Below are 121,896 nucleotides of genomic sequence, written 5' to 3'. Positions count from 1 at the left end.
AGACATAGCACCTTTTAAGAAAGTAATTCTGTTTTCAGAATAATGTCAGCCTAAAATAAGGATGAGTATAGCATCTATCTGGACAACATACAGTTTAGGAAGTGCACATTAAAAAATTCCCCTAAATGTAATTCAGGCTAAGAAGCCAGTTGATAATGGTTAGTACATAAATCACAGTAGCTCATAGTTTGGCAATTAAAAAGAGTGGCTTATTGTAAGGACTCTTTTAATAACCTATTGTCACAGAGCTCAGTTTAACTTTAATAGCAACATTAGGTGATCACATATTTTATTTATGGATCATTTGAAGAATTTGTTATGCAGATATTCTGATTAGTGGGCTATTGGACCATTAGCCAAATAAATCTAAAGGTAGTAAAACTCACAGGAAGATAAATGACTTTCTTTTCCTTGTTCTTTTCAGCCAATTCAGGCTAATTTAGGCCTTTCACAGAATAGTGATAATGAAGGATTTGTTCTCAGCAGTGCTATGGCAGGTGATTTGCATTTGAAAGTTTGACACATTTATGGGCCTTTGATCTTTTCCCTCCAGTGATTGTAGCCCTGGTTGGACACCTACATGCAGTTTTACCAGGTGGAAGATCTAGGAGCAAAAGCAGCTCTGAGAGTCTCTCTGAAGAGGTACACTAGAATATATAAGTATACAATTTGTGTTCTGTTGCTGAATTTGAGTGGCCTTTATATAACGCAAGACAAAATACATTTGAACTTCTTTCATTAGAGTTTCTTTTAAGTTAGAGAAAGTCCTCATGGGAGATTTTAATGGAATACAGGGTCTGATGTAAAGGCCACTGAGCTGTAAAGGTTGGCTTCTTCTGTAGGTTTGAATTCATTGTTGAAATGGAACTTCTCACTGTAGGACACTTCAAGAATTTTGGCACCAAGTGAACTTGAGAAAAGACTGTGACAGCCATGGAGTCATTTCTTAAATATTATTTAAATCTTTGCTTTGTTATTAAAAAAAAAAAACAAAACCAAACCCCAACAACAACAAAAACCAAACAAAAACCCCAAAACCAAACAAATAAAAAAAAACCCAAAAAACACACACACAAAAAGAAAAAAAAAAAAAACCCACAAGAAAACCGGTGAAAAGACAGAAAAAAATTAACTCCCTGGGCAGAAGAGCTATCTTTGGGCTAGAAGAGAGAGCCTTGAAAAAAAATCAGGGTGTTACTGACACCATGAACATGTATGAGCAAAATCAAGCATATAATCTAAAATATATAAAGGATGTTCTTAATGTTTACTGTTTGATCCCAAAATAAGTAAGGAGTCACAGGATTCAGGAGGATCATAGCTGAACTTTTGAAGCAGGACTATTGTATCGCTCATGATTGTCTAAAATTCAATATCACCGGCTGATTTCTCTGCTGGATGATAATGGCTAATTCCAGGTCTGTGAGACAGGGGCTCATTTCATTCTTATCTCAGACTTGGTTCCTAAGGTAAGCTGGGTTTACTAATTAAAAAATACCTGCATGAGTTTCCTTCCTGTGCCATGAACAAATGATATTTCTCCCAAGTGACCTTTTCCTCTGAAAGAAGACAAGGCTTGCTAGGTTCCTTGGAGGAGGACAGCCTGTCTGATCTCAGGAAAACCAAGGACCGAGGTGTCTGGCCAAATAGCTGCCTTCAGGCTGTACGTTCTATGTGGGACCACCCCGGAATACTCAGCCTTTTTAAAGCTATGTAATGAGTATTGATTAGCCATTGTCTGAGGTATAGTGAAAGTAGTGGGGGACTATGTAAATGTTAGCTTACTTTATATGCACATTAATAGTGGGTTGGTTTTTTTTCTTCCCTCTCTTTTAAAAGATGCTCCTTCAAGCTAAGAGTTAACCTCACCCTGAATGTACTTGAAATTTCGGTTCCTGGTACATTTTGTTCTTCAAAAGAGAGCACTATCTATCTGTGTTTCTCTGCTTTCAACTCATCACAGAGTATGTCAGATGTCAGATAAGAGCAGGAGACTGATGAATGTGCATCCCAGCCTGACAGGGCAGGTCAATGTCAGGAAAATGGAAGTTTCGTTTTTTTTTTTTTTAACTACAATCCATTTGCCAGTATTTACTTTAGAAATCACTTCTCTGGGGGCTCAACTGGTTTAAAGCCATATTACCTGGAGAATTTAGATTTAATTGTTTTCTGATCCTGTCTCCATTTTCTACAGTATTTTGTAATAGTGCAGCATCACGAGCTTTAAGTTGACCACTGTGGTGGGCATCACGTAGAAAAATCTCGCAGAGAGGTGATCGCTCCCCTGACAGAGCCTGTAATCAGGGAGAGATGTGGGGGAGCAGGAGCAGAAGATGGGGGTCTCTACGATCATGCATGTCAGCAGCAGGGCTGAGAACAGGACATCTGTGTCCTGATTTCCCATTCATGTGACTGTGCTACTTCTCCGGGCAGCACTTTACTGTTCTCCCTGGTTTGCAACAAACTGGACCCTAAAAGAGCAGAATTTTAGCCAGGACCAGCTGCCCTCACGATTTGCATACCCACTGTTGTAAGATCTACCTGCTTATTCAGGCATGCACTGATTTTACACATACCAATTACCCTTAACTGAGCAGGAACGTAGGCAGGGCGCAAACCAGATGTCTGTGCCTCATCAGAGTGACGGGGTGGCCAGCAGCATACAGTTAAATGGGCTCTCAGAGTGAAGGCAAGCTAACAATTTGATTAGTAATCCCTTTTCCCCCACTAGTTTTACATTTTTACCTTCTCTTTGTTTGACCTCATAGATTTATAAGCTTGACTTACTGTCCCATACCTAAGTTTTCCTGGTAGGAGTTTAGGTTTTTTTGCTCTCGTGTGTTTCAAAAATAGAAATGAAAATAATAGAAGAGTTGTCTAAACAACAGTGGCCTTAAGTAAATGACTTCTTGCAACTTTACAACCTTCACTGAGCCCCCATCTATAACTATATACTGTAACTATACTGTAACTATTTATTTGATAACCTGTGCCGTGCTTTGGACTTCCTGAAAAGCTTGTTTCAAGTGGATAATTAAATGTTTCCTACTTCTAACATGAACTTTATCCATGCAACTGAGCAGACAGAGATGTATGATTTATACGGGCAGGGAATGTTAAAAAAGGCATCATGTTCTACTGCCAGTATCAAGAAGCACAAAAAAAGAATGAGAAAGAGGCTGAAAATCAAATAGATGAAGCCTTAAAAAAAAAGGAAAAGAAAATATAGGGAAAGAGTAAAAGAAATAATGTTTAGTCATAGATGGGACAAGCTAGAGGTAGAAAAATTGAGAGGCAGTGGAAAAGCTGATCATGAGACAAAGAAAGAGACCAGGGTCTTCAGCGGTGGAGAATAGAGTCCTCTGCGCCATGTCCTTGTCACCCAAACACAACTGTCCAAAATACAACTAGGCAGGAAAAATATCGGTGACTTGTATCACCAGAAGTACAGTGGGAAACCTACAAATGAATCATGGAAAAGTCAAAGGCTTGTAAGACTCAGAACCTGATATGCTCATTGTCTCTTTCTTCCACTGTGAATCTCGGTGAAGAGTTTGGTTGCTCTCCTTTCCGCTCTCCCGTCAGGTAGCTGCAGGCAGCAGTAAGGTCTCCCCTGAGCCTTCTCGTCTCCAGACGGGACAGACCCACCTCTCTGGACCTCTTTCTGTACACGATGTCTGCCAGCCCCCTGGCCAGCTTGGTGACCCTTCTCTGGACTTGCTCCAGCCTGTCAACCCACCAGGTTCCCCAGGTCTTTTTCGGAGAAGCTGCCTCCTGGCCAGGCACCCCAAGCCTGTGCTGCTGCGTGGGATGATCCCACCCGGCGCAGGGGTTCGCATTTGCTTTCCTTGCACCTCCCAAAGCTGCTCCCGGATCATTTCTGCAGCCTATCCGGGTCCCTCTGAATGGCAGCTCTGCCCTGCCATATATTAACCACTTCCCCTTGATTTCATATAATCTGAAAACCTGCTGTATGTGCAAAGTTTACCTGTAAAAAATTGGGAACTATTTCACTCAAAGGTATTAATGGGATTGTTAGAACAGGGAGTTTAATTTGTTAGGCAAAATTCATGGAAGCATTCAGAGCAAATGCAAAAAAAACCCAAACCCAAACTTAATATGCCATTCATGTTCATCAGTAGACTGAAGGACAGACTTGTTTTTTGTGGGATTGAATGTGATTAAAATTAAGATTTAGCAACTTGCCAAGAAATTTATGATTGCAATTTAAAATCAATGGTCCTCACCCGCGGGTTAACCACGTGCTTGTGAAAGGTGGCTTGAACAGGCATGCTGCACTTTATTTCAGAATGTGAAATATGTAAGAGCTAAATAAAATTTGTAATCGAACACTTGTATGTTGTCTCTTACCCAGAATATTGATCCATTTTATAATTATTAAACTGAACTGCAGGCTGTGCCCAGAGCATGACTTCATTTAGCACCGAGATGAAACATGGTTTCTATTAGCAGCACGCAGCAATTCCGCACATCAGTGCTAGGACACGGAGGAGGAAGAGACGAGTAGATACTGATGAGGAGGTTTGCTGGATGAAAAGGAACAGCCTGAGCTGAAACGTAATCACGGCAATTGAAAAATAGCTCCCTTCACAAACACCCAGCTTCAGCTATGCAGCCCAGCTCGAAATAGTCACAACTGAGATTTAAAGCAATTTGCCTGGCTATTGGAATTTCTTGTAAGATTTACCTAGTTTTGGAAAATTCATCATGCTGCAAAATGAACCATGTAGAGCACAAGGCACGAAAGACCACTGTAATGGCAGGAAAGCAAGAGTACAAACCTTGAACTTCCTCTGAGACCCTTAGGTGCTGTCTCAGTTTTTTTAAAAAGCCCTGTAAAACCACTAGCACACACGGCAAAAGCAATCATCAAGCTGTTCATGGGGAGAGTAAAAGAAACACTTGGAGATAAACTATATGGTACTGTATCATTTATTAGATTTCAATGTATGCTTTTGGGTAGAAAAGGAGGCATTGCTGATGATCTTGAAATATTTGCAGCAGGTAGCCCTCCACCTCTCCCATGAAAAACTGAAAACCATCAACTTCATTACAGTAGACAAAATTTGTTTGAAACCAAATGTGAAAGCTGCTACAATGAAGCTGCAGTAAATGATAATGGAGTTCTCCTACTGAAACAGCTTCTATTAATGTTATAATATCTGTTACTTTTCATTTTCTGAGCAAAATGAACCTCGTTAGGCTCTCATTCCACCCCCAGCTTTGCCCTTTCCTTCTGGCTGAAGTAGCGAGTAGACATTAAAGACCAACCACATAGTCGAACCTCCTTTCAACTTCTGTTAACAGGGGTATTAAAAAGACATTCCTAAATATCAGCTGAAAACCACTAGGTAATAAACTCCCTACTTAAAAGGTGGGTAGGTGTAAATTCCACACATAGGCCTTTTCATCTGGGAAGCCAGTTGCTTGGAGATCAGATGTTTTAAATGAATTGCGGAGCTGATGTCACTTGTCAGTCGATGGAGACTGCCACTATTTAGAGGATCAAATACTCACATTTGAGGATGTGAAGCAAATAGAGAGGTCCTGATCCTGCCAGGGCAATGCCAGAGAGATGCTTGTCAGTATGCAAAGCCCCGGTGAAATCAATGATACTTACTTGTTTGTTTCTTCTCCACGAGCAGGCTCTTAGTTTGGCATTTTGGAGTTACGTCCTTGAGAACATTAAAGGTTTTAAATGTTTATGGTAGGATTTTTTAACAACACTAGAACTAGCCCATTTCTGGTCTTAATACAAAGGAAGACATTTTCTCTTGTGTTAGCCACAGGTTTGTTTGGCCAAAGGTAGTAATAACAATTAGACATCCAATTTACACGTGGTTTTCAATTGATTATAGTAAGGGTTGTGAGCTGCCTTTCACAGGGCTGAACCCAGGATCAGTCTTGGTTCACTTGCTGCCTTCTTTCCCTCTGGGAATTGTAGCTGGATGTTCTTCCATATTCTTTGGCATATTGACCTAAAAAAAAAAAAAAGGTCTGTATTTATTGACCAGTTTTCTTACCTAGAAGTCTTATTTATTTCAGTCGAGATAGGACACAGATTAAACCATCTTCCACATGTAGAAAAAAAAGCTCGAAGCGCACTCATTTGAAAAGAATGCATCTATCGGAATTGAGGGAAAGCCTTAAAAAGGAGAGAAGCATCGTCTGGTGGCTAATGTGACTCTGGATAACAAATGTGGTGGATCCTTTCCTTCCTTTATTGCCAGCTTGGGTGTAAACCGAGGTGTTCAACGCGATTTTTCAGAAGTGTTGAACACCTGCTGCGTCTGCTGAAGTTAGTGAGACCTGCAGCTCCTCGCTCCACGTTTTATATACAGGCGATTGACCCCTCGTCCGCGCCTCTCCAAAGCAGGATGGTGACAGCCACCTCCGCAGCGAGTGGGCGGAGGAGCAGCTAATGCTTGGGAAACCTCTTGTTAAGTAAGAGGTGAAGTGACGTTAAAAGCTTTTGGGGGACAGATATTTTTTCATGGTACAAACTGCAAGATGAGGCTTTGTTGTCCAAGCGCTCTACAAGGATATTAGTATGATCTGCTTCTTGTCAATAAAATAAGACTGGACTTCTGTCCTAATTGGAAAGGAGGCTGACTATTATGGGATTAGTGCTGTTGAAACACATTTATCCATTTTTACTCTGTTTCAGCTTGCATTTTTCCCATCTGATATGATTTTTTACTTATTGTTATGTCTGCTTCTCCTACCAAACTCACAGGTTGGTGAAAATATTTTCTAGAAAAAAAATGTAGATCAGTCCTTAAATAACCATACACAAAAAATGCATTTATCTACCATACTTGTTATTGACAGCAATTATCTGGACTTATTTTTAATTTAAAACCTGAATCAGACACATATGGAAGCTCTAAAAAGTTTCTGTTCCATGGATGTTTGGGGTTTTAAAATGACAAAACTTTTGCTCCTTCCATGCATTCACGCTTCTCCTCCCTTCTGTAATGAATTCAGAAATACGAGCAGGGAACCTTTCATTTTAAAGGACCTGAAGATTGAGATGTTAGCCTTTATATTGCAGAATAAATTACTGAACTGAAAATCAAAAATATCAGTCAAGCAGAAAATGCCTTATCATTTTTTAAGTGTCAGTTTGTATTTTACTAGTGTTAGCCTCATATCTCACTACCCTTCAATGTTTTGACGTTACCGACAGACAAAAAAAGGAATTCCTAAAATTTGCGAGAGGTAGAATAAAATAAAGATTGCAAAGACTTTTTTTTTTTTTCCCCCTGGATTTACCTTCTAGGAAGGTGCCACCTGAAAGACTAGACTTCCTTAGGTCTTCATCAAACAGTCATAGGGCATAGAAAAATAACCATCCTGCAGCCATGCCATCCTCTGGATGGTACTTTTTTTTAAAACAAGACTGTGAACTGTTCTACCATTTCCAGTAATTTTTGCCTGTATAATTGTCCCTACTTTGCAAGATAATTTCCTACCTGAGGATTCTCATACTTGTGGGTGGAAACATAGTGCTATCCAAAACTAACTAATCCACGAACAGCTAAGAAGTGCCATGAGACTGTTGACTTACATAGGCTATGGATCATACAGGGACTGTGGAGAGAGACCTCACGTAACTTCTCAGTTTGGCCAACACTGAGGCACACTTCATGCGAGTACGTTTTGGGAACCTGGGGGCTGTGGGTGCAAATGGGAGGTTATTTCTCAAAACTGAAAAACACAACTGCAAGGCAGTTTTTGAGTATGATCATTAACCCTGTATTATTTATAAGCTTATAAATTCAGTGATTTTTTCATGCAACCAGAGCAGTTGTCCACATATTCTAATATCCTGCCTTGGTCGCTCTAAACTCTAAAGATATAAGAAAAGATATAGCTATTGCTATAATTTGCATTACTCTTCCCTGCCTAATCTCATCCCAATTCCTATGTATAAGAATACAGAGATGAAATCTGACTGTGTTCACCTGTCATTTATAGCAATGATATCTTGGACATACACAAAATCTTTTCCCCGCTGGGGTCTGAGCAACACTTTCTATGATTTACCCATAGATTAGAGATATAAATTAACTGACAGCATGCATTGTTTATAGTCAGCAAAGTGACTTGTTGAAATTTTTGCTCCTAAATTTGACTGCATTTAATTATAATTTGATTCCAAAATCAAAACTGCTGAGCAGAACAATTTTTATATATATATGCTCAATATGTGTATTTTTAATATATTTATACACGCACACATATATTTGCAAGCTCCTTTTTCTTGGCACACCCTGATAGAAATTCTTCCTCTTCCACCTCCCCCTCCTGATTTTTGTCTATTTGTTGACTTTTAATTGTTGTGTTTATCAAAAAAAGGGAACGACATAAGATAAGAGCAGGGTCCATGTCAAATGGAAAAGGCACTATAAACACAAATATGGGGAGCAAAATAAAAATGAAACTCATTCAGTTCACTGAAGTCGCAGCAAATATGTCGTTCATATTGTCTTAATTTTAATTTGTAGTTGATTTTGTGATTCTTAGGACTGTTTCAGCTCATTTTCCTTAAAGAAGGAGTAAAGGAGAGCTCGGAATACGATTGGGTAACCATAAATCCCAAAGCAATCCTGACTGTGGTGAACTCGGTGCCCCGAGTTTCTGTGTGGGGTAGATGCCATCGTGGCCAAACTGTCTCATGCTAAAATCCTTCACTTTCTGTTTGTTTCTTATTCATCTCAGCATAAAATCAGTGAGTCTCCCACAAGCAGCTTCCTGATGTTTTGATCTCAAACCCACAAAAATTCAGAAGAGCATTTCTAATGACTATGATGAGTATTGGGTTGTTGTTTTGGTTTGGGGGGGGGGGTGTTTGTTGTTTTTTTTGTTTTTTTTTCTGGGTGGCTGTACTGAGGGTTTCACAGCCAGGAAGAAATGGCGTGGTCCAGAAAGCTTAGCTTGCTTCAGCTCTGTGCTGTTCATTCCCCCTCTTTTCAGAGCAGATTATGGTGCACACAGAGGTTGTTACAAAGAAGGAATCTCTAAAATAAATCCTACTTTTCTTTTTCCTCCAGGTTGGCACTCTTTCTCCCCCTCTTGCATTATATATTAGATTTTGCTTCTATTATGGGCCGATACGAACTCACGGCTCGCAGCCAAGCTGCTCAGTAGAACTGCAGAACTCAGAAGTTTTGGACAGTTTTCCTGGCTCTCCTAATGATTTGCTGTGTGATTTTGGGCAAGTTACTCCTTGCCTCTGCTTATCCCTTTCCCCAGAGTAATAGAGACCATTAATCACCACTGTAAGCTGTTCTGAAGCCTAGAGATGAAAAGTGCTCATTATTAATGATATTAATTTATAGGATATACATTTTCACTCGAACTGCCTAACGTATAACTTCACTGTTGCATTGAGTCAGGGCTGGAAAAGGGGTTTTTTGGCAAAAGAATGGATTCCTAGAGGTAGAAAATTTTACAGAAGCAGCTTCTAGTCTTCTCTTACACGCATATAACCTGTATATTACTTTGAATTAAGTTTCTATCTATAACATTTGTCTGGGCCCAAAGTTTATACACTGTGTATTGTATTTCCTAGACTTTTTTTTTTTAATTACATTTTCCTATTTCTTTTTTTAAATGGGACTTTGCCTTTGTTTACAATTACCGATTTCCTTTTTTATTTCCCAGTCATGGTTTAAAACAGCAAATGAATCTACAGACTGCAGGTTGCAAACCAAAGCAATACAGAGAGAAGTTGCAATCTCATGAGAAGAGAAATCCACAGAGCCGTAACGCACACAAAACCTAACAAACAGTTTTTGACTTTCACAATTAAGATGCAGATAATGAGAAACTACTTCAGCAGCAGTCAGCACGGATCAAATCATCACTGCTGTAGTGCCATCGCCTTCAGTTACACAGAAATAAAGGCTCAATGGCTTAAATTCAGGGTTTGTGTTAGCAGTCGTTGTCTTTAAATTCTACATCTGTAAATTGTTTTTTAAAATGGTCAATTTTCTTTTTCCTCTCTCACCACTTATCCCCCTAGCGCAATGTTAAACGTGGATGCGCAGTCTTAATTGGTTTAGTTGCAAGAAGATAATCTTTTTTTCCTCCTTTCTTGCTGTTGCCTGTTAGCTTAAAGGCTTTTTAGCTGAAGGTTGATAATTATCACTGAGAAGAAACTAGCACATCAGGAGTTCATTTTCCATCTTAGCACTTGTGGCGCTCCTTTGAACTCCTCTCGCCAAACCCGCGTTCCCACTCTGTCACTTTCCTCCCTCCATCATAAAAAGGTCTCGGCAGCCGGCGGCTGCAGCCTTTGCTGGCGGGCAGAGGGCATTGCTTCTCCCGAGCGCTGCTCCAGCATGGATAAATTGCACGAGACGTTGATAAACATGGAAGACGCTTTGGGTTCAGAGCACTCCGTCTGCTTATCGTCCTGGGACTGGAAAAGTGCTGCCGGGTCTTTCGAGCTGCATCCCGTCTCGTCTCCACACAGCTTATCCCCGACGCCCTCCTTCGAATCCTATTCCTCGTCCCCTTGTCCGCCGGCGGCGGAGACCCCCTATGGCAGCAGCGGCGGCAGCCTGGTGGGCTACAGCCTGGTGGACTTCCCCCCCGCCTACCTGCCCAGCCCCGGGCAGGCTCGGCTGCCCAAGGGCACCAAGGTGAGGATGTCCGCCCAGCGCAGGAGGAAGGCCAGCGAGAGGGAGAAGCTGCGGATGAGGACCCTAGCCGACGCGCTCCACACCCTGCGCAACTACCTGCCCCCCATCTACAGCCAGAGGGGACAGCCCCTCACCAAAATACAAACCCTGAAGTACACCATCAAGTACATCAGCGAACTGACGGAGCTCCTCAACAGCGTCAAGCGGGCGTAGACCCCACCTGGAACACACGCCCCAGCACACTCAGGGTCTTTATAAACAAAAAAAACCCAGCAAAATTTCTTCCTCGCCAGAGTATGGTGGCACGGGGTGCGAGAGGAAGACGGAGCGAGGGAGGGAGAGGAGGGCTGCTGTTGTACGTAGGACACGATGCTGGAAGGTGATGTAGGATTGCCTCAAAACCTGAGCTGCAGGTTGCTGAGACAGAAGTCTTGCTCTTTGCTTTTTTATGTCTTTTTTTTTTTTTTTTAATAAGCTTCTGAGAAATATTAAACCTAGTCTGATACAAAAGTAAAAAAGAAAAGCCAACTGATCTTCCTAGGATTTTACATTATCACTGTTCTGACTGATCTGGTGTTTAATAAGGACAATAGGTTTTAAACTGAAATTTAAAAAAGTAAATGACAACACTATAGGAATACTAAATGTATTGATTTGTAGGCACTTTAAATATTAGGATAAGGAAGAACATGTATAGTTAGTTCAAGTATTGTCTATTTATCCATGTTTCCACTGTACCTAAAAGTCAAGAAACTAAATAATAGTGAGATCATCTTTGCTCGTAAACAAATAAATATCAGTGTCATAGTCTGCATCTTGTATTATATATCTGACTGATAGATAAGTAAAATCTAACAATGATCGCTAAATATTGGAAATGAAATATAAGCAAAGTGACATTTTGTATAGGTAAATTGCTGTTAATCTTATTAATATATACAGAAACATAAAATAATTCTGTATTTAATGTATAAAACCTCCTGGCTTCAATGTCTGATTAATTATGGAAGACATTTTTACATCAAATTGCTAGAACAAATAAGATTAGATTGAATTATCTTTCTCCTCTTCCTTCTCTCTGACATAAAATAAATTGATTCAGGTATCAAAAAGATCAAAGTTTTGTCTTCAAGGTGTACTAAAACCTGGGAGGGCTCTAGTAACCATAACATCTCCTTACGAAAAGCTGTCAGATCAGCTGTTTCCTACAGGCAGTACCAGTCCTGCAAAACACATGCATGAAACCCTCCAAAACCCAAACAAATGAAGACATAGTCTTAATCTTTAATTACTTTGACTTTCATCTGACAGGTATCACACGAGTCTCACCACACCACAAAAAAAACCCGGTTGCTTTCTAAATCTCATTGCAGACTGATTCATGAGACTTGGCTCTGAGGCCAGCAACGTACCCAGGGCTGAGTAGTGGGGAGCTAATTAGGTTAGATTAACCTTTTCTCCATGGACAAACGTAAGGCATGAAGAGAGCAGCAGCCAGGAGGTAACAGGCTTGTCTCAGCAAGATGGATAGATCAGCATGTCTGCGTGGGGCAGATGGTTTAGGTTTGTGGATACAGCCTGTAGCAGAGCACTGCAAAGCTAAAACTTTATTGCATCCTTCTCTTCTATTTCTTTCCCTCTTTCTCTTTGTTTGGGATGAAATACAGTTGTCTCTGTACTTTTTTTTTCTCCAAGGCTCAGCCTAAGCTGACTCAGTGCTCTTCTCACACAGTCTGTGCACACTGGAGCAATCAGTGTGAAATCCATCGGTGTCTCAAAAAAGCAGCTACATTTAAAGTTATGCAGGTAGCACTGTCACTCAAGATGTAACCGCATTTAAGCATATTCCATGTACTTTGGTTTTGTTTTAACCCACATTAGAGTTCTCACAAGCTTTAGGGTAAAATAACTTTTTAAAGCCCTATAAAATTGTCAAACTAGAGAAAATTTTATGCACATACAAGATGGCAGCACTAACATCAGCATAGCATTCCTCAGTATAAGCCTGTGCCACTGGTCCAGATCCGAGGAGGTAAAGAGCCTCATAGACAAGGTCAGTCTGGATTACATTTTGAATTTGGTCCTCACAACGTTCAAGGGAGTGAAACTGTATGTTGCCCATGGGATCTTGCACAGAACCACAAGCAAGCTTGATCCTGAGTCTTTTCTCAAAGACTCTCATTGTTGCTGTAAAGGGGCACCTGCTCACTACCGCTGGCAACCCACTAGCAGATGCACAAGAAAATAGTCCTGCTATTGGGATGTTGATTAAAGACTGTCACTATTCACAAGTATACCGGTTTGATAAATTAGGAAGATTTTTAACCTTGTTCCTCAAATCTTCCACACCTGAAACCACAGGTAATGACTATGTTTTTTAGGTCTTTAGCTAAGGAAGCGTACAGGGTCATGGTTAAAGCAGAGGAACAAGGAATTGGAAGGATCCACTTTTATTGCTAGTTTATCTATGACCTTGGCTGGTCATCCAGCATTGCTGCCTCAGTTTACCCATGTACAAATAAAGACACTGATAGCTAATGGCTTCAGAAGGCTGCTGCTCATAGACAAAGGTAAGTAATGCTGTCTGCAGAAAGAGTGGCCCAGCAGGAGGTACCCTGTAGATTTGAGAAGTGGCTGAGGGGCAGCTGAAGGCCCTGAAAGCACAGGGCTATAGCTTGTTAGGTGCCCGTAGATTTCCTCTCTGCCTCCCTGCGAGTCCAACATGGAGCAACAGCTCTAAGTAACCACAGAGGCAAAGCTTTCAGTTTCAGAAGGACACTTTAGTGCTTCTCTGACAGTGAACTAGACCTTACCTGTGCACGCTCTTGGCCCAGAAGCCCAGGGGCCACTGCCTTGCCTTTAAATACTTTGACCTCCAGCATGATGTGGCCACATCTAAGCTGACCTCAGGGAACAGGCCTTGGTCTGCCCTAAATCACCCCCTGTGCTGCAATAGGACCAAAGCCCGTGTCCAAGATGAGTTTGGTTTCCTAGAACACGTGGAACTCTCACCCTGTTTAATTTGTGGGTACTGACAGACCTGTCCCCTTTCAGGGGCTCTCTCCTTGCACATGCACATGAGGGAGGAAAAAGTGACTGAAGTGACAGAGATGTACAAGCAGGAAGCATAGGTAGGTTCAGTGCCTGCCTGTGATCCAGATCTCCTGGGATCTACCAGGTTTGTTTCTCTCCCTCTGGAAAGAAATGAATTCTTGCTCTGCCTGACATAGAACATGTCTCTAAATTCCTCCCTTTGTAATTCTTACCCTTGGCATAGACATTTCACTGATCCAGAGGAAATAGTCCAAATTCTATTCATGATGGTATGAGTACTGCTGATAATAATGTTGGATTTTATTTTTTTTTTAAATAAAATGGAACACAGTCCAGGTTCCACCCCTTTTGCCTTTCCTATACCCTTTTGAATTTAGGATATTTAATTCCTATGAAAGAGACCAGTTCCCCCACTTGAGGGTATGAAATCTAGCCATCTAAAGTCCATAAAGATTTATTGAATTCCAATAGCAACACCATAATAATCTATAGAATTGAGGCAAAAAGTGAAGAATTTTCTCTTAATATGTTAAAAATCTACACGGAAGATAAAGCTAAAGTAGTAGTCCCGTAATCACTGGAAGTCCATGGCTGAGGAATTAAATTACATCCTGCCTAAGGGACAGGATTTACTACACTAAAGAGACAGAGATACAGGAGAGTAAACTGAGGTTAGTCCTAGACAATGAAATCAACTCTTCTTGTCTCAAGTTCTCCCCCTTTTCCAGGTTACTACATCACCGAAATTCCTCACTGATGTGGAGAGCCGAACACAGGAACTAAAGAAACCATCACAACAGTTTTCTCCTGCATTCACAAGTTTCTCACACAAGAAAGTAGTACATGAAGTAGTACTCCATGAGTCATACCAGTCATAAAGCTGAAAGGGCAGCAGCTATGTTCTTCATCCTTTATTTAATATTTGAACACTTAAGATTAATTGATTGAAATGTATTTTAGAATCTCAGGAAAAGGCTTGAGATACAACAAGGTTTCTGAACTACTAGTCCTTCACTCTTAGTGTATTGGTGAGATGATTATACCATCCTGCTGCTCCCAGAACTGGTTACTGCACACAACAAGTAGATATTTTGCCTTTTAACAAGTGGTCCCAGACCACAACAAACCCACACTTTGCACTGGGCCAGAAAAAAAAAAAAAAAAAGTGAGGCAGGCTGAAGGCAAAAGAAAAGATGTGTGAGGGGCATCAAATCATAGGTGAGGTAGCTGGACGCCACCAGCTCCTTTTCTGAAGAGCTCTTTATGTTCGGGGCTGTCCCACCCTGGGTGAATTGCTGAGGGCAGACCAGATATGATCCTGGAGACAAAATCCTTAAAAGTTCAGAAGTCAGAGAAAAAGAAGGTTCCTTTTTCCTTGCACCCATCCTAAGCCTTTTATTAGGGAAGAACAAGGCAGGGCAGAGCAGGCGGTTACATACAATGGACTTTATACAAAGTTAACTCCTTCGGTGCCATCAGCCAGGCAGCTGGTGCTGCTGGAAGGAGGAGTTGCTGCTGTCACCACTATGAGAATAGGCTCTGGGTTTCCGCTCATACCTCAGAGACCAGAAGGCTCTTCTGGTGGGGCTGGAAGTATATGATGCTGCTTTAATTAGCAGAAGGCACACCTTAGAAAGGAGGAAGCACAGTAGGTAGGATATTAACCTAGGGTTCAGAAGATTTGTACAGCTTCACACTCCAGGGCAGGCTTTCCACCTGAATTCAGGACAGTGACAACTTCACTACCCACCCTGTAAAAAGGGTGCAGCAGTGTGTTGCCTGCCAGCAGCAGTAATACCTAGATAAACACCCTGAAGATGGCAAGGGGGCCAAATTCACTCTTGGTGGGAAAAGTACATTGGAGAGAATATTCCCCAGTGGGTAAAGGATAACATGTGGAAGAAGCTCCCCAGGCAAGCCCCAGCTCTGTGAGCAGCAGAGCTCACCCCCCGCACCCAAAGCGGAGGGGAGCCCAGGGCCACCCACCCACACACATGCAGCACTTTGAAATTCTATGCTGAGGAGCACCATGTAGGTGCCAAGAGGTTTTATGGTTACACATTTGGGCTGCACGTAGGTGTGCTTGGGGGAAGGAAGCCTCCTGCAAAAGGGCTTCAGCCAGTTCCTTGGGACAGCTGCTTATCTGGTAGCTGCCATAGCTCCAACCACTGCCTAGGAATGCTGGGGCCATCCCTCCAGCTCTGCCTGGTAGTAGCTAAAAAACAAAACAAAAGATACCCACCCACAACTCCCCCCCCAAAAAAAAAAAAAACAACCAACCCCAAGTTAAAAAAAGAAAAACAAAACCACAAGAATATACATAGACTCCAGCTTCTAAGGAGCTAGTATCTGACTGACTTGTACTCCCCAACTTATCTGCCATACAACCACAAATGCTATTATTGCATTTATCAGATGGGAAACTCAGTTGTGGAGAGAAGTCCCAGCTCCTAATGAAGCAGCTTGGTTTTAATAGCTATAGAAGTTAGGTCCATCTGAACCCCTTCCCTGAGCAAGCTCCTGACTTGCTTCTTTACACAGCAACGTGAGCCTAGGCTTGCTCTCATCAGTACGCCAAGTACTGTAAGGAGACTGATCCAGCTTACCTCTGCTTTAAAGCATTTCTTTCAGAGCACATGTCTGTCTGGGATTTGGGAATCTAGGAAGCACTGTGTTTAGATGTTTCTGGACTCACACACACAAATGGAAACAGCATTTATGTGGGAATAACTGGCTGAAGACTCAAATAGACTCATGGCAGAAGCCAAAACTTGAACCAAAGCTTCACAAATCATTAGGTTGTCAGAATATATCTTCTTCTGGATAGGGGTGCATAGCATTTACTGAGAACACTGAAATTTAAAACAAAAAGCAAAGTCATACCAAAAGAGAAAGTTAATTGGGCCAGAAACTAAGTCCAAATTTTCTTAATTTTTCAGTATTTAGTTAATGGTATGTTGCAGCTGCTTTAAATCACCAAAGCAGCACACAGTTTTAAAATAGTAGCCATGTCACTGATTACAGACTATAGTAAAAACAAGAGCTCTGCGCTTCTATCAGTGACCAGATATAATGAGGCTTCTTGTAGCACTGACTTACCATCATTTATTTGAAGTGGAAATAACTGTCTGCAGTACATTTCCATTATTGTTCCTATATTCTTATAAAAAGAAATCGCAACAGACTTCTCTTTTCCCTTAGACTTTTATCATTCACCTGTTGAAATTGCAGAAGTCATTAAGCATAAACAAAGAAGATTGATCTCCTTTCAACTTGTGTTAACAGGGATATAAAAATAACATCCCAAATACCAGAGGGAAAAGCATGTGGTCATAAAATATCCACTTAAAAGCCAAAGAGGTGTTGATTCAACACTTGAAGAGGATTTTTTTTTTCTTGGTTTTTTATATATATATATAAAACCAGGAAGGCAGTTCCTGAATTTTGGTATAAACAGACACCTCTGAGGTGGTGAGAGTATTACTGTCATATCATCTTTAAAAGATTTTGCTGATATTCAAATGGATTTTTGTGTGTCTCATGCTGTTGAAAATCTGACAAGAAGCTTTATATAAGTTCTAGTCTAACCATGGAGGGCAATCTCTGAATTTTCCAAAATATCAAAAACATAAAAAGACCATCTATTAACACTTCTATTTTACAAAATAGCACTAAGAAGGGTTTTTAGAAAAGTTAACAGTAGAGCCACCATTTACCTAGGCATCATCTTGCTTTTCAACAACTCTTAAACCCTTGTCAGCAGACAGAGAATCTCAAGATATTGACTGATCTTATGGAAAGAAATGAAAATGCGTTAGGCAAGAGATCGTAAATACCACATTTCTATTCTTAAGCGATGATGTCCTCAAGTCTCTGTTTGAAGAAAGAAATCAGAAACCCAGGAAGCCACAATTGAGTCGACAGTGCTGAAATAGGCTGGCCAGCCTCACGATGCTTGGTTCTCACAGTAATTTCCCCCCAGCTGTAAGAGGGGAGGGGGCTCCAGCTGCCCAAGGCAGCCCACGCTGTGCTCGCAGAGCACTGCCATGGCAGATGGAAGTGGCCCCTCACCTATCTGGAGAAAGCACTGCATACCAGTCTTATTTCTTGGGAGACAATCAGCACAGTTTAAGACACATGAGGAAATAACCATGCCACTTAAAGCACCCATACTTATGTTCTGTTCAGTGTGAAACATTATAGGTGTGTCCTTTGATTTCTCAATAGATTGCACCCACAAACTGAGGAATAGCTGGTACTTAACCCACTGGGTTATCGGAGGGGAAAGCACTAACTACAAAGTCACTGTCCTGTCAAGTCTCCTGTCAGGCTTATATGTTCTGCATTTTTCCTTTTATTCCCATGCTGACACACTTACATCTGATTCCTCAATATCACAGCTCCATGGCTTTAGTCTTCACTTACCGCAAGAGTAACAAAATAAGACTCCTTTAGCACAGTAGCCTCCCCTGTTGGAAAACAGTCTTGATGCACAGCTAGGGACTTGACATGTCCCTCATCACGAAGCCCACACATTTTTCCAGAAATGACAGTAAAAGACGTCTACCACAGATGTGCTTAGCAGACAACTAGAAGACAGACAAGACTTACAAACATGAGCTTGTAATTATAGCACAAACTGTTTAATGGGATCTCTGTACAGATATTGTAGCAACAGAGCCACAATCTTTTAGACACCATGCTTTTTCACAAAGTGCAAATAGATTCACAAAGTGGTTTCTTGCTCAAGCTAGGCTTCACAGAAATTCCCTGTAATATAATTCTATTTAATATAAAGTTTAAAAAGCAGACACCCATTATTGTATCTTTAGCCCTAAGGGATAATGATCCATGCTAAGCAACAGCTTTCCTTAGAACAGGAAAATAGAATATCGAATCTAAACTGTTTTCACATCACTGTTCAGATGCAAAGAAGAAACCAAGAATTTTTCTTCCTGTTAAAAAAAAAAAAAGACAGGATAATCTGACAGGGGCTTCTAAGCATCATGTTCTCTATTAAGGAAGAATCCTTAACACTCTGGATAGAGTCTGTGTATTATTAGTACTACTACAAGTCTTCATGAAAAGCTTTTTCATTTAGGCTGACAGCTTACTTGGCTAAGCAGAGTCACCGTGGCTACCTGTGAGCCATTTCCCCCAACTAGGAAAGGCAACTTGACATTGCAGAGCCACAACGCTCCTGTGAGATCCACAGTTTACAGCATTTCTGTCAATAGCTACTACAGGTTCAAGCATGTTCATCCCCCTCTTCCTTTGAAAAACACTTTCTCTTACTGACATTTAGCTCCCTGCAATGCTTTGTTCATGCTGAAGCCTTAAAAAAGTTTAAAGTGATTTACAATTGACTCCACACCTATTGTCACCTTCCTCCCCCTACCCCAAAACAGACACTTCCAACTGCAGAGTAACTAGACGCAAGGTTTGGACATGTTAACTGAGCAGACTATCAGATGCAAACCACACAAAATACTGAGTTCGACACTGTAGAGGAATGTAGAGAGCAACACGCTAATTTGATTTGGACAAAGATGCATCCATACTGGTTGGCTTCTACTGAGAAAAAGGGTCAGCTATGAACATATTTTCCCAGTAGATACTTTTGAGATGTCTTTACTTGTAAGTCTGGGCAGGCTGTGCTTTCTTAGGCCACCTAACTGCAACTTCATAAAACCAAACAGTTCTTGCTTAGTCTCTGTCAAAAAAATCAGTGTATTTACCTACAGGGAGGAGAGAGACATACAGAAGTCTGTTATGTTACAACAGCATTGTGCTTGGTATTTCAGTAGTATAATTTAAGATTGACACCAACCTCTGCTAGTTGTTTTCCTTCCTAACAAGGACTGCTCCAGACGATGCTTGTCCATGTGGATGTGGTTCTGCACTGCGGTCTAGTGAGACATTTCAGCTTTTAATTTTCTGTACAGCACACCTTGGGACTGAGTCTATCATCTGACACAGGTCCTGAGAGCACGTGCCATATTACTGAGCAAAAAGTCACAAGTGATTTGAGAAGTGCCTGTTTTCTTACCAAGTCTGTGTTTCCCAGGATTACATCTCCTTGGACAAAGAAAGTCTGAAGGCTGTTGCAGAGTGCTGCAGATCACCACACTGCAGTGGAAATACAGCTGCAAGACAAGAATATTTATGTGTAGGGTAGTCTTATTAAGCAAATATCTGGTATGCGTACTGACCCCACAGGGGATGAACTGAACACTTGAGTAGCTATATTTACTATTCTTACAGTGCTCTGCCTTCAAAGAGGTGACCAATAGCTCCAGGCAGCACCTGGCCAGCTGAGATCTTCCACAACATTTGCTGCATGCACCGTGCCAGGCTCACCCATCGGGGCTGCCAACAGCACACAACAAGCCAGAGAGATATCTCACCTGCTCCTGTGACAGTGTTGTGCCTTGTACAAAGGTGAACATCCTCACTTCAAATCTCTTTAGATGCTGAGGTAATTTTACTCTGAGACTATAGTTAACTTCATGGAAAACTGTTCTGTAGGAGTCCTCATTGTTTTCACACCTTTTTGGTAAAGCGAAAGAAAACATATTTGATTTAAAACTTCATCATTTCAACCACATCTTTAAACAAATCAAGGGGATGGACTATGGAGGAACTTCCCCCTCTGTTTTCCTTGGGCCATAGGGATATGGGTAGAGCCTGGCCCACTCATAGTCCTTGCCTTTGGCCACAGTCAGGGTTGCTTCTTGTTCTTTCTTTCCAGCTGGAAGCTGTTAGCTACAAGAACTTCTGGCCACCTCCATGACCTGCTTCCACCAGAAGGCATACCCACTGTGCTGACACCAACATGCACTCCATAGCCTAGCAGCAATTGCTCATCAGGACAAAACAATGCACCCAAGCTGACTTCTGTTCTCTTCCCCTTTCCTTCTATGTACTGTAAGGGGCCTTGTGCTGAACAGTTACCAAATACAGGAGGGAAGCCATCCTTACCCGTTTATAAGGATGGGCCACTGTGGAAGACTGTCCAGGCTTTGGGAGTTTGTAGCCCAACAATCATCCAGGTTTATTTCCAGTCTTGCATCTTTAGGCTGAAGCAGTTCAACTTCAAAATACAGTGCCTCCCTCAGGTATTTTACCACAGGATATTCTGATTCCTGATAGGGGTCTGAATAGGATTTCTCTAGAAGAGAGCATCGATGTTAGAGTTTCCTTTTCGCAGAGCAAGTATTCATGAACTCTGCTTCACTCTTCTTTCCACCACTGTTTACTCTGGCACAGTAATGATAAAATCTGGGAGAACATATGGATGCCAGCAAATGGGGATAGCATGTTAGAAAAATAAAGAACTGGTAATGAAAGTAAGATCTGAACCATATTCCTTGACTCTGAGCATCCAGAAGAGAGCCATTTTTCCTTCTGCAAAAACCCATTGGAACAAGATGCTCATTCAAAACTGTCTCTAGAAAGATACTTTAAAAAATGATAGAAATGCATCAAAGCCACTCCAGTCAGGGTGAGTGTTTTGTTCAGGCTTCAGTTAGCCCTTTCTGCCAGCATAAAGTGTAGTATACATTTTACAGCAGCATTACATGGAGCTTCCTTCCCTAATACAGGTTATGATTATTTCAGTCAGTGCTAACTCTGCTTAGCAACACTTAGGGAGTTGATAGAGGAGAGAAACTGGTATTGCACCCACTACACAAAATTTTTAGCATGCCCAGACCAAGCAGGAAAGCCACACTTGTGTCAGTCATGATGCAAGTGTGTTTGATCCACTATAGACCCTTGACCATTTGTATTGCATTTTGGAATGGAAAACCTCTGTTAGAGGCCTTAAGGAAGTTTCCACTTCATCCTTGGAGATATTCAAAAGTCATCTGGACATGGTCCTGGGCAACTTGCTCTAGGTGGCCCTGCTTGAGCACAGGGGATAGACAAGATGACTTTCAGAGGTCCCTTCCCACCTCAACCATTCTGTGAAGTCTAATCATAAATGTTACCTTTGAAAAGCTTCAGTGAAAGAGCAAGAGTGCCAAACCCTGGTTTAATACTGGGTGGTGGGTTGTTCTTAGATTCATATCTGACATCAACAGTTTGCTTGATTGCATACGAGCATGCAAATTTCAGTCTGAGGAAAGAAGTTTAACATTAAGTTTTAGAAATCAAAACACCTTGGACAACCTTATTCTAGGGAATGACACTTACTGGTATACTGGTGTATTATTGCCAGGTCTGAAATAGAGTACATCATTTTCATATGTCATAGTTGAGCTATTGACCTGAAAGATACACATCATTACAAACAGGAAAGTTACATTAGAGTTGGTTTTGACACAATATCCACATGCTTTCACTTGGCTGACAGATTGCCCTAAGCACAGTATGCTTAGGAATGGCCAAAAATTACTGGCCAACAGCCTTATACCTCCTGAACCAAAGCTGACGATGACAGCTATGCTATAGTCAAGAAGAAACAGATTATTAGCTAACAACACCTCGAACATGACCCAAGACCCCAGAAAGGAGTGCATTGGGTCTAAGAGATCAGTTGTTTCTGTTCACGTAATCAGTGTCTAGCATAAGATGCAACACTCACAGAAGCAAGCTACTTTTGTGGTGACAAATTTGAGCATGATCTGATCTTTTGTTATTTCGTCTGTTTTCTATTTATGTAGTATGCAGGTGACAGGAACAGGACCAACGCCAGTCTTGGGCCGGGTAGTTATTAGCAACACTTAATCAGCTTTTGCAAGGCATATGAGTATATATCAACAGTGTAAACTCACGTTCAAGTCCATTACTAAGAAATTCAGAGGTGGCAAACTGAAAGCTAGTTTCAGAAAGCACCTCTGGCCTTTGTTTTTCCCAAATAAGAACTTCTGCCTAACTGAATCCTCAGAAAAGCAGTATAGATATACTGCTTATCAAAAAGTCACCCGTGACCTTCTTGCAGCTTCTGCTCAACTCTGAGCCTCTGCCAGTTTGAGGAATAACCCTATCTTAATGCAGAGTAAACTTCACATGACTAAGCCCATACCTTTCTACTTGTTCCACAGGTGTTCACACTGAACTTGAAGGTTGCAGTCTTCTCTGTCACTAGACTGGGCTTGCACTGTCTGTCCCTCAAGACAAGCAGGCTGGTGTCCAGGTCTGCAACTCCTACCAATTTCACTGCAGTAACAACCACAGTACCATTGGGCAGGCATTCTGAAAAATAAAATAGTTTTCCATACAAATCAGGACTCAAGCCCCTTTATTCTGTAGCCTAGCACAACAAAGAGGTCCTGCGTGGATTTGCTAGCAAGTGTTTTGGCAGCTCAGGAGGATTAAGTTTTGAGCAAGGCTTTCTTCAGTACTAACACCTGATTTTCTTCAGTCTAGCTGCCAGTAGACTCTGCACAACATGGGTGAAGTCTGTGATTACACTTACTTTTTTTCCTCCCAGAAGGTGTCACTCCTTCCAAAGGGTTTTTTCTAGCCAAGATATTCAATACATTCAATCCAGATGCGTAGCTTTGGAATGACTAATTTATAAGCTGACTCCCCCTACCCCTAATCTCCCCCTCCCAAAAAACCCAAAACAACAAAAACACCAAAACCCACCCAACCAAAACAAAAAAATGACCCATCTAAAATAAAAACTCAAAACCAACCCCAAAACTCCTTTAAGGGCTTTATGCTTTTGGAGATGTGAGGGGAAGTAGTTTCCCACCTCCTTCCTCCTTTCCTATACTAGACAGGATAGTCACTCCAATCTGTAATTTGACTTGCCTTGTAGCATATTACTTTGTAGGAAATCTGACAGGTAGATAAGGTATCAAACAAGTATAAACTCTAGAAACATTTCAGACCACGTGAACTTGCATGACTTAGTTATGCAACTCAAAAAGCATTAACAGCTTATCCCCAATGTGTTATTACGTATGAGTTCTGAAGGTGAAAATCTGCAGGAAACTGAGAAATCCCTTCTATTAGCCAAGGTGATGCCATCCTTCAAGGTTAAGTGTAGTGATGCCTTTATTCCAGAGACATGAAAATCCTAGAGATGACAATCACAGGTTAAACAAAAGAATAAAGACACACTGTTCAACTAAAGTATTCAAAAACTAAGAGTGGGCTATCACAAACCAAAGGTAATGGTGCTTGATCAAAGTCAAATTGACAGGAGATTTTTTTTTATCTAGAAGCCAACACAAAGAGCTTTTTCAGTCATTTTGCAATACAAACTCTGTTGCATGTACAATTGCCATTAAAGATAGCTCAGCCTTAAAATCCTTGCAGAATGTTTTTTTTTTTTCTTGACAACTTCTGCCAACATTAACCAAGGGGAATTAAAGTGCTCTAATGGCAGAAAATAGTCCTCTATTAATCCTTTGAAGCCTATATCAAAGGGAAGCTTTGTTTCACCTTCAAGAACATAAGGTTTATATCTCACAGGTAGAGCATACCTTTTAATTGCTACATGCTGGCATCCTTACCTCATAGCGCACATGGGAAGAGAGAAAAGGGACAGAGATTGCCAAGTGAGTGCCATTGTCCTTCAGGCTGTAATTGTACTTCTGCACAGCCTCTGGGGTCAGGTGCCAGTCTGAGATGAAGGGTAGCCAGTTTTGGTCCACATTCCCATGAATAATAATGAGATGAAAGTTCCTCCCATCACAAAATCCTCTTGCCTTGGGCAGTACTGTAACACAGTCAAGAGTCAGCGAGCACGCTAGCTGCCATCAGAGTTTAATAGGGCTGATGGTATCCCCAGCTGAAATTAGCCTGGTTAACAGCTGAGGTCACAGCCAGGTTGATACAGTTTTGCTCATTTCACTAGTTTACCTGCATCTTTAACAGCCGACACTGTTGTGACTGGGATAGCGAAGGTCTCACTTGTTGGATGGGTTATGAATGCAAGCGTGACATTCAGGGTGTATGCTCTCATGTCTGCTCTCAAGTACTAGAAAAACCATATTTAGCAATAATAATCACCAAGTGATATAATTTCTATACCATGGTATGCTGCAGTGTCATAGTACGCACCTCTTTCTTAACACTTGGTGCATCAAATGGGACTTGTATTATGTAGGCTTTGCTTCCATTAGCATATCTGACCCTGTACGTTAGATATCCATGCTGAACAGCTTCAGGTACAGCAACAGTTGCCCCCTCAATGGTTAAGTTCACAAGCTCTACATCTGGGAGGAATGTTCCCACTGTCACATTCATTATCCTTGCACTCAGATTAGAGTCTGGAAAGGAACACAAAACATTAAGCTCTTATCAGTAGCAAAGCCTTCAGTAATTTCAACATTAAGCTACTTACTGTTGGTTATAGCAAGTTCTGCTTGTTCAAATGGTGTTTCTATTTCCTTGATGATAGTATGTTTGGTTAGTCCCCATTTGTTATCTTCCCACTGATGTTCCAAGAACAGGTTGATGGTATATTTTGTCCCATGCTGTCCATTGCTCACAGAAGTCTAGAATTTCAAATCAATACCCTTTAGTATAACAAGATTTTACATTAAAGTTAAAGTTGCATTTTAACATCTCAGGGTCCAGCTAGAGCTACAGCTCCAAACAATTGTCCTTCTCAGCTGTGTGTCCCTGCTTTTATACTGGGAAAGAAATCTGCAAAAGGACACCATCTGTGAGGAATCATGAACTTTTAAGTGGCACTTGCTGCATCACTATTATGGGCTCTATTTTTGCCCAAGAGTTTAGATTATCTCTGAAGACTTTCTTTTGAAAATTGTCCTTCACTCCCAAGTTTCAAAACAGCAGGGGCACTACTTCACCAGTGAAAGGGCTTCTGAAACTTTCTTGCAAGTTCAATTGCTACATTTGCCCAGAATTCAGTTCCCTCCAAGATTTAGATGTATAGTTTCAGCCCATCCCAATATCTTATGGTCTGATGGACAAATGGGTTCTTCCCATTCTCTTAAATGGTCTGTGTAAGATACGACAGAACCTACGCATGCTTTACAGTCCAGTTAGGACTGTCTTCAAGAAATATGATGTCAAGACTAAAGGGCAAAAGCTCTGTGTTAACCTGAGAAAGGAGACAAATCAATACTTCTGTGTAGGATTCTGTCCATCTGTGCTTGTAAGAACAGAAATTCTTCAAAGTGGTGCTTAGATCTATATTTGGTCAAGGCTTTGGGTATTTTTAATATATCCTTTCTTTCCCTTCACTCCTATCCTTTGTTTGGAAGGAACAGGATGAATAATTTATTCCTCTCCAGAAAAAAAAAAAGAGAAAGAACAAAGTCTGTTGCCTGCCACCTAACAGAAGTCACTAACCTTGTAATAGCCACCTTCTGCACCTATTGGTATCTTCATTGTAATTGCATTTAAGTCATTCAATAACTCGTATTTCCTGGAAGCCATTTCTTTGGCAGAGAGTTTGTGTAGATCCACACCAGCTTCAACAAGCACATCCTTAAAGCTAGTTGCTCCAGCAGAGAGCGGTTGAATATATTTTGGAACAGTCCAGATGATTGTTTCGTTAGCATAGTCCACACCATCTTAGGAACAAGACATGAAAGCTGTCAGCTCATTAGTCCAGTTGTAAGTCGGTCCCTGTACATTTAAGCATTGGAGTCAGGTACCGCATTTCTCACCTACAGGACACGCCACAGCGGTATCCACCATCAGGATCATCCATCGCTGTTTGTAAAATACACTTGATCTTACTGCATAAAAGGTAACTCCTTGATCCTGTAGGAAGAGATCTGGTTAGACCTGCATGTCCTGGCAGCTTGCTGTTATCCCAAACGTGGGATCGTTTACCCAATGTGCAGTACGCCAATATACCACAGAGCAGAGGTATTTTATTTATTTCATATTGTGCAGAGATGGGCCACCTTTCCCTTTCCCCTAGTTACTGCCAATTTTTGTTGACTTCAGGCCTCTCTGGCAATCACCCAGCTCTCGGCACCTTCTGGGGCAGGATGTTTCCTTTTTATCCGTTTTTCAGCTCTCCTTCAAGGATACTTTTAGCAAAGCATGCTTTTTATCAGTCCTTCGGCTCTTCTTCAAAGGTATAGTCATTAACAAAGCAAGGTAGTACATTTAACCCTAATTTAAACAGTGCCTAAGCACTAACCCAAACACATTTCTGTCCCTGTAAAGTGGAAAATTCTACTTTATAGATATTGTTGCTGGACCAGAATGACTATACCAACCTTGACCAGCTGAATTTGTGCAGCAGTGTATGGTATTCGCAGCAGAACCCTGGTGTCTGTTGTGTTGAGTCCGTAGCCTGCACTCCACACATTGCTCACAAGCAGAGCCTTTTTTTCTTCTGGTTGATGAAACACTACTTGCCATATTGAGGCTTCTCCTGTTTTTGCCTACCCAGACAAATTCATTAACAGTTTAAATATTCTGTTCAAAGTAACTTCTTATTTACTACATTGAATGATTTATCGTATTGAATTGCCCAGCAGTTTTGTTGCCTTATTCTAAATACTGCTTGTGGGATACCTCCTCCAGCTTTCCCTTGTTCAGCCACCCATATACACAGAACTTTCCATAGCAAGAGCACTGGAGATTAAGTGCACTACTGCATTAGAAATACAGGGTCCAAGAAGAAAAAAGCCTATCCACACTTCACTCCTGGGTCAGTTTTTGTTGCACAGTCTCTTTCCTGGGAAAGACTTGATTTCTAGGCTCTTTGAGAAATCAGTTTCCATTTCTTCCTTGGAGACATGGCCTACACCTGTCTGTATTTCTAACAGAAAATGTCTATGCTAAAACCACTTGGTACAGAAGTTCTGCCCTTTTTGAAATGGTATTTTATACTGTGTGAACATAGAATAGAAGGATGGTTATACTAGAAGTAGCATTAGTTCTTTCTAGTAAGAAAACTTGTAGTTTTACCTCTGGAAAGACAAGAGTCCAGTCCTCAGGTTCATCTTGAATGAATTCTTTTACAGTCTGTGGAACCTCCCTCCTGACTGAAACCTGAAGGGAAAGAGCCACTGTAAGGGGTTTGCTCGTGGCACTTGTAGAGTGTTGGAGACAAAGAAACAAGTCTTTTTCAGTACTTTCAGAAAAATATAAGATTGAGAAGGGAGAAAAGTATTTCCTAAAGGGGATTATGTTTACTCCCTTTTCAAGTAAAAAAATATAGCATATACCACCATCATACATGGTACATTATCTATATTCCACTTGATTTCAGCTTTCTATTTTTTCCGTATCTTCCCATTTCTACTTTTAGTTAAAACCAGAAATTTGTTCTTGACTCCCATGTCCTCTTCAAAAAGGAGTCTTTCCCCCATCTGCATTTCTCCCCAGCAAATTCAGTAGAAAAACCTTCCTTCAGAAAGTATACATTTCTGTTATCATCTCAAAGAGATTTGTTGAGGCAACATTCAGTGAGTTCAATCCATTAGCTCAACCTTTGGAATACTATTTCACAACTTTAGTGGCTATTAATGCTGGCTAGTAGGCTATATAAGCATAATATAAATGAATGACTAAACTCAAGACACCACATGCTGTGCATTCACTAGTGAGCTGTTCATGGTGGGACATTCCAATTCTGTTTCCAATACACATTCTTAGCATCTAATCAGCTTCTAAAGAGAGCATCTTCCAGTACTTGCCTTGCCTTACTTTAAGTACCTTCCCATAAGTACTTCCAGTACTTACCTCCATGTAGTTACTTTCACATACTAACTCTCTTGGACTCCATGGGCCGTAATGGCAACTTGCACTTTTCAGGTGAGTTGCAGCATTTTTCATATCAGGAGTACGTGATGCTTTGATTTCTATAGTTACTGTGAACACATCTTTCTGCATGAACACAGGGAACACTTGCTTGTTAGACTGATTTTCCCCTAGTCAGGCACCACCTACCCTTGTGACCTGAAAGTAGCTTGCAAAACCCACCCAACCAGCCCCCGCACAGAAGAGTAACTCCATACCAAAGCAATATTACTTTCTACTTGATTAACTAGATAGGCTATATGCACATAGGCGTATAGCTACATAGCAGCACAAATACTCTGGGGAGCAGCTCCAACCTTTGACATAACTCCAGTCAGGTAGAAAGGTGCCCCCTAAAATATAGCTGATCTCGTGTTTTGTGATATAGTATCAGTGAGCAAGCAACACAAGCAGCCAAAGCTTTTATATTAGCGTGTCTCCGACACTAGATACTAGACCAGAGTGCAACACAGTTGCCAGACAGAATTCCCTATTCTTACAGAATCATAGAATGGTTTAGGTTGGAAGGGACCTCAAAGATCACCTAGTTCCAGCCCCCCTGCCATGGGCAGGGACACCCTCCACTAGACCAGGTTGCCCAAAGCCTCATCCAGCCTGGTCTTAAACACTTCCAGGGATGGGGCATCCACAACCTCTCTGGGCAACCTGTTCCAGTGCCTCGCCACTCTAACAATAAAGAATTTCTTCCTAACATCTAATCTAAATCGACCCTCCTTCAGCTTAAACCCATTACCCCTTGTCCTGTCACTACACTCCCTGATAAACAGTCCCTCACCATCTTTCCTGTAGGCCCCTTCAGGTACTGGAAGGCTGCTATAAGGTCTCCCTGGAGCCTTCTCTTCTCCAGGCTGAACAACCCCAACTCTCTCAGCCTGTCCTCATAGGAGAGGTGCTCCAGCCCTCTGATCAGCTTTGTACTGGGCCCCCCAGAGCTGGATGCAGTACTCCAGGTGGGGTCTCAAGAGCAGAGTAGAGGGGCAGGATCACCTCCCTTGACTTGCTGGTCACACCTCTTTATCCAAGGGAAAGCAGTTGCCCTTCAAGGGCTTACATGCAACATGCTTCTTCATGTGTCCTACAGCAAAGCACAGGTGAACATTCAAATATCAATACCATGGAATACTCTCAGACCTCTGGATACATTCAGAGAGAATTAAATAATTTTCTGCTAATAGATGTTCAAGACATTATGACACCTCAATTAATGCCTATCGATGATTTGGTAATCTTTCACATAAAGGTCATATACAGCAGCACTGGAGTCAAAATTCCTACAATAGACTCACCTCTAAGCGAGAATGGCAGCTTAGTGCAGAAGCACGAAACTCAATGGTACTCCGATTGCTGTAGGTTACTGTATAGCCGCACTGTGATGCCATGGTCTCATCTAGCTCCCAAGCTATGCCGGATTGATCTATGGGTAATTAGTGAAGGCAGTATGAATGAGTACAATTCCTGCTCTGCAAACTCCCTGAGCAACCTGCCCTTGCCCCAGGGTTCAGCTGAGCCTGCTCTAAAATGGCCCCGCTGCATGCCCTGGGCTCAGACACAGGAGAGAATTGCAAAGTGATGAAAAAGAGCTGCAACAAAGTCTATGGAAAGTAAGAACGGTAAAATTACAGACAGACTGGGACAGCAGCTCAAGGACTGAAGGTGAAAACAACAACAAAGTCACCAACATGGAAAGATATTAAATCCTAAAGGAGCAGGAGCTCCAGTAAGCACAGAACAGTCAGGTCAGTGTCAAAGTGGTCAGTATTGAGAGATGATGACAACCTAGAAATATCAGGAGTCTGATCTGTGGCTGGCACAGACCCATGTTTCTCTCTGATGCCTGTTTGGCCAGAGTCTCTTCAGGGGTCTTACCAGAATGAAGAGGGCACTAAGGCTTAGCTTGGATTTTTTTAGGCTACAAAAATGTCTTTGTGTTTTAGGTTTGTTCCCCCCCACCCCCCCCCAAAAAAAAATTGCTTTATGCTTTCAAGCTGTACATATCTGTGTCTTTATGTATGGATGAAGACTCCTCAACAAAGAGCATACATTAAATGGGTTTTTACACAAGTTTACCATTCTAGAAAGATGAATGTCATGAATGTCATGTCTAGTTAGACAGCTAACTAGCATAAAATGTAAACTCAGCCTTGCACTAGCTCTCTAAGCATATAATCTTACACCTGATGATGTTTGTAGCCCAAAAGTTATCTGCCCTTCCAGACCACTCCGTGGTGCTTTTCACTCAAATGTGCCACTTGTTGATTACTAAGCCCATCACCAGAGGCCCAGCTAATTTTTCTTCATTAAGAATTCATATGCCTCCACCAGGTCCCTTAGCTGTAAGCAAAAAAGGTGGAAAGCCACTAACGTAAAATCAGTAATGCAGTGCCAGCTTCAACTAGTGAATTTTCAGAATAGCGTGTGCTGTTTCTGGGGAGCATTTTTACCAGGAGAGAAACTACCTAGAAACTACCATGTGCATTTCAGTTTGATAGCCATGCTTAGACTTGACATTGCTAAGTTATCACACAAGTCTACAGGACAGGTTATACAGAAATAAAGGAAGCGTTTTGCTTTACTTACAATGAGGTCCAGCCTACTAAGCTCTATGATCTTAGAATAATCCAGGGAATTCTAGTATAAGAGGACCTCAGAGATTTTAAACATTTCACCATCCATAATTCCCTCTCCAAGATCTTATACATCAACTTACCAACAACAGAGAAAGATAAGTATTTGTCCTCAAAATATTCTGCAGTCAGTGTTATACGCAAAAGGTTCCCCAAGCACTCCAAACTCATGGGTCCTGTGTGGAACGTATTGAAAGGCTAGTAAGTAGGGGATTAAAGGTAACATACAAACAGAATTTTGTTACTTCCCAGATTGCTTTATAAGGCAGCATTGCAACAGTCATATTCCAACGCCTCTGGTCAGGAGGCATTAGAGGGCTTTTTTTCCAACCAACAATCCTTTAAAGAGAAAAGCCAGCCTTGACATTAGTATTCCAGTAGTAGCTGTGTCTGATAGCATTGCCAGCTACTATCTGCAACATCCAGTCATGGAAACAGGATTTTGGAACAGGGTCAAAAAAGTACTAAATTGGCTGCTCCAATCTGAACACCCTGAATGGAATAAAATAGAACAAGAGTCTCCCCACCTTCCTGAAAAAAATCCCCAAATTCAAAGAACCAACCAACCAAGACACCCCAAACCAACCACAAAAACCTCAAAAGCCACACACACCTATTCACAAGAGGAGCAAAGTCTGGGTGGGGAGCAGCCACATCTGCCTACCCTCTTCTCCTGCCCAAGTACCAGTACCAGCAGCCAGATGGCTCATGCTGGAAAAGGACCACACAGGAGCAAAGAGTACAGCTTGAGAAACTCAAATCCCAAATTATCACCACAGCGTAAATCAGACTATAAACCTGCATAAACCAAACCTCTCAGAGGCAGGAAGCAGGTACAAACCATTCAAAATGTAGGACTATAGACCAGAGAAAACTTTTCATTTGACATATATTTCTAATAAATTGGGATTGTTGTTTCAAATACAAGTTTCTATTGCATAGTGAGCTAATGCCGACTAGACCTTTTATAGCAACAGTGCATTTGAAGGGCTGAGAGGATCCTTTTTTCACAGAGAGTTCAGCACTCTTAAGTTAACCAAAGATGCAACTCCCATGTCAGAGCTGGTCATACCAGGGAACATCAGAGAGATGCTAGTGAACATGACCTTATTCTGCCCATATTCCAAGCTACTAACTTAATGCAGTGCAGAACCTATACAATTGCTCCAAGCTGGATAAAGCCTCCTCCAGTATTTTTTACTTTGGTAGGCATGTTTATACAGCATCTGCAGTGAGTAGGGCAGGCAGTCCTAGAACCAGCTCTCTATATCTGCTGTTCCAGGACCAGCTCTGTTTTGTAAGGAAGAAGTTAACACAGACACCAGTTCTGGTTAAGAAAGCTGTTTCTTCTTAGGCAAAGCACTGATATCTCCACAGTATTTAAAAGACCTTACAATATGTAAGGTCAATAACTAGGCTCAAGAAAACAAGAACAATATAATCCCTATTAAATCATCAGTGCTTGTTACCAGAGTGAGGAAAAATAGAAACAGTCAGTTAATACAATGGCACATAAACCTAAAGAGTAGCTGTGAGTACATATCAGTAGACACATCTATGCTTGGAGTTTCTCAGAAAAAAACATGCAAGTGTGGCTCCCTAAGAGCTTCAGACTCCTCTGAAACACACACATAAAGACAGATATCACCTGTGAAAAAGCCTGGAAATTGTTATGTGAAAGCAGTTTACAGCAGCATTACCTGGTCTCTCTTGGGTCCATATTTTGGAGATTAATATCCCTATTAATAACAACCTGTAAGAAAAGACAGGGATTAGCAGCAGCTTCAGCTGTAACAACATCATGCTAACAGACTTATGTGCTCAGAAAGTTCTAGTCTGGATATTATTAAACTAAACTAATCTTAGACTTAGAGCTACAGGTCTAGACTAGGAAATTGCAAAACAGAATTCCCTTGGTTACTACTAGAAAGTTAGGGAAGGTAAATCAGAGAAATTAATATATTTAACATCTTCCATAAGAGTATTTATGGTTAGCAGCCATGAAGCTCTCACCTCTGAACCAGGCCCAACTCCATTGTGCATTTGCTCAGCCTCTACTTGTATTGCTTTTTCCTTTGTAGTCACACACAAACAAAAATCTCCTTCATCAGCTTTGCATAGAAATCTCAGTGCCTTAGGTCAAATAGAAAGGCTGACACCTTTATACTGATGAAACTCAGCCATTTACCCTTCTAATTATGAACATATGATTCATGTCACCTGTTCATTTGCTCTACTGATTAAATCTGCTCCTACTGTGATGGTTGCCAGCTCCTAACTATCAGGTTGTAACTGGTGCTGTTCTGGTAAAGCATGTGGCAATTCATTGTTTCAGAATTACTTCTCTTCACCTTGTCTCCTCTATGGAGGATTTTGCATAGCCTTCCCTGGACAGCTGAAGTCTGCCAGAGGCAAATGTGTAACCTGCAGCTTTAATTGGTATAACAAAAGAGGAAAGAAACTGTTGATCTTTAAGGTAAGTGGTCAAAACTAACAGTAAGAGAGAACCCAGCTGGAGACCAATGGGTGTCACAAAGCAAATGAAGAATTCTCTCTCTGGATGAGCTGTGGGCTACCTAGACCAGAAATCACCCCCAAATTTGGGGAAAATTAACCCCAAAACTGTGGAGTAGTGGATCTGACCACAAACAAATTGGAGGAAAGGACTCTGCTTTTGCTGCGTGCGGAAGAAAGAGAAGTTATACCTGCAGCCCTGGATCTGGATCTGTGGTGGCTTTCCACTGTCACCAGTGTGGGTGCACTCTGGTCACCGTTAGGTGATGGATGGGAGCGAGATGTCCCTGGGGCTACTGAGCTGAGCTGCTGATGGTCAGAAGGTTGCCAGGTCACTTACTGTGCAAAGTGGTCGCTGTGATGTCTGTTCACACTTTCTGTAAGTGTTGAGCACTGTTTGTGTATAATTATAGCAATATCAGTAGCATAATCAATAACAGCTGCAATGTTGTTTTATTACTGTATGTAATAATGGATGCTAGAATTCAGTATTCCTTGCCTTGGTCATCATTCAATTCAGCTGTCAGTCACCCTGTGCAAATACATCCTTAACTCTCACAGCCATAGTTCCCCTGTGGCAATGATAATTTTTCCTCTTTCATGGCTAAAAGATTGCTTTCATTTCCCCATTTTCTTTGTGAACCCACGTGTTTTCTAGCAACTTTGCAGGACATACGGATTATTGTGTATGTCAACATATGCCATTCTTCTGTTTGAAACACCTTTCCCAAGAGGCAAGCTTGGCAGTGTTTCCTAACGAGCGGTCAGAATTGCCTGCATCCCTCTCTCTATATATATTTCATATCTAGACTTACCTTATATTGGGGATCTTTTTGTCCTAGGCTTATGCCTGTACCATTGGGGGTTTGCTCCTTCCTCTGCACACGTGAAGGCTGCAGGAGCAGCAGAGCTGGAGGATTTATTTGTAATTAACACCGATGTCCTCGAGAGGGAGCCTGAGATTCTCCTACCGGGCTGCTCAGCCGGTCCCTCCAGCCCGCGGCACCTTCCCGAGCGCCCAGCCTGTGCAACGACATTTATTCCGACTTTGTTCTTAAACCTAACGAAGATTACACAGGGTCCTTTTAGACAGACACATGTATTTATGCCGCTTATCGCGGCTAACCTTACTGCACCACCCGCACATCTTCAAGAGTATCAAAAAATTAAGTGAATGTAGAAACCAAAGTTTCCCATGCTTTAAGATGCTGGGTTTACCCCAGAAACAAGTGTTATCCCCAACTGGTTTGTGCTGCTGTTGTTTCCTTCTGAAGTTCCCTATATAATAAATTTTTAACTTTACAGGGAACTTTTCCTGAGAAGCACTATCTACCAAGGATACTATATACATAGTGTATTATTATAATAAATAAAACCATGAGCAGGCAGTCACAGCTTAAATATTGGATAGCACGTTCCTGTTTATTACTGTTGGAGTGGAGACCATTTGAATTATGGCTTTATTTCACAGTGCAGCGTGGTTTTTATAATATTACAAAAAAGGTTATTACATTTTTTCAGAACTTGATTTTAGGTACCACCAGGGAAGTGCCTGAGATTTCCTCTAGCTTGTACCAACTCCACTTAACATTTAAAGCAGATCTGCACTGTTGACAAGCCAAGCATCAAGGCTGCTCACACTTTTCCACCCTAAACAGACTCTAGCCATGTTTCCATTAATCCTTCAACCTGCCAATACTCACATGCAGGCTGAGCTTATGGGGCAAAGTGGCTTCCTGGAGGTGTCTCATTCACTTCTTGCAGTTTAAACAGGATCATGATGACTAGCAACCATATACTGGAATGGGAGGAGAATTGCAGTGGTCCCGCTACAACTCAGCCTTATCACAGTAGTACTGAAAGCATTACCCATCTAGTTTACCCACACAGTCACTGTTTGTTTGTTTGTTTCCTTCTTTTTTTATCAATCAACTGTAGATTAATTCCTAGACACATTTATGTTTCTGGGATGTTGTGGGTTTTTTAATTTTTTTTTTTTATTTTATTTGGGGTTTTTTGTTTGGTTGGTTGGGTTTTTTTTAATATGTAGCACATGTTGTCTGGGACCATAATTATGATTCTAGGCAATACAATAACACAAATAAATCTGAGATTATTTATGTCCAGTCAAACCTAAATTACCAGCTGACTTAACTAAAAAGCAAGAAGAAGTCTTGTCTGTCAGAAATTTAATGTCTAAAGAATACTGAAATCTAAAATGCTTTACTCAAACTCTATGGCCAAAATATCCAAGATATTAGACAAAATTTTCCTTCTGGGCCTTTTGTCAGTATTGGGAGAAGAAGAGGATGATGTAGTATTACGCACACTTGCAGGGCTAACTACTATGTGGAAGCACGTGCTGGTATCAGCATATCCTAGTGTTACCAGCCTTTCAGCTGGTAGCTGATAATTCTCCCACAGCAAGCAGTGACTGGGCAATAGGGTCAGGTCATGTAGTGCCATGACCCTTAGATGAAGGAAAAAAGGAGGTCTGCACAATCCAATAAGGCTATCTGTTAAGCATACCTTGAAAGCTATTTTGACTGCATGAAAAAATGCATGACAAATTAAAGTCAAATCATAGTTCCTCTAGGATTAGGTAATAGCTAATTCTATGCTAATACGAATAATAAAACCAAGAGAAATTTTGCAAGGTCACCTTTATAAAGTGACCCTTGTAAAATGTCCACAAGGAAATGCATTACTCATTTTCTTCACAGGGTTGCAATGCAGAATAATAGATATTCAATCAACTACTCTATCTGTCTCACTCTGTTTCCTCCTCCTCCCATGAATCTGTTCCTAGACAGTGTGTTTATATGCTAGCCTAATTCAAATACTTTCCATGTGAAAAAAAACAGGAAGACAGAAAGCACAGTTCATCTGTAAGTGATATCTGCAAGAGCAGACACATTAGATAGAACAAGACCATTAACTAAAACTCAGCAACTTATGCTGGGCTGTCTCTGCTGCAAGATGTGCCTCCTCTGGGGATGCGAATGATTTCCTAAATCATCACTGACTTGATTTTCAGTTAGCCACAGTCCTGCTACGGGAGTACAGTAGAGCTAAGATCCCCAGAGTGTCAGGAAACCATCTGTCTCAGAGTTATGGGTGGTTTTCTTTGGGCTCTCCCATCAGCATACCTCAGGGGCAGTAGGTATGCTGATTGTCAGCTGACGATTCACAGATTAAACGGGACCAGCACATTTAAAAGAACAAATGTCCCTAGTTAAAGCTTTACAAGGCATGCTATGTTAGTCCTTTCTTCTCTGAAGAGGGTACAGTAGAACATTTGAAACAAGGCTCCCCCCAAGAGTGTTGATCACGACCGTATTTTCTTGTGAAGTGCATCGTGTTTGTACACAGAGCATGCATGAAGCCATGCCTTCACCCCACCTTCTCCTCACTCGTGCTTTCCGAGTGTCATCTCATTCAACATGGTAGTGTAAGAGCAGTGGATGCCCTCCCCTGAACCGGGACCATAACCTTTGGAGTTATGCACAATATCTCCTAAAATTGAGAATACCATTCTCAAAGTTTGTCTGCATCAGTAAAACTGAGCCAAATGAAGTGAAAGAGTTACACCAGGAAGTAATTTGGCCCTTGAAGTCCAGTTAGAATTTGAGAATAGGAATTTATGTGCGGTGGAGAACAGTCTGTGGAAATGTCTGGAACCAAATGCAAAGCAATTTAGATTACTGTGATAGCACAAAAGCGCTTTGTGTAGACAATTTAAGACATCTGCCCATGGTCCAGACATCTGTGTGCAATGAATACCATTTTTGAGCTAGCTCTTCATTTATCATTCAGTGATGTCCATTAGTAATTGCTGCCCCCGTACAACCCTGTCTTTGTCTATATGTAGTTATATATGGTTACTTGACAACTGTAATAAACAAGGAAAGAATTACTTGTTCTTAAATTGAAAATACAATCTGTGATCTAGTTCTATTTCAAATATAGACAAACACATTTTGCTCTTCCCTCCCATTCTCTCTCTTTGTCTGTATTTGAAGATGCTATTGCACATTTATATCCCTCAAAGTAATGGACACATAAAGCAGCTCCTGTCATGCAGATGGGTTGTGCAGATATAATCCTTTTGTATTTTTAGCTCATCTTCAGTTTCAATCCTCCTGTGATGCTGAAGAACCTGAAACACTTATGCCTATGCTCAGAAGCCAGGCTTCTCTTCAGATACAGTTTTCTTTTCTTTGGTAACTTCCATTAGTTCTCTGGATTTATACTCACTATTTCACTGATTTGGAATCCTATCTTTTCTCTATTTATGTAAAGTCTTTGAGATCTTGCAATGTCATTTACTTATCTAATAAGTAAGTCTTTGGTGCTGTAAGAAGGAAGGAAATTTTCTTTGGTGCAAGTTCATGCTCCAGTACTAATTAGACATTGTAGCAACAGGGACAGCAAGTGAAAACAGTGTGTCATCTTCAGCAAATAAACAGATTTGTTCGGTCTGTTGAAGTAATTCCACACCGTGTCTTATTATCAGTCAAAATGAAGCAATATAGAACCAAGGGAATAGTAATCTTCTCAGAGTATCTTTACAAAATTTAACTTGTAAGTCTAACTGTAATTTATTTAAATACAGTTTTATACTTCTTTATTGCAGTCTCTAAGGTTTAATGCTGCAGTCTTCAATGAACAACAATCTGATCCTCTCTGATTTCAGTGAGCTTCAGATTAAGCTCTCAAAGTTTGGAGGATGAGGTTGTCTCCATTCCCAGCACATTATAAACAGTGAAAAACTTTTTTTTTTAACTGATTGATTGATTTCAAAATGTGGAAGTGTATTCAATTGCATCTGTGTTTATCTGCATTGCTCTGCTGATAGAGCTCCATATTGCCTGTGGGGAAGAAGAGAACTTTAAATTCGGATGACACGTCTCCTCTCCCCAGAACTGGCAGCCATCCAGCGTTAGGTTAAAGGTCTCACAGCACTTTTCACAATGATTAGGGGGCAACTCTGGCTTTTTGCCAGATTTCCTTCTTCTGTGGAAACAGATTCTAACCATAAAGAGCCAAATGATGAATGACCTTTATGGAGGACCATGGAAGATGTGGATAAGAACTGGGAATATCTTCACCTTGTGCGATGGATTGTTTAAGGAACCAGTCAGTCTCTTGTACGTGGAGACTACCCTCTCAATGAGGCTAGAGAGGCAAAGCAAAATGGGCTTAATCTCCAATTCGTCTCCACAGCAGTCTGTGAAAAAGACTATGCTAAAGAAAAGCCATGTTTGCTCTTCCAAACTCCCCTTCCATTTTCCCCCTTCTTCATCTTGAGCAATGAGACAAGACACGAGTCATTGCACTGAATTAGAACATTATACTGAGATTGGGGCAGTCTGCCTCAGATTTGCTATGTGATTTTGGAAGTATTGTTAAACACCACTATCTATGTCCCCCGTTTAAAGACAGGGTTAATAATATTTCAAGTACTGTTAGGCAAGATACAAAAAAATTTGTGAACTGCTCATACACTGCAGAATATGTGTACCAAAAAAGTCATATAAGTATGGAAGACCACTTGTACTTTACTGTAGCTGCATTATTTTAAACAATTAATCCAGATTTACACTGCCTTTGGGTAACTACAGGGAAACTTGGGCCTAGATTAAGTATTTTACAGGGAAGGAAGAAGTTTGTGGCATAAAGAGATACTGCTCACATCTTTTCTTTGTTTCATATACTCCTATTGATTCCACCACTAATGTCATTGAACATTCATCAGTTCCAGTCAAAAAAATAGCATTATGTCCTGGTAACAAGTTTGACATTTGTCTTACTCCCAAATAGAGATAAAGAGCAGAAATAATGAAATACTAAGCAGAAGAGAAAGTTCAGAAGGACTGAACTTCAGCCTGGAAAGAAGAAGAATTCAGGAGAAATTCAGTCTGGAAAAAACTAGGGGCTTTGCTTCGGCTTGCTTTCATGTTGAGCTGAAATCTCTTGTTCTGTAATATCATTTGGAGATTATAGACTAAATGTCTTATCTCACTGCTCACCACAGTAGGTCAAATTCACCTGCCAGACTTCCCCATCCACAACACACTCTGGTGTCTCGATGGCTAACAGTCTGTCCCACATCCTGGCAGGTGCTGCACAGCAAGAGGCTCTGGACCATGGAGAAGAACGAGATACTCAGCAACCAAACCACAGCTTCCATGAGGTATTATGGTAGCTGATGACAGCATGCCAATACTAATAATTTCAGAGTTACATGGACACATAGTAGTTTGGCAGTAAGTCATGGTAAGTTTTAATATATATACTGATGTCATCCTGCTGAAAGGGATTACTCTACAGTAATTACAATTACAATTGAAAGAGTCAGGAGGATGCTGAAATCCCAGGATTGGATGAGGGGTGTGGAAGTCACCTTTACTCAACACTAATCAGAACAGCGATGAGCCATTCAGGCACAACAACATACCCTCTCTGAATGTCATTTTGATTTGACCTTGACTTGTATGTTAAGTTTTGCTTCTTAATTTCACTTTTCTGATAAAAAACACTTATTGATTAAGATTTCAGAATTTAAGTCTAATGAAAAAAATTCATAATTTGACCCTTACTGATTTCACATGAAAGCTCAGTATTTTCTACTGAAAATGCGAACAATTCTTTTTGTCTCCATTTCAAAAGAAGCAGCAGAAACTAGTTCTTAAAATAAAAACAAACCCAAATACCAAAAAAAACCCCAAAAAATGAATCAAACAATTGAATATTTGAGTATGATCTTACTTTTATTACAGGAAACTAGGAACTGTTCTTTAGAAAATCAATGAAGACCAATTAGGGCAAGACTGGTGTCGCATGACCCATGTTCTAGCACTGAACAGGTTCTGGCTGTAATTTTATTATTTAAGTTTTAGGAAGGATGTAGAATTAGAGGTTCTTGAAGAGTTCAGGAATGCTTTTAGTGCAGCTTAGTGAAAACACTTGTTTACTAGCTTATTTGGCTACTTTCAGAATAAGTTAGGGTTTGACTATGCATTGCCCAGAGTGACAAAACTGCCTTAACATCTTCCCTGCTTGGCTCCCATGATCTGATAGACATTTCTGTGTTCGTGCTGCAAGGTGCTGTCTATATAGGACCATCATTTCAACTACTTATGGTGCTATGCTGTGTACTGAATTGGCCGACTGCACCACCATTAGAAGAAAACACCTAGTTTTGCAGTCCTCCTAAATCAGCACTGGTACAACCGGATGAGGGGAGAGGACCTCGGTTGTTTTGGCATGGGGGAGGGACCATGTATGAAGATGGTATACTGGTACTGATAACAGATTGTCAAACAATGTATTTTTCAGCACAGTAGATGTTTTGACTACTTCTGCCAGTTATTGCAGAGACAGGCAGGATCTGGCAACATTGAACAGTAGGGAGTGTTACTTACTCCTCTCTTGAACTTAGTTGAAATGGTTGTAGTCAGAATGCCTATGGAAGGCATCTGTAAGATGTAACTACTAGGGAAGACTCCAGGACATTGTGGTTTAGATGTCAGTGACCAGCTGAAATACATGGAGCTCCACCTGGGAATGGATGAGACCCCAAGAGCTTATGGGTCAGGATTAAAGGGAGAGCAGGGACAGGGGACATTATAGTGAGGGTCTGCTACAGGCCACCTGACCAGGAAGACTGAGCAGATGAGACACTCTATAAGCAGATAGGAGCAGCCTCACATTCACAAGCCTTAGTCGTCATCGGGGACCTCAATCACCCCAATATCTGTTGGAGGGACAACACAGCAGGGCATAAGCAATCCAGGAGGTTCCTGCAATACATCAATGATAACTTCCTTCCCAAGTGATAGAGAAGCCAACAAGAAGAGGTGCCATGCTGGACCTCGTCCTCAACAACAACAAGGAGGGGCTGGTGAGGGATGTGAATCTCAAAGGCAGCCTTGGCTGCAGTGACCATGAAATGGTGGAGTTCAAGATCCTCAGGGCAGCAAGGAGGGCACACAGCAAGCTCACTACCCTGGACTTCAAGAGAGCAGACTTTGGTCTCTTCAGGGATCTGCTTGGTAGAGTACCATGGGACAAAGCCCTGGAGGGAAGAGGGGCCCAAGACAGCTGGTTGGTAATCAAGGATCACCTCCTCCATGACCAGGAGTGATGCATCCCAACAAAGAGGAAGTCAGACAAAAACACCAGGAGGCCTGCATGGATGAACGAGGAGCTCCTGGGCAAAGTCAAACACAAAAAGGAAACCTGCAGAGGGTGACAGCAAGGGCAAGTAGCCTGGGAGGAGTACAGAGAAATTGTCCGAGCAGCCAGGGATCAGGTTAGGAAAGCTAAACCCCTGAGAGAATTAAATCTGGCCAGGGATGTCAATGGCAACAAGAAAAGTTTCTATAGGTACATCAGTGATAAAAGGAAGACTAGGGAAAATGTGGGTCCTCTCTGGAATGAAACAGGAGACCTGGTTACCCAGGATATGGAGAAGACTGAGGTACTCAACAATTTTTTTGCCTCAGTCTTCACCAGCAGGTCCTCTAACCACACTGCCCAAGCTGCAGAAGGCAAAGGCAGGGACTGGGAGAATGAAGAACTGCCCACTGTAGGAGAAGATCAAGTTCAATACCATCTAAGGGGCCTGAAGATGCATAAGTCCATGGGACCTGATCAGATATACCCACAGGTCCTGAGGGAACTGGCGGATGAAGTTGCTAAAGCCACTCTCCATCATATTTGAGAAGTCGTGGCAGCCTGGTGAAGTTCCCACTGACTGGAAAAGGGGAAACATAACCCCCATTTTTAAAAAAGGAAAAAAGGAAGACCCGGGGAACTACAGGCCAGTCAATCTCACCTCTGTGCCCAGGAAGACCATGGAGCAGATCCTCCTGGAGACTATGCTCAGGTACATGGAAATAAGGAGGTGATTGGTGACAGCCAACATGGCTTCGCTAAGGACAAATCGTGCCTAACAAGTGTGGTGGCCTTCTACGATGGGGTTACAGCATTGGAGAATAAGGGAAGAACAACAGTCATCATCTACCTGGACTTGTGCAAGGCATTCGACACTGTCCCACATGACACCGTTGTCTCTAAATTAGAGCATGGATTTGATGGATGGAAATGTCGGTGAATAAGGAAATGGCTGGACGGTCACACTCAAAAGTTGCGGTCAATGGCTTGATGTCCAAGTGGAGAACAGTGATGAGTGGGTTTCCGTGTTAGGAAAAAATTCCTCACTATGAAGCTGGTATAGCACTGGAACAGGTTTCTCAGGGAAGCTGTGGATGCCCCATCCCTGGAAGTGTTCAAGGCCAGGTTGGATGGGGCTTTGGGCAACCTGGTCTAGTAGAGGGGCTCGCAGGAGCCTATTGCAGGGGCTTGGAACTAGATGGTCTTTAAGGTCCCTTCCAACCCAAACCATTGTGATTCTATGATTCTATGATATCCTTGTCTGTTTATAAAATTACTATATTACTGTGCTGAACTTGCCAGTCCATTTGGAAGCCTGAGCCTGTGATATTGCCCAGGAAGAGCAAGCCTATCAGGAGACTCCTGACTATAAGAGCAGGAGAAAAACAGAGGGAAGAGATGAGTAGTGGCTTGACTCTTCTTTATGATACAGTTGCCATACCCTAAACAACACAAGGTTGCTATTCTAGATTTTATATGTATTAGAGGCAAGACTGCTACAGCTCGAGAATAAAATCATGTGAGAATTAGTGATATGATTTAATTTTACATAAGTTGAAGGGATCCCATTTCAATGTTATTTTTAAATTAAAGAGCAGCACTCTGACATCAGTATAGGAGTAGTGATACAGCTTTTAAAACTGTCAGCCTGATAATATTGCATATTAGTCCAGTAGATAACTCCCAGGACTGTTTTTAGAGCTCCTGTGTGTAGCAAGTGAATCCTGTATGTTTGCAAAGCAGTTTGCTTTAAACTCCTTTGCAGTCTCTTTATAGCGCAGGACTGGGAAGCAATGCTGATGTTAAGTTGATTTTCTTTTGAGAAAGCACTATGTGCTTTGAATGTCTTCAGCTCTTTAAGGTGATGAGTGTTGTTTTTTTTCCTCTTGCAAGGCAATGAGCAGTGGCTAGTGTTCAAGAAAGTATTAATAAAATAACAGATTCTGCTGCAACTACTTTAGCTCAGATATCTGGAAAAAATCCTGATGTTATAGGGTTTAACCAAAAAATTTTCATACACCTGTAGGGGTCAAAAAGCTCATGTTTTGACACTGTGGTAAAACCCTCATAATTAATCCAGATATTTTACTGAGTTCTGTATTATTTATTGTATTTGTGCAAGGGGGTGCTACAGTGCCATTAAACCGAAGTTCACTGTTGGATTCATATATCTTCCCATTAGGCAGATTGCTCCATAGCTGATTTATAATTGGCCCACCTGTTTTTACTTTGGTAAGCCCAGTGTCATCAGATGCATTGCTTGCATCTATGTTCATCTAGTTTCCACATTCAAACTGGGCATATAAATAGATGTTTGTTGCTGAAGGAAGCAGTTCTTAAAGCATCTGATTCTAATCACTGTGAGAAAATGGATATAGCTTTAAAAGGGCTTTCGATCAGGGAACTATTCACAGCTTCCTTTGTGCAAATGTTAAATGCTTTTACTTTAATTTGGAGGTTTTCCACATTTGCTTGCAGAAGTATCCTTAAAAATCTCAGGACTGAGATGGATTCATGAGTCCATAAATCCATGTACTTAGTACCCCACTATTGCAGGCAATACTCTATACAATCATTTTCACCAACCGATTAAAACTCGCTCCAAAACCAATCACATTTTTTGCCCCTCCCAACTCTAATGAAAGAATGTTCTAGATCTTTATTTACTCGACATTTGGAAATGTTCTAATTTTTATGTAGATTGTGTTCTTGAGCAGTTTGTAATGCTTTGTTCTTGTACTTGTACAGCTCTTCAGCCTAAATTACTCTTATTCACCTCGTGGTTTTATTTATTATTTTTCATTTTCAAAAAGAAATCTTATACTCACTGTTACTTTTCGCTTTGTGGGCTGACCGAAGCATCCTAGTCTTTCTTGTCCCATCACTTACACTTGACTGCCCACCCTAGTAGCATATTTTCCTGTAATATGGACAACCAGAAGTGAATACAGATGAGGTTTCACCAGCACTATATATAATGATATATATAATATTTCTCTATCTCTGTTGAAAATATCTTGGTTTTTTTATGGTCATGTTCTGTTGATGGCTCAGAGCCATGCTGTGACCAATTACCTTAATGACATCTTTCTAGTCAAAACCAGATGGATTCAGCAAAAGGCATATCTCCTTGGTGCATTTGAACTGCTGGATGTGAAATGGCTCTCACCTTTAAGCGGTACTATGTTATATGTCCTGTTAATACAGCTATATGAAATGTAGCTTGCTTACTTTCAAAAAAACTTCCAGAAGGGCAGAGAAACCCCACAAAAAAAGGTACATGCAATGTGAAAAGTAAGCCAGTCATACGCACTATGAATGACTAGTACAGCCTGTGTCCTGCTTAATCATGCTTTGCTGGCCTTTGAACCTGGTATGAATTCTAAGCTGGGGTTTCAGAGATGTTAATGTTCTGGGTTCAGGGAGATTTCTGGGGAGACGATAGAGCATACCGAGCATGATGCAACAGAACACGTTGCTGTTTGATGGAAAAATAGATAGCTGCCAAAGAAGACTTTGGCAAAGCAGGGCTTTTACATCTGGTAGCAAAGCAGGGTAAAACACCACTTTCTCCGTTCAACATCTATATTTTTAGCCAGTGTGTAGATATAGTGACACAGATAGCTATCAATTTTTTTGAAGGCAAAACAAACATTTCTTCTCAAACATAAATGTTTCTTTTTGGTTGTGTCACTGAGAATGTGTTAGTGTCTCATCTGCAATGGGCTGCGCGGTCATTTTGTTGATGCTGCTATTTTGGTCAGTGCTTCTTCCATAACTGCTAAATCACAAAAAAAAACCCCCACCCAAACCTGAACAAAAAAACCGCCAAACAGCAGCAAAAAAATCACGTAAATATCCTTTGTCTTAAGGAGAAAGAGATTTCCCTGTTCTTTAATCACATAGAATGCAATTCACTTTACATTATTTTCAGTCCTTTGATTTTAGGTTTTTAGCCTAAGCCATTAGGCTTAAGCTTTTCCTGCAGTCAGTCAGATGAAAATGAACACCCCCAAAAACGCACTTCTTCTTATTAGGTGTATGTCTAAGATACATGGATGTGGTGGGTTGACCCTGGCTGGAGGCCAGGTGCCCACCAGAGCCGCTCTCTCACTCCCCTCATTCACTAAACAGGGGAGAAAAGGCATAACGAAATGCTTGTAGGTCGAGATAAGGACAGGGAGAGATCACTCACTAATTATCGTCACGAGCAAAACAGACCAAACTTAGAGAGGGAATTCATCTAATTTATTACTAGGCAAAACAGAGTAGAGGAATGAGAAAATAAAATCAACTCTTAAAACACCTCCCCCCACCCCTCCCATCTTCCTGGGCTCAACTTCACTCCTGGCTTCAACCTTCCCCCCCCTCAGCGGCACAGGGGGACGGGGAGTGGGGGTTACGGTCAGTTCATGACACGGTGTTTCTGCCGCTTCTTCATCCTCAGGGGGAGGACTCCTCTCATCGTTCCCCTGCTCCAGCATGGAGTCCCTCTCACGGGGTGCAGACCTTCAGGAGCAAACTGCTCCAGCGTGGGGTCCCCCACGGGGTCACAAGTCCTGCCAGCAAACCTGCCCTGGCGTGGGCTCCCCTCTTCACGGGTCCACCGCTCCGGCCTGGAACTTGCTCCAGCATGGGCTTCCCACGGGCCGCAGCCTCCTTCAGGTGCCTCCACCTGCTCTGGTGTGGGGTCCTCCACGGGCTGCAGGTGGAATCTCTACACCCCCTCATCCTTCCTCCATGGGCTGCAGGGGGACAGCCTGCTTCACCATGGCCTTCACCACGGGCTGCAGGGGGATCTCTGCTCCGGCGCCTGGAGCTCCTCCTGTCCCTCCTTCTGCACTGACCTTGGTGTCTGCAGAGTTTCTTACATCTTCTCACTCCTCTCTCCGGCTGCAAAAGCTCTCTCTCTCTAAGTGTTTTTCTTCTTCTTAAATATGTTATCACAGAGGCGCTGATTGGCTTGGCCTTGGCCAGCGGCGGGCCCGTCTTAGAGCCGGCTGGCATTGGCTCTATAAGACACAGGGGGAGCTTCTAGCAGCTTCTCACAGAAGCCACCCCTGTAGCCCCCCTGCTACCAAAACCTTGCCACGCAAACCCAACACAATGGAATAAATCAATTGTCACTGAGAGAAGAAAGTCCTAACTATGTTCAACTGAAGACCTAACCTTTGAAGAGATGCAAATCGGTGAACTTCATACCCCTTTACGAAAATGCAGTATTTCTAGAGCTGAAAGACTTCTATACTGACCCTCTTTGGAACTTACGTAGTAATTGTGTCAATGGTCCACCTCCATAGATTCTTCAGCATAGAAACTTTCTGAAACATGAACAAAATTCTTAGCTTTTAGTGCTCTATTTTTTTCCAGAACACATTAAGTAAACACAGGATGGTAATGAAGATGTAGTAGTCCCTTCATACACTCCAAAGATTTTATTTGGCTAACCCAGACCCACAAGAATGCCATAATTTCTTTCATTATTCATGCGAAGAGCATGGTGGGATGCTTTCAGATGTAAATACCCTTACATCTCAATAATCAGTGCCATATGCCTGTACAGCAATATTGATTCCTGGCCTGTTTTTCTCTTAAGTATTGAAGGAAATCTTTGCAATTCTATCTTTTACCCACACAACCAGAGACTGATGGCAAGTCAGAGAAATGGACATGTCAAGGTCTTCAGAACTGAACAAAAATGCAAAGTAAGGACAAATCCCCAAAAGCAAAGAAAAGAAAGTAGAACTAGAAGAAAAAGTATTGTAGATTTGAAGAGAAATAGAAGAAAAGCAGCTTTAAAAGTTAAGCAAATGGAAACACTGCTATAGTTTTAATAATGCTCTACTCATTTTAGTATTATCTTGTCTTCCAAACCCTGATCTTCAGTTTCTTCTACAGCCCTGTCTGTCTTATCCAATCTTCAGGATTTCTTCCCTTGTACTTGATTGTGTCACATCCACTCAAATGAAGTTATGTGCCTGGACTGAGGTTCCTAAGGGACTATCTTAGTAACACTGAATAGCAATAGAGTTGAAAAACAAGAAGAAAGAAAGCAAAGAAGATATAAAGGGAAGAGAAAGGAGGTTGAAGAAAGAAGGTCCCAAACTTCTTCCACTTCATCTTCCTAAACAAACAAAATCCTCTATAAACTTGTAGAAGAAATGAAAAGATTACATACAATCCTCCTTCATCATTCTTTAGGGACATGCTTTTCCCACTGAAAGACCCTGTCTTCTTTTACCCCACAAACTATGCTTTCTCCTTGAATTTTAAAAAGACGTAGCACTGTAAAGCCTAGTGTATTTGTTGCAAGCAAGAATTCAGCTGTGACAGGCAAGTCAGATTATACATTCCATGTGTAATTTACTGTATTAGTAGCCTGTGTAATGACAGCCGCTGCATTCAGCATTTCCACATGAGCTGTCATTTATATATTGTGCTTCCAAGGTCCTACTGTAGACCTATTCTGCTACAGGTCACACTGTAATTTCAGATTAGTTTGAGTTAGGAAAGGTACCAGGAATTTCCTATCTACCTCAGTGAATACTGATTCAGTAGCTTGCCATCCATCATCTTCTTTTAAACAAGCTTCTGCATAGTATATTTTAAAAATAAATGGCAAACATACTTTCCAGAAATGGAATACGCTTAATGCACATGCACATTTGACTTCTTCTCCTAAGAAATGTGTCAATAGCCTGGTAACCAGTGAGTAGCTGACACTGAGAAATTTCTTTCCTTCTGCTTGATTGAAGACCTAGTATGGTTCACATATTCCTAGAAACATTTACAGATGCTTTTAAACTCAAATGCAGGCAGTATTCTTCTCTGACTACTCATACTTCACTACCAAACTCAGCATTAAAAAATCAGTAAAAAAACTCTGGGTCTCTAAGTACTGTTCCTGGCTCTGCAGCAGATGCAGTGTTTCCTCAAGTTACTGAATCATGCTGCCTTAAAAACCCTTTAAAACTCTTTATCTTTCTCTTGGTAATACTTTGTTATCATTGGAAATATGCTATTTAGTGAATTGAAGGTGCTATATTGCATTATATAAAGTTATTTTCTCAGGATAATTAAGGGGGGACCCTATAATTTACAAAGAAAGTTTGCCTTCCTGAACTAAAAAAAAAAAAAAAAAGTTGTAAATTCCCATTGATTTCCTTAAATCAAAAGACCATAGACAGTCCCCAGATTTGGAACACAAAAGCAAGTACAGGAGCGCTCTGTTTCCAATCTACCTCTCACTTGTGACAAGGTTAAAACAATATTACAACAATAGTTCCTCTGATTTGTACGAGAGGGAGGGCTGAGCCTCTGTGGATGTAGTGCAACCCCCATGTAGAAGTCAATTGAATGAAGCGATTTGCGTCCAGCCAGGGTGGAAATGAAACCCAGAGTCCTGCACTGAGAAACATGTAAGTCAAAGGGAGAGTGAAAAGCTGTGATTCGTGTGAGTGGTTGTGCAGCAAGTGACGACTCCCTGTGCTCGCTGCTGTGGTGGCAGTGGATGCTCATCAGCGAGTACTGCAGGGACTGGAAGTGGTGTTGCAGTCCCTGCCCCGCATGCCCTCCCATGCACTGGAGAGGGTGGGATTGCAGCAGGCAGAGCAGGCCAGATTCAGCTCTTGCTGACTGAAGAACTGCCATTCTAATTGTCCCCTCCTTTCTTTTTTTTTTTCTCTTTTTTCCCCAAGAAAGTACCTAAGGCAGAGTTACTCCCACTTTGTCCCACAGCTGTGCAATTTAAATTATGAGCATTTGTGGAGGAAGAACATTGAGTCCATTTGCCCTTAATAGGGTCCCCCTGGTGTAACTGCTGACAGAATTTGGTTGAATGAAGGCAATTCACGGAAGAAAACAAATAGGAGGAAAAATGGCCAGCCCCAAGGGACGGCAGCATTACACAAACAGAACAAACTCATGCACAACAGTGCTTAGGGCATTGTTGTTTCCAGTTTAGATTAGCCACTGGCAGCTTGACTTTGGATAGGCTCACTGCATGCTTTAGAGAGCCATAAAAAGGATGTAAGCCATTTTATGGGGGGTCACAATCCCTTCCGATGGAGCCATATGGTCACTAGTGCAAACTTTTCACTCCATTCACTCCATTGGTGAAAACCTTCTCATCTTAACAGGGATTTAAAACAACAGTTTTGTCTTGAGTTAACTTATTACCAGCAGCTTTGAAAGAGTTAATATTTGTAAAAACTAGCCTGGACACTTTGTAATGATTTGTTCCTGGGTACAAATATTTCTGGTTGACCTTTGGCTAGAGCATGACAGACTGTGAGCCAGCCTTATATATGCCACTTTCCCTAACAGTCTTCATCTCACAATCCTTTTAAGCCAGTGAGCAACAGTTAACACCATTTTACAATATTATAAACCACTGCAGTGCAATGAAGATGATGGTGTTATAGCCTAGATTTCCCTTCATCTCTTTTCCCCACTGCCAGCAGCTAAGCTCATGCCCACCATAAGCAGCTGCCAATAAGTTTTCCTGCATCAGGAAGCTAGAAATGACCTCTCTCCTTTTCCAGATGAACGAGTCAAGCAAATTCCAGGGCATGCTTTCAAATGAAGATGCAAAAACCTGCCAAAACCCTCAAGTCAGCCCTTCTGTGTAAAAGCATGATCACAGCTCAGGGGAGTTGTGTTTTAGTGGAAGCACATGAAAAACTGCTTTGTAAGGGAAGATGCTCCTTCAGACAGCTCAGTGCTCAGACACTGCTTATGTGAAAAGAAACCACGATGCATCAAATACAAAAATAAATGCAATTCCTAAGCCTTGTGATATTTCTTGATGCAGATAAAAAAAAAAAAAAAGAAAAAAAGAAAGAAAGAAAAAAAAAAAGATGTCTGGGTCTGCAGAACACTGTGAGGAGGGAGCTGGCATTTCTAAATACGCTGCCCCCAAGGGACTGGGTCTGTTGTCCAGAAAAGAGCAATGCAAGATCATGCTGATGTAAGGAGCTGTAAATTATGATAATGCAGGTTGCAGCTTCACAGGCTTGGTGAGAAGCCAAGACAGCACGTTTCTGCCCTCCATGCCCAGCAGAGCAAGACCATGGGACATATCCAGTGGCTACAACAGTGACTAAGGACAGTCACCAGTGTCACCAGGCATATTGACCTGAGCAATGAGCCCACCAGATCCCCCTTTGCCAGTACAGATCTCACCCAGTGTTATAGCACTTGCTCCCCTTGCTGCCCAGGGAGCTGCTGCTCACCATCCTGGGCAATTTCCAGCATCTCATTCTTGCCTGTGATGACTTAGGTTGTGTAACCATCTGATGGGCTGCTGTGCTGCAGTATCATTTCCAAAGTCAGTGACAATATTTCTGCAGGATCTTTCAAATTTTATGTTGAAATCTCCGAATGACCCACTAAGATGACCTCATTTGTCTTTAGGAAGTATTCTGTTCACATTCTTGTATTTGGATAGTTCTGAGAAATTCACCCTGCACTTAGTCCATTGCTTTCTTACAAACATTCGGTAACTAAATGTCATTCTGTGCAGGTCATTACTTTTGATCTTAATATTACTGCTGGTTAATTATGTTTTTCAAAAAAACCCCATTGCAGCAGAAATGCAGATTGCTGTGCAAAACATTGAAGGGTTCATGTAGTATCTGGACAAGTCATATTTTGCAGTGATTAAAACTTCTGTGATTAATGAGACAGGAAGTTGATAAACCGTGCAATTTATTTATGCTATTATACACTGTAACTCGTAAGAAAAAGAACATTTTCTGCACAGCAATAGTAACTTAAGGGAATACCAGTAAACACAATTAGAGAGAAATATATTATCTCAGGATCCCCACTCTCCTCAGTCTTCACAACTGATGACACTTGTAGGTCTTCACAATTATTATCAGGAACACAACAGCATGGTGAGTATTTATGTTGACTCTACAACAAGAGGTCATTGATTTTTTTCCTTAAAACATGTAATGAATTCTAAAAAAACCCCACAAACAAAACTTCCCAAAAATCAGAGGAGAATTTTCTGCAACATTTGTGCATGATTTTTTTTTTTTTTTCAAGGTAAGACTGATTAGGGAAAAAAATTGGCAGAAACAGTTACTAAGCAGGTTTTTTTTCCTCCAAATCCTGCAGTTGGTTATGATGATGTTGATGGTTTAGAGGACTTTTTTTAATGAAAAGTTTGAAAAAGTTTGCCAAAAGTTCAGAAAATACTTTTCTTTGCGTCAAAATTTGTAACGAAGGAATAAAATTCCACATTCGTCCTTGGCAATTTTCAAAAAGATACCAGTGGAACAGGCAAACTGTTCCATTCTTGAAGGTCAGCACAGCTGTGCTTTGCAGTTAACCCTCGGAGCTGGCCTGGCTTCCCATTCCCTTCTGCCTTTGACTAAGGCAGAAATGAGCCCTGGTACAGACAACTACTTTGGGGCATAATATGGAGAAGAAACCACTTTCCTCTGCAGCGTGTGGGGGGACACTCCACATCTCTCGCTGTACAGCCGGCAAATAAAGCCGTTGTGTTTGCCACTTCAGCAAATCAGCAGTAGTGAATCAATAGCCGATCAATCCCGTTGGCGTTGTCATTATCTGCGCGGCACTTGGCACCGTTGCTGCACAAAAGTGGGAAGGTAAAAGCCGAGCAGCCCAGTTTGTGGGGACCCGCGGCAGACGCAGAACTCGCTCCGCCGCGCTGCCGCAACCCAGGGGCAGGAGGAGGCTGCCTCCAGCCCGCCCCCGACGGCCCGGCCTCGGCAGCATCACCTTCTCCGGGCGGGCTGCCCCTCTCCCCGCGTCTGCCTCCGAGTCGTGGGAGAGAGGGGAACTGCCTGGTGGTACCTGGTAGGTGGCTGCGGGCGGGACCGGCGCAGCCAGGTCCCCACGCGTGCTCCGGGGACGGGGCCCGAGTGGATGCGGGATCCCCGAGGGCACTGAGCGGGACCCCCCACCGATGCGGAGCGGGACTCTCCGGGCGCGGTGCGAGACCCCGTGGATGCGGTGCGGAAACCCCAGGAAAAGTGCGGGAACTCTCCGGGAGAGGAGAGGTACCCCCGGGGGCTGTGCGGGACTTCCAGGGAACACCGAGCGGGACCGCCCGGGCATGACCGAGACCCCCGGGAGCGGTGCAGGACACTGCGGGAGCTCTGCGGGACTCCCGGGTGCGGAGCGGCACCCCCAGAGGCGGGGCGGCACTTCTCAGGCTGCGGCACCCCGGGGTGCGGAGCGGGACCCTCGGGGGCGGAGGCAGCGCGGCTCCGCGGCGGCGCCCGGCCCGCCGGGGCAGTGCCGGTCCGCTGGGACGGGAGCAGTGCGCCGGGACGGGGGCCGGGGGATGCCCGAGGCCGGGGTGGGGACTCGCCTGAGCCCGCCCGCCTCCGCCTTCCTTCCCCTCCCACCTCGGGCTGCGCGGTGCGGCCCCGCGGTGCCGGGCGGAGGGCGGCGGGGCGGCCGGCGGCCCGCAGCTCCAGGTAGGCAGCACCGCCCGGCCGCCCGCCCGCTGCGCCCCGGCCCGCGGCTGCGCTCCCCACCGCGGCGGGGCGGCCCCGGGGCGGGCGGCTTCACGGCTCGGGGGGACGGCGTGCAGCCCGGCACGGCTCGGTTCGGCGCGGAGCCGGAGGTGCGATGGTTTCTCCTTGCGTTTTGCGGGGCGAACAGCCGGGCGGGGGGCGGGGGGTGTGTGTGTGGAAATGCAGCCTGGTGCTGGGGAAGCCCCGGCGGGCTTCGTTCCTCCGCCGAAGTCTTGCCCTGAGCTCTCCGGCTCGGGACTTGCAGCCCCTCTCCGACCCCCCGAAAGGAGGCGGCTCTGGGGAGGCGGGGGACGCACGGACGGACGGACGGACAGACACCGCTTTGGCTCCCGCGGAGGGGACGGGGCGCTGCCAGCGCGGCCGCGCGGTTTTCCTGCCGACTTCTCCGCGGCTGCTTTTTAATGGCTTGTGCGGGAGCGGATCAATAGAGATGTCTCTGAATCCCTTTCGCATTGCAGAGCTCTGCCTTGCCTTTTAAAAACACATTTAGATTAAAAAGTAAACTAGATTTAAGCAGCCGTGAATCACTACAGTAGCCTCTATGGCTAAAGAAATGTGGGAGAAGTCTCTTCTCTCTGCGTGGCCGATTTAAAGTAGACTTACTAAGTTGAAGATAGTTTACCTGATTTTAGATCCAGGTAGATTTCGAAGGGGCTTTCTCTTTTTATAAAAAGACTTTTCTTATCTGCTTCTGTAAGACAGTGAAAATCCTCATTACTCATTTTCTGGATTTTCTTGCTGGTGCATGCAGTGTGAGGTAGCCCTGTGTCAACACTATTTCTCTTTTGCCTAATGCAAAGCGCAACTGCTGGTTATTCTGAGAGCGGAACTCAGTGTCTGCTGGGGAAGGTAGACCTCAAGATCTGAGCAGCGGCAGTGTATTGATTCCATTAGCAGAATTTACAGATCTACCAACAGATCCCTTTTAACACAGTCGCTTTCCCAGAATTAGTTCTCAGAGCATCTGTCGCTGGTCTAGGCCAATAGATGGCATAAGGTACTCAGGCTAACATCCTAAGAGGACAGAGGAGGCAAGAATACACTTTGTATATGAGCCAGGATTTTCGGAAGGTGTGCGTGAGCCAAATTCTGGGTGTCAGACTTGGGATACCTTGAGAAGGTCTCATTTTCAGAGGCATGTCCTGGGCCACGCATTCTTATTTTCTTCAGTCACAAGTGCAGCAGTTTCCAAAATCCTTCTCTGCTCTTATGTAGTTAGGATTAAATAATCCACAGTTTTGATAGGATTTGATCAGTGGTGATGTCCTAAACTCAGAAGGAAGCAGAGGCAGCTTTTCAACTTTGCAGGGTGTATTTGGAATCTGCTGCTGGGGCGGGGGGGGGAAGCTGCCCATTGCAGCAGGGTTGAAACCAGTAATAATTTGTGATGAGAATGGAGGGTTTTTATAGAAAACTCTATCCCCTCTTCATTGCCTTCTACTTTTCTAGATTTCACTGCTTTAAAAGGTAGTACTTGGGGGAGTGGAAGGTTAATAGGGGAAAAACATCTTTGTTTCCATATCTAAACTTCTGCTGAGATAGCTTTGTGGGTAGACAAAGATGATTTTATGTTCTGAAATTGTGTAAATTATTTGTATATAGGTAGGTGGCTAAATGATGATAAAAGAGCTTTAACTGACAGTAATCATACCTAGCTTTTATATGGTGCTTGTTACCTATAGATTTCAAAGCAGTTCTTTATATAAAGAGGTGCAGTATCATTATTTCAGATTTTTTTTCCATTGCAGGAATCAAAGAATGGAAAAGGTCCAGAAATAGTATCCAAATTTCCTAAGTCATAGATCTTTACTTGTCTGTTAGACCTTCTTTATACAGGCTGAAAAGATTTGTGTAAGTTGATCTTCAAATAAGAAAAATCCATATGTATTCATAGCAGAGGACATTAAAGCTCTTTTTGAAGAGACCTTCCTCCTTGAACACTATATCTAAATGTCTATGTCTTGCTATCAGTCTCAGCACTAAGGCAACCCACAGAAATGGTAGCAGCCCTTCAACCTCCTATTTGTGAGTGTGGGCAAAAGAAAATCAATGACCAGAGGTTTTCAGCTCAACTGATGCAGTGTGATCCCTAGCATTATTCCTGAGACAGGTGAGGTCAGATGTTTTCCTAAAATGTCCTTTGTAGAAACAGAGAGGTCCCAAAGGAAAAGCATTTCTTTGCTCACCCTCTCTAGGACTTAGCAAATTTCCCAGGGCAAGAAGAATAAAACCGCCTCAAATCTGAACAGATGATAAATCCATATTAAACCACTGATATCACCTTAGCTGTGGAATTACAGCTATAGGCAAAGTAAAATCAACTATTAATACTCAGTGCCAAGACCACGGGCCAGGTTCAGCCTCGGTGCAAAACAAGGCTCAGCAGTGACTGAGCTGAGCTGCAGAGGCACCTTAAACCCACGTGGAGAGCGGAGCCAGCTGGGCTTTCCCCGCTTAGCGTTGGTGCATCTGCCAGAGGTGTGCTCTTTGCTCTGGCTGAGCCCCCAGCAAAGCTGGCGTTGGACACACTGCCTGCCTCTGTGCTGGGATCTCTGCCAGACACCGCTGCCATCGCTCCTGTGCTGCCTGCTGTTTGCATCCCTCCTCCCGGCCAGCTGAGCGAGCTGAGCCCCACATGCTCTCAGGTAGAATAAGTGCTGGTTAACAAGGAGTGCGTGTGAAAGGCAGATGCTCTGCAGAGTCTGATGTGAGCTAGGGTCAGAGTGAGAAGCAGACTGTCTGCTGTTGGGCAATATCTTTCCTAACAGCTTGTCCTTCCTCTTGGTTACTTGAAAACAGGTTGTGGGCATGCTTGCTTATTGTCTTTTCTCCCGGAATCCCTCTCCTGCGAAGCCCATTTGTTTGCAGCATGCCTGCTGTCTAAAGGCTCTTGATTTAAAGAACTTGTTTACTTGCTGCTGGGGCATGTATATTAAAAAGATCTGCCCAAGGCTAATGACTAGAAAAAAGGCTCAAGTCTCTAAACTCGCATCATTCCCTGCCTTGCAAATTTTCAGTTATGGGATGTCTGCCAAGGACACATAATAAAACAGCTCATGAATAAATAAAATGTATTCCACTAACCTGTGGATATTTTCTTCTTATCTTGTCTTTGCCCCATCTCTTTGTTCTTATTTCTTGCTCTTGATCAATTTTTTTTTTTCCCTATTTAGCTTTTCTCCTTTTCTAGAGTTTGCTTTCTCCTTTTTAATTTATGGTATCATCTTATTTTCTTCTCTCTTTACTTTCCAAGGGGGGGAAACACCTCCAGAAAACCAGCCAGGATGCTGTCTGATTACCCTTGTCTTACTCTTCGTAGAGGGCCAAATCCTCAGCTGATAGAAACGGTCCTTGGAATGTTCCAGTCAATGGTGCTGCACCAGTTAATGTCAGGTGACCAGCTACTCCAAGGTGTAACACCAGTATCCTTCTCCATTCTTTACCATTTATTGGTTTTTATACACCATTTCCTTCTGCCCACTTTCATTTTTCCATATTTTACTGATGCTTCTTCCCTTTATACTCTGCTTTCCATTTTATTTGAATATGTTCTGTTCTGTCTTGTCTTACCATCATTCATAACTTATCTAAAGTCCTAACAGTAGTGTGTTAAACTGCTGTCATCTGTCATTGGGGATAACTTGCCCATTTTTTCTTAGAAGGGAGTTCTGTATGTGACAATTGTTTAGTTTGCTCTGGATTCAGGCCATTTGCTGTGTTGCAGATAAAGCCTGAGACCTTGAACTTCACGCGCTATTCTGCAAGGAGCTAGGGTAAGTCTGGAATAAGCACGGTGGTCTCTGTGGTTGAGTTGTTGGTAAAGCTGATATAAAGGATCATGGAAGACTTCACTCATTGTGGCCTTTCTAAATTGTTTCCCTCACTGATATCTGTCTGCCAGGTACTCCCGATATTCCTGATCTTAGCATGATTTTCTGTTCTCCATCCCTTTATTCGCAAGCTCTCCAGCTCATCTTCTCGCCCTTCACACCAAAGTGCCTTATGCATTTTGCCTTCCCATCCCTGGCAGGTGAGTGGGGACTGAGATGAAAGACCTCGATTTACCGGCTCTCATAGCTGGTGAGGAATTGCTGGGAGGTGACACCAGGGGAGCCCGTTATGGCTCCGCACTTTGGACTCCTGTTCAGAGCGGCCACGTGCCCTGACTACAGCCATCAGCCTGACTTCAGTTTCCTCCTTATCCATTGCCATCTCTTCCAGGTAGGTTTATGTCTTAAAGGTTGAACTAGGGCAGGGGTAGCTGCCTGATTTTGATCCAGCAGAATCAATCCGCGTGTGGCGGCAGTCAGGCAGCGTCGCACCATCCTTACCTCTTCCAGCAGCAGCGAGAAATGCAATTGTCCCCTCTCCCTGCCAGGGGTTGTGCCGGCAAGGTGTGAGTGCTCTGGAGATGTACCTATTCTGCTGGAGCCGCCTGTGCTCTGAACAGGATTATCTTGGGGTGAAGGCTAATGAATTCACTTTTCTTTTTTGCCTTTTTTGGGAATGTTTTGGTATTACCAGCCTGCCAGTAAAAACCAGCAAAGGGCACATGGACAAAAGGGAGTCTGGCTGGTTTAAGGAGGACAGATTATTTATCATCTGAGACAGAGAGAATTTTGCTTTCCTTTTTTTCCTCCTCTTTTGTACATTTTTGTCCTTTGTTCATCCACTTGGGCAAGCAATTTAGATATCTTAAAAACTGGTTCATTCTTCTATGTTTTTAATCATTCTGGTCCATTTCTATTCTAACGAGAGGCTCAGAGCTCAACCTGTTCAGAGGGCTGCTGGCCCCTCTTCTCCTTCAGTTTTCACTAAAAGCAAAGGAAAGACAGAGGCGTTATGGACTTGGGAATGTTGAAGTAGAACATGTTGACCTGCTATGTTGAACAGGTCACTTCTCAAGTCTCAGGTTCAGCTTCCAAAGCACAGAGCTCAAGACATCAGCCTCACAGCAGTTTTAAGTTAATAAAGTGCTGTGAGATTTATGGACAAAACTTGTCTTTTATGTAATAGTCTTGTAAAACTTAGTATTAGCAATTTGCTGCCCTATATAAGCAACTATTTATATTTTATATTTCTCTAGTTTTTCTTTGTTCTTTTGCTCTGAGCCTAGCAAATTGATTGCTGCCATGGATGTAACTACAGACAGGTTACTTGTGGGAGGCAGATAACCAACTCAGGAAAAATCTATGAAGAGGTTTGCTTTGCATGGAGGAGTTAAGACACAGCCTGCGTAGTTTGATAAAGATTGGAAGCACTTCTGATAGCTCTGCTCTGCTCCTTGCTTTTCTTCTACCTCCTCTCCTTGAGCTGACAAGAGCTGATATTGCTTCCAGCGGTGTTAACTTCTGTGAAGGCTTCAGCTTAGAAACTGCTGTGGTACTGGGAAAGAGCGTATTGCAGAGCGCAAAAGGATTCTCACTCTTGACTTTAGTGAGAGAAGAATCGGCCTCATAGTTTGTGAGATGTAATGATAAATCTACAATATTACTTTAATGTACAATTATTGTTAAAAGTATGTTTAAAAGGGGGGTGGTGGAGGATTGGATATGTCCCAAAGAAGACTCCTTTTTATTGAGGGTTTTATTATATCTTCTTTTTTTTTTTTTAATTAAAATTCTTCAGTTATCTGAATCATTGTAACTGCTGATTTAACTGGATTACAATTCCAAAGCTGCTTTGTAATTTTATGAACACTATTTATTGCCAGTTGAGAGAAGAACAAATAGGCATAAGTTAGATTTTGATTTTGAAAATAACTAACTCATTACTGCAGCACAAATTTAAATCAGTTCTCCATGTTTTAGCCCTGGCTAGTGACAAGCATTGAATGATGGTTTCAGCATGACATTTTAGCGGCAGACACCTTTTCCCCTAATAAGCAGCTGAAAAGGATGCTGCCTTCTATATTCTTTTTAACTTAAGAATATCTGTGTGTCTCCCTGTCCAATGAAATATTTGCACTGAAAAGAACGGTCAATATGGATCAATACCACTCTTTAAATCCACCCACGAAATTGGTAAAAGCTTGAGCTGAACAAGTGGGATAACATGGGTCCTTGCTGATATTTTATCTCAGTGCCATTAGTCTGTTAACAGTAATGGTGTTTATGGTCTCATTTTTTGTAAGCTATTCTTTTCAGGGAGTTGTGATTTTGTTTTACTGTTTGTTGTGTGTTAGGCCAGGCAAAGAGCAGCTTTTCCCACTTATTTTTATTAATTTGTTAGGATGACAGAAAAGTGCAAAGCTAAGGACAAGTTAGCTCTTTGGGTGTCGTAGTATATTTGACGCTCAAATAAAAGTTGTTGTGGGACACATTGAAACTTGTGAATCTTAAAAATGAGAAAAGCCTAATCTGCAAGCACTTGCTACTTGACAAAGTGCTTATTCCTGGCTGTCTGGGATGCTCCATCCGCTTCCTGGTCATGAAGCCAGCTTTTTCTGAGACCTTCTGTAAGTGCTAGAGGCAAGGAATGTGTTTCAGCCTTCTTTAGCTATCCTTGGGGCTGAGCAAAAGCTCCAGTTCAAGGAAATATTTAAGAACAAATTTATTCATTAGCTTGTAAGAAGTCCAGTGTGACTTGAAAGAGACTCTTTTTGCTTGTCTACATCCACATCTATCTGAAAACTTTGGACTGAGTCTCAGCTGGCATCTCTGACAGCTGCTGGCCCTAGGCCTAAGACTTGGATCTGAGGCAGTCAGACATGTTTCTCTTTGTGATAAATTTTACTGATTTCAGCTGGTATCAAGTGTTTATGTATTCTGATACAAAGTCTGAACTTTAAAGATCTTTGCGGCCCCTGGGACCTGTGGGAAACTGCTGCACAAATAAAGTGAGAGGCAGAAGTCATCATTTTTCTCTCCAAGGTTTTACTGAGCACATCCTGAAGTACTTAATTCAAATGTAGACAAAAAGAAAGACATGTAATTTCAGGTGTTGTCTTCTTCCTCCTAGGGAGCTGTGGGTTAGCACTGCTGCTAAGGCCAAACAGGTTTTTGCTTAAAGTGATGTTTGGTGGTACTTTGCTTCAAGCAGCAGCTTATAAAGGGAAACTATCAACTAAAACCAAATATGTGTTGCTCTTAAATTAGGTTCTTCCAATGCACTGCATATGCTTAATTAAATCTAATTCTTCCTCTGAAGATATGTAGTCAGAGTCTCAGATCTTCTTCTGCATCTTTTGGTATGAACTGCTTCCATATTGTTGTGCCTTCAAAATCCTTGAGGCTCATTGTGGGAGTTTATGAATCTGTCTAGCTGAAGTTTATCCCAGGCAAAAACCTAAGAAATCCTTTGTCCTCTTCAAGTCTTCAGCAAAACCTCTGCTGATTTTGTGGGATTAGGATTTACCCAACTGCCTGTCTTCATTTTTCTTTTCCGGACATCTTTATGGGTCATCTTAGACATTAGAAAAATATGTTCGTAAAAATAAGGTGGGAGAAAGAAGAAGAGGAAGGCCTGTTTCTGGCTTCTGAAATGTCTTCTAATTCGGATTGGCTTTATATTCTGTTCCAAACTTTCTGTCATTGGAAGACAATAGTAAAAACTACACCCGAGTAACTTTATAGGGCCTGACATTGGGTTGAGTAAATGGGTATATTGTTATGGACTGTGCACACACACGTATTAATATTGCCAGAATCCAGCCCACGCACATAACACCTACAGTACCTTACAAGTTGTGCTGCTGTGCAGTATTATTTTGCATATGTAAATCCAGGTGTTAGTAGCTACTCAGCACTTCCTGAGTAATACCTATTACAATGGGTAATAGTACTGACAGGTGCTGAGATGAATTGCACTGGTAGGACTAATGCTTATTTGGTGAAAAACTTACTTGCTGGCTGTTCCTTTCCGTGTGCAATGACAACGCCTCATCTATTTCTATAAATATTCAATTGAACAGTGGTGCAGTGATGCAATTTTATATCTTAGCCTGTCATGTACTTGCTTCACACATTTTCTGGCAAATGTCCTTTCTTGCTGAACGCTTTGTGGGGACAGCTCAGTTGGAGTAAGCGAGGAAAATCTTTGGGTTTTGAGGACTGAGGTGGCTAATACTACACTGATACAGTGACGGGATGCTGTTAAAAGGGATTTCAGCCTCCTGGAGAAACTCCATCTGGGCTGCAGTAGCCCCATGCAACAGCACAGTTTGGGGGGCTGACTGAATGGAAAGCAGCTCTGTAGAGAAGGACATGGGCATCCTGGTAGGCGACATGTCGAACACAAGTGAGCAGTGTGCCCTCACAATGAAGGCCAGCTGCATCCTGGACTTTATTAGAAAGGCTGTAGCCATCAGGTCCACAGAAGCAATTATTTCTTCCTGCCTGGCACTGTAGGACTGCATCTGAAGGACTGTGTCCAGATTTGGGCTCTCCACTACAGACTTGGACATACTGGAGTGAGTCCTGCAGAAGGCCATCAAGATGGTTGGGGGTTGGAGCACACAGCATACAAGGAGAGGCCGACAAAGATGGGTTTGTTCAATCTAGAGAAGAGAAGGTGCAGGGCAAACCTGACTGTGGTCTACAATTACCTGGTGGGTAACTTTTCTCAGAGGTGCACAGCAATGGGATGCAAGCCAGTGAACCCAAGTTAGAACGAAAGAGTGTCTGATTAGACTTTAGGAAAAATATTTTCACCATAAAAGGGGTCCAACATTGGCTCAGGTTGTCCAGAGAGTTTGGGAAATCATGGAGATATTCAAAACTCAATTTGCCCTGAACAGCCTACTTTAACTGGATCCACTTTGAACATTGGATTGGACAAGATGACCTCCAAAGGACCTTTTCAACACAAATTAGTTTACACAGTGGCTCTGAACAGTATGTCCCCAGAGCTTGGTCTACATCTAACATTTCTGTAGCACTATGCTACAGTCTGTCTCCCACTCTGAGATGGCACCTGATGGACACAGCTGGCTGGCTTGACCTGTAGCATGCTGGACCAACTGCTCCCAGTGTTGGCTGGAAGGCTATGTCCAACTCCTTTTTTGCGTCCAGCAGTTTCTATGCTCAAGAAAGTCTCTCTTGCAGATATTCTCTCCAGCTGTCTCCACATACCCTCCCGTAGTGCGTGGCCTCGTGTCATGCATGCTTACACATTGTAAAAGTTACTTGGATGCTTTGAAAGTGATTGTTGTATTGAAGCAGAATGCAGGACTTACGTAAGTGAGATCTGGAGCTCTGCTTCAGAGTTGTCTTGGGTCAAGAGCATTTTTTTTTTAACAACACAGACTCCTTTAGTGAAATTAACATGCTTCAAACACAAAGGTGTTTACGGTTTTGCAGTTGAAGGTTTCACCCAAAGTATCCACAGTAACAATCGCTTGTGTTCTTGTTGCCTAAGAGACTCTGCAAGTGTCTTGGAGAATTTCATCATGGTAAAGAAAATCTTTGTTTATCTCTGAGATTAACAGACTTTTTTAAAAACATAAAAAAAATAAATACCATGTAACTTTAGCTACTCAGACTGCCAAGTAAAATCAGATATATAGCAAAGGAAGAAACTGAACTGTTACGGGGAATTTGTAGATAGCCCATTTCTGCTGTCCTTCCTCAGTGACTCCATCCCATTCCAAATCTACTCTAAGTATATACATTCATGGGCCTGAACTGCAGCACAGGATGCTTAAGTAGATGTTAGGAAAATAATTTGGAGAGAACAAGGGCATTCAAGACTAGATGCCCCAACCTCTCTGGGCAGGCTTATTGTGGGAGATGAAATAAACTTCTGTCAAAAATGGTTCAAGAATAACTGATCCTGCCTTGAGATGGGGGAGGAATTGAATTATATTAGTCTTCAAGGTCCTCCTGGCCTAATTTCTGTAGTCGATAGTATATTAATAATGTAACCATTTTATTTATAAATAAAACCCCCAAAAGTGACTGAGATACACCCATAATGGTACTGTGGAGAGAGAAATTTTTAAGCAGCTTATCCCAAAGCCAGGACTTTACAGAATAAAACCATAATGGATTCAAAAGTTATGGGTAGACAATTGAGTGTTTCAGCACTGTGCCATCTGTAGCTGAATTGCCCTTTTAGCTATTTTTGTCCTGTGGCTGAGTGCTAGTGAAGGTATGATTGGTAGCACAGGCAGGACTGATTTCACGTCTCCCAATGTTTGGACTCAGTGATCTTAAAGGTCTTTTCCAGCCCAAATGATTCTATGATTCTAACAGTTTTTTTATGCTATGATGTGTTACAACACAGTCCTGGGTTTTATATTCACAGATGTCTCTTCCCAGCATAAGGTGGAAAAGCCCTGCTTTATAGGATGCATAGATTTGTCATTGCTCAGAACAACTTTTTCACCCAGTGAAACTGACTGTTGCAATTGGACTTTGTGTCCTTTTGAAGTATCTTGCTTCTAAAAAGAGAAAAAAAAATAGAAAAATTAGGAGGAGGAAGAGATAATCTAGGAGCAATCTAGGAGAAATGATCAACAGTCTTGCAGCATCAGGAATCATCTGTGCTAGGAATTGGAGGACAATTCCTCAGACTCCAAAGTGAGAAATAAGAATAACTAGTTTTCCTTTACAATCAGGTAATGTAGGATGGAAAAATGAATGGAAGATTTTGAATATCAGGTCAATCTTCCTGGAAGTGAGTTAAATCTTAACTCTCTGTTTCCCTTCCACAAGATATAAGAATATTCTGAATTTCACCAAACTCCATATTTCTTTCCTTAAAATGGAAGAGTTATAGTTCACTGTGGGTACAATTCATCTCCGTGCAGAGGCTTGTGAACCATTAACACTCTTCTTGAAAACTCAAGAGAGTCTTAAATGGTTCATGAACCTGTGTATTAGAAAAAAAATATCATGTCTAATTGTTTATCTCTTTATGTTAGGCCTGGAGGGGTTGTAGTGGTGGGATAGATTGTGCAGTTTCTCACCTCTGCCATCGTAGCCTCTCAGTACAACCACTGACTCTTGAAACTGCACTATAAATGCAGGAATAATATTTAGATTTTCTACTCTAGCTAAATGTGTTTTTTTTTTTTTTCTAAATGAAGAAATATTTGAAGATATCATATTTCAGGAAAAAATGAGCTTGCGTAGGATCATTAATAGGCCAGTTGAGTAGTTTTGCTGGATAACAGCAGCAGCAGACGTGTTAAACAGAGGCTACTGAACCTGCCACTGAATCCAGTTAGAAACTGTCCTTTCTGTCTGAGGGGACTCCTGTAAATCACTTTTTTTTTTTTTAAATTATCTGCTGTAGGGCTGGTCTGTCAGAATGCATTTTACTGCTGGCTCTGGGCCCAAGTACCCGATCTTGTGTCTCAGGGTACCAGTACCTGGTTTGGTATGTGACAGCTACTGAGGGGACTGCAAAGAGGATAATGGTGTGGGGGGAGGTGGGCTGCGCTTCTTTCTGGACAGCTGATCTGCTGTGTGACCTCAGGCATGCTGCTTTCCCAGTCTGGGTATTTGCATCATCCGATTTGCTTGGGTAATTAACTTTTCAAAGCACTCTATGAGTGAAACAGAGCTTCACTGAGGACGTCTTTAGACTCTAGACTAATCAGTGATGAAAGGAGAATGCAGAGTTATTTTTAAGAAATATGTTGATGTATCTTTATTCCATGTCATTTTTTCCTAGTGTCTGATGCTGGGATCATGCATCAGATATTTTTGACCACTAGTGGTCAAAATTACCACAATAGGTGTAACAATAGGACTTGTGCAAGACATTTGACACTGTCCCACATGACATCCTTGTCTCTAAATTGGAGAGACATGGATTCGATGGGTGGACCACTCGGTGGATAAGGAATTGGCTGGATGGTTGCACTCAGAGTTGTGGTCAACGGCTCAATGTCCAAGTGGAGAACAGTGACGAGTGGTGTTCCTCAGGGGTCAGTACTGGGACCAGCACTGTTTAACATCTTTGTCGGCGACATGGACAGTGGGATCAAGTGCACCCTCAGCAAGTTTGCCGACAACACTAAGCTGTGTGGTGGGGTCGACACGCTGGAGGGAAGGGATGCCATCCAGAGGGACCTTGACAGGCTGGAGAGGTGGGCCTGTGTGAACCGCATGAAGTTCAACAAGGCCAAGTGCAAGGTCCTGCACGTGGGTTGATGCAATCCCAAGCACGACTATAGGCTGGGCGAGGAATGGATTGAGAGCAGCCCCGAGGAGAAGGACTTGGGGGTATTGACTGATGAGAAGCTCAACATGAGCCAGCAGTGTGCACTTGCAGCCCAGAAAGCCAACCACGTCCTGGGCTGCATCAAAAGAAGCATGACCAGCAGGTCGAGGGAGGTGATCCTGCCCCTCTACTCCGCTCTGGTGAGACCCCACCTGGAGTACTGCGTCCAGCTCTGGGGGCCCCACTACAGGAGAGACATGGAGCTGTTGGAGAGAGTCTAGAGGAGGGCCATGAAGCTGATTAGAGGGCTGGAGCACCTCTCCTATGAGGACAGGCTGAGAGAGTTGGGGTTGTTCAGCCTGGAGAAAAGGTGGCTCTGGGGAGATTTAATTGCAGCCTTCCAGTACCTGAAGGGGCCTACAGGAAAGATGGTGAGGGACTGTTTATCAGGGAGTGTAGTGACAGGACAAGGGGTAATGGGTTTAAGCTGAAGGAGGGTCGATTTAGATTAGATGTTAGAAAGAAATTCTTTACTGTGAGAGTGGTGAGGCACTGGAACAGGTTGCCCAGAGAAGCTGTGGAGGCCCCATCCCTGGAAGTGTTTAAGACCAGGTTGGTTGGTGCTTTGGGCAGCGTGGTCTAGTGGAGGGTGTCCCTGGCCATGGCAGGGGGGTTGGAACTAGATGATCTTTGAGGTCCCTTCCAACCCAAACCATTCTATGATTCTGTGATTCTATGAATGGGATCTTGTGTTCATCGTGCCTGTTGGAGAAGTACTTGAATGGAAACAATGGAGGACTCAGTGGAAAAAGGGGTACAGAATATTAATTTGAGGAAAGATGTATTGAAACTGCCCTCATGGCAGAGATCCTTTGACCTAAAAGTTACAATGTTAACTTCAAACAGTACTTCTTGTTTTGAAACTGTGCTCTTGATGGGTGTCATTAAGATGACCTGTCAAACAAGATTATTGCCAAAAAATTAACCCAGAGAGAGTCAATTTATTTTACCATGAAACCACAGCAATGCTGACCTGGTTGTAATAATGCCTTTGGGATATTCTCATCTTCTTAAATATTTCTGTGAACTTCAGCAGTTGGGACAATATAGCTCAAGGAAATGCTCAATGTGGTCATCTGTCTGTGGAAGCCAGCAAGTGTGGTAACTGCAGCATTATAACTCTGCTTAACTGATGGGGATTTATGGGTAGAATCTATCAATTCCACTTAGTTAAGGTGGATAATGATCTTTTAATTTATATGAACAGAATATAAATTGCAGAGCCTTTGGGAATGTTGCAAGGTGCAAGCCTTGTGAACTGTCATAATGTGTGTTATCTCCAGGAGCTTTTCAAGTTAGGGAGAGGATACCTTTTCCTTCTTTTCCTTCTTTTTTTTTTATTTTTTTTATTTTCTTTTTTTTTCTTTTTTTTTTCCTTTTTTTTTCTTTTAATCATTTTACAAGATGACATTCTAATAACTGGGTGGTATTAGATCTTTATGTATATGAGAAAGCAATTGAGATCACAGCCTGCATTCCCAAAGAAGCTTCTGTCATGCTGATGCTACAGCCGGCGCTTTTTTCCCTCGCCCCTTTCTCATACCCACCCCTCTCTCAAATACTCTGTCCTTGCCAGCATCCTCATAGTGAAAATCAGCAGAATTTCACGTTGGGAAGATTCGTTTTACCTAGTATTAGCCACATGCAAGTTAGACACCTTATGACACTAGTTATATAGGCTGCTTATCTCGTCAATACAGAGATGGACCCCACCTCTGGTGATTCACCTCACCTGAAAACATGTGCCTAAGCTAAGTGGCATGAACCATAGGCTGGAGATACTTATTCTTCTATTCTTGCTTGTGTTCTTTTACTCTGAGTTACAATAGCTTGATTTCTTCCTTATGCAGGCTTTTGGAGGAGGTGACTTTAAAAAAAAAAAAAAAGCATTTTGCCTTGAAGACTATTTTTCCACAGGTACAGATATTTAAATAATTTTACATTTCATTGTCAGCAGAGCTCCTAGCAGCTACTGTTGTTTCCAAATGATGATCATTTCTTTCTGAGCTCCGTTTTATTGCAAAGATGCATGAACGTTTGGCGCAAGTTCAGTTTCTAAAACAGTCTGGTGACATCAGTAGAATTGTACCAGGGATGAACTTAGCCAAATAGGCTTACGTGGCAGTAACATCAGAACAAAATTTGGCCCTGGATGTTTCAACTCAAACTTTATTTACCTGAGGTCTTCTGGGAGGTTGTACTGAATGCATTTTAAGAGAAATGTAGTTGCATAATTCTATTATTTTCATGGCGTTTTAATGCAATATTCTGGATAAAGGATGTCACTGCCAATGAAATATACAATATAAATTACAACTGAGCAAAAAATTTAGTGCATTAATTTATCCTGTGTGCTTCACAGAATGTCCATAACCACGGAGCAGTTTCTTCAGATGGTCTTACTATTTGTGCTAGATGCTTTATTTGTTAACCTATGCCTCAGCAGACTGTTTGCAAATGATTTTACAGTTAACATAGCTGTGTCAAATATTATAAAGGAGAGTTGATGGTTACAGCTTATATCAGAAGGAAAGAGGCTGTGCCAAGTAATATCGTCTTACATTTTTTCAGGCTTAATTATGTGTGCTAAAGCAGTTATTACTGCCCAGCTGACAGGCAATAGCTTAAGTCATACTAACTGGATTTCAGTCCAAATCCTTAATTGTGATTGATCAAGTAAATTATACATGCATTTAGTTGTTTTACTATGCTCAGTGAGTCAGAAAGTATAGACAGTACTTTTAGGTGGTGCATTAGACAAGTATTCACCCTATGACGAGTGGAAAAATTCAAACACTTAAAAAATCAGTGAAAATGTTGATCCTGAGCTGAAGTTTGTTCGGGTCATATCCACAGCTTTTTTAAAAGTACTTAGGTGTCTAAAGCTGCTCGTATGTAACTAGGGTGATTTGTAGAAGCTCTTAACTGTCAGGAAATTAGCAGAAGTTAGAGCCTAGGTGGTTGTCTGCATCATTAGGTGGCAAAATCTGGTGCCCAGGGATGGTTGGGTGCCGAAATAAAACTCTTGCAAGTGAATTTGCTCAAAATTCAGTTTTATGAATTGGGAATCCTAAAATGGAAATCTACCAAGATCATCAGATTCTTTGGGGAAAAAAGTATCCTTGAGCTCTTTAAATAGTTTGTAGAGTTACAGAGATTTGCATGCCCTTTCAAGTTCACATCAGTATTGTATCCCTCTTCAATGTGAGCAGGACTAGGCCCTTTTTATTTATATTCCTTCAACTTAGAGGAAACTATCCTGAAATTTGAATTTTCTTACTCCTGAAAGGTTTATGAAGTGTTACTGTGTGGCAAGCAGGAGGTGAGGTTATAGACAACATAGCTGTGAAGCAAACTGGTAGAAAATCTGTGGGGATGTGCTGTCTTTGAATATTTTAAGTAGCAAAGCACAACATAGTCTATCCTACTGTAAATCGGTTAATCTTTCTTTCCATTGTGCCTGGATAATCACTGACAGATTAATGCTAACAAAAGCTGAAACTGTCCCAGTTTGGAATTACCAGTAGCTGAGGTAATACCATGCTCAAATGTGCAACACGTCAAGAAAGATGTACTGAAGCTTGTGATGTAGGACCTCACAGAGTACGGGGACTTTGTGTAGAGAATACGTAAAAGGTAACTGAGAAAGAGAAACTTTGCTGGCAGATAAATTTGCGGTATGGGGATCCACACTGCCACTGAAAATCTTTTAGGGGTGTGTTCCAGAAGAGGTTGGAAAGCAGCACTTTGGGGTATGTTATACATGTGTGGCATAGCTCTCTCAAAGGGACCGTACATACAAACTCTGTCTCTGTGACTCTCCTTTTGTGAGCTTTAGGGATTTCACAACGTGCTAAAAGCCCAGAAATTTGCAATCCCCCTTCCAAGCCAGACAATGGGCCTGTGGCCTCACCAACAATGTATGACTGCAGAAGTGCTGGCTACGGCCCATCTCCAAATTGGATTGGGAAGAGTTGGATCTGGTAATTTGTTTTTTTATTTTAATATTTGTATCCTTTTCACACAGCTTTCCTTATGACTGGCTTTTATTTGGCCCTCAAGCTTAACATTTGGAACTTTTATTTGTTGGGTTTTTTTCGTCATCTTGGAAAATAACGTTGATTCTTCCAGTAAGCATCTTTCTTTTGTGTTTTGTTTCATTTTCTATTCTATATGAGTTCTTAACCAGTAGTTCATTGAAACAACTGAAGCAATTAAAGGAACAAAGTAACTAACATCTGGTACGTATTTGCTTTCTCTCTTATACTCTCTCCAGGGCAAGAAGCATGTGCTTTGGAATGGTTAGCACTTTATTATGTTATATATGAATACATGTTGTTTACAGAAGATCAAAGAAGTTAATGTTGAGTTGCAAGTTGAGAGTTGCAAAGTTTGTGGTAGCCCTGTGTTCTTAGGATGCTCATGACATGGGCTTTGGCACTCCAGGAAAACATCATTTCCAGCTGAGCACAGTTTTACCCTTGAATAAAAAAAAAGGTTGTTTGAGTGAGTAAAGGGTTCCCTTGAGTAGAGAGCACGTTGTGCTGAGACAGAAATTGTCATCTGTGGTCTTTGCCCTGTTGCTGGAGTCACTTGTTTAAATGCCACAAATTGTTCTGATGGTGCCTGGCACAACAGTGTCCTGGTCCATGGCTCAGGGATGAAGGTGCCTGCAAGTCAAATAAGACATTCTTCAGATCATGAATTTCCTTTTCACATAGTTATTGTGAAAATTTCCTGTGCATTCTTCCCTTAACCTAAAAATCGCTTAATAGAGGTATTATAGCAGGTTCCGGATCATGGCCTTCCTAAGCAAGATCCATTTTCTCTCTGTATCTTGCACAAATTATGACTACAGTGCCCTCAAAACAAAGCAGTAAATTGTTACTCACTGAATTTATTATACAGAGCAATTACAGGGAGGCACCATTATGAATATCATCTGCATAATCAATATGGTTTTATATTGCTGTCTCAACAGTAAGTCAGAATCTAATGTATTAAGGATTTGCTGAGCACTAAGTTCTTGCTTTAGTTATTTCTGAGTAAAACTTGCTTTGTTTTTGTTATGGTCAGAACCACCCCCCCCCCCCGGATAATCTGAGATCTTGCCTGGCTTTTTTTTAGTACTAGCTTACATTGCTAGTGCTCTCATCTTAATGAACTGCTGAAAGTGAAGTAGAGATTTTATTCACTGAAATTAATCAATAAATAGAGTCCTTTTGGTTTTGAATATACATTGACCTCCAGCCACACACGTCCATGAGATTTTTTTTTAGTTTTTTTAATTTATAGTGTTGTAAAACACAGCTTGGCTCTAGATCACGAGTGAAGTGTGGTACTGTTTATCAGCTGAGTCCTGCTGCCCTTCATCTGTGAACAGAGATCAGTGCTTTTATTTTATGTCTTAATAATCCTAAAAGCTGAGCCTGGAGCAACTGTGCCTTACAATCATTCTGTTAGCTAGTAAATACCGTCTTCAAACTACATCTTAAGGTGTAACATCACTTCTATGTACGCAGCATATCGTGCCATAAAACCTGACTGTTGTCTGTTTTGCTTAGTTAGAAAGCAGTATGTCTCTTAGAGTGCTTTCCCCATCCCCCTGTGTCTTAGCAGAACAAGAACTTTATCTTGATTGTATGGTAGGCTATGCACATGGTAAAATTAATGTTTCAAACTAATTTAGATTTAAGATAAGTTGTTTAAAGGAGGTTGTAGTGAGGCCAGAAAAAGAAATGCTTCTTCCCATTTTTCAAAATAATATTTTTCTTTCACTATATAAATAAAGGTCACTCTGGATAGAGATCTGGTTTTGCAGAATTAATTGCCAGAGCAAATATGTGGTTTCAGCATCTTCTGGGCCTGGTTGTTCATGTGTTATACATGTCAGTTGTTATACACAGGGAGATTACTATGAGATTTTCAGTAGCTTTGGCTGGAATGAGTTCCATGAAGAAGCAAAAGTAGAATATGTGTGGTTTATAGCATCAGACCCTGTGTTCCTACTTGTATGAAGGACTATCAAAATAATACAAGGAAAATTGTAAAAGAGAATAGCATTGAGTAGATCTCTAGTAATGTTTGTGACAAATCTAAAGAAACCCTTGTTTGGGGGAAGTTAAAGGTGAGGTGAGTGAGAAGATCTTGGCTCAGAAAGTCCTTTGTAACCTCCTCCTAAATAGAAAAAATGGATCTATATTAAAACCTGATGTGCCTTAACTTGTGCCCTGAAACCCTGCCATCATGAGCTCCCAGTGATCTACTTCTCTGTTCTCACCCCATCTGGAAACCGACAGCGAATAAAGATTGTGGGGTGGCGTTATTTTTTTCTTTTGCCTCCTACTTGTTCTAGTGGTGTAAAGTGGAGCTCGTCCTTGAGGCCCAGTATCCCAACCATCCATTCTGAAACTTATTAAAGTCTACAGTGACTCCTGATTGAGGAAAATGCCCAGGTTTCTTTTATGTGAAGCAGTGCTGGTGCTCCTCTCTCATGCCAACATACAGCAGGGATGCGACCATGGTGCACACACTATATACAGGGAAATAGATATAACCTTAATGACCTTCATTAACTGAGTCAGGAGACCTTGAGGAGCAATAAAAAATATTCAAACTCTAACATGTCCCAACTTTGAATCATAATTGGTGCTATTGCAGGAGGCAGTGAAAGATGGACAGGTACAGAAATTACTGTCTGTTCCTTGAGTAGTTTCCAAGCCATTAAAAAGCACCAAAGCAATTTCTTTGCATGATATGAGTCCATCTGTTAGGACTGGAGAATTACGATGCTCTCTTTTCACATTTAAAATTCTTTGACTTCCATATTAAAGTGAAATAAATTAGCTTAGTATACATCAATTAATGTTTAAGTGTCAGAGATAAAAAAAAAAAAAATTACTCTCCTCATGATCAGAAGTTTATATATAATCTCATGACAAGTGTAAGAACTGCCAGTTTTGGCCTGAAGACTTTCCTTAGAAGGGAAGGAAGAGCTAAGTTCTGAAAATTTAACCTATTTGCTAGTAACCATATCTGCCTTTTTGAATTCAGTTTCAGCTGAATGATTTAACTTACAGTAAATTGTGGAAACATTGAAATGTCCTTCTATCTGCAGGAATCCACAGTTAGTTGCTGAGGCAAAATTTCTGTGGAAGTTCCATCTCTGGAAGCTTCTGTTTCAAGAAATGATATTTCAACACCAAATTCTCAGCATTACTGTAGTGGATGCGACTATGCTGTGGCAGGATAGGAAGAGCTTCTGGAACTGACCAAGGTCATAAGAGGGTTGTGACACTCCAGGTGAGTAGAAAGGCAGTTAGAAAAATACCTTGAGGGGAGGCAGATACCCCAATATGTACTAGAAAAACCTCTGAAGTCAAGAATTGAAAAGCTTCAAATGCACATTTGATATGGTTTTGAGAATACAGAATGCTGTTCTGTGGATGATTCTAGAAAGAAATTAATTGATATGACAACAGAAGTAATTGCAGTCTACGTTCAAGCAGATAACGTTGAAAGTGGTGGATTATAAATTGCAACATCATATAAATCAATACAACTCTATTGAAACCATAAGTGAGAGACACCTGCTCATAAGCTTTGTCCTAAATGTTCTGATGGATGGACAAGTTTTTTGTCTTTAAACTAAAGATTTTTTACATCATTGAAGTAAACTTATTATCATGACTATTAATTTCAATGTGATAGTAGAACAGAGACTGGTTTACTGATGAATCAGGGATTCTTCCTCCACACTAGAAAAAATTAAGGAGAACTAAACCAGAACCTATTGCTTTCAAATTTGCTAAAGCTATGTTAAACCATCAAACTGATTTAAACCTGCCTCTGTGAAATGCTGAGTAATGGTATTCATCATTTTGCTGCTTCTTTGTTGTAGCATTTCACAGTAACCAGAGATGGAAAAAACAATGTGTCACAAGAACAAAACCGAATTAAATGCTCTAACAATATCTTATGTTCTTTTCAGGTTCAATGTAATCTCATTGGGCACCAGCAGTGGAACTCTTCTGTTCAAAATGGTTTATGGTGAATTTTTCCGCAGACCTGGCAAAGATGCAGAACTTATCAATTTGAATGTAGGTGGATTTAAGCAATCAGTGGATCAAAGCACCTTGCTCCGATTTCCCCATACTAGACTTGGGAAACTTCTCAAATGCCATTCAGAAGAGGCTATTCTGGAACTGTGTGATGATTATAGCGTTGCAGACAAAGAATATTACTTTGACAGGAATCCTTCCTTGTTCCGATACGTTCTGAATTTTTACTATACAGGCAAACTTCATGTCATGGAAGAACTTTGTGTCTTTTCCTTCTGCCAGGAAATAGAATACTGGGGGATAAATGAGCTGTTTATTGATTCCTGCTGCAGCAATCGGTACCAAGAAAGGAAAGAAGAAGGTCCTGAGAAAGACTGGGATCAGAAGAGCAATGACAGAAGTATAGATTCCTCTAATGAAGAGTCATCCATATTTGATAAAGAGCTGGAAAAGTTTGACAATCTGTGTTTTGGTGAAATAAGAAAAAAGATCTGGGTCAGAATGGAAAATCCTGCATACTGCTTGTCTGCCAAGTTAATTGCCGTGTCATCCCTGAGCGTTGTCCTGGCGTCAATCGTGGCGATGTGCATTCACAGCATGCCAGAGTTTCAAAGGCTGGACGCCAATGACAGGGAGATTGAAGACCCTGTGCTGGAAGCCGTGGAGATTATGTGCATCATCTGGTTCACTGCTGAGCTAGTGATCAGGCTCATCACTGCTCCGAGTCAAAAGAAGTTCTGGAAGAAACCCCTGAATATCATTGATTTTGTCTCTATTATCCCATTTTATGCCACCTTGGCTGTGGACACAAAGGAAGAAGAAAGTGAAGATATTGAAAATATGGGGAAAGTGGTTCAGATCCTGCGGTTAATGAGGATATTTCGCATCCTGAAACTGGCCAGGCACTCTGTAGGACTGCGATCTTTAGGGGCCACTTTGAGACACAGCTACCAGGAAGTTGGACTTCTGCTTTTGTTTTTGTCTGTTGGGATTTCTATTTTTTCAGTGCTTGTCTACTCAGTGGAGAAAGATGATGACTCATCAGAACTGCACAGCATCCCTGTTTGCTGGTGGTGGGCAACCATTAGCATGACCACTGTTGGTTATGGGGACACTTACCCGGTCACGCTTGCTGGAAAGCTGCTTGGCACCCTATGCATTATCTGTGGGATACTAGTGGTAGCACTTCCAATCACCATTATTTTCAATAAGTTTTCTAAGTACTATCAAAAACAAAAAGATATCGATCCAGACCAATGCAACAATGATCGCAAAGAGAAATGTAACGACCTACCTTATTTTAACATTAGGGATATTTATGCAAAAAAGATGCACTCCTTTATTTCTAGCCTTTCTTCAGTAGGAATTGTAGTCAGTGACCAAGATTCAACAGATGCCTCCAGCATCCAAGATATGGAGGATGTTTATAACACAACATCTTTAGAGAATGGTACAGGAAAATGAGTTGAATCACGTTCTCTTCCCTTTATTTCTCTTCTGATTCTTGGTAAATGTGGACTTACAAACTTCAGTGAATTTATTAAGAGCAGTTAATTCTCAGGGTACTTAACTCTCAGCCATATTTGGACATTCTTTGCTCTGAGGATGCCATAAAAGCTTCATTGTTTATATGAGGCTTTAAAATATGCCTCATATGGTGGCTTAGATTTCACACAACTAATGTTATGCATTTTTGGGGAGAAGAAGTCAGGAAAACAGTTTAAAATGTGAGATCAGTGATTGTTTGGCTTTGTGGGGTTTTTTTGTTTGTTTGTTTTATTGGTTGTTTTTTCCCCTGCAGCAATCTGATACCTTATGCAGAATCTGCTTTTATAATTTGCTGTTCTTCAGGTAGAGATATATTACAAACATGTAAGAACTATCACAGAAGTCAGTAAAGTTCGTACCTGCAAATAAATCAGGAAAAAGAAGGAATTATCCACATGTAAAACTGTGCTCTCTAACACATTTATGTAATATTGGAGTTGGGAACCCATTTCCTACGTTGGGACAGAAAATGTATTGGTACAGATTGTTTTTACTCCATGGAAGCATAATATTTATGAATTTCTTTCCAAAAGCACAATACATTTTTAGTTTGTTAAAATAAATTAATCCCATTGTGCCTATACTTTTCCCAGTGTTCCACATGGCCAAGCTGTATCAGGTCCTAAAGGGTCTAAATCACGAGTCCCAGGATGAAGCGTTGGGTGTAGGCAGGACAGGAGCTTATTGTACCGTTTAGCCACGTCTTCTGCCACTGCAAACCTGAGCAATTCTGGTGCCTGGAGAAGATCTTGCTGTGATTAAGACCACCCTGATGGTTTCCCCAGAGGCTTTGTTTTGTGGGCACTGAAGCAAACATCTGTGGTGGTCTGTAGAAGTTATTGCTCCTTGCTGTCAGCACTGCTCCTTTGCTGGAGGTTACTGCCTCAGTGGTAGGAGCAAATGTGAGCAGCATCTCGGCTGCACTGGTTCTCAGTCCAGGGCTGTAATGCCAAGCAATGGAGATGTGCAGACATGCTCTCCTCTACCATATATAACCCATCAGAGGTGTAGGGGGGGTACTGCATGTGAGCACTGGTATATGAAACCATTTCTGCTGCTTTCTCTAAAGCTCATCTGTTGGTGATGGCAGCTTTCCTGGTTTGTACTATGGGCTGGAGCGGTGCTCGTTGCCTGGCAGAGTGCTGCAGGTCTGCGAGTTCCTCTCCTCTCCAGGGATTTCTTATGCAGCCAGCTAATCCTGCTCTGGTTCAAACTGGATCTTCTAGGGCTATTTAAAAGGAAAGCCAGCCCTTGAGCCTAGCATAAAGGAGTGCTGGAGAAACTCAAGGACCTTATAGAAGTACATAGTGTTTCTGAACACTCATTTTCTTTCATTTGTCTAGTCACTAAATTAGATGCTGGGCAACAGAGAAGTGAAGATACTGTGATGTTGATATTTTCCTTAAAGAGAGGCTTCACTTTATTTTTTTTTTTATTTTTCATTATTATTATTATTATTATTATTATTATTGGGCCAAATGCTGAAGCCATTACTGAGTTTCTACTTGGGCAGATCAAACTCAGTAGGAGTTGAATTCAAGACTGATTAAAAACAGAAGATGGAAATCAGTTTAGCCACTGCAGAGGGGTGACTTTTCAGGTGCAAGTCAGGTTTTCTATTGCAAAATACATTAAATAAGTAGCTGAGGTGCACTTATATTTACTGAAGCACAGAGCTCTAAGCTTTTACTGAGATGGAGAAATAAAACAGAACAGGATGAGTCAACCTATGCCTTGGAAAGAGGTGTCCCTCAGGACTGCTGTGCACCAATATAGTGGTGGGGGACTTAATGAAAGTATTTTGAGCTTTGGACAGACTTCAAAATTTGGCTTATTACTTGCTGAGAGTCATAAGTGTATATGATAATTCACAGAGAATTAAGGCTAATTCTTCCCATAGTGCAGGCATACCAAAAGGGAAAGTTAGCCTAAATGTGTTTTTTTTTTTCCTTGCTTGAACAATTAACATTAAAAAGATGCAATGGTATAAAATGTTAAATATGTATGTGCATATGAATCTGATAGGAACCAGCAGAATAACAGCATAAAAATTACTCTCTGTCCAAAGAAACTCTCTTGGTAGTCTCCACATAAAGATATATTACATTGCCGCAGAAGTTCAAAAGCAATGAAAAATATTGTAATGCAACCAAACCTGCAAGAGATTTGTATAAAATAGTTGAAAAAAACCTGCTACTGAAAAATCTCATTTTATATATCAAGCATTACCCGAGGATCAGAGTATACAACTTTTTGTATTAAAATTTACTGACTGGTAATTTGTCATACAATTGATAAATTCTTGATCAAACACATCAATCAATCTTAAGGCTGTGACACAGTTTAAGTTCCTCTGACTTTTCTTATGTATAGATACAGCTTGCAGCAAAGCGAGGTACGTCTTTAGGAACATATCAGAAGGCAAAGTACATATCTATGTATTGTGCAGTGTATGTTATTTTGATTTCTGTGATGAGATCTCGACTTTTTTTCAAATCAGTTCTATCTTAAAAAATGGCTTCGTTGTTTTCTGTTCCCTTTGCTGGTTTCACACAGGTGTAACTGGGAGCAGGATGTGAGCCATGTTTCACGCCAAAAGATATTTCCATCAAGGCAGAACTGCGTTCCTGTACCATGCACTGGTACTGGAGAGTGTCACAAGTCTTGAGCACCAGAAGAAAGCAGATGAGAGCAAATACTGAGTTACTGCATGTTCTTCCTGCCATTAAAAGTTTTTAGTAGAAGAATTTACTAGTAAGAAATAAGCACAAGAGGGGATTGTTTCTTATTTAATTTGTCCTTGGTCTACAGTTACATATTATTGATATGTAATATCAGTGTCAACAGGAGGAAGATTGCCTATTGGTTTTGTATTCCTGAACCACATGTTTTTCTCTTTAAAAACGCTTCCTAAATCCTCTCCACCCAGCTTCTCTGTTTCAGACACCAAAGCACAGAAAAGGTTACCGTTCAGATATGCATCCCATTTTGTATGGGAGAGATTTGTTAATCTTTATACAAAGCAGTTTACTGGCACGTTATTAGTTTCTTTGTCCTGATGGCAAACGCTTCCCTTTCGATATCCAGTATTTCCAGAGTAGCATCCTCTTTGCAGCGGTTTTCCCTCGTGTAGCACGGGAAGACACCACTGCGCTGCATTGCGGTTCCCTGTTTGAGCAGCTTCCAAGTGGCGGGGGGTATCGCCCGACTGCCCACAGCTCGTGCCTTGCTGGGAGCAGGCTCTGTCACTGCCACCGTTTGTGGTGTGTGTTGGAAGAGGGAAAAGGCCAATGTAGAGGAATGAGAAAAGAGAAATGAGAGAAGGTAGGGAGCTGTCGATCAAAAAGGATGACAGAAAAGCCTGAGAGGACCTTAGAAGAAGTTGACAGAAAGAGTCGTCACTTGTTTTCACTTTATTTCTTCTTTTTACTCCCTTTTTGCCTCGCATCCCCTCCTGCTTCCCACCCAGCCTGTGGTCCAGCAGTCCTGTTTCTGACCCAGAACAAGGGTATTTCCGAGTCCAGAAAGGCATGCTCCATCCACCTGGCTGGCAACAGGCAGAACTTAGTGGGGATGAAATTAGTGAGCGCTCCTGCTGTGTATATAAGCAGTGATGAACACACCTACAGGCTGTGGGGTTTTTTGTAAGAAAAGTCACAACGTGGCTCAAATCAATGAGCATAACCATGAGCTAAATAAACAGCACATCTGTGTCAGGCCTGTAAATGAAATATCACCTATGGCTTAGGTAGAAATTAGTGTCGGGCACCATAATGCGAAATATTACCATTTAAAAGCAGACTCCGTGCCAACTCCCATGCGAACGGGTTGCTGTCAGGGAATGCTGAGAGTATCAGGCAGATTGGACTGGCAAAGGCAGTACACGGGCTCGTGGCGTGCCAAGGGCTCCTGACAGGCTGCTGTGTATTAATACATTTATTCATTTCCACACATTCGTAACATCTAGAGCAAGTGACAGAAAACCGCTAAGCTGTGGGGAGTCTCTCTAATATTTTTTGATTAGCTGACAGTGTTTGTGAAGCTGCTAATACCTCTTCATCCAAAAGAGGACATTTCTCAAACAAAATCAGAATAACCCTGTGCTAGATGTGCAATTTGTGGCTGATAGCAGAGCTCGGTCGCAATCAGTAAATATTGCTGTCTGGTGCTGTATGGCTGCAATGCTGTTGGTTGTATTTCTGAAATGTTTATGCTCTGTCAATTGAGAGACAGCTGATGCCATTAAAACCATCTCAGCATTTTTCCACTGCACAATAATTGCGGTGTCTCTTTTAAGCATAGCTCAATGTCATAACTTGCTGAGACTTCTTTTTTAATTTCTTGTGTAGCTATAGTTAATTTTTCATGATAAACCTATGGTCCAAGCACAACCTAGCAGAAGAAAAAGTCACTGTGTGTCTCTAGACAAATTGCAAGACTTTATTATTGACTTCCACTCTGGGCATTGCCCTCCCACCTGACTGGGACAACTAAGGTGGTACAAGGAGTGGTAATTCTCTGTGGTACAGGCTGATAGCTGCTACAGGTTGTTAAGGGGTAAAAGGCAGAGCTCCTAGGAGGGTGGATATAGTTTATATGCAGTTGTATATATGCCTTCTGGGCAGACTTCATTTTGGTGTATAATATCATTAGATTACATATGAAATACGACACTTTCCCCGAGAAACCATCTACATCTATCTTTTTAATGAATATAGTGGAGGGGGCAGTCTTTGCTTGGGGTTTTAGCAGGTCAAAGGCTGCAGGTCAAAGACTCTCTCATCCGCAAACACACATCAGTTTTCCATAAATCACATATACCAGTGGGAGGGAGAGACTTTGCAGCATCGCCAACAAGCCCATGAACCTGTAGGCCAAGGAACTGAGTTCCCAAGATGAGGACTGGTGGTGGAGGAGAACCTTAACTGGTTCTGTATTTTGTCAATTAAAACCAATACCATGCAGCTTCATGTAGTGACTTATGAAGCTAATCTGCTCTCACTGTTTCTTCAAAACTATTTCAAGGTAGAACCCAAGAAGGCATTGAATTACAATGGTTTAATCTTTAGTTACTTTCTACTATTTAATGGCATATATATTGTCTAAGTCACCAAATTTTTTATAGCATTCATCACTGTTTCCACAGCAAAACCTACTCTTACTAGCATATGACTATGGCAGAGATTGGTATAGCCTAATTTAGTGTCATTGTCCTCAGATCTCTTATGAATCAGCAGAGACAGAAAAGCACCTTGGGCAGTATGCATTTCCCTTAACTTCAGCTGTTATGTGGCTGGTCATTTGGGCTCGCTCTCAATAGAGAAACAACAGACCCTCTTGGGAGACATCACGTCCTATCTATACAAAGGTCCTATCTGTAGATGGGTCCTATCTGAAGATGGCTATACAGCAAGCCTATATGATTTAGTTAGGTTAGATGCCTGACCTTTACGTAGCTGAAGTCAGATCTGATGAGTGCTAGACAACAAGAGGTAGGGACTTGATTATTTTCTGGTTGTGGCTTCCTTCCCCTCTCAACACTGTCTATGTAGGAAGAACTGTGTTTCTGACGTAGGCATCTGAACTTGGCTGACGTGTAGCCAGGCACAGGAATTCATTCTGAAGCCTGAAGGCTGGTCAGTGAAAACAACTGGTTAACAATCCAGTGTAATAGTGCTAAAAACCAGCTTTCTGTACAAGAAAATTTGGTCTTTCCCCAAAAACCTGGCTAGTTGTCTGTTAGAGTCTGTAATGACCTGCAAGTTGAAGTTGAGTCTCCTGTAGTAATTAAAAAAACCACATAATAAAATACCAGAGGGAGCAAACTGGTGTTGGCAAAGAGGCAAGCACAATATGCTGACAGTACTTTTGCGACACAAATTTGCATTATTTCTTGGCTTCCTGTAACCCATATAAAATATTCTTACTGTGCCATGTGTTGTAAAATCTGCCCCTGTGCATTAATATAAATATAATAGTGGAGCCAAGTCCTAGAATTATAGCTGCGGAGCTGGAAAAAAGTCCGGGCTTGGAGAAATTGCAGAAATATTGTTTGGCTGCAACTGCTGTTTCAATGTTGCAGCTGCCTCAGTGGTAAGGAGGAACAAGGGACCATGCACAAGTGCCAGTAGTGGGCTTCCCTTTCTTCCTTTGCACACTTAACACTGACCTCTTCTTGGTTGACCATATAGGCTGAGGGACCCCTATAGCCTTGGGAGCTGCTCGACAGACCATTCCCAGGGCTATTAGGTGTGTGGCCAGATGTCCCTAGAAAGGGATGGAGCTGGGTGACAAAATAATGAGATCTGTATGAAATAGCCTTTGGGGAGGTAGAATAATATCACTGAATTTGCTGTCACCACCCTCCTACACCTCCAAGAGACCCGGGAGAGAAAGCAGTAACGAGGAAGAAGTTCAAGGTTCAGATATTTAGCAGCAGCCATTTGAAGGATATTCTGTGTTGTGTTAATCCAAGGGCTTTTACTGAATCACAGATAGAGATCTGTGTATAACCTTGAACCCATTCCATTAGCTGGAATAGTATGTTGCCTTCCCACAGGCTTTGAGATGCAGGTACAATATGTCCTTTTCTCTAAGTCAGTTTCTGGAAGTGATGCTGTCTCTGCCTTTCACGCTGACTGGAGTTTGGATGTTTCTGAAGTGTTGCACATGCTATAAATCATCCTTGCAGCTTCTACCCCATTGCCTAGGAACCTGGAAACTACAAACATGAAAGAGTTCAAAACCATTTCTCTAGTCCAATATTATTTTTTGACAACATCAAAAGCCATGCATTTCACAGAAAGGGATTTTCCCTGCTCCTGAATTATGAACGTTTTTTTAAATCCATTGTTTGAAGACCAGCTTAGGTTCTGAGACAGGCAGATAGATAAATTTGGCATTTTATTTCAGGTGGTGTAACCTCAAGTACACAAATAAGTATCCATTTCTTTGTTTTTTGGAAAATGAGGTTGCAAGCTTGCATATTTGTATGCCAAATATGCATTGGAATGGATTTTTGAAAAAAAACCCCATGGTGGATAAATAACTCATGGTGTCAAAATGCTGGTTGAGTGCTCATTGAGTGCACAGGAATTTCTTATGAACCAGAAGGATGCTGGTGTCTGACAATATGGCTGCGTAAGCCTCCTGAGTGGAAAGCAAAACACTTTTTTTTTTCTTATTTCTCTAAATATTTCAGAAGGGGATGGAGTAACAATTTTGCTGTTCTGTGGTGATGGAGAGTGTTGAATGAAATGAAGGGCACACTGAAGTTAAGGTGGTTAAAAATGAACATGACTTTTTTGTAAACACCTCCCTTCCCTCGGGACAATAATTTTTCATGTTGTTCCAACTATCCTTTTTTTTTTTTTTTTTTAAAGGAAATAACATAACTTACCAAAACCACAGCAATATTTTTCCTTGCTGGATAGTTTTAAGATTAAATTAGCTCTAGCTATAGGTGTGGAAAGAGAAATGGCTGGAGGGTGGGGCATGGGTGGTGCTTGAATTTTTTAAAATTTATTTTGTAATTCTGTTTTTTTGTCTTTGGCATCACACACTTTTGCATTAGCATTTTTTTGTATTGACTGAAGAATCAAAATAAATAATAGACAATTGATATTTATCTGGAGTTTTTTTTTTAGATAATTGAAGGAAAAGATAGGATACAGCATTTCAATCTGGAGTGATGTCAAATATACTGTTATGGGGCTTGAGAATTAATTTAAAACTCATCAGAAGCACTCCTAAGCAACATACGGATTCATGCATAGGTATGGTAGATTTAATGTATCTCAAGCCACAAAACTAAAGTTCTGGCAGTGTTCAGTGAATGAAAAGTTAATAGAAATTCAGGTATTAATCTGCTTCTGTTCTAGCTGCAGCTTTTGGTGCAGTAAGGTACTCTTGGTTTTTAGACTGCCTTTGTAAATGGGAGGCTAGTGCTTTGGGTATTTTATATATCTAGATGTATACTGACTGATTGGACAGCTGTCAAAGCGTTATTGTCCAGGCTTTTAGAAGTCTGGCACCAAAGGTAACCTCTGTTAATCTACCGTGCTGGCGCTCGCTGAGGAGTTGCTGCATTACAGGGGTGTGCGGTGCATGCAAAGTGATCCCATTAGGCACTGCAGCGCCAGCGCGCAAGTGGGACGGAACGTGGGTCTTTGCCAAGGCACTTGCAGCAGAAACGTTGGTTTCTGTCAGCTTGCTTTCACTGTATTCTCACCTGCTGAAAAACTCTATGTGCCCCATTTAATGTTTAATTAATCCCAAGAATATTTAAGGTATCTGGAAAGGGTTTAGAAAACACAAGGGTTGCTTGAAAGCAAATACTGAGATGATGGATTTTCTGCTTTGTCGTAGGTGTAACGACAGGGTAGGAATGGGAGTAGCATAACAAAATTTAGGTGAAAATTTAGTGTTCAGACAGCCTTTAGGGCCACTGCGAATCCATATGAAAATAAGTGTTGGAGGAATGTGGGCATCGGGGTCGGGAATCTGCAAGCTGGATGTGCCATGCAGCTCTTGCATACTCTGTGCTCGGGGTGATGGGTGGAAAGAAGATGGCATCTCTGCACCAGTGATCTACTGCTGCATAGCTGCACTGCATGGACTGCAGCCTTCTGTGCCCTATCCACAATGCCCTTCTCAATCCGGTGCCAATTTCCCCAAGAATTAAAAAGCTTTTTCAGTCCTGAAATCAGAGGAGAGATGCAATGAGAGCAGCTGGAAGGAAGCAGCGGAGCAGGAGAAAGGGGCTGATGGCAAGAGCCATGTCTGAAGAGAGGATGTGCTGGAAAGATGCTTCGTTGGGAAATCTTACCCCGCCATGTCTTGAAGATTTTCCTTTCCTCAACTCCTACATTTTGGGAAGGGGACAGTCTAGCTCACTTCATGGTCTTTCTTTTCCTTTTGATTCTGTACTTTACAGCATCCAAGAAGGCTTTGGCAACATGTGCTCCCCTTTTAGGCATACAGCATGTGCCAGGCTGTATAATCCATGCAATGTTCCCAGCTATTCAGAAAACTAAAAGAAAGGGTGCAGGGAATGAGGTCAGGAAGAAATGCTTTGTATTGCTAAAATCCTGTTTTCCCACATGTAATTTCAGTATCCAGTTCCTTTAAAATGCAAGTGACTTCCTCATCACAAATCTAGTTCACCATACAAAAAACCCACTTGCAATAAACCTTAAATCGGCTGATTGATTATTTATTTTCAGATGGAGGAGAAAACGAGAAGAAAAATACATGGATTTTTGTGCAGTGAAAAAAGGCAAGCAAAAATATTTGAATAATAACTCTCATGGCCAAATAATTCCACAGTTATCAGAGTGATCTTTGTTGGACAAAATCATCAGAAAGAAACTATATATACACTTGAGCATAAAAAAAAAAGTAAGGACAGGAAAGAAAAATTGCTGACTCCTATCTCTGACTCTTTTCATGGAGATTGAGATACCTTTCTCTTGGCAAGTCGGATGATGAACCACTTGTTAATTAAGTGGTCAAAAAAAGCAGCTGAAAAAGGAGTTTGGAATCTGACACAGCTCAGTGTGAAGAAAACCATCTCTGTGATCAATCCTGTCAGTTGTCGACACCTTAATTAAACATTATCTTTGGCAGCGTGAAGGCAGCTCAAGTGCTGGGAAAGTGGACAGCTTTGTGGTGGTCATTTGGGAATAACTGTATTGAAGGAATCGGGAACCAATCCTGCTTCCACCGGGAAGGGAAAACTGTAGGTATTGCAGTGCAGGCGGGCACGGAGCATCAGGCACGGATCCGGGCTGGCTCGGGCAGGTTGCTCTCGTGGTGGAGAGCAGCGGCTTTGGGCTACAAAGGATTGGGATCTTCCCTCGCAGATCTGTTTGGAGTGTCATGTGATCCTGTGCCAGCCATTCTGTCATCCAGCACTTCTGGTTTCCATCACTTCTTTTGCTTCTCTTTCTGACATTTAAGCTACGTAGCACGGCAGTTGTCTCTCAGTCTATACGCTCCTTCCCTAGGTGTTAAAAAATGGGGTGCTGATCTTGAAGAAGACCTCATGTTGCTGGGAAAGTGGTGACTTCACTGTAGAGAAGTGGAAAAAGCTGAGATCTTGTTGGAAGAGCTGAATTTAATTTTGGCCAAGTTGTTTAAGATGAGCTGTCTTTAATGAACTACGGAAAAAGAAAAAAAAAAAAAAGACATATTAGTATGGGAGGGAGGAAGGAATAATCATCCGCTGTGCTGTCCTGTCATAGTTATGTAAAAAACAGTATAATTTATTACAGCAAACAATAGATTTTTCTAGATTCTGTAGATTTTTCTATTTGGATATCGAACCAAATTGTTTTACAAAATCCATAATTTAAGACTCGTTGAGCTTTTTTTCTTTGACTCAATGTTTCATTTGATTTTGAGGGGTTAATTCTTTTGCATCTAATTAAATTTGGGCTGGTTTGACATAAAAAAGAAGTTTCACAATGAAAAAGTATTTTTTTAGAATATGTTGAAATGCAACATTTCAGCATCTTTGGAAACAAGATGCTCTCAGAAAATTCCACAATGAAATATGCACTGTTCCAAAATCCCTCCTGCCTTTTTTGTTTTGTTTTTGTTCGGTTTGTTTGTTTTGTGCAAAATTCCCACCAACTGTGGGCTGGATTCAGAAATAAAGTCAGTCTCCCTGTCACAGCCTTTTTCAATGAATTTTCTATTCACAAAAAAATTGTTTCCATCCAGTTTTAGCTGTATTCTTTAGAAAATGCTTATTTTCCCTAGAGAATTCAGATGGAGGAAAAAAAAAAATCTGTGTCACCTCAGTGATTGCTTTCACGGATCCATTGCCTTTCTTCGATGTGTGTGAAACTCAGGTGGTGATCAGTAAGGAGAAATGAATCGTCTGCTTTGCTCAAGACACAAAATAAAAAGCAGTTACAAGAAAATCACATCCTGAGAAAGGAAATGAGCCCATTTTAACAAGTTTATGAGCAAGAGCTTCGTTATGAAGCTCAGAAAAAGAAAACACATTAAAAGCCTGTCGGACCCCATCTGTTTATGTGATTCCTTTGATGGGCATCTAATTGTGAAGGCCGATCAGAGAAAAAATTGTTCCTTTTAAGTAGTAGTTACAAATGGATATTTATGTTCTTCTGCAATATTGGTGAATATGTTTTGAATAGAGCTCTGTCCAGTAAATAAACTAGCGTCAACCAGTAACTGCTTAGTGGCTGGTAAGCAGAAGTAGTGTGATAAAATGGATAGGTAAGCTCAAGAGAGAGATTGTTATAATATTATTATTTAATATTTATGCTGTTTAGTCTAGAGTAGAGAAAGCTTGGGCAGTTAAAGCAATCTTAATATATGTGAAAGGCTTTTGCAAGAAGACAAAACAGATTGCGCCAATGACCCAGGTTTAAAAAAATAATAATTCTCTGCTGAGTGGGTGGAAGGCAGGTGTGAGCCTAAAAAGTTGAAAAGGCCCTGGATTCCTGTCCTCTTGATGGAGACCCAACTCTTTTTTCAGTGTCTCCATAGTTGTGGCAACAGTCCAAAATTTCACATAACTTGTCAGTTTGTTGGGGATGGGAAAACTTACTCCACTGAGAGTCTGACACGGTGGCTTCAACCAGGACTTTACTGGATTACCTAACTGTGCCACAGAGATGTCCCTGGCCTGAAAACTTGGGATGTGGTGAGGAGAAAACACCCAGATGACGGGACCCAGCCTTGTACATTTGAATTGCTGTTGTGAATCTGTCTTGTGCTTAAGGGGTGAAGTTGATATCCTTTGCGGGTTGGCCAATATTTTCCCAGGGTCTCACTGGTGGAGAAGGAGGAAGGACTTTCAGGGAGGAAACTGGGAATACATGTCAACAGGGAGTGAAATAACTTCTTACTCAATAAGAGGGTCCTTGGGAGCATGACGGAGATACAGTCACAGATACAGCCACAAGCAAATTCCAAGGCTACTATCAATCTTTGGCATATTTGCTGAATTTTTTTGGTATAGATCATTTTAGTATGTGAACACTACACAGATGTGATTTATCTTCCCAGCAGCACCCTTGTAAGGAAGTGCTAATCATTCATTTCATGTCTGATTTTAAAAGTCAAAGTGCAAACGAGAAATATTCGATCATCTTCTTTGTGATCTGTTCAGTTGGTCATGCAAGTGTTTGCATATAGTACTGAAAAGGTTTTTCTTGTGTCTTAAGTGTATTTGTTATCATATAGCTATTAATATAATAATTACATGAATAGAGGTGAGCTAAACTACTGAAATGAAATCCTGATCCTTACCTATACAAAGCATTTAATATGTCAGAACCAGCATGTCTTTACGGCTCCGAATTAATCATTGTTTCCCCCTGGAAACTTTTTTCCAGAGGAAATTTCAAAATCTCACCCTTCCATTGTGACTGGGAATGGGTTTTGGTTTTGTTTCAATGTCCATGGCAACAGAAAACTTTGGTTTCTGTCAGACTTTGCACACAAAAGTCTGATTTCCCTGGGCTCTTTTGAATACATCAGTTTGCATTTTTACCCCTGCTAGTATTTTGAACCTCTGTCCTTAACCCCTTGACTCCTTTTAGTTCACTGAAATCCAATCCATTTCTCCTTAGACAGGACAGACAGGTTTTTTTCATGCTTTCTGAATTTTTCAGTTATAATTTGATTCAGTGTGCTGATATCAGAAATATAGCTATGTTTCATACTTAAAAGTTCAATTCTTTCCTTAGACGAGCACTATTACTTTTTAAATTACTTCTAAACACTAAACTTATTCCAAATCTGGCTTCAGGGTTGTGGAATATAACCTCTATCGTTTTAAAGTCAAGACTGAACTTTGTTTGTTATGTTTTGCTTAAATTCATATATCTTACTGTGTTTGACATGCTGATCAGCCAGTCCATGGCTGTGCTTGCAGAGTGCCTTATAAATAGTATAACAGCTACACTATCATTAAACTTTGTAGTAAGTCTCCTGCAATTTTGAACAAAACATTTCAATTAATTTCTGAATAGATGTCAGACTTCTGTGGTTTGTAAAGCTTCACTGTTCATTGTGCGAATGATGAAATCTCATTTTATTTAACACTGACCTCACCTGTGCCACTGAATTGTTTATCAGAAGTGCTATAAAGCTTGAAGATACATAGTTTAAATTCAAGCAGCCTCATAAGTTTGCATGTGAAAGAAGAATGGCAGAAATTCAGGGATACGGTAGTCTTATTCTTCTGTGCTCTGCCTGCTTGTTCAGCTCCTTCCACAAGTATTGCTGCAATAATTTATGTCTCTGTGTCCCACTAGCAAGTGTTTCACCTGTGAATCATACTGTAAATACTGTTGTGCCCTTCTGAGGCCAGCCGGTTTTCTCGCTTAGTTCCTCTCCAGCTGAGCTGGAATATGCGCATGGCTCCTTAACTGGAAGGGAAAATATTTCTAGTAGAGTCCCAAAACCTCCCCCTACTCCTTGGCCCTTCGCCGTAAACCAAAATAAGGCAGCACTCATAGCGACTGGCTGTGCAGATCTGTGGTCCTTCCTCTCTTTGATTAAAGGAGAAAAGAACCAGCAACCCTGACATGTGAGTTATTGGCAGGAGGATAAAGCCCAGACTGAGTTAATGGGGCAGTGCAAACCTTTGAACTCTGCTCTGCCAGCACAACAGTTGCAGAACTTTACGAAAGCACTGAAATAGGTGATGTTCTTGCATCACAGCATCTTCGGAGGACAGCTTGTACCCTTGACAGGTGTTTCCAACTGCTGCCTAACTCTGTAGAGAATGTTGTGCTGAGAGAAGGTAACTTTCATTTCATTAAAGCATTAATAAATTTAACTTCCAGGACAGTCTATTCAGGCAGCTATATGCAGTCTTTTTTATTTATAGGATTTTTCTATATTTATCCATGCCTTTGGTGTAGTTGCTTCTCATTATTAATAGATATTTATATTACATAGACTTTGTTGATGCTGATACAATCGAGTTTTCCATTGGTGTTAAGATCTGAGCTTAATTATGACTCTGCACTCCTGTTTGAAAGTCATGATAAAACTGGTCTGCATTTTTATTTTTGCTGTCAATGAAATATAGCCAACTTGTATGCCTTACTAGCATAGATATTTATAACTATATCTGATTTTTTTTCTTAGTGAGATCTTTTATTGCTTTCCTTGCATGGGCTATCTGAGAAAACTGCATAGGCTCTAAGTTGTGGGAAGATTCAATCCTTATATCTTAATATGTGCCAAGTAAACCGATCATGTTGCTCAGCTGATTTGAGAGTTGTTTTGCTTTTAGATAAATATTTTTGAGACTGTATCTATTTATGACTTCAGCCCCTTGTGAATGGTTACTGCAGGTCATCTGTTGTTGGTTCAGAAGTATCAGTTAATCATACAGGAAAGAGAGCATGGGTGAAACTCAATGATTTCTTCCTGTGGGAAAGTGAGCAATCATTTTTGTTCTAAATTAGTTCAATAGAAACTGTATTCCAGTCCATGCCTTTGTAAATGTTTGAAATATCATTTCTGAATTCTCAGGGTGTAAAGAAATAATTATTTTTTCCAGCATCTATCCCTACTCAGTCAAAAACCTTATCCCTTAATAAATATAGGAAAGACACTTTCAGTATGAAATCAAATGTCAGCAAAAATATATTGCTCATTTTGCTTAAGTATCTAATGATTTTGATACTTCATTTTCATGTCTTGACATATTCAGGTAGGAGGTGCTCAACTAATTCTTAAACCCCAGAATTTTCATTTTGTCCCAAACAAATGTGCATTGTTAAAGATGTTTTAATAATTCAGAATAATTTGTATCAAAGCATCTTTATTTCTCCTAGACCCTGCCATAAAAATATTGTTAGGAGCAGACTAGGAGGCTGCAGCTCTGGTCAGTGCGAAGGACAGTGAGATGTGCTGTTGTCAGCAGTACGAATCTACGGACCTCAAATGGACTCAGGCTGGAAGACAGACAGAATCTACAGCCCAGTCTGAGTCCTCTGACAAGGCACACATGTAGGAGGGAGATGAAGGGCTCTTCTCCTCCCAGCCTGGGGAGGAGCTGTGCATTCGTTCCTTGGATGTTACTGGCAAACAAAGGCATTTGTGTGGTTCCTGGCCAGGGAGGGTCTAGCTGGAAAGCTGGAAGGTGAGTTTGGGAAGCCCAGGGGAAAGCCTCTGGCAGGCTGAGGCTGGGAGGAGGGCAAGGAGCAAGAGCAGGGGTCCAGGGGCCAGGAGGTGGAGGGAGCGGTTCAAGCAATTCTTCCTCTGGAAACAAACTCTTTGGACTGGCAGGTGTAGTCTGGAGCTAAGGGTGACATCATGAGTTAATTGTCTCCATGGACAAGGAAATTAATTTGCAATAATTTTACAACCTGCAATCTTTCTAGAACTTCATTTGTTTACTGTGAACTACTTGCTTTTCACTTTTGGTGCAAAGACCACCAAGGATTTACAGAAGAAATCAAGAGTGGAAAAGGAGCCCGAGTAGTCACAGCTATGCTCAGTGGGTTTTAATAATCCCTGTACCACAGTTCCCTCCAGTACTTCTGTTTCTGATCCTCATGGATGGGAGATATTTGTAAATCTGGTTTTGGAAAGGTCCTGTGTTCTAGGTCATCATGGTTTCTGTGTCTTCTCTCAACACAGAGGAGAATATTAAAGCTGTCCCACAGGGTGCATTGACCTTCCCAGAGGAGGGCAGTGATGGCTTACTTTAATCTTTTCTGGAGAGAAAAAGCAGATCTACTGTATTTTTATATATCTCTTTTAATGAATTTTATCTCCAAATCTTTTTTTTTTCCTTTCTAATTTTTTTTTTCCTTTCCCAAGGTAGTGTGGGATAGCAGCACTCTATTCAGCATTAGAAAAATACTATTTTATTTACTTTGTTACTTTGTGACTGCTGGCTTTGACAAAACCATGGATTGATTTTATCCGGTCAGCAAATTATTTCCATTCATCTGCATCCCTGGAAACCTGCTTGGATCTTGGAAATGCATCTGGTCCCAGTTTCAAATTGAATTGTCTCATTTTTATTTGACGTGAGTGAGCGTGGACACTTAGATCATAATTCCGTTTCTGTGCATCGCAATCCAAGGAGAAATCACTCACCCCTTGCCTCCCAGTCCTCTCCCATCCCCAAAACAAACTCTGGTACCTCTCTACTGTAACTGTCTGTTAAAGTTTTCTGAAAGGTATTTACAGCACAGAAGAACTGTGCAGGGGAAACATATGCCTCCTGCAAAATCCTATTTGTATGCCTAAGCTTTCCTCGGGAGCACTGAAGATGAATTTAATTACTGATGTTGTCAATGAACTCTATGTCCAGTGACTGCCATTCTTTGTGAGGTCCTTTTAATTGGGTAGATAATAATAGGAGAACAAGAAGATATTTGACAAGAGTTTGCTATTTGGATCTGGCAGCCTTTTCCATTAGTTAATGCTCATACTTATCATAGAATCACAGAATGATAGAATCTTTAAGGTTGGAAAAATCCTCTAGGATCATCAAGTCCAACCATCAACCCAACACCACCATGTCTACTAGACCATGTCCCGAAGTGCCATGTCTATACACTTTTTGAACACCTCCAGGGACGGTGACTCCACCACCTCTCTGGGGAGCCTGTTCCAATGTCTGACCACCCTTTCAGTGAAGAAATTTTTCCTACTATCCAACCTAAACCTCCCCTGGAGCAATTTGAGGCTATTTCCTCTTGTCCTATCACTTGTTGCTTGGGACAAGAAACCAACACCCACCTGGCTACAACCTCCTTTCAGGTAGATGTAGAGAGAGATAAGGTCTCCCCTCAGCCTCCTCTTCTCCAGGCTAAACAACCCCAATTCCCTCAGCTGCTCCTCATAAGACTTGTGCTCTAAACCCTTCACCAGCTTCGTTGCCCTTCTTCAGACACGCTCCAGCACCTCAATGTGTTTCCTGTAGTGAGGGGCCCTTGTGAGCTTCCCAGACGTTCCCTTTTTTAGGAACCTAAAAAATGGTCAAACTAAGTTGCAGAGTAAACAGACATTGGAAAATACCTCTGACATCTTTCTGAACATCACAGATGTTATTCTTGGTAACAGAAAGTCTGAAGGTATATGACTGGGCTCAGTTCATTAGACAACATTATTGTAGCCTAATTGATTACAGTTAACTTTTACCCTCAGAACACAGGGCAGAGAGCCCCAGCTGAGCTTCTCTGGAGGTCAGAGTTAGATGGGACATGGAAAAAGCAGCTGGTAGCAGACAGCCACTAAACCAATGAAACCTTGTTCTGGGTTAGAGTCTGAGCTGTGACAAGGTGACAAGGTGGTGGCAGAGGAGGAGTCAGTGACCTCTCTGAAATCTTTACATCCTGTCCTGGGCTTATCAGCATTTATCGGCCGTAGTAGCTGTTTCATTTCATTTCATTTCAAGACAAGGCATTTGCTTTAAAATCTATTTTGACGAGTGCAATTCCTGGTAGAGTGACTGAGAGTCTGAGTGCTTTAACTGATAAACTGGCTTGGGAATGGCTTATTAGCATAAATAGCAAGTATGAGATTCAGCACTGGCTAATGGGTAGTCCTTCTAAATCCCCTGTCTGATATACTTCCAGCCTATGACAAAAGGAAATAGAATAGAAAGAGGTTAAGAAACCTAGTGAGTTTGGTGATTATAAATCAATTACACAGTAATATATTTTTTGTTTTTCTTGGGTATAGCTGATAGTAACTGCCATGTGCATGGCTTATCAATATAAGCAGCAAAATATATTGTTTCTTAAGGTTATTGAGGCTTGATGAAACAGATATTTTAAGTTTGTTAAACAGGTGGTTTCACTTAATAACATTTACTCGCATAATAGGATGGAGTAAACCTCTTCTCTGCTTCCTTACGTCTGCACTGCAGGACCTACAGATTGAACTTCTGTTACCTGCCTTATAAAGTGCAGTGGAGACTTGGAATATATTAGTCTTAAAAATTTTACAAATTAATATGATATCTGCAAGAGATTTTGGGCAGTGTTTTTCCATGTTCTCTATGAAAGAGAACAGAATTATTTTGAGAAAGAAAATATTTCAAAAGACTGGAGTGTTTGCTTTTCATCTGAGGCATCCAGACTTTTTATTAGCAGTATTAAAATATTTTTAGAGACACGTACCACTTCACGAAGCTGATTTCCAGCTGATCTCTCTAAGCATGGAGAATGTTATGAAACAGGTTATTAACAGCCTGCTCCAGAGGGTCAGTGTGCATCATTAGGCAAAAAATAGATACAAAGTAACTCTTTAATTATTTGAAGATTGGCTAACATATATCTCAAACTCATATTGAATCTCTGACTGGATGTAGAACCCAACCACTTTCTTACATTTTCCTTTGGATTATTGGATAGGAGCAGGAATTGTAGAGCCGATAGTTAAAAAATTTGAATACTTTGTTTGAAAATAATGTTTTACAGTGATCTCTTGCCTTATGTGGTGATGAAAGACATTTCCTAAGCAGTCTGATGTCTTAGTGCTCATAACAGTAGTTTGTGATGATGATTGTTTCTTGGTGCTGAATGAAGCAAGAGATCATAAAATCAAAATGCAAAGCTTTTAGCTGTACTGTCAGCTAGCTGAAAATCAACATCTTCACTACACTGGACAGAAACTGGTCTAAGTGACTAATTCACCTGACTGAAAAATAGATAGATTCTCCCAGAAGATGGCAGTGCACCTATGAGTAGTGTTCTCCTGCCAGCTTTGCAAGCTATATCATTCCTAGCTGTTTTTTCAACATTGAGTGCAATAACAAAACAAGTAATGAAAGCAGCTACAGCTGGGTGTGGATAATGATGGTACTTCTGATCTTGAAATGTGAAGTGAGCACTAGTAATCCACAAAGGCCTGTCCTGCGTGGGTGGTGATGGACTGGGTGCTTTTGGGTAGGTGGGCAAGTTACTCAACATTTTGCTACATTCACAAGCATGATGAAGATCCCCTTTCCATTGGAGTCCTTCAGATATAGTCCCTATGCAAAACCCTTTGACTACATCCAGAGCTTTAAAATGTGTCCGAGTTCCTAAAGTGTCATTGCTCTCAGAGGAACAGATTGATGTAGGATAACAGTTACTAAGAAATGGAATAAATGATGAGATTTGAAAGTCTGGCCATGTTACATCTTTGCTCCACTGTTTCTCATCAAAGAATTTCTTCATTCAGATAGGGGTCAAAAGCAGATGTTAAAAAATACCAAAAAGGACTACTTCTGTATTAGTTCTAGTCTAAGAGTAATCAGTAACTGCTGTAAATTTAGAGAAATTTCCAGTTCAGTTTCCAAAGCAGGAGTTTAAATGTGGATTTTTAAAAATGTAATCAAAACAGAACTACTTAACCTTTCAAAAATTGATCCACTCCTTATCATTGTATTTATTTCAGAATTAGCAGTAGGGAATGTTAATATATCTTTTAAAAAATCCATCTTAATCTATAGCTATAATTTGCAAATAAAACCCGGTAGCTGTTCCGTAGTGCGTTTCTTAGGAACTGTTTGATATGCATATTTGCATGTATAAGCAAGCCCTTTTTGTGAGGTACCTGAATGAAAAGTGGTTTGTTAAGAGTGAAGTGGGAAGAGAGGGGGCTTTAGACACATAGCAATGCTTACATGTAAATTTTGGAACTAAACGTTGCCATCCATGTTCTGTCTTATCCAGAATTGCTACCAGTCAGCTAAAGAACATTTAAATATTTATTCTCTGTGGCTTAGTCTGGGAAAAAAAAAAAAAAGTTCTGGTATGGCTCATTTGTAACCATTTATTTAGTTTTCCAAACAGCAAAAATGCACTAGCAGTAAAAAAAAAATAAAAAAAAATTGCAGCTGTTTCTTTAACATAAAGAGATGAAAAACAATTGTGTGTTCTTGTTCTGCAGTCAAATATAATTGCATAGTCTTGTCCTACTGCTTAGGCACTGTGGATGCTAATTTTACTAAATTAACATAAGCTGCATCATTTCCTTTGCACAAAACACAAAACCAAGCAAGAAATTAAAAATTGGTTGCTTTTTTTTTTCTTTTAGTTTTCAGTTTCCTCCTCCAGCAAGTCATGGGAGCTGCAAGACGCATTGGGTTCTTCATTTTTTAGATGTCTGCCCTCCATTTTAAAAGTGTGTTTGTCTTCCTCATAGAACAAGCCTCTTAGTTTCTTTGAAGGCCCGTCTGTGACTGAACCTGTCATGACCATAAACTCAGTCAAGCAAAACCTTCCTTAGAACCTAAAGACATACAGCAGCACCTTCCCATTCAAATGGCCACCAGACCTGTCTAGCCCATCTTTAATGGCCCAAATCACAATCCGTATGTTGTATGAAGGGGGCAGCAGTGACAGATTTGATCCTGTCACCTGTTGACCAGTAGAGCCCATTGCCAATACCCACTTCATCACCTAATAACCCACCTTTCACCACTGACAGGCATCCTTCCCCTTTGTCAGGAGAGGGCTTACATTAAATCACACACTCCCTCCCCCAATCACCTTTTTAACATCATTTTTCTGGCGCTTGCACAACTTGCAGTACTCATAGACTGATGGAGCTTTTGGGTTCTCTGCAGCTGCTCATATTGTAACTGCTGGCGCTTGCTGCTGCCTTTGTGTAATCTGGATATGCTGTGACATGTAAATGATACTGCTTGCTTTTTCCTTGCTCCTACGGTTTAAAATCTCAATAAAAGTGAAAAATATCACTATACAAACTGCAAATATGTCAGCTGACTATTCCACAGTAAGGCAAGCTACCTCAACACCAATAAAATGTAGATATTACTTTCTTTGTGTATTTTTTCCCTGTGTTTCTTAGTGAATTCTCCATCTTTAATCTCACTGCTTGACATAAAATCAACTTTGTTATTTGTTCTAGAACAGTATTATTCTGAGCCAAATTCTGGGATCCTTATGCAAGTGAATGTTATTTACATTAGAGGCAATAAAGACATTACTAGAAATGAAGGAAGGATCACAATATATGGCTTACGGTAGGGTCAGTGACTTGCAGAGCATTTTTCTTTAATTTGCTGTGTGAACTGCATGTGACATAAATAAAGCTGCTGTACTTTCTGTAATTAAACCATTAAAGCTGTCTTCTGTCATAGGGTATTGTGATTGAACTTTTCAAATTCAGGTGCCTAAGATACTGAACTTCACCTAATACCTTCTTCTACTGTAGTTTTATGTGATTTGAGGGGGTTGAAAGGGACTTCGTAAGCAGCCATGTTTTCCTGCCTCATATCTAATATAGCTCTGCCTGTCGTTCCCAAATGCTTTAAGAAGTTCAACTCATAGGACACACTGAAAATATGTAAAGTATACTGATGTCTTTCTGGTAGCTCAGTCACAGCTTTGTTAAGACAGGAAAATGGGGGAAGCTGGTTTCAGTCTTTCTGCAATAATTAACTGTAACTAATAGCCTAATGGTTACAGTGCTCCCCTAGGAAGTAGGAGAGCCAAGTCTGAATTTCCCGTCAGCCAGAGTGGTTTCAAACATGCAGCTCCCAGGCCAGCCCTCACCTGAAACTCATCCCTCTGTTGAAGCCGTGTCAATAGACAGCAAAAAAAGGGATGTTTTGGTGGGACCAAAGGCATCCTGCAGGCACCCTTCAGGCATTATAGATGACTAGCACTTGACTGGTTTGTGTTGACTTGTCCACAATCCTCCTACAGTCCCTGATGGTGTTGTAGCATCACAGTCTGCTGCTCCTACTCTATCCCACTGCCAACCAACTCTAGGCAGTCCGCTGCATCCAGTGTCCTGCAAACCAGTCTTATTACTGGTGATCTTCTGGTATCAGATTGGATAGTCTGAAGGTTGTAGGAAGGAAACCAGTTCTTCACACAACTAAGCTACTTTTCCAGCACACAATAGACTCATCCTGAAAACAATCTGGCCAAAACTTGCCTCCTGGATAATCCTCAAGGATTTTGTGGGACTGCACACATTTCTGTGTCCAGAGCTCACTGAAAACAGCTAGTCTACGAACACGAGTACTGGTTTGGCTGATGGCTGGAAGAAAAGTCAAGTAGGTACACAAGTTATACCATGTATTTTGAATACATTCTCAGACTGCAAGTACACCAAACATCATTAAGACTTAGAGGATGTTGTCTGGATACTGTTCATGGAGGACCTGTCTATGTTTGGGAGCTCTCACAACTGTTCTGACATTACCCCCTCTGTCTTTTCAATTAAAGGTGCAGAAAAGCATCTGCTGTGCCATCTAACCATGGAAAATATTCACTTTTGTGAGTAGCTCCTAATCAATAAACACATTTCCAGGAGAGAGCTGAATTTCCTGCTGAGTTCTGTAACCAGGTAGGCAAGATTTCCGTAAGGTGTTGAGGTTTCCTCTAGAAACAGTCAGTTCACTGTAGAGGGAAGAAGAGGCCTGAACAGAGCTACAACATTGTCTGTACCAATCTGTGCAAAGATAGGGTGGCTGCCTTCCCATCCTGGTGATCAGGGTACAGGAGGAGTTGCAGAGCTCCTTTGCTTCCCAAAGCCACGTGTTCCTGGCCCCTGAATAAAGAGAGTGGATAAAGCATCTTGCAAGCGCTGAGCTGCCACTTCACGTGATGAGAGGTGACAGACCAGAAGTTCATGCCTTTATGGTGTTTTCAGTATGGATGCTGAGGCAGTCTCCTAAAAAGGATGTCTTGGACAGCATCGTCTTTGATAGGCAGAAGAGTCAGGCAGGGGATTTAGGCTAGAAGGACCTTGGAAAGGCCTGCAAAATAAGTGAGTTGACTAACTGATGAGTCTGAGTTCAAGACTCCTGAAGAGCAGTGACATGAACCAGATACAAAATCCCTTCAGCCAGGGGACTTGGAAATCTTGAGCCTAAACATGCATACATCTAGTGAGAGATATGTGGACTTAGGATTCGAATGCAGGAACAAAGTCTCTTTGTGGAAAACCTGTTGAGAAGCTATGTCACAATATAGAATTTAAATCCAAATATAGATAAGTTTAGGCATGGAAAACATTAGGAGAGTGGTGAGGGAAGTACAAGTTTCTTGCAAAGCCCTTTTGATTGATGAAAAGGACTGAGTGGTATTGAAAGAGCTGTTTGGGCACTCTTCTGTTATGCGAGTCTTCTGTGGGGAGGCATCTGCAGCAAAGCACTAACACCTTTCTTTAATCAAGGCCCTGAAACGACCGTACACATCTGTTTCCTTTTCTCATAGGCTACATTTTTTTTATTTATCCTACCTAAACAACTTATTAATTAATTACAGGCTGATCTCTAAACATGTACACATGTTTCTCTGAGAACGGTGGAGAAAGATGCTCAGGTGATGTAGAAACAGGAAATTCTATGAAAGTTTTTTGTGCTAAAGAATGAATCTTGCTGACTGATATAAATAAACCATATGACTTGTCAGGTTAAATGCAAGCAGTATAGTAATAGTACTGAATTTGTGTATTTAATTTATTTTTCATCTCAAACTAGTTTTGTCCTCAGTGCTAAGAACCAGGTGAATTATAGAAGAAAGATCTGAATAATTAATGTAGTCAGTGAAGTTCAAAGAATACTCAATCAGGCCTACTGCAGACTTTCAGTACACTTACATTTCCGTATTGCCACAGAGAGGATGTAGATGCTTCCAATTCAAGTGACTACATGCAGTATTTTTGGATCTAGGTAGCTCAGTCCTTTGAATGTTTTAGGTTCTTAAGATCACTTTCGATTTGTCCCTACATCTTTAGGGTTATAAATAACTCTCAGGACAAGATGATTTCTTATCTTTTCCCAGTGAATCACCTTCAGGTTTCAATAAATTGAAGTGCAGTTACACTGCAGGAGGAGGGAATGCTGCACTGTTGATAGAGCATTTTTGGTCTGAATTTCTGTGTGTGGGCCTGCATTAAATTACTGCTCTGACAAAGTACCAATCCCATGTCTGGAACCAAAAGTGCTGAGTAAGTTTTACAATTGAAAAGGAATGCAATTCCATTTCTCCTCTTTGAATTAAAAGCAGAGAGTTTAAGAAAGGCAGTGTATCAGAGTATTCTGACTGGAATACCCATCACAAAAACCAGGGATGATTTTTACTTATTACAGCTTATGTTTTATTTACATATACTTATACATATACACACACATGTACATATGCGTAAAATTTATATATATTTATGCATGTGTATCAGTGTATTTAACTAATTGACTTAGTATATGCACATGGGATAAGCTTCTACTCTTAAGCACCCTTTCAATTATTTCTCTCAATTTCGTGTACATGGTTTGATAGCAGAGAGTTTTCAGAAAATCCTTGATCCAGTATGAACTGTAGAACTAAGCTGGTTGCGTCCATGATGGCCTTATTTCACAAAGTCCATGTATATGGTGTTCATTATGTGTGTTATTTTTCACATGTATTGTGGTAGAAATTATAGATACTGGACCAAAACCACTTAACCTTATATTGACAGTTTTTGTCAATTGGCAGTATTATATTGATAGTATAGACAGGAAGTATTTGGGAAAGGATAAGTTAAGAGAGATACAGGTTTTTTTTTCACAATCTAAAAGGAGTTCTGCAGCAAAGCCAGGACTGAACTTGGTGAGGGTCAGGTTCCAAAACAGTCTTATAGATCTTCATTTTTTCTAAGTCCTTTTTTGATTTTTTTTTTTTATAAATAATGTAATTGTTTCTATCATGGCTTTATATACCTTAGGAAATGAAAAGAAAGAAGTGTCTTACATTTATCAATGATACCGTAATAGATCTCAATGTGTATTTGCAAGAAAAGTGTACCAATTTTGCAGTTGGTTTGATTAAAAAAAGAGTGGAGAAAGATACATGACAACCTTGGACAATCAACCTCATCTAACTGGGACATAGATACAGGTTTTGTGCACTAGAGACATTGGCCTTAAGCCAAAACTGCTGTTTCCTAAAGGGATTTGATTAACATCACCACCCCGAGAAACATTTTCTCTCTTCTTTGCAGAATCTTGGGTCATATCAGCCAATGGCTCCCACCAATGTTCAAGGGGTTTTTATAAATATCTAAAACTATTTTTATGACTCCATTCTTGGAAGACAGAAAAATGGGGGAGGGAAAGCAGATGAAATCCTATTCTGCCACTGAAACCCCTGCCGTATCCAGTCCCAGGAGGGAATCCTTATTACTCAGAGGATTACTGACTAACTCCTATCAAATATTTCCTGTCTGTGACCATAGATAGATAGCAGCTAGAAGATAAGGACCTGCTATTTTATGAGGTTAGTCAAGTCACATTTTATGCCTTTTCCCTAAGAATTGGCCTGGGAGGAGCTGTGGTGACAGCTAGCAGCAGATGATAAGCAAGTGATTTACCAGTGTTTTCAGGAATATCAAGAGTGCAGAGGTTGGTTTTCCTTTCATCTCCCCAATGCTGCTAGCATTTCTTAGTGGTAGCCATAGAGAACTGCAGAGGAGGACAGATGGGGAGTGAAACATGTTGGTAGTCTCATCAAGTTGGTGTCTTAAGTCCTGACTGAACAAGTTCTAGGAGATGACACATTTCTCCTGCCGTTGTGTGATTTGATGCACTAGGCACATTACTTGTAAGTTACGCGGTACACATTACTATCATGTTACCCACTAGCTGAAGAATAATACACAGTAAGCAAGCAAGCAACACTATTGATGCATACAACTTATGCCTTTGGTACACATAGGCAGGGTTAAGAAGAAAATACCTATTTCTGGTGTATCACAAAAGCTGTTCCAGCACAACACAACACACTGTGCAGTTCGTGTGTGCATCCTATACTGCCTGTATGCCAACTACACCTTCACCAGTACTTTGAAAACCTTGCATAAGTTTTGAGATAAATGGTATTTGACACGTAATACCCATGTCAGTAAACTTAGTGCACCTTATGCCGTTAGCAAGACATTTGTTAGCAGGAGGGCTTTAACCGTAGGACGCATTGGGAAGCAGCTGTTGTCTTCTCCCATTAGCACTTCTTGGGAAATTACTTTTTCCGTTTCACAGTATTCAGTTCCCTTTGTAACACATCTTGCCTCAGTTAGCACCACCCTTCTACTGACCTTGGTGTTAATGCACACTCCGTTAACACAACAACTGAAAAGTGCCTGAAACTGATTTCAGTAAAGATGCTACAAAAGAAGGTGTAGAAGTGTCTTAAATTGCTAATTAGCAATCTTTAGTGAAAATGTGTCTCTACCAGTTAGCTCAGGGATTCAGAGTCATGACTGTTGGGTGCTATTTGTGGCTTTCTTATGTGTCACTGTTTGAAAACCAATTCAAGCACCTGCAAAAACCATGCAGCAAGTCTGTAGCATTCAGTGTGCTGTTTGAATGGAGGTGCTGGAGGCAGTGGGTGACCTGTAGCATCACATAAAAGAGGCACTTCTTTTGACTTCCCTCAAAATATGAGAGGAGATAATATTTTCCTACCTCACTGTGATCTCAGGAGATAAAATTAATTAGTTACTGCAAAAGATGCTGAGTTCCTTTGATTAAGAGTTCAGTATATGTGAAATATAATTAACTAACTTTTATGAAGTGCTTTGAAATTCTAAGGTGATTCAATGGTTGTACTTAAAATAATGTGTTTTCTGCCTTCTGCAAATAATTTCTCCTACTATGCAATTGGTCCTCAGATCTTTATGCACATGCTTACTGTTAAGCACATGGGCAGTTCCTTTCAAGTTATTTGGAATATTTGTATTTGTGGAAAATAGATTTCCCCTTTCAGTTTTACAAATATCATCACTTACTGGATATTTATATAAGTATTTATTAAATCAAATGCATACAATTATCCATTTACTTTATTACTTGAAGCAAGCTAAATTTTAAGGATGTTTTCAATTATCCCGAACATCATCTGCATTTCCTCACAGACGTATCAATTTTTATCTGAATGCTTCAGTGCAGAAAACCTAGGCTAGTCCAAGACATGAGCATTATTGATATTTATTTGTATTACAAAAGATCTTGATCTTTTTTTGGAGACAAAAAATCTTTGCACTGGGAAACCATAAAGCCAGAACAAATTACATTCTGTGCTTTTTAGTGCTTTATAGGCAAGTCGAAAACAGCAACGGTTCGTCCTGAGCATATATTCAACTAGTGAAAAGCAGGCAATAGGCAGAAATTCTGAAGGTGGATAGTAAAGCAGCTTGAGAGACTGTAAAGGAATCAGGTCTGATATATGGCTTCAGCAGTAAAGGGAAATTTGCCATTGACCCCAGTGCTGTAGGGATTTATCTTTGAATATGAGAAGGAGTGAGTTTAGCATAGTCACACATGTTGTGTTTGAAAGGAACCCAAAATCATGGATCCCTTCTGAAAAAATCTTGATTCTATCATGCTCGAGTAGGTCTCTCCAGGAGATACAGAGTCCGGCATTTACTGCGGCTGTGTTGTGCGGTATGTGTGATACTGTGCCTGCAGTTACGTATATCTCTGTATGAATACCTCTACATTTGTGCATCGTGCCGTGCAGATGGATCAGGGTTGGATTTGGTCAGATCTGTTACAGTCCTAGGACAGTACAGCCACCATGCATCTTTACTAGTGATGGTGTGTGCATGCATTGGTGCTTTCCGCCATGCACCATGTCTAATAGGTGCTGCAAAGCAGATTCATGTAGAGCCATCCCTGACTGCCTTGCCATCTCCAATGCAAGTCCAGGTGCGCGGAGAGCCGGGTGCTGGAGGTCCTTGCAGCAAAGGAGGGGGCTTGGTGGAACAGGAGCGTGAATTTGGTTCACCTGGGAGAGAAACCACTTCAAGGCGTATACTGAAAGACGCCAAATGATGTCGTATAGATATTAGTTTAGGGAACTGTTGGCCATCTTTCAGCAGAGGAAGAGGGAATACGAGACCATCAACATGCATCACTTTACATACCACTTTAATTACCTGTTTCCACTTTCATAGCCTGCAGTAATATAATGAGAGCTGAATAGTTTTGATTATAAAATTAGCTGTGGAATTAGTTTGGAAAGATAATACTTCTTGTATTGAAAATAATACATATTTTATCTGATGTTAGATGCCAACAGCTATAATCCATCTCTTCAAAGCATTTTGAAATTATACATCAATAGCGTCAACTGTCTTCTGCTAGTCATTTTTTGCAGTGGGAGGCAACTTTTGCCATCACCCCTCCACCCCCTTTTTATATAGTATTTTAGTTTTAAAATGAGCATTAGAACCATATGGCTCATAAACAGCAGGCAAATAACATTTCTTCATGATTGATTATGCAACATAACCTCAGGTAAGTGTAGCATGACCAGTTAATTGAAAATTGCTTTCCATTTAGAACTCACTCTGTGCTAGCCAATGATAAAGAATTATTTCATCTGGCTCATTTCACATTATACACTTTAAACACTCAAACCCCTCACTGACTTTAAAAAACAAAGCTATTATTCTCTATTCCACAACTTCTCGATGCTCTTTTTTTTATGGTTCATTCTCCTATTTTATTAGCACTTTTTTACTTTTGAATTGCACTTATTCAGACAGATGGGGGAGACAGCCTATTTTATCTATGCTTCCTTATTTCCCTAAAGATTGTTCCTTGTTTGAAATATAATAAAAGAACTGAGTGAACTCTTCAACTGTTGTGGAGTAGGTGATATAACCTGCAAAGGTACATTGTGTTTTCAGAACTGAAAAGATCATGTTAGTGCCTGGGAACGGACAAAAATGAATTATGCAAAACAATCAAATTGAGAAATGGATATTGCAAAATTTGTGTATTTTGTATTATCAACTTCAAACACTTCATGATGGCCTGGAGCAATTTTCAAGTCAACTGAGACCAAATTATAGTCATAAAAAATACCCTGTTATCATATGAAACAAGAAGATGTAATTTTTTAGATTTCCTTTTATCTCGGGACTTCAGATTAGTTTAAGCCAGTAACAAGACACAGGGTGACATTTTTCCTTCAAATTTATCAGGGTTTCTTTCTGGAAATGTTATTGCTGGTTGTATTAATCTAGTTATTGACAATTCTAGTTATAGGTGACATTTAAGTATTTCTGTGACTGGAAGCGTTTTATATCTTGTTTCTTCTTTCCTTCTTGTTTGTTGCATTGATGTGTTCTGTCTTTCATTTGTCTTCAAGTAGTAGTGTAAGCACTTTAGAGGGGCAGCATGCACACCTTCAATATAAATTCATTCTGTAAGTAGCTTTATAGCACTACTGCAATTATTTACAATAATGAGTGTTCAAATATTGAGATACTGGTTTGGTATTGCATGCAGCTTGCTGCTGACAACCGGCAGAAGAGCATGCAAAACAAGAAGCTTGAGTGCTTGATTTAAGCTGTGCTGAATTTATGTCACAAGATCACTGAAAGGAAATAAAATATAAAATCCTGATTCCTTAAACTGTCTCAGACAATTTACTGCAATATATAGAAAAAGAGAGACAGAAAATCTTAATATGGTTAGTGATTTGCATTTGATGGGAAGAGATAATGGCTGAAGAGCTCAATGTAGTGATATTCACGTCAGCCATTACATCCCCTTCTCACCCAATGTAATCAAAGCCCTATGTAAAGAGGCTCATTACTGGGAATGTTATGGCATTAAATGTTGAGAAGAAGGAGTGTTAAGCTCCCTGTCTCTGACATGACGTGCTTCTGTTTTGAGCAAAATGTTTAGCTTTATTTTTTTAATGGGTTACATCATCGAATTTGTCTCCCAGATGTGTGAGCTTCAGACATTCAGGTGGAACAGACAAAAATAAAAGATCACAGTAATAAATATTTTAAATTATAGAAGATGAGAAGATATTTCAGTAATCAAATTCTAGATTTTTGCTGTACTTCTACATGAAACATTAAAAGTCTACACTAGGTGTCAGATTCTCCATACTGTTGTACCTGTCTTAAACTAAAGGAAACTTCTATAAATGGACTTGTGCTATTAGAGAGTCAGGAGCCGCCAACACTGCTAGAAATATTTCTCTGTCTGATAGCAGTAATCATTTCATTAGAGAAAGAGGTCCACTGTAATTTTCTTTTTCTAATCTTATTTTTAGAATAAGAAGTTAAAGTTTTTTGTTTTGTTTTGTGTTGTGGTTTGGTTCCCCCCCGCCCCCAGTATTTAGGATCCAAGTTATACATTGAAGAACAAAAAACTTTTACATTTACAAGTTTTAACCTAATCCCTGGCAACAAAGCAAGAGTCCTGGAACATATGCCACTATGATAAGAATCATCATCTTGAAGATAGATTATCTTCGGCTCCTGCAAATGCAACAAAACCAACACAGTGCACATCAATATATAAAAGGCATAAAAATATTTGAAATAATTTTAAAACATTCAAGAGAACTGTATTTCTTCTTAATTCTACCAATTGCTAGTACCAACACCAGGAGTACTGCAGTATTCAATATTTTCTGTTAATCTTACCATTCCTACACTGAGTAAAGAATACTCTCCTGACGTGTCTGAGCAGGGTCCATACTGCTTCCTTCTGCAAAATTTTTGTTACCCAGGGAAACTACCTAGTCTTGAAGTTTTTTCATTTCTCACTGGCATATCCTGACCAGTTAAAGCTGAGGAAGAATTCTCAAAGTCAGTGTTTTTGACATATATCTTTTCTCATATCTAACTGACTGCATAGAAGGATCATGTTCTAGGTTATACAGATTAAAAGAGAGAGAAACTCAAACAGATGCATATTCATATTTCAGTAGTGCATGGACACCCTTTTGCTCAACCTGAATTGCCCTGTATTAAGTGCTTATAAATCTAGAGACCACAGCTAGATACAAACAGAAGATAAGTAATTATACAATTACTTACTTGTGCAATAAGACTTCAGAATAGCAGTTTCTTAACCACTGTAAAGTGTTCTGGCAAAGAAAAGCTTTGAGGGGAGTTTTGCAATTGTATAAAGGTATTTCTGTGTAAGAAAAGGGGCACAGAGAAATCTGATGGATACTGAACTGAGAGTCTAACTGGCAGTGTTGTCTAAGGAGAGAGGAATATTCCTGACAATTAAATGGGGGGTGGTAATTAGCACAGAGACAGGGAATAAATAGTGACCTCTATAGGACCATAGAGAAAGTAATGACGACCTCTTCCAGCTCTTACCTAATACTCTCTGAGGAGAGTCCTCTCAAATCTCTAGTGACCTGGATATTCAGTGCCATAAATGTTAATTGGATCATTCAAGAAAAGCCAGCCTCCGCACTGTACCATGGAAGTCCTGCACGTGGGGTGAACGCGACTCCAGTGGTGGGCGTCCAAACTCTGAGTTTGCTTTGGTTGCTGAATTCCTTGGGGAAGTCACTTCACACTGGCTTCTCCTCTGTCCCTTCACTGCGCTGCTCTGCTGCTCTGCTCCCCCCCATGCCTTATCTATTTAGAGAGTAAGCAGTTTGCTGTAGGGGCTGTTGTTGCCTTACCACAAGCACTGTTTTATTAGACCTTTATTTTAGTCTTAACTGCCACATACCGTGTGGGTGACCTTGGCAAGTTGGATCTCATTATTTGTCAAATGGGAATGATGATACCAGTTCCCCCTCTGCAGTACCTTGAGACTGATAATTGGCATATTAGTGTATTACTTTAACTATTAATATAGAGCAACTCCATCTCGTTTTGATCTGTTGTATCCCTTTAAGTGTTTTAGCTGACTATCCATCTTTCGCGGCTATTAGCTCACCTCCTATAAAAGATACTCCAGAGATCATAGACCAAATATGACTAATGGATAGGTCAAACATCACAAGTACTTGGAAAGAGCTCAAAAGGCTCCAATTTCTTGTCCAATATAGTAAATGTTTTGGGCATCCCATACTTTCCGCTCAGCTCATCCCATGAGACTGTGGTTAAATGGTAGCAGAGTAAGTGTTCCTAGATTGTCTCCAACTGCAGACTGCAATTACACTTACAGGATTTGCAAATGCAACCATCACTCAAGAAAACAACAATGAAAGATCAGGGTTTTAAAAAGGAATCACTTCAGTGTGGACATGATGACCTGAAAGAGGGCAGACCTACATCCAAGTTTGAAAATGAACTGCAAGGACTCTAAAAAGGACTGGCACAATTAAAGGACAAATTGCAATTCCCACTAAAATAAATAAGTCAAAACACATAAATAATGTCAAAATAGGAAGAAGAATTTTGGAGTAGCTTAAAAATGACTTCTGGGCAGTGAGTCCGTAAAACACACTTTAACCTCCTTTGCACATTAGTGACAGAATACCAATGCAATACATTCAAATGTTGCTAATATATTATTGAAACTGGCAACAAAATAAATGAAAGAAGCTCAATTTTCTGCTTAATTTCAAGGCATTAAAGTGAATGTGATTCTTCACAGTACTTTCAGCAGAGACTTTGATGCTTGTAGGCAAGAATCATAAATCATCTTCTGCACCTGAGCTCATTGCAGATCTAAACATTTTGGTCACATACACTAAACTCCATTAAAAAAAAAAAAAAAGTCTTTGACTCAGTTTAATAAAAAAGAATTTCTCCTGTGAACTGGAGGACATAACAAATCAAAACCCAGTGAAGACAGGTATTTATTCAGTAATCAGTAAATACATTTTATCTTATTTGCATTTGTAGAGAGCATTAAAAGACTGGCATTCTAACAACACTCTCGTTATTCTAGTTGTACTTATTATGCACAATTGTCTATTTCTTTGTGCTTATAGTCAGGAAGAAGTGCCAAATGAGTAGTATACATAATCAAATATGATATACATAAAGTCTTATGCCTGATCATTATTTTATCATAAATATTATTTGCACACAAATATTGGATAAAAGACATCTTCCCACTTCAGATCCTTGAATAAGAATAGGTTTAGAGGGGGAGGAACATTTTATTTTACCTCTGGAATTTCATTCCTAAACATGTAACTACCCTTATGTTTATACAGACACTATAAAAGCACAGTGAAATGCAATGCATAACCTGGGATTTTTGACCAAAACCATGGCACTTTCATTGTTGGTGGTTTTACTATAATTTTCTCTATTCTCAGAATGAAAATACTGAGAAAATACTTCAAAATGAGTAATTAGGGAATGAAGAACCCCCAAATTCAGCTGCTGGCAATAAAGAATTTGTTTGTCACATGATATTGCATTTGGTATGTGGGCAGGCTGGAACTACTGCAGAAACAACCGATAATCTCGTTGGTCTCTGACTTTTCAACTTTGCTTGGGCAGCTGTTTATTTATTCTGCTATTTATATCTCAACTGCTACTTGGACAATGCTCAAAATATGGCAGAAATTCCCAGTAAAATAGCTTAAATCAGATGGACTGTCTTCTAGCCTTCCTTACTTAAAAAGGGGAAAGAATTCTAGAAGTCATATAATTCAGAGAAGCACACAATTTTACAAATTATTGGTCTAACTTCAGACTAAAACAGGACTGGCCTGACAGACCTGAAGTTTAGTTTAGAAGACACTATTTTCTTCAAAGTGTTATTCTTACAGGCTGCTTTCAACAAGGGAGACACTTCTCAAGTTTGTTTTTCAAATGTAGGACCTAAGCTTTATTCTTAATTACAAGTCCTTTAATGAGAAATAGTAAAATCTACTTTCTATGCAGGCTACCTTTCTTTGGTCACCCAACCAGAATGAGTTGGAAGAATTTGCTTTCAGACCCTTTCAGCATCTTGCCAGCACTAAGGACTGAGATACTGCAAGGTGATCTCTTGTGGAGGGATGCTACCTTTGTGTTCTCAGTTCAGCCTAAACATTCCCAACATACACATTGCGGTTTATTAATCTTGCGTTTCTCTCAATTTGTCATTCCAATGCAATCACTGAGATAAGTGTTTATACTCCCAATTGAAATTAAGGGCCCCACTTTAGGCAGGACCATGCAAAGATAAGTTTTGCAGAAAACTAGTTTTTACCACCTATTGAAACCAAGCATTATAATAGTGAGTTATTGCCGTGGATATGAGCTTCTAGGGCTCTGACGGACAAAGCTGTCCCTTCCCACTTCTTCCTTCACTTTTGTCTCCTACATTCTTCTTTGTCCTTTGCTTTATTTTCTAGCCTTCTTCCTTACAGGTTGAAAGGTAACTTCATTCTCAGTTTCCCAGTGGGTCTCTATGCTGATCTAACTTAATGGCAGCAAGAGTCAGACTTCAGCAATCTTGAAGAAAACTGCATTCAAGGATAGCTTTAAAAGCAAAAAAACTTCCTAGTTTTCCATAGCTCTTTTTAAAACCCCACCCATAAGCAGGGAAATGGTGCTAGCTATGTGCAACAAGAAAAACTGAGACAGAGAAACATGGGATCACTGAAGCACATAGACTTCTCAATTTTTTAAAAGCAAAATAGAATTTAGGATGTCAGCTGAGGAGGAAAAATCTGAAAACCTCAAGTCTGCAAATGTGTTGTTAGCACTAGTGAAATTGCAAAGATGCCTAAAATTCTGCCCTGCAAATGCTCCTTCCTGCAAGTCTTTATCTTACCTGAGTCCAAACTGGGATCGTTTAATTTGCTTTGCTACCTAGCTCCCTGAAAGACTCAATCCAAGATATTCAGAATATACCTATGATGTATCTGTGGGAATAAGTGCAACAGTATCAACTACTTTTATGAGACTAACTGATTAATTCACTGGAAAGAGAAGGAGAAATCACTTAATTTGTAGTCCACTTGGATCAGGGGTTAGGGGTAATTCACCCTGGGGACAAGTAATATTCCTCCATGAACTCTTTATGCTGAAGAAGTTCAAAACCCATTCACTGGGAGACCGTCCAAACGAGAGATGATCTTAGGGTCTGTCAGACATTCCCCCTTTTCCTTGAAGCTTTTTTGTTGTACAGCAAAGAAATGAAGAGCCACTGGACCAGACAAAAAACACAAGAACAAGCACAAGTTTTAATCCTGTTATCCTAAAAAGGGTGAATTGTGGGTTCCTGTTCTTGTCCCAAGCAGTGTTTATGTATTAAATGTTAAACAGCCAGTGAATAAAATAAACAAATATGCTCGAGTGCTGGGACCGTAACCTGTGACTTAATCTCCAAGGCAGAGAGCTTTGCTGTCACTGATTGGCCTAGCTAATCTTAAACTCTTTTCTGCAGAAATTCAGGACACCCTCAGCTTTTCTCATTGATTTCTACCTCAGGATTTCTAGCTTGCCATCCAAGACTCTTTGCTGGGAAGTGGGTGACATGGCAATATCCCAGGCTGATAACTCTCCCCTGGTGTGTTATAAGGAATTTGTGTGCCCAGTTCAAGGCTGGACTTTGCTTGCTGAGAGCCAAGGACCTATGCCAACCCTCATGGGTGCCAATACTGACATCTATATGTGGTGTTACATCTAGGCAGGGCTGTTTTCTGGCATGGAGGCCAACGGTCAGCGTACTGCCTCCCTTACTGCTGTTCAGCTCTTTCACCCTTCAGAACAGGGTGCTTACAGTAAAAGTGACTGTTGGTAGTGGCCACCAGCCCATGCTGGTTTTCAAAGCAGGTCCAAGGACTGTCTGGGAGACTTAAGTGCCAGTTTGGGTCATTCTAACAGCTTAGCCATGTAGAGTCAAGTTCCTCTGCTTGGGAACATTCCCTTGCACAGTTTAATTTATCCTTTTAAACATAACCATAGCGATGTGTCAAAGTCATGCAGGAAGCATCTCGTCCTTTGGCTAATCTGGGTTTATTTTGCTAAGCGATACTGGAGCCCTGGCTGCAGGCACTGATCCTCAGCAGTCTCTGCTACTCATGGAGCACGAGCTGACCACAGCAGCTGACAACCTCACGCACTGAATCAACCAGTCAGTGTGGGGCCTCTCGGGAGCTTCTTCACAATCAGGAAGGGTGGTAACCTTCAAGAGAAGGAATGGGATGCATCTGTGAAGAAAATTATGTGTATCGTGCACATAACTGAGGTGTAAGCTATCTTCACTCTTGAACCAGAAACTCTTGCTCTTGGCATGGGTTGCTTGAAAAAAGTGTTAAATGCTGTTTTTCCGCCCCTTGGGTCTCTGATTGCCCACAGTAAGTAATAAATTTGTTCATAAAATCAGCATTGATCATCCTAACTGCCTTTCATTTTCAGCTTTGAATATGAAAGATCTGTTGGGGCCTTTTCAGGTCCTTGGCTCATTCCAGTTGTGTGAAATCCTTTTTAACAACATTTTAATTAAGGATTGAAGTAGTCTGAAATGACCTGAAAGACCACTTCTATTTTTGGATGACAAAATATACCAACAAATCTTTAGATGTCCTTTGACTTATTTGGAGCTGCTTGATGCAAAACCACCACAGATTAGACTATTTACTTATAATTCAAATATATATTTAAACTTTTGCCTCAGTGTGCCAATGAAGCAACTTACCTCGTCCATGGCAAGCCACAACTTTGTGTTACAGTGCAAAGGCATCAGGACTGAAGTGGAACTTCACCCTTACTTCACTGTTCTCAGTTGGATAGCCATAAATTAACAGTAGGACCTAATGAGCCGTGGGCTGGTGTGCATGCATGCTTGAATTAAGAGCAAGACAGGGCATTCTGGCCCAGCTTTGAGTGTTGCCACCAGACTCCTGTCAGTGCTCTAAATCAGGGCAATATCACTTCATTATTGCTTTTAATGAATATTAATGCTCACTGAATCAGCTATATGAGCTGTGCTAGGCTGGCATGCTGCAGAACTGTCAGATGTTCTGAACAGCAAAAGTAACTTTTATCTTTCTTAGGTTTGCATGGAAAATCCTGGAGAAAATAAAACTCTTATATTACTATTTATTTGGATGTTATGTGTAAGAAGAAAACATCTGTCAAGCAACAGAAGTTATTAACTGCTTAGTGCATTTCTCCGCATGTCAACAGCCACTTTTTACTCTTTAGAGGATGTATACAGCTTATGGGTAAGCCTTACAGATCAGTTGGTTGAAAAGTGTGATTTGATGTAAGTTTGCAAATTCTTTAGAGTTACTGGAGTTATATGATTTACATAAACTGAAGAGCATTTTTCAGATTCAACAATTTTTTGGCTATATTCTGTAGATTCCAGATACTGACTAGACTGCCCATATGTTAACAGCAATACCATGAACTTTGTATTTGCAAAAATCTCATAGCATTTTGGGAGCATATATAAAAGTGAAATTAGGACTATATCTATTGTTTATGTGCCTACTACATGACAGCAACATGATCTCAGGCTTTAATGGGTCTTGCCATTCCACCTAGCAGTACTTAATTATTGATAAGCCTCGTAGCAGGTGTGGGGTGGCATGTGAGATCTACAGTAACTGGTTCAGAATTCAGTTTGGGGAGGTAAGGTGAAGGGTTGGCAGACAAATAGGTTTGCATAAAGCTTGTTTCCTTAGGAAACTGGGGACTCCTGCTTTCTCCCTTCCCCTTCACCTACCCTAAAACTCTCCATTTCTGAAATATCTTTTGATATAAATGTGCAGGGCAAGCAAGAAGTGTATGCTGAAAAAAAGCACAGTTGCAAGAATTTGGCAATATATTTTATTCTAGTATCATTGCATTTTCCCAGAAGCAGACCCTGTGGGAAGGTCCCATGAGTTACAGAAGATTAACTGTTCCTTTTAGTTTTCTTGAATATAATTGTTGGCAAATCTTATGTTAAGCCTAAAGAAAACTAGATAAAATGTACGTTTTTAAGACAGACATCTTATGACAAATGATTTATGACAAACAGAAAGGATATATCTAATATTAAATGATATAATACTGTATATTTTTTAAAATATCCAGTAAAAAGGCTTAACATGGTCAGTTAATATGAAATGAATAATCATTCACACCACAGAAGCCACATATTCTTCTCTGATCCTTGTCTCACATGCAGTTGCAAAAAAAGCAACTCAACTTTACTGATACAATAGAAAAAACTGTCTGAATCACTTCTCTACAACCTCTTTCAAGTCCTTGAAGCCAGAAAGCTTTTGGATATGCTTTTTTCTTCAGCTAGTGTCTTGTTGGTGTGGCTGCATTGGCCTTAGTAGTTTCTCAAGGGACATTTGTCATTTACATGGTATATCACTTTTCTTTTGGATATGAGAATTGCATTGTGATTTCTAAACTATTTGTAACCAACAAGCTTTTTTTTTTTTTTTTTTTTTGATAATTCTTCTAAGGATACAACAATTCTTACAAAAAGTACAAAATCCTCTTTTATTTTTAATTTCAGTGTTGCTTATCTACATCACCCAAGATCCGGAGCTGAATTTTAAATGCATATAAAGAGAGAGAGGGATGATGAATTACAAATTCACTTCCTATTATAAAACACATTTAAATGCAGAGATAGAGCTTGAATTTACTAGCTAGGGAAATTACAGCACAGCTATAAGCTAATTCTCCTGTACACTACTTTATAGCTTTGAAAAATCATACAAGATACCAAGAAAATTAGTAATGTCTGACATTCAGAACAGATCTCTTTTTTGAAAGCTTCATCATTCTATATATATTGTCGTAGGCGTACGAGGTGTTTGAGAAGTAGCTTACAGGCAACAGGCCAACCTTTCCTGAGATAACCTGGGAGAAACTGTTATCTAATTGATGGGTGAAACCATTTCTTATTTATTAGTGTCATCTTCTATTACATGTTCTCAAATCTGCATGTCACTGTGTCATAAAGCAAACTGAATTAGTCTGAAAATAAAATGATTTATTCACTTCAATTTAATATTATAATTTTAGATTAAAAGTAGTTTGATGATGAATACCCCAAACATTTTCCTAACTTGAATTTTATCAAAACAAGAGTCTCTCAGAAAACTTTTTTTCTCAATTATAACTGCACCTCCAATTTAGCTACATTACATTATTTTAAATTCATCCCTCATTTTAAATGGGGGATGTGTCAAATAACAGCAACTTTTCTAGTTACAGAGAAATCCACTTAAAAAGATATTGACAAATCAAAGACTATAGAGGACATAAAAGTCTTACAAACCCTTTAACAAATATAAACTACAAGTAAATGGATTTATTTTCTTTAGAGAAAAGAATGTTCTTCACAGTTTCCATGTCTGGAAAAAGTGGTTACAAAGGAAACAATGATAGATTATTTTCCATGTCTCCTGCTGCTAGAAGAAAACAGGAATTGGCTGTATTTGTAGCAAAGATTTATCCTAGATATTAACAAACTTACTTTTTCCTTAGCTTTCCTGTGAAACTGTGGTAGAGCAGCTATCTAGAAAGGTTGTAGTATCCATTTCATTGTATGTGTTTAAGTGACTAACTTATATAAATAACCCACAGCACAGTACTAAGACCGTGGGAAGATTTTTAATAGCAAAAATGCAAGGTGAGTGCAGGGCTATGAGCAAGAGCCCCTTAGGTTTTGATGTATGTAGAGGAAAACAGATGAACTGACCAGCTGAACCCCCTCCCACCAGGGTGCAGTCATGCTGGATGGACTTTAGGAGTGAGTTTGGGATTGAGGTCAGGGAGGAAAGAGATTAGTGACCAAAACCAAAGTGAGCTGAGGAGACAAGCTGAGAAGTAGCATGCAAAATTTGTGTCACCTTGAACAAGCCACAGAAGAATTTACAAGCTAGTTAAACAATGAACCAGCAAATGGGACCCTAGTGGGATTTTCAGGAGCACTTAGACACAAAGTGTCTAATTTTTCAGCCAAAATTAGTCTGAGGTGCTTTAAAAATCTCACTTGGGCTATGTGTGTCTGTAGTGACAGTGGTACCTTAAAAATAGGGCCTCTCAGCAGCCCACTTTTCTCTAGAATGGAAATAATAGCAATAACAACAGTAGTTGCTCTCTTGCAGGGTGCCTCTGAAGACAATTTCCTTAAAAAAGGACTCTGGAATTCTCAGGTACTGTGTTATGAAAGCTACAGAAGCAGCAAAAATTTCACTTTCACTGCTGGTGTTCAGGGTCCCAGCGTGGATCCCAAAGCCTAGCTTCACTCAGAGCAAGCCATGGAGGCAGATTAAGTCAACCAAAATGGAAAGGGCATTTCAGCGAGAAGACTCAATAGCCACAGCTACTGTTGACCCCAACATATTTAAAACTGAATCTAATGTGCAGTTCTTGCTATGACCTCTGGTTTTTGCTCCGATCTAAAATTGGGATGGGATTTAGCTTCAGAATAATGCATCTGACCTCAGGTATTTACATGTAGGTGCTTGCACATGGGTTATTGTTGAGTAGTCAGTGGACACCCAGCCAATACTGTCATTGGAGCCTGGAAGTCTGTCAAGCTCATCCTAAATAGGAAAGCTTCCTAAATTTAGGCACCTACTGCCATTTGAGATGTCTGTGGGCTTCCAAAATGTCCAAAATGGCCAGGAGAAATGCACAAGACTTATGGGAGATTGCTCTGGATACCCTTGCAGTGTCTGAAGTGACACTATTCAGCTATGTTTAGGCCACTGAATCTCACCCTTATCTTTGGTCAGACGAATACATCTGTTGAGGGACGTGTGTAGACTACAATGACTGTGCTGGGACCCTAACCATCTTTTGACATGAGGAAAACCTTGTGCAGACAATGATTTCAAAATCTTAGTTTCACATGAAAATCCAGCTATGGTCTAGTAGAAGATACTATATCCTACTTCAAAATGGGAGTGTCTTACATAATTGTATTTTGGCTAGATAATTACGTCATGGCTTCAGTTACAACACTTACTACTGATCTATAGCTCTGAACATCCTTTAATAAAAGGGTGTTCTTTTTTCTCAGAAGACAGCTCTCTCAGCCCATGCAAGAACATTAGTTTCAGTTTGTTTCAGCTTCTTTCCCCGTCTGTCAGGAGACAAAATGACTAGCAACCCTCTTCTAGACTACGACTCTCCAGTGTCCCTCCGGTCAGTACAAGGTGCTGCTTCTCCATTCCCTGCAGATTGTCAGCCAAACTCTAGCCTGAGAATACAGTCAAAAAAATTGCATCGGTTTACCAGTTGTTAAGAATTTGCAAACCTGCAACCTTTCTTGAGATGTCTGCTCCTCACAGAAGCAATTAAAATGCCAGGTATTTCTGTATAGAAAAAGCAATATACAGTTTATGGCAAGTATTTATACATTCCCTTTTTGCCTTCATTATTTTCTTTGCTGATATCATCTGATTGCCAGGGACAGGAAAGAGCAGAGACCTTAACTGCAATAACTGTCATAGAGCACTGGTTAGTGGGTAGCAGAGTACACGTCTTGTATTCTTAATTTTGTCCTTCCTGACAGAAGTATTTGAAATCTCCACTGCATGTGCTTTTTTTAGCTGTCTCCCTAGACATACATCAAAGGCAATCCGTGCCATTTTGGTCCATTCCTGCAGAACTGCAGGAAAACATTTTGGTGCTTAACAGACTCTCTCACTCTGAACATCCCTTATCCCCCATAATTTGGCCTCTTTTAGTTTCCATAAACATTCCTCTCGGGCAGCAGAAGCAGCAGTCAGCCAGCCTTGGATGTGTGTGCAACTATTAGAGGCCCTCCCCAGAAAGATGCTTGGGAAGATACCCTCGTTTGATCCTTTGGCCCTGCATTTATACTGCAGTGAATGGTGAATGCTGTAATTTGGGATACTTTATTGGTGAGTCAGAGAGCGCAGGTTTTTCTTCATTCCTTTATCTCTATAGCTGTTTTTCTTAGCATTTTTTTCAGGCCTGATGCAAAGCCATTGCCAAACAGTCGTTTTTGTTCCTGCTGGTGTAGGAAAGATGTACATGCCAAACTGACATACTTAGTGGCAGTTGCTGGTTGACGAATTTGTTTGCTATAGAACAAGATTATTTTGTTTACGATGAACTTTTGGTATCTCAGTTTTCAGGAGGGGAAGGGAAGGGAAGGGAAGGGAAGGGAAGGGAAGAAGGAATAGGTAGAAAAGAAGTGGCAGAAAATCACATGGGGACAGTTGCAGACTCATAACCTCATTGCAATGAACCACTAATGCTTCTGGTGCAAGGAAAGCAGGGTGCCCAGGGGGCCAGGAAACATGTGGAGGTTTCATTCCTTGAGTCCAGGGGTGCAGGTGAGGGTAATGGACAGGTGCAGGTATGCTGTGCCAAACACTCTGGGAAATCCAGCAAGAGATACAGGACTTGAGCGGCTGGTGGCAGGCACAGCTTATGTACTGGGGGTTATATGCATGGAGAGCTGTGGAGGTGTTTCTCCATGTGCTGCCTGGCACATGGAAGAAGCTTTCTCTTGACAAAAAAACCCTATATGGAGCAGGTCCTGTAGTGGCTTGCTCCCATGTGCACATCCTAGCTCCACAGAAAAGTCTGAACAGCTTGCCAAAACTTTTGATTGAAGATGCAGAGAAGGGCAGATTTGAAGAGTACAAGGCAGGAGCTATTTTAGTATGTGTTTCAAATAGCTGTAAACTCTCTGCTTAGCAGAGTCTTTCATAAAGCCTTTGTTAAGTACTAATACTTTACTTTCAGAACAGCTGCTGTTTTATCACAGACACTGAGATGCACACATTTGTGTCAGGGGCAGGGCACACTCACCAGCACGCAATTGCTAGTCCTTACGTTGAGATGATGGGAGGAAGGAATAGTATGTTCAGGGACTTCAGAACAAATACCAGTCTAAGAATGGAAGTATTGTTGGATATTTGTGTCCCTGTGGAATAGGTAACATCACAGCCTTCTCTCTTCTCTACAGAGATAGTCCGTAAAATTATGTTGCACCTAGTTTGTGTGAACCCTTATTCATCTGCACCTTTTCTTGAATTTAAATTTCATAGAATCATAGAAGAGTTTGAGTTGGAAGGGACCTTTAAAGGTCATCTAGTCCAACCCCCCTGCAATGAGCAGCGACATCTTCAACTACATCAGGTTGCTGAGAGCCAAGTCCAACCAGACCTTGAATGTTTGCAGGGATGGGGCATCTATCGCCTCTTTGGGCAACCTGTTCCAGTGTTTCACCACCCTCACTGTAAAAAATTTCTTCCTTGTATCTAGTCTGAATCTACCCTCTTTTAGTTTAAAACCATTACTGCCTGTCCTATCACAACAGGCCGTGATAAAAAGTTTGTCCCCATCTTTCTTATAAGCCCACTTTAAGTATTGAAAGGCCACAACAAGGTCTGCCTGGAGCCTTCTCTTCTCCAGGCTGAACAACCGCAGCTCTCTCAGCCTGTCTTCACAGGAGATGTGCTCCAGCCCTCTGATCATTGTCACGGCCTCCTCTGTACCAACAGGTCTATTTTCTTCCTGTGCTGAAGACTCCAGAGCTGGATGCAGTACTCCAGGTGGGCAGGATGCAGTACTCAGGAGAGCAGAGTAGAGGGGCAGAATCACCTTCCTTGACCTGCTGGTCACGCTGGTTTTGATGCAGCCCAGGATATGGTCGGCTTTCTGGGTTGTGAGCATGCATTGTCGGGTCACATTGAGCTTCTCATCCACCAGTACCCCCAAGCCCTTCTCCTCAGGACTGCTCTCAATCCCTTTATCTCCCAGACTGTATTGATACCGGGGGTTGCCCTAACTCATGTGCAGAACCTCGCGCTTGGCCTTGTTGAATCTCAAGAGGTTACTTGGGCCCACTACTTGAGCTTGTCCAGGTGCCTCTGGATGGCATACCATCCCTCAGGCATGTCAGCAATTTATTGAGCTCCTGATTCCGCATTGCAATCCCAAAGACCTTTTCCTCTGTCTACAGGCCTTGCAAGAGATGTCTAATTTTTCTGTCATGCTATCTTATTGAATCTGCTTGATATGAAAGAGCAAAAGTCATTTAAATAACAGCACTAGTGGATGATAAATGTGGCTTTTAACACCTTCAGTCACTTTTCACAAGTATCTGAGTGGGCTGTGTCAGTCTGCTCTGTTTGTTCAGTGCATTCAGCTTGTACATATGTGAACACTAATCCCACTTGTTTTGGAGAGGACAGGCTGAAATAAATTCCAGTCAAAGGACCTGATTTGAAATTTGTTTCTAAGGGGAGAAAAAGAATAGAGGAGATATTACTTAGAAATGTTTCTTTGAAGAATATTAACAGAAAAAAAAGAAAACCCAGATGTGTATGATGTCGTAATGCCAACTATTGCTATCTTACAGCATGAATGTCTTGAATTTTCATGGACTCACCAGATCTAATGGCCAGGCCAATCACAGAATCACAGACTGGTAGGGGTTGGAAGGGATCTCTGGAGATCATCTAGTCCAACCCCCCTGCTAAAGCAGGATCACCTAGAGTAGGTTGCACAGGGTTGTGACCAGGCAGGTTTTGAGTATCTCCAGAGAAGGAGACTCCACAACCTCTCTGGGCAGCCTGTCCCAGTGCTCGGTCACCCTCAAAGTAAAGAAGTTTTTCCTCATATTGAGATGAAACTTCCTGTGTTCCAGTTTGTGCCTGTTGCCCCTTGTCTTGGCACTGGGCACCACTGAAGAGAGTCTGGCCCCTTCCTCTAGACATCCACCCTTTAGATATTTGTAAGCATTAATAAGATCCCCTCTCAGTCTTCTCTTCTCCAGACTAACCAGACCCAGCTCTCTCAGCCTTTCCTCATAAGTCTAATCATCCTCGTAGCCCTCCGCTGGATTCTCTCCAGTAATTCCCTGTCTGTCTTGAACTGGGGAGCCCAGAACTGGACGCAGAACTCCAGATGTGGCCTCACCAGGACAGAGTAGAGGGGGAGGATAACATCCCTCGACCTGCTGGCCACACTCTTCTCAGTGCACCCCAGGACACCATTGGCCTTCTTGGCCACGAGGGCACACTGATGGCTCATGGATAACTTGCTATCCACCAGGACTCCCAGGTCCTTCTCTGCAGTGCTGCTTCCCAACAGGTCAACCCCTAACCTGTACTGGTGCTTGGGGTTATTCCTCCCTAGGTGCAGGACCCTACACTGGCCCTTGTTGAATTTCATTTGGTTCCTCTCTGCCCAATTCTCCAGCGTGTCCACATCTTGCTGAATGGCAGTGCAGCCTTCTGGTGTGTCGGCTACTCATCCCAGTTTAGTACTGTCAGCGAATTTGCTGAGGGTACACTCTGTCCCCTTGTCCAGGTCATTGATGAATATGGTGAATAAGATGGGACCCAGTACTGACCCCCAGGGCACACCGCTAGATACAGGCCTCCAACTAGACTATGCACCACTTATCACAACCCTCTGAGCTCTGGCATTCAGCTCAATCCACCTCACTGTCCTATCATCTAACCCACACTTGCTGAGCTCACCTATGAGGATGTTATGGGAGACAGAGTCAAAAGCCTTGCTGAAGTCAAGGTAAACAACATCTATTGCACTCCCCTCAATATTCTACCTTCTTGCAGGCTTCAGCATTCTGCTTTGTGTAAGCTCCATCTTCTAGCTGACGAGATGATTGACTTTCAGTTAGCTACATAAACACACAAAATAAAAACCAAAAGCATCCATCAAGATTTTGAGGAAAAGACAATGGAAAATGAGGTACTGCAGCACAACATGCAAGTATCTTTATAGAACTCTTTCCTATATCTCTAAATTTTTGGCCATAGCATTTAAAGTTCAGGAAGACACTCTCCATTAGAGAAGTGATTCATCTCAGATAAACCAGTTCCATTAAAGTCAGGTGTTCAGTCTAAGCTATGAGTGTACCTCCACAAGGTAACTTGGTATACCAGTGAGCACAAGTACATTGGGAAGCAGGGGATTCTTCTCTGGAGTTTCTGAGCTCTATGTAGTAGCTTTAGGGAGAATCTGCTGACTGGATTTCATTACATGTCTACATCTAAGTAGCTAAGTTAGGCAGAAGGAATCCCATTCCAGCACTCCCCATCTCGCTGCAACAGTGGAGATGAACCAGCATTTTAATGGTGGGAATATCTTTAGAATAAGTCTTAGGCTAAAGACAGGGTCAAAAGGTCAGCCGTTATGCTATAGCTCTTAGCTCTAATTCCAGAGCCAGGGAATATTTCCAGACTGTAGATAACACTGTGCAACGATCAATGATAAATTATGACAATTTAATAGCAACCGCCTTAAATAGACTACCAAACCCAAAATATTCATTAATGTATCAAATGAACTGCATCTGTCAAAAATATGAGTGGACCATCAATTAAACTTCTGCTCCAGTTCCAGCACTGCCAGAGAGCCTGTGAGAACCCCAAAGAAGACAATGCAGTCCCTGATGTTGTTCCAGAAATGATTGACCCACTTTACTGAAAATATTTAAAAAATAACTTCAGGATACATAGGAATAATAATGTCCATTGCCCAAGCAATAACACTTAGGCTAGTCTAGACAGATTCAACATGATAAATCCTTAAGATTGGTTGGAAAATTTAAAAGATAAAGTATTTTCAGTGGAATAAATGAATAATTTTCTGTTGGAAGTGGAAAACAAGTAAGTTTGCCAGCCTGGTCTGTAATACAGAATTGTTGCCTGTGGAGTAACAGTAGATCACCCACTATGCTAAGGTCTACTTGGATGATATTCAGTCTTCACACTGAAATTTGACAAAGATTTCTTTTTAAGGCTAAGGTCAAGTTCTAGTCTAATAACCTATGCTTTCTCTGTCAATATTTATGAACATGATTTAATTCCCTGAACTTTGTTTTCACTGATTAAAACTCCCAAAGCTATCCATATTATACTCAAGTCAAAACCCTTAAAAACTAAAAACGATCCCTGCAATTATGATGTTGTCTCTTTAAAAATAACAAAGGAAGAGGCTAGAAGATTAATTTGGGGATAAGCATACTGTTTATGGTACATGAAACATTCCTTCTCCTAATGTAAAAATACTTGAAAGGGTTTACCATTTCATTAGTACTTCAAAATGAGAAGAGCTGTGGGGAAAGAAATGAATCATGTGGAACTGCAGGCCCAATCTTCAAATTTAATCTGCTTTGGTAACACAAAGACTATTAAAACTAGTGTTGGCTTTACTTTCACATTCTAAA

General features: G+C 41.1%; 3 protein-coding genes across 4 annotated transcripts; 2 read left to right on the top strand and 1 right to left on the bottom strand.

Annotated features, from left to right (window-relative positions):
• The first annotated feature begins 10,370 nt into the window (after positions 1 to 10,370).
• MSGN1 (mesogenin 1) lies at positions 10,371 to 10,886 on the top strand. The gene has a single exon (XM_054822306.1). It carries the CDS (start codon positions 10,371 to 10,373, stop codon positions 10,884 to 10,886), a length of 516 nt encoding a protein of 171 aa, XP_054678281.1.
• Positions 10,887 to 19,562: 8,676 nt separating this feature from the next.
• On the bottom strand, positions 19,563 to 33,102 carry LOC129204004 (uncharacterized). The gene is made up of 21 exons (XM_054819176.1): positions 33,080 to 33,102; positions 32,767 to 32,819; positions 31,150 to 31,242; positions 29,729 to 29,856; positions 28,365 to 28,508; positions 27,588 to 27,671; positions 26,891 to 27,058; positions 26,327 to 26,423; positions 26,007 to 26,230; positions 25,030 to 25,183; positions 24,747 to 24,955; positions 24,546 to 24,663; positions 24,197 to 24,402; positions 23,640 to 23,757; positions 22,756 to 22,925; positions 21,924 to 21,997; positions 21,719 to 21,846; positions 20,709 to 20,898; positions 20,135 to 20,276; positions 19,777 to 19,873; positions 19,563 to 19,636 (listed from the first exon to the last, which is right to left on the bottom strand). Exons 1-21 carry the CDS (start codon positions 33,100 to 33,102, stop codon positions 19,563 to 19,565), a joined length of 2,694 nt encoding a protein of 897 aa, XP_054675151.1.
• Positions 33,103 to 53,168: 20,066 nt separating this feature from the next.
• On the top strand, positions 53,169 to 84,100 carry KCNS3 (potassium voltage-gated channel modifier subfamily S member 3). Of its 2 annotated transcripts, none has more exons than XM_054822418.1 (3): positions 53,169 to 53,369; positions 73,442 to 74,961; positions 77,616 to 84,100. In XM_054822418.1, the coding sequence occupies exons 2-3, from the start codon at positions 73,491 to 73,493 to the stop codon at positions 77,636 to 77,638; spliced, it is 1,494 nt and encodes a 497-aa protein (XP_054678393.1). In that variant the 5' UTR covers positions 53,169 to 53,369; positions 73,442 to 73,490; the 3' UTR covers positions 77,639 to 84,100. The 2 variants fall into 2 exon arrangements, with proteins under 2 accessions (XP_054678393.1, XP_054678394.1); XM_054822419.1 differs by lacking the exon at positions 77,616 to 84,100 and adding an exon at positions 72,569 to 72,753 and having other exon boundaries at positions 73,442 to 76,466.
• Positions 84,101 to 121,896: the final 37,796 nt, after the last annotated feature.

The sequence above is a fragment of the Grus americana genome, chromosome 3 (genome assembly GCF_028858705.1).
Source record: "Grus americana isolate bGruAme1 chromosome 3, bGruAme1.mat, whole genome shotgun sequence".
In the NCBI taxonomy this organism is placed as follows: Eukaryota; Metazoa; Chordata; class Aves; order Gruiformes; family Gruidae; genus Grus; species Grus americana.
The sequence above is the reverse complement of the archived record's forward strand: the minus strand, read 5'-3'. Positions and strand labels throughout refer to the sequence as shown.

Coding starts and splice junctions, on each gene's coding strand:
- LOC129204004 (XM_054819176.1), bottom strand. CDS start 33,102: ATGGAGTTGGGCCTGGTTCAGAG. Junction 21,847..21,923: donor AATAATACACCAGTATACCA/GTAAGTGTCATT, acceptor TTCTTTCCTCAG/ACTGAAATTTGCATGCTCGT. Junction 19,874..20,134: donor CAACACTGTCACAGGAGCAG/GTGAGATATCTC, acceptor CTTGTCTTGCAG/CTGTATTTCCACTGCAGTGT.
- MSGN1 (XM_054822306.1), top strand. CDS start 10,371: ATGGATAAATTGCACGAGACGTTGATAAACATGGAAGACGCTTTGGGT.
- KCNS3 (XM_054822418.1), top strand. CDS start 73,491: ATGGTTTATGGTGAATTTTTCCGCAGACCTGGCAAAGATGCAGAACTT. Junction 74,962..77,615: donor CACAACATCTTTAGAGAATG/GTACAGGAAAAT, acceptor GGTTTCACACAG/GTGTAACTGGGAGCAGGATG.